Source organism: Leucoraja erinacea, chromosome 11 (genome assembly GCF_028641065.1).
Source record: "Leucoraja erinacea ecotype New England chromosome 11, Leri_hhj_1, whole genome shotgun sequence".
Lineage (NCBI taxonomy): Eukaryota > Metazoa > Chordata > Chondrichthyes > Rajiformes > Rajidae > Leucoraja > Leucoraja erinaceus.
In genome coordinates, this window is record NC_073387.1 from 44,871,257 (window position 1) to 45,015,435 (window position 144,179).

At 43.4% G+C, this 144,179-nt stretch overlaps 3 protein-coding genes across 7 annotated transcripts in view; 2 read left to right on the forward strand and 1 right to left on the reverse strand.

Moving 5' to 3' along the window:
• LOC129701738 (CCR4-NOT transcription complex subunit 6-like) overlaps window positions 1–9,195 on the reverse strand; it is a 68,516-nt gene extending 59,321 nt beyond the window's left edge. Inside the window, exons 1-2 of one of the 4 annotated variants that reach the window (XM_055643131.1) lie at window positions 9,037–9,190; window positions 8,545–8,624 (exon numbers count right to left, since the gene is read on the reverse strand). The gene's annotated coding sequence lies outside the window, so the exon portion shown is untranslated. The other 3 variants (XM_055643132.1, XM_055643133.1, XM_055643135.1) reach the window with 3 other exon arrangements.
• A 46,692-nt stretch (window positions 9,196–55,887) lies between these two features.
• On the forward strand, window positions 55,888–114,874 carry LOC129701739 (glutamine--fructose-6-phosphate aminotransferase [isomerizing] 2-like). The gene is made up of 20 exons (XM_055643136.1): window positions 55,888–55,946; window positions 65,033–65,140; window positions 74,459–74,563; window positions 74,960–75,085; window positions 77,145–77,203; window positions 79,546–79,680; window positions 80,643–80,704; window positions 81,300–81,379; window positions 84,432–84,543; window positions 85,187–85,350; window positions 87,760–87,855; window positions 87,995–88,092; window positions 88,948–89,068; window positions 91,036–91,193; window positions 93,521–93,635; window positions 95,988–96,115; window positions 106,784–106,951; window positions 112,182–112,343; window positions 113,408–114,123; window positions 114,207–114,874. Exons 1-19 carry the CDS (start codon window positions 55,940–55,942, stop codon window positions 113,450–113,452), a joined length of 2,049 nt encoding a protein of 682 aa, XP_055499111.1. The 5' UTR covers window positions 55,888–55,939; the 3' UTR covers window positions 113,453–114,123; window positions 114,207–114,874.
• A 16,380-nt stretch (window positions 114,875–131,254) lies between these two features.
• LOC129701740 (mitogen-activated protein kinase 9) overlaps window positions 131,255–144,179 on the forward strand; it is a 42,427-nt gene continuing 29,502 nt past the window's right edge. For both annotated transcript variants that reach the window (XM_055643137.1, XM_055643138.1), the window contains exons 1-2: window positions 131,255–131,396; window positions 133,722–133,798. The gene's annotated coding sequence lies outside the window, so the exon portion shown is untranslated. The remainder of the gene's footprint in view (window positions 131,397–133,721; window positions 133,799–144,179) is intronic.

The window sequence follows — 144,179 nt, forward strand, 5'->3', positions numbered from 1 at the left end:
CGAAAGCAGTGCACCCGCTGAGTTTCTCCTTCTCCCCCCCCCCCCCCCCCCCCCCCCAACCACCCTCCACACTAGACACATCAAGAGACAACTAAACTAACATTTAGGCATACCAAAAAAACAAAAAGTCGAAATAACGAACACGCTACTGGCAGAGCAGCCGATCGCAGCGCCCCCAGGACCAATCTCGTGCCATAGGTGGGTCACCAGGAGGTCCTAGTGGGTTGCATCTTAATGCTTTCGCAGTGTGTGAGTGTGTGTCTTCCACTCTCACAATCGCCATTATAATCGACGGTTGTAACCAATACTCAATTTGTTCCACTAGAAATAACTATGTTTTCTTCCCATACTCTTCCCTCTGCCCTGGTCATCAGAAATCCCTTCTGCTGCTTGTCCCTTACTTTACATTCCACGGCTAATTAATTAGTTTGTCATTGTGTCATTTATGAAAACTTGGTTCACCTATTCCATTTCTCCAGAGATGCTGCCTGACCTGCTAAGTTACTCCAGGCTCTTGACTACACTTCTTCCCACCCTGCTTTCTGTAAGGAATCCCCTGCTCCCAATTCCTCCATCTCCGCCGTATCTGCACCTGGGATGAGGTGTTCCATACCAGGGCATTGGCGATGTCCTCATTCTTTAGGGAAAGGGGGTTCCCCTCATATTATAAATGAGGCTCTCACCAGGGTCTCCTCTATATCCTGCAGCTCCGCACTTACTCCCCCCCCCCCCCCCCCTATTCGCAATAAGGACAAAGTCCCTTGGCCTCGCCTTCCACCCCATCAGCCGTCGCTTAAAACATATACTCCTCCGACATCTGCGCCACCTCCAACGGGATCCCATCACTGGCCACATCTTCCCATCTCCTCACTTCTCTGCTTTCCGCAGAGACCTTTCCCTCCGTAATTTCCTGGTCAATTTGTCCCTTCCAAACCCAAACGCCCCCTCCCCGAGTACTTTTCCTTGCACTCTCAGGAAATGCTACACTTGCTTTACTTCCCCCCTCGACTCCATCCAAGGATCCAATCAGTCTTGGGTGAGGCGGAGGTTCACCTGCACCTCCTCCAACCTCATCGACTGCATCCATTGTTCCAGGTGTCAACTTCTCTACGTCGGCAAGACCAAGAGCAGACTCGGCAATCTCTTCGCCCAACACTTCCGCTCAGTTCGTACTAATCAACCTGATCTCCTGGATCAGGTTGATTAGTACGAACTGGATCATGCTCAGCATTTCAATTCCCCCTCCCATTCCCAATCTGACCTTTCTGTCCTGGGCCTCCTCCATTACCAGAGTGAGGCGAAGTGCAAATTGGAGCAGCACCTCATATTTCACTTAGGTAGTTTACACCCCAGCGGTGGGGTCAAGGAAAGAGTGTTCACGCCGCAGCCCCGTTTCCACCAATCTTTCCACCACCATGCACAAGAAGCGACAAGACAGGCACCATTGTATGCAGATGCCGAGAAGTGTGTTCAGCTCTGGCTGAACAACTTCTAATCTTGTGCGTGGACTCGATAAGAAGACCCCAGCGGTATGGACATTGATTTCTCTAATTTTAGATAGCCCTTGCCTTCTCCCTCCTTCCAGTTCTCCCACAAAGCCTATTGTCTCCCCCTTTCTTTTTCCCCCCCCCCCCCCATCAGTCTGAAGAAGGGTCTCGACCTGAAACGTCGTCTATTCGTTCTCTCCATAGATGCTGCCTCACCCACTGAGTTTCTCCAGCATTTTTTGTCTACCATCATTTTGTATCTGTCTTTGGTTTAAACCAGCATCTGCAGTTCCTCCTTGCATATTTAAACGACATCCATGCTGTCTGCTCTTTCTGTTCCCTCTTCAAAAGTCCAAAATTGGTCAAGCAAGGTTTTGCCTACATTGCCTACAATATTATTCCTTTCTTGGTATTCTTTAATTTCTCTTTAGGAAGGATTCCATTATTTTTTCAACCATCAACATTATCAAATCTATAACCGCCTAGACATGTACTACTGTATTATGTTGGTGCCTCTACCCCAAAATACTGACTTTCTACTATTTTTTTTCTAACGGTGTATAATCTGTATAATTATAAATAAGATTATACATTAAATTAGAAAAATGTAGAAAGTTAGTATTTTGGGGGAGAGGCACAAATATAATTCCTTCACTTTACCACATTCCACACTACATTCAGTCTGCCATGTCCTTGCCCATTCACATAGCTGTAGATTCCTTAAAGCCTCTGTGCATTCTCCTCCTAATCCACACTGCCACTCATCGTTGTACCATAGCCAAACTTGGATATGTCATACTTGGTCTCTTTGTCCAAATCATTTAAGCTGATCACATGGACTGATCCACGTGGCACCCACTAATCAGAAAATGTGTTCATTCTTATTCTTTTCCGTCCATTAAGCAATGGATAAATGTGAGGTTATCCATTTTGGTGGCAAAAACAGGAAAGCAGACTATTATCTGAATGGTGGTCGATTGGGAAAGGGGGAGATGCAGCGAGACCTGGGTGTCATGGTACACCAGTCATTGAAGGTAGGCATGCAGGTGCAGCAGGCAGTAAAGAAAGTGAATGGTATGTTAGCTTTCATTGCAAAAGGATTTGAGTATAGGAGCAGAGAGGTTCTACTGCAGTTGTACAGGGTCTTGGTGAGACCACACCTGGAGTATTGCGTACAGTTTTGGTCTCCAAATCTGAGGAAGGACATTATTGCCATAGAGGGAGTGCAGAGACGGTTCACCAGACTGATTCCTGGGATGTCAGGACTGTCTTATGAAGAAAGACTGGATAGACTTGGTTTATACTCTCTAGAATTTAGAAGACTGAGAGGGGATCTTATAGAAACTTACAAAAATTCTTAAGGGGTTGGACAGGCTAGATGCAGGAAGATTGTTCCCGATGTTAGGGAAGTCCAGGACAAGGGGTCACAGCTTAAGGATAAAGGGGAAATCCTTTAAAACCGAGATGAGAAGAACTTTTTTCACACAGAGAGTGGTGAATCTCTGGAACTCTATGCCACAGAGGGTAGTTGAGGCCAGTTCATTGGCTATATTTAAGAGGGAGTTAGATGTGGCCCTTGTGGCTAAGGGGATCAGGGGGTATGGAGAGAAGGCAGGTACGGGATACTGAGTTGGATGATCAGCCATGATCATATTGAATGGCGGTGCAGGCTCGAAGGGCCGAATGGCCTACTCCTGCATTTCTATGTTTCTAACAGCGTTTCAACAGCTATTACCTGGATGATGTTTAAAATATACACATTGGCAGATTTCAACAGCCTTTTAAGGAGAAGATTCATACAGCCTAGATACATTCTCACAAGGGAGTAAAGAATGATGATTCAAAATGAGAGCATCTGGATGGTCTAGGAAAAGAAAAAAGTTAGAAAGTTGAGCACATAGCAGATATTAGGATGGTAATACCAGGAGAGTCAAATTGATCAGAGATAAAGAGTAAAGACTAGTGACTCAGAAGTTCTCAGGCAACAAAATGTAGCAACATTAGGACAAATGACCACAAATACAGTGAGAAAGATAAGTTTTATGGAGTATCTTAAAAAGAGGAATGAGTTGAAGAGTGAGAAATTCCAGAGCCAATGGAGCTGATGGCTCAGCTAGAGAAACAGGGAAGATGCACAAGAGAGAAGTTGAGAAACAGGTAGAATCTGGTCTTGACAGCACTGGTAATGGGAAACACCAATGTTCAAAAGACTGGAGGAAGTTACAGCAACAGAGGCCAACAAAGCAGAGGGATACGAGGTCAAGAATGGTAATTTTGAAATTGTGGTGCTGTAGCCTGGAAGGCCATCAAATAGAGTCAAGAGTTTTATGTTCATGTCAGAAATCAAAACAATGAAAAACTTACTTGCAGCAGTACAACATATATGTAAACAATATATGTAAACAACAAAAGGGTAGTAAATTGGATACATGCTTTTTCTATGTCTAAAGATATGCAAATAACATTCCAAAAATATTAAGGTTTGCAAGAAAGATAAAGGTCTTCACACATACCATGTCCTTAACTGCCTTAAATCTTCTGATAATATAACTGATACAGAACACATGACAAAGTAATGAAAATGATGAATCAATGCCTAACATTATAAAGTTAACACATTATTTGAATTATGCATAATTTACTAGCCAGAAATATAAATTAGATTTTGGAAGAAACTTTGCAGCAGTCATTATTAATCAAATGTTGGATAAAAACTGTTCTTTATCAAGTTGAGTCTGAAGAAAACTAAGTTTTTGGCACAAGAGGAGAAGATCACCAAACACCTTGGAGCAACATCAACAATCAAAAAGTTCAAAAATTATTAAATATGAAGGTGGACGGATGAAATCTAAGGCAAGTGATTCAAATGATCAAATTTGAGAAATTAGAAAACATGGCAAGTTCCAAGAGTTAAAAAGATATTGACTCTGCTTCATTGAGCCAGGCCACAGTAGGATAAAGAAAAGCCGTGCAACAAGGATGGGTTATCCAAAATAATCTGATGAATGTAGTCAAGTCAGCGGCAAGAGTTATGCAGTGGCTCAAAGCAAAGATGCAGAATGGAAGCTGCTGAGACCCCCAAAGAAATGCAAGGTGACAAGAATCATAATTCATGATATATAATTTGAGAGGAAATTAATAAAGCACAAGTATCGTTTCTTGGAACATGGAGGTTGAGGGTGACCCAATAACATAAAATTGTGAGAGGCATAAATAGTAGCAGACAGTCAAACCATGACAAGTGATGGCGATTGGAGCATAATAGGAAAATGTGACACTGTTTACTTTATTAGAAAGGATAGGAAAAAGTATTTTTAAATAGCAAGAAACAAAATGGTGTTCAATTTAATTAGCATGAGAATGGCAAACAAATAGGATGCTAAATAATACCTTAGGCTTTATTTCAAGTGATCTGAGCAAGATAGCCGTTCTGTATTTGTACAGGGCTTTGTGAAAACCACACCTGGAATGCCGCTTCTCCAGAATCGAAAGGCAGACCTGCCTTGAGGTTCAGTCAATTAAATCGCTGAAATTTCACGTCAGAACTATGTTGAAGTGAATATGCAGCTTTACAGAAGATTTTCTCATAAAGACTAATTTGCAGCATCTTCAAGAAACACAAAGGAAGCCGGTTGGAGACAACATACAGTTGGGGGGGGCGAGATGAAAGGAAAAGGAATGAGAAAGGAAAAAAAAGGAGAGAGAAAATAAAATTGCTGCATTCATAACCAAAATTTCAAAGTATAACTGCACTAAAGCAAACAGGGAAAGGGAGATTGTCAAGAGTTTCCAAATTTAATTATCACCAACAATTTGACAGTCCAACCCTTTGATGATATGGCTAACAAAAAGCACACCAATGCCTCGACTTCTTCAGAAGGCTAAAGAAATTCAGCAGCAGTCCAATGCCTCTTACAAATTACTACTGTTGCACCACTGAAAGCATATTCAGATATATCCAGCAACTCCACTGTCCAAGATTGCAGAGCTGTGAACATAACCCATGCCTTCAAACAAAAAGTCTCCCCCGCCACTCCATCTAAACCTGGCGCTGCCTTGGGAAATCAGCTAATATAGCCAAGGACACCTCACATCCCAGTCATTCTCTCTTCTCCCCATTTCAATCATTGACAGATACAAAAGCTTCAAAGCACATACCACCAGATTCAAGAACAGTTTCTTCCCTGTGTTACCACATTCTTGAATGGACCTCTTATATGCTAGGATGAATTTCCGATTTTACAATCTACCTTGTTGTAGCCTTTGCACTTTTAAAAACACAATCTGCACTTTCTCAGCAGCTATAACACATAGACCATATTCTGTTTATCTTCTCTTTAGCAGTACTTGATGTAATGTATGGTATATGCCCGGAAAGCATGCAAATTAAAGCTTTTCACTATATCTCAATACAGGATGATAATAACAAACCCAACATCAATTAGTCCAAGGAGCTCATGATATCAGAAGGCCTTTACAATCCCTTCATCCCAACATTGGCACGTTCTTACTGTTTTCTTTGATACACTCACACATCTCATCTGGTTGCCGAGATTTTGGCCCTTTATGCACCAACATGTTAACCACAACTGCCCTTCCAGGTTTACACCTTAACAGACAGCATTAGCTCTTTTTACCATCACAACCCCAAATATACCTCCATACTTGCAAACAACCAATCATCATATTCCAGCCTCAAATTTATTTGACCACCAATTAGTTTTAAAGGATTCAAGAAATTGGTAAATGCAGGAAAGTAGTGTCGAAGAAGATCAGGTATAACCTCTAAGAGGGGAGGAATAACCTGAATAAGAGTCTGAAGAAGGGTCTCAACCCAAATCGTCACCCATTGCTTATTTCCAGAGATGCTGCCTATTATTGAGTTACTCCAGCATTTTGTGTCTATTTCTGAATAATTACTTCTTTTTAGTCCTATGTTCATAATACTAACGAAGCTCTTAAAAGAAGAAATTGCTAAAAGTTTATTTCATAGTTTCAGCATCCAAACACATTTTGCTTTTGAAATTGTGCTTAGAATTACTAATTTGATCCTATTTCAAGTGTAGAAAAGGTTACAAATTCCCAATCATGATTTGTCTGCAACTTATGATTTGTTTGATCACACTGACATCCTGCATCACCTCACTGCTATCATCTTATTGGGTGAAACACTTCATCTGGATCCACTCTTATTTATGCAGAAAAACCAGTGTATTATTTGTGTAATAAATTATTATTTATAGTCAGATGTAGAGGTACAGTGAAATTCACTTTTTTGGATAGTACAAGCACAAAAATACATAATCACTTAGATACATCATAGATAAGCATCTGATATACAATACAAGTGTACAGTAGAACATTGAGACAGTATACAAGTCGCCAGGTACAGCCAATGGGTTCTCTTCTCACACTTGTTACATCCAATAATCCCTCTCCCCTGATTTATCCTTGCTCCCAATTTCTCATCCATGAGCAGTTATCCAAAAAAATACAATTTCCATTTCCATATGTACACCAATGACACTTATCTACCATTTGCAATACCCCAAAATTGCTGGAACATTTCTCCAAAAATCAAGCACTGGATAAACTCATTATATATTGTGATTATAGATCTCACCTTCTACATCGGTCATAAATTCTGATCTTTAACCAACTCTACCACTTTTCCAATCAACTCTATTAAGCTGTGGATAGAACTCATTTGATTCACCGACTCTCATTTCACCATCGGTAAACAGAAATTTGTCAAATACACTACTACTTGTTTCCTAAATCACACCAAGCCCCATCATCCCTATACTTGCAGAATATTGGATAAACTAAATATGATTTTAGAATTCTGTCCTGGTCTTGTCCCTCTAGAATTTCCTATTTGGTTATGAATCTAGCTGTCCTGTATCTGCAGTTTTCTGCTTTCCAACAAACAAGTTATTGAGACCATGGAAGCATAACATTGACATTTACTCATATTACAAAATTTGCTGTTTTATAAATAAGGAATATTTCCCAATAAAATGAAGATAGCAAAAAATGCACAGATAAAATTTACAGTTTTACATAGTTGCAAAGTGATGCACTGGAAATGAAAGAAAATAGCCTCTTTGCAAACTAGAACAATGATGCTAATATATATATATATAAAACAATACATGAAGAAAATTTCCTCCTCCCCTCCAACCACAAGTGTCATAGTAAATTGCTTGGGCCTTGGAGATAAAATGGCTTAAATGCAAGAAGGCACAACTCAAATGTCATAATGATTGGTGAAAGATCCTACACTTCAGACTGCAAGCTTTAACTTATATAAACACATATGGGGAAGTAGAAAACATTTCACTAAAATGTTCAGTCTATAAAGCAAATCCCTGAAAATGATAGGGTAACTCAGTGGGGCAGGCAGCATCTCTGGAGAGATGGAATGGGTGACGTTTCGGGTCGAGACCCTTCTTCAGACATAACAACTTAAAAATATGTAACTTTATATTTACACCTCATCGGGTTCCTGCACAGTAGAATTATTAACGTTTAAAGCATTGTTTCCACCTGTAATTCACATTGTGAGTGTGGCTCATAAGAATATTGAACAACTACACGTGGTAAATAAACATTGGGGGAGGTATATGTTCCTTGGGACTACTGTGAATTACAATTAAAATGTATGACTGCAAGATGCTAGAGTTCTTCTTTCTGTTGTTTATCTAATTCGAAGCCCGCATCAATGGAGCGGACACGTAGTCCTGAAAACTTAACTGTAATATTAGATCAAGTTAAAATAAATGCAATATAATGAAAACGTGGTGCCAAAGTCAAAGGCTGGAGAATTGCACAGGAAAACTATTATTTTTCCAACCAGATACAATCATTTTCATTTCCCTTTCGTTTCTAACAGTCTAATTGCATTCACTTACCAACCGAGGATATCAAATGCAATACAATAGACAAAAATATAGTGTAATTTGCTAGCTGGCTGATTGCCTCCAAATCTCGCATCCCTAGTACTACCATTATTAAACTGGGACGCAACAAAAAACTACGTTCTAAATCAACCTACCTTCATTGCGGATGTCCCGCCTCAACGCAGCGCCCATTGGTCGGAAAATCCCCGCCGCTGCCTTTGAATGGCAAGCCCGCCTGTCAATCAAACGAACCACACACTTCCGCCATAAAGCTAGGTCACTCTGTCGTTCAAATAAAAGCCCCCCCCCCCCCCCCCCCCCCCAGTACCAACAACGTGTAGGCCTCACGTTTACTACATAAAAGAAGCGACTTAGTTTTTCCATTCAACCCAGACCACGTAGACTTTTAAAGAAACATAACACTCTCAAAAAAACGAATGATGACGACGAGCTTGAAAAAGAGAGCTAAGTTATCTTTTAAAAAAAACTTGAGTTGGAAGTTCTGAATTTAAATATATAAACCCCGCTCGGTCCAGAGCTCATTTGTTTACACGTCTTACAATAAATACCGTCTGATTAAGCAAATCGGGGAATTAATGAGACCTTAACCCAATAGGCTGGAAGTGAGAAAACATTATTTTTTGTACCTGCGAACACATAACAAAAGTTCTAGAGCTTTCTTGCTTTCGCCTATAAAGCCAGCGAGCCCGATCTAAAAGCAAACAATCATCATGGCGCCCGCTTTCCATTATTTCCCGGAGACTTTCCCCCACCTCGAGGCGCGCTGATTGGCCGCGCGCGCGGACCGTACCATTGGGCCTCGCGCGGAGAACAACAACAAACGGAGGGAGGGCGAGCGCGAGCGCGCGGCGGCGGCGGGAGGCGTGGCTGTTGGCGGCGCGTGGCCCGGCGCAAGTAACCGACCGACAGGGAGGGAGGGAAGGAAGGAAGGACAGAATGACGAGAGAGACGGAGGGAAGGAAGGGAGGACCGAGTGATGAAGGAAGGGAAGCAGTGATGGGGAAGGAAGGGAGTTATTGAGGGAGGGAGGGAGTGATAAGCGAGGAAGGGTGAGGAGTGACGAGGGAAGGAAGGACACCGTGACGAGGGAGGGAAGAAAGGATCAAATGACGAGGGTGGATGGGAATGATGAAGGAGGGAGAGAAGGGAGTGACGGGAAGATGAGGAGAGGGAGTGACAAGGGAGGAGTGGAGTGGGGAGCAAGGGAAGGGGTGACAGAGATGAGGGGCAAGTAGTGACGGTAGGGAGGGTGGGAGTGACAGGAGAGGACAAGAAGGAAGGAGTGCAGAGAGAGGTGATGAGAGAAGATAAGTGACGGGGAGGGAGGAGTGGAATGATGATGAGGAGGGAATGGAATGATGGGGAGGGAGGAGAGGAGTGATGAGGGAAGGAAGGACAGTGATGAGGGAGGAAGGGAGTAATGAGGGAGGAAGGACAGGGTGGGAGGGAGAGAAGGTGAGGAGAGGGAGTGACGGGAGGAGTGGAGTGGGGAGTGAAGGAAGGAGTGACAGGAGAGGGAGGCAAGTAGTGAGTGGAGGAAGTAGGGGAGGGAGGGTAGGAGTGCCAGGAGAGGCGGATAAGGAAAGTGCTGAGGGAGGGAGAGGAGGGAGAAGATAAGTGATGGGAGGAGAGGAATGTTGGGGAGGGAACAGGGTGACTGGAAGGGAGGAGAGGAATGACGGGAGGGAGGAGTGGAGTGATGGGAGAGACAGCGGGGGGAAGGAGTGATAGGGGAGGGAAGACTTGATGGGGGAGGGGGTGAGTGAGGATGTGAAGGAGATATTGATGATATTTGTCAGATATTTTTGCACTGCCAGGCAAATTGTACCAAGTTTTGAATATTCATAAAGCCATACAGCAGGCATAGGCACTTCGGCCCAACTTGTCCATTCTGATCAAAATGCCTCATTTTAGCTAGTTCCATTTGCCAGCATTTAATCAACATCCTTCAAAACCTTTTCTATCCATGTACCTGTCCAGGTGTCTTTTAAATGGTGTTATTGTACCTGCCTCAACTGTCTCCTCTGATAGTTCATTCCATATATCCACCAACCTCTGAGTGAATAAGTTGCCCCTCAGGTTCTTATTAAATCTTCCACCTCTTAATTTAAAACTATGTCCTCTAGTTCTTAATTCCCCTCCCCTGGGTAAAAGGGTCTCGACCCGAAATGTTGCCTATTCCTTTTCTGCATAGATGCTGCCTCACCCGCTGAGTTTCTCCATTATTTTTGTCTACCTTCGATTTTTCTAGCATCTGCAGTTCTTTCTTAAACATGTTCATTCACCCTATCAATTTCCCTCAAGATTTTATACATCTCTAACAATTCCATTCATGGTGGTGGTGGTCGGTTGTTTTGTGGACTGGGGCTGTGACTAATGGTGTGCCTCCTTCCCTCCCTCCCAATCATGATTTTACACACCTCTACAAGGAATCAAGTCCTGACATGTCCAATGTCTCATAGAAACATAGAAAATTGGTGCAGGAGTAGGCCATTCGGCCCATTGAGCCAGCAACACCATTCAATATGATCATGGCTGATCATCCAAAATCAGTACCCCGTTCCTGTTTTTTCCCCATATCCCTTGAGCCCAAAGAGCTAAATCTTACTCTCTCTTAACAAAACATCCAATGAATTGGCCTCCTCTGCCTTCTGTGGCAGAGAATTCCACAGATTCACAACTCTCTGGGTGAAGAAGTTTTCCTTCATCTCAGTCCTAAATGGCCTAACTGTGACCCCTGGTTCTGGACACCCCGAACATCGGGAACATTTTTCCTGCATCTAGCCTGCCCAATCCTTTAAGAATTGTATACGTTTGTATGAGATGCCCTATCATCCTTCTAAATTCCAGTGAATACAAGCCATGTCGACCCATTCTTTCATCATATGTCAGTTCCGCCATCCCGGGAATTAACCTGGTGAACCTATGCAGCACTCCCTCAATACCAATAACGTCCTTCCTCAAATTAGGAGACCAAAACTGCACACAATACTCCAGGTGTGGTCTCACTGGGGCCCTGCACAACTGAAGAAGGACCTTTTTGCTCCTATACTCAACTCCTCGTGTTATGAAGGCCAACATGCCATTAGCTTTCTTCACTGCCTGCTGTACCTGCATGCTTACTTTCAGTGACCTGAAGGCTCTTGCAATTTCGCAATCTCCCGCAGCTGCGGGAGCCCTGGACTTTAAACATTCCCACGCACGCGGGAAAACACCCGACCCGACGGAGGAACGCAGGTACTATACCTGGAAACTCCGGGATGACCTCCAGAGCCGACGAGCTGGATCTTCCAGGAACAACGGAGCTGGAGCTGCCGACTTTGAGGGTATCCCAGTTCGTTACGGAGCTGCAGCTGCCGACTACGAAGGAATCCCATTCCAGTGCAGGTTCACAGTAAACACAGTACCTGGAAACAAAGGGGAAGCCTCCATTGTGTCCGGAAACGTGGCCGACGGGCAGGACATCAGGTCAAACTGAAGCACAGGGGACTTCGGCCCCCTCTCCCTACTATTCTACTGGCCAATGTACAGTCCCTTGAAAATAAAGTGGAAGACTTAAGGGCAAGGTTGCATTATCAAAGGGAGCTGAGGGAATGCTCTGTGTTCTGTTTCACAGAGACATGGCTCACCCCATCTCCCAGACTCAGCGGTCCAGCCTGAGGGGTCTCCATCCACCGTATGGACCGTACACTGGCATCTGGAAAAGGGAGAGGAAGGGGAGTCTGCCACATGGTCATCTCTGCGCGGTGCTCAGACGTGGCAGTCCTGTCCAACTACTGCACTCCACACCTAGAACATCTGGCGGTGAAGTGCTACCCCTTCTACCTACCAAGGGAATTTGCCTCCATCATCCTGACCGCGGTCTACATCCCTGCCCAGGCAGACGTCCGTCTGGCACTGGAGGAAGCTGCACGCCGTGGTCAACAAGCACCAGACATCTCACCCCGAGGCGTTCACCACCATAGCTGGGGTCTTCAATAAAGCCAACCTGAAGAAATCACTCCCAAACTTCCACCAACATGTCTCCTGCTGCATCAGAGGGCCAAATACCCTTGACCCCTGCTACACCACCATTAAGAACGCCTACCGCTCTATCCCTCGCCCTCACTTCGGTAAATCCAACCATACCTCGGTGCTGCTTCTTCCTGCCGACAGGCAGCAATTGAAGAGCGCACCCCCCGAGGTGAGGACTGCACAGAGCTGGTCGATGAGGAGGGGGGGCAGAGGAACAACTACAGGACTGTTTGGAGTCTGTAAACTGGGCAATGTTCAGGGAGTCGGCAACGGACCTGAACGAATACGTCACAGTCGTTACAGACGTCATAAAGAAATGTGTGGAGGTCTGCATCCCAACAAAAACCTTCCAAGTGTTTCCCAATCAGAAGCCTTGGATGAACTATGAGATCTGCACTCTTCTGAAGACCAGACACCGGGCATTCATGTCTGATGATACAGTGGTCTACAAGAAGTCCAGATACGACCTTGGTAAGGCCATCAAAAAGGCCGAAAGGGACTTCTGCTCCAAACTGGAGGATGAGACGGGGCTTGAATGCAATCACCTCCTACAAGGCGAGATCAGGAGGCAGCTCGAATGTCGACAAAACATCACTCCCTGACAAGCTCAATGCGTTTTACGCACGCTTTGATAGGGAGAACACTGAAGTGCCTTCTCGAGCCTCCATTCGCTGTGATGGTATTTCAGTCACAGTCACAGAGGCCGACGTCAGAAAATCCTTCAGAGGGGTGAACCCTCGAAAAGTACCTGGGCCTGATGGTATACCCGGTCGTGTTCTAAAAACCTGTGCGGACCAACTGGCTGGAGTTTTTGCGGACATTTTCAACCTCTCACTTCTGAGGTCTGAGGTTCCCACCTGATTTAAAAGGGCAACAATTATACCGGTTGCCCAAGTAGAGCAAGGTGACGTGACTCAATGACTATCGACCAGTGGCACCAATGTCTGTGGTGATGAAGTGCTTTGAGAGGTTGATCATGGCGCAAATCAACTCCTACCTCGACAAAAACCTGGACCCTGCAGTTCGCTTACCGCCACAACAGATCAACGGTGGATGCAATCTCGCTGGCTCTCCACTCCGCTCTGGACCACTTTGACAACAAAAACACATATGTCAGGCTGTTATTCATTGATTACAGCTCGGCATTTAATACAATTATCCCCTCCAAGCTGGTTCCTAAACTCACAGAACTGGGTCTCTGCGCACCCCTCTGCAATTGGATCCTCGACTTCCTCATTCTCAGACCACAGTCAGTTCGTATTGGTGGAAATGTGCAGCCTCAATAACAATCAGCATGGGAGCACCTCGCTGTGCATAGCCCCCTGCTGTACTCTATACTCATGACTGCGTAGCCAGTCATAGTGCGAACTCCCATCATCAAGTTCGCTGACGATACCACTGTTGTGGGACTTATCACCAATGGGGACGAGACAGAGTAGAGAAGTGAGATCGACCGACTGACCAAATGGTGCCAGCACAATAACCTGGCCCTCAACACCAGCAAAACCAAGGAACTGATTGTGGACTTTGGAAGGGGGAGGATGGGGACTCACAGTCCCGTTTGTATCAACGGGTCGATGGTGGAAAGGGTCAAGAGCTTCAAATTCCTGGGCGTGCACATCTTTGAAGATCTCTCCTGGTCCAAGAACACTGATGCAATCATAAAGAAAGCACATCAGCGCCTCTACCTCCTGAGAAGATTACGGAGAGTCTGTATGTCAAGGAGGACTCTCTGTAACTTCTACAGGTGCACAGTGGAGAGCATGCTGACTGGTTGCATTATGGCTTGGTTCGGAAACTTGAGCGCCCTGGAGCGGAAAAGACTACAAAAAGTGGTAAACACTGCCCAGTCCATCATCGGCTCTGACCTCCCGTCCATCAAGGGGATCTATCACAGACACTGCCTCAAAAAGACTGGCAGCATCATCAAGGACCCACACCATCCGGGCCATACGCTCATCTCCCCACTACCTTTAGGTAGAAGGTACAGGAGCCTGAAGACTGCAACGACCAGGTTCAGGAACAGCTTCTTCCCCACAGTCATCAGGCTATTAAACTCGGCTCGGACAAAACTCTGAACATTAATAGCCAATAATCTGTTTATTTGCACTTTATCAGTTTAATTATTCATGTGTGTATATATTTATGCAATGGTATATGGACCCACTGATCTGTTCAGTATTCGTGCCTACTATGTTCTGGTGTGCTAAAGCAAAGCAAGAATTTCATTGTCCTATCAGGGACACATGACAATAAAATCTTGAACTCTCTTGTGCACCTGCACTCATAGATCCCTCTTCTCTACAACACTCCCCATGACCCCAACTTTCACTGTGAAGCTTCTGCACTGGTTTGACTTTCTAAAACACCTCACACATACGGTGCCCTCCAAAATGTTTATCTACCTTCATATGCCTTAAGACATCCAGCACCTACACAACTATAATACATGCTGTCCACAAGACATCTCCAGTAATTGTTACATGTTCCCAAATCTTCATGTCTCTTTCCACAGTAAGAACAGAGGTGAAATACTCATTAAAGACCATATTCATCCCCCTCGGCACCTCATATAGTTGACCACTTTTGCCTCTTTCCCTTAATATACATAAAATACCTTTGGATTCGCTTTAATTTTGTCTGCCAGAGCTGCAGTGTTCTCCATAACTTTAGTCCACAATTTGAGATTTGTAATAGAAAAATTTGCGTGGTAAAAATGCACATTGTCAGATTTTATTAAAGGCCATTTTTATACATTTTGGTTTCACCATGTAGAAATTACAGCTATGTTTATACGTAGTCCCCTCATTTCAGGACACGATAATGTTTGGGACACATTCACAGGCATTTGTATTTGCTCAGGTGTGTTTAATTGCCTCCGTAATGCAGTTATAAAAGAGCTCTCAGCACCTAGTCATTCCTCCAGTCTTTCCATCACATTTGGAAACTTTTATTGCTGTTTATCAACATGAGGACCTAAGTTGTGCCAATGAAAGTCAAAGAAGCCATTATGAGACTGAGAAACAAGAATAAAACTGTTAGAGACATCAGTCAAACCTTAGACTTACCAAAATCAACTGTTCGGAACATAATTAAGAAGAAAGAGAGCACCGGTGAGTTGACTGTTTAAGAAAGAACTGCAGATGCTGGAAAAATCGAAGGTAGACAAAGATGTTGGAGAAACTCAGCGGGTGAGGCAGCATCTATGGAGCGAAGGAATAGGTGATGTTTTGGGTTGAGACCCTTCTTCAGACTGATGTGGGGGCGGGGAGGGGAGGCGGGAAGAAGAAAGTGAGCTTACTAATCGCAAAAGGACTGGCAGGCCAAGGAAGACTTCCACAGGTGATGACAGAATAATTCTTTGTATAATAAAGAAAGATCCCCAAACACCTGTCCAACAAATCAGAAATACTCTTCTGGAGTCAAGTGTGGATTTGTCAATGACTACTATCCGCAAAAGACTTCATGAACAGAAATAAAGGGCTATACTGCAGGATGCAAACCACTGGTTAGCCGCAAAAATAGGATGGCCAGGTTACAGTTTGCCAAGAAGTACTTAAAAGAGCAACCACAGTTCTGGAAAAAGGTCTTGTGGACAGATGAGCCGAAGATTAACTTATATCAGTGTGATGGCAAGAGCAAAGTATAGAGGAGAGAAGGAACTGCCCAAGATCCAAAGCATACCACTTCATCTGTGAAATACGGTGGTGGGGGTGTAGATTAACCATATTAGTCTGCCTTTACTATATCTATCACCATACATAATATGCATGCTGCACATACCATAAGCAGTCCAGTCCGGATCTTCATCCCTACCCGAGACTATTGATAACAGCACTTCACCATCTCACAGTCAGACTTGATGTTGACTACGGAGACAATAGCATGTAATGCTTCCTCCGCTTGTGTTACAATAAAGACTATGAGTTGTTACTCCTGTGTATGGGTCTCATTACACAACATGGTGTCAGAAGTGGAATTCAAACCCAGGCATGCGCAGGAATTTGAATAGGCAAGTGAAAAGCATGTTTTTCTGGCCTGGAATGACTGATTATATACGTAAGAAGGTAGAGTCCTGTGCAGTGTGCAACAGCTTGGCACCACACCAACCAAAGCAGCCACTTCTCTCACACCCGGTTCCTGACCTCCCACGGTCCACTATGGGAACTGACATTTTTGATTGGCATGGCAAACAATACCTGGTCTTAGTCCACTCGTACTCCAGATGGATTGAAATTGATCTACTCCATAGCCCCACCTCCGCAGTGGTAGTCCAGAAGCTGGCACACCTCTTCTCTGTCCACGGGGCTCCCTATCAACTACTTTCCGACAACGGCAGTCAATTTATCAGCCAGTACTTCAAAGATTTTGTTACACGCTGGGACTTTCGTCATATCGCCAGTAACCCCGAATACCCACAAACAAACGGGCTGGCTGGACGTGCTGTCAGGAGTGCCAAACAAGTAATGGAACGATCCCACAGAGTAGGATCTGACATTTTCCTAGACTTGCTCAACCTGCGCAACATCTCCCGTGATCCTGTACTGGGTTCACCCGCCCAGCGCCTGGTGTCAAAGCAGACCCGAGCCACACTACCCGTGGCAAAACAGACATTAGAGCCATATGTTCGCACACCATGTAAAATCCAGTCCAAGCAACAACAAAAACGCAACATTCAAAAAAGATGATATGACAAAATGAGCAGACCACTTCCACCATTAGCCAAGCGACAAGTAGTCCGTCTGCAAACAAAAGAGGGTCACGACCGCCTCGGTGTAATACCTTGACACCTTGACACTTACCTTGGTAATTTGCCACATTGCTGAATGGGAGGGGAGAGGAAATGGACAAAGAGGGCAGGAGGGAAGAGATAATGACTAGATGAAAATATTTAAATCCAATGGAACTAAATTAAAGACTGAACAGAGATGTTCTGCAAAGCAATAATGCATTCCGCAAATGGTTTCTCCAATGAAGGAAAGTCCACATTATGAGCATTGTGAAGTGCAGCTCCTTAAACTGTAAAAGTAGATACTGCATCTCCCACAGTAGCATGGGAAAGTGCCATGAGAAATGGAGCACTTGTTGGAGATGGAAGATCAAACTAGGGATTCATGCCCTCAATTTAAATACCAAAAAAAGTAGCTATTGACTGGAACTCTTATCCACTGTTGTATGGTTCATCACTACAACTTTGTGTTTCTTTTACAAATTAGATTTAATGACAACAGGGCTCTTACTTAACTTTTTTTCCCTGTTGCCAGCCGGGCAACCTCGGCATCATTTTAGGTTGCCAAATGACAGTTTAGGTGGTCATTTAAGACGGCTTGCATGACGCATGCGATAATGTGCTCGGACAAAGTGCGTAGTTACCAGTCGGAATTATGCTCAATTAAGCATTCACATATTATTTCTGCTTCAAATAAAGTCAAAAACTAAACATATTCACCAATCAAGACATGATATATACCACAATGGCATGCAGCAAAATTATAATGCAGTATCTCAACTCTTTTTACACATTGCAATTAATGCAATTTCTATTATCTCTTACCACTTCCCAACAGAAATGTGGATGGATTATTCAGCGTATGATCAACCTGTGTCAATAGATCCTGGACCATGGTAACATATATGTTTAACCATGCACACTACAGATTGATGCAAGCATGTGGCCGATTGGGGAAGGGGGAGATGCAGCGAGACCTGGGTGTCATGGTACACCAGTCATTGAAGGTAGGCATGCAGGTGCAGCAGGCAGTAAAGAAAGCGAATGGTATGTTGGCTTTCATAGCAAGAGGATTTGAGTATAGGAGCAGGGAGGTTCTACTGCAGTTGTACAGGGTCTTGGTGAGACCACACCTGGAGTTTTGCGTGCAGTTTTGGTCTCCAAATCTGAGGAAGGACATTATTGCCATAGAGGGAGTGCAGAGAAGGTTCACCAGACTGATTCCTGGGATGCCAGGACTGTCTTATGAAGAAAGACTGGATAGACTTGGTTTATACTCTCTAGAATTTAGGAGATTGAGAGGGGATCTTATAGAAACTTACAAAATTCTTAAGGGGTTGGACAGGCTAGATGCAGGAAGATTGTTCCCGATGTTGGGGAAGTCCAGGGCAAGGGGACACAGCTTAAGGATAAGGGGGAAATCCTTTAAAACCGAGATGAGGAGAACTTTTTTCACACAGAGAGTGGTGAATCTCTGGAACTCTCTGCCACAGAGGGTAGTTGAGGCCAGTTCATTGGCTATATTTAAGAGGGAGTTAGATGTGGCCCTTGTGGCCAAGGGGATCAGAGGGTATGAAGAGAAGGCAGGTACGGGATACTGAGTTGGATGATCAGCCATGATCATATTGAATGGCGGTGCAGGCTCAAAGGGCCGAATGGCCTATTCCTGCACCTAATTTCTATGTTTCTATGTTTTCTGTGAAGGACCAAAAATTATCATGACATGACCATAGCATGGGTCGTTATTGCTATTGATACAGAAACACTCTCGCTTCCCACATAATTTATCCATAACAAAATATACAGGTTGTAAGGAAATTTGAAAAGACATTTTATGATAATAGCTGTTAAAACCGCCTATACCCATCTGACAGGTTAAACATTACACTAACTGACAAGAGATGGCCAAAGGACACAACTGCAGCAAATGTTATTTTGGCAATATGTTTAAAGGTGTCAAAATGCCACATTACCGGACATTCAGATTACATGTATGTGTTGTGAACAGTAATGAAGATACTCAGTTTGTACGCACCAGATTAAAACAAAATATTGATAAACACTGTTTCCATCATACCCACTTCAGGATTAATGTTAAAAATTCAACTGAAATATCTCCTGGCCAGATTTGTGATGTATATAATTGACTAGAAGTAAAGCCTGGATAAATCCAACGTATAGTTGGAAACTAGACCAAGTGCAGACCCGTTGGGTCTGTTCCCCCAACGTGCGGTGTGGGTGGGGGGGGGGGGGGGGAGGCGGCATGCAGCATGGGGGGGGGAGAGGGGGCGAGGGGGGCGTGGGGGGGGGGGGGAGGGGGGGGGGAAGGGGGGAGGGGGGGAGAGAGAGAGAGGGGGGGGGGGGGGGGGGGGGGGGAGCGGGGTGGGAGGGGGGAGAGGAGAGGGGGGGGGGGAGGGGGGGGTGAGAGGAGAGGGAGGGGGGGGGGAGAGGGGGGGGGGGGGGGGAAGAGAGAGTGCCTTTTTACTTTAACCCAAACCCAAACAATCATTTGCAGGCAGTGCTTTTTTACCTCTAACCATATTTTAATTTTCAAACCAAATTAAGGGTACTCACAATGCTGTAGTCAGTGTCATTCAAAGCTCTGATTGAGGCATACCACTTCCTGGTTTTATAGTCCCTCCCCCCCTGCTGCCAGCGGGGCAGCAGAGAGAATGGGGAATTTTGTAAAATTATTAATATCTCTGTCATATTTAATCGACGGGAAAAAAAAATCCTCAGCACTGGGATTTAAAAAAAATTGTGTTAATCCCTGCCATGCTGAGGACCTGTTTCAACCATATGGAGATGTTTGCTGGTTACCCGTGCAAAAGGCTTCTGTGGCTAACACGCGGCGGCGGAGGGGGGCTCTGAGCGAGGTGGCCAAAAATGACGGCCGTAGGTGGCGGCGTTCTCGGAATTCGCAGCACAGATCGCCAAAACCGGTCAAGAACAGAGTTTTAGTAATATAGATATGGACAAAAATGCTGGAGAAACTCAGCGGGTGCAGCAGCATCTATGGAGCGAAGGAAATAAGCAACGTTTCAGGCCGAAACCTTTCTTCAGACTGGTATAGTTGTGAATGTTGCTCATTAAATAACTACTGTACTGATACTCAATATTAAGAGCATTGATTTGCCGTTAAAATAAATTCTGTAATAACGTGTCAACGGTAGCAGTGACAATCGAACACTGCGGTTTTAATGTTTCACACGTTCACAATTTAATTAATTCATCTTTATGGATTAAAACAAATAACATTGGGAATTAAAACACATTTGATTGCATTCCGTTATCAAACATAGTCAATGTTCGCTATGAAGACATTTCCAGCACAGTAGGGTCAATGGGGGGGGGGGGGAGGGGGGGGGGGGGGGGGGGGGGGGGGGTGTGAATCAGTGCGGGATGGAGAGATGGCGGTGGGGGGGGGGGGGGGGGGGGGGCAATCGGTGCGGAATTGATGGATTGAGGCAGGGGAATTAGTGCAGGTTGGAGTAGGTAAAATTGTGAGGGGAGAGCGCAGGGGATGTCAGTGGGGGTTGAATGGGGGAATCAGTATGGGATGGACGGGGGGAGGGTCAGTACAGGATGGATGGGATGGATCAGTGCAGGATGAATAGATGGGGGGGGGGGTAGATGGGGAGGGGGCACAGGGAATGTCAGTGAGGTCAGAATAGAGGGGGGAATGGGGATAGTGTGGGATGGTGGAGGGGTCCCAGGATAAGGGGAGTGGAGGGGGGCGTACAAGAGGGAGAAAGGGGGGAGGTGGGGAGGAAGGAAGGTCAGCGCTCCTCGGACATCACCGGCACCGTCCCTGTACACCGCCAAGTGCCGCCACCAAAAGGGGAGGCAGTTGGGATCTGCTCGCCACCGCTCCCCTCCTCCGCCAGCCCATAGGAAGGTGCGGAGCTGAGCGCTGCAGGTGTTTCTGATGGCGGAAGGGGGTCTCCCCCCTTCCTTCCTCCCTCCCTCCCTCCTCCCGGCCTCTGCGTGTGGGAGGGTTGGTTTTGAAAGCGGTTATCGCAGTTGGCGGAGTGGCACGCCGCGGCCGCTATCAGGGCGGGCGGGATGCAGGACTAGGAGATGGAGCTTCTGGCACTGCCGCTGCTACTGTGCGGGGCCCGGCATTTGCTCCGCACCTCTGTCAGCCTGCACCTAGTATCTTTGTCCCGCATTACAACCGTCGCCGTCGTCGACACGAAACGTCATTTATTCCTTTTCTACGGAGATGCTGCCTGACCCGCTGAGTTACTCCAGTTTTTTGTGTCTATCTTAGATATAAACCAGTATCCAGGCAAAATGACACGGCTTTTAGGTTGCCCGGCAGGACTTTAGGTGGCCATTGGCACCTGGGCAACCATTAATTTCAAGCCCTAGATAATGGAATTAATAGCAAAGAGGCTGAAATGGAATTGTCTATTAGAATAATCGATTCAATCTTTCAAATTACAAGGGGAAAAATGAACAGAGAAACAAAAGAGTTTATTTAAACATTTAATTTGATAACATTACAGGAAAGTAATAAGAAGGAATGAAATTCTACACTTTTCTTAGCTAACAATAAAATGAACGTTTAGCATTTTGTTGAAAGGAATTTAAACATTAATTGGCAATTGTTTTGGACTTTTGTTCATATCTTGCTTTTACAGGAACTGCTCTATGGGGAACCAGACACCAGATGGGTTTTTTTAGAAGTGAATAGTAAATGCACATCTTTGACCGCAACTTTCAGATTTCCATGTTTTAACCACCCATTTTCACTTACTTGCATTTAATGCATATTTAGATAGAACTAGACTAAGCGGGACCCACTGGGTTCCAGTAACCTGGGAGGCCTGGTCCCCCATGAATACAACCCATTCCCCCCCCAAACTCAAAATATTCCACCACTGCCCGTTCGGGCCCTGGAGCTTTACAGGGCCGGCAGGGGCAGGCCTGATTGGGCCGGGGTTGGTTGTGGTGCTGCACATCAGTGCGAGGGCATCCTGCTGGGGGGGCAGGTCTTCATCCCCAACGGACCGAGCAAAGGCGGTGACGGGCTGAGTGGGGGACCTGCTGCAGGGGGCTCCCCAGCTGGTTCCAGATCTGCCCATTGGACCGTCTTCCTGGGGGGCATTTTTTCTGTTGTCCAAGGGCCTTTTGGGGAGGGCCTTGTGTGCAGCGGGGGTTGGACAGGCAGTTGCCGCCATTTGCGGGTGGCAACACCACACCTGGTGGTGCCGCATTGAGACGGATCGGCCAAAAACTCCACCCAGTAGGGGCCAGGGTGGGGGGTACAGAAGGGTGCTGGGAGAGGAGGCGGCTGCCGCTGTTGCACCGTCCTCCTGGGAGATGCGCGCATCTCCTCATTAATCATACGGGAGCTGCCATGCAGCTGGGGGGAGAGAGCTCCCCTTTTCGGTGGGGGAGGAAGAGGTTCCCAGTCGATTTCTGGAAATGTCAGCTTTCCCTGAATTGTTTGGGGGGGGGGTCTCTGCAGGTTAGGGGGGACCCGTCCGTCCTCGGGTGGGTGATCCTCTGTAACAAAAAAGGCACTTACCTGAGGTCTCGGCTTGCAATTGCACTGCTGACGTAATGCCGCGCCTGCGCGCTGGGTGGGTTCTTCACGTAGTCACTCACGTGACTCCGAAGTAAAATTGTATGTATGCACTGAGTACGAGCAGCTTTCAGTTTCACTGTACATGTATAGTGACAATAAATGGCATATCTATATCAGAGAAGGTTCACCAGACTGATTCCTGGGATGTCAGGACTGTCTTATGAAGAAAGACTGGATAGACTTGGTTTATACTCTCTAGAATTTAGGAGATTGAGAGGGGATCTTATAGAAACTTACAAAATTCTTAAGGGGTTGGACAGGCTAGATGCAGGAAGATTGTTTCCGATGTTGGGGAAGTCCAGGACAAGGGGACACAGCTTAAGGATAAGGGGGAAATCCTTTTGTGGCCAGGGATCAGAGGGTATGAAGAGAAGGGGTAGGGATACTGAGTTGGATGATCAGCCATGATCATATTGAATGGGGCACCTAATTCTATGTGTTCTATGTTTTCTGTGAAGGACCCAAAAATTATCATGACAGGACCATAGCATGGGTCGTTATTGATATTGATACAGAAAACTCTCTCGCTTCCCACATAACCATGTTAAAACCGCCTATACCCATCTGACAGGTTTAAACATTACAATTTTCCATAGGGGACACAAATGTACCACCAGATTAAACAAAATATTGATAAAACCACTCCGTTTCCATCAGTAATGGGGTAAGGAAATTTGAAAAAGACATTTTATGATAAGTTGTAAAAACCGCCTATACCCATCTGCAGGTTTTTTAAAATTCAAGGACACAAAATCAGATACTCAGTTTGTACGCACCAGATTAAAACAAATATTGATAAACAACTGTTTCCTACCCACTTCAGGATTAATGCAACTGAAATATCTCCTGGGCCAGATTTGTGATGTATATAATTGACTAGAAGTAAAGGGGGATAAATCCAACGTATAGTTGGAAAACTAGACCAAGTGCAGACCCGTTGGGTCTGTTCCCCCAACGTGTGGTTGTGGGGGGGGAAGAGAGGGATCACACACTAACAACCCTTCCGCACTCACGCTAATGGAGGGGAGAGAAAGGGGGAGAGAGAGAGGGGGGGGAGAGGAGAGTGAGGGGGGGGAGGAGAGGGGGGAGAGGAGGGGGGGTGAGAGGAGAGGGGGGGAGGAGGGGGGTGAGAGGAGAGGGAGGGGGGGAGAGGAGGGGGGGGGGGGGGGGGGGGGAGAGGAGGTGCCTTTTTACTTCAACCCAAACCCAAACCCAAACAATCATTTGCAGGCAGTTCTTTTTTACCTTTAACCATATTTTCATTTTCAAACCAAATTAAGGGTACTCACAGTGCTGAGTTCAGTGTCATTCAAAGCTCTGATTGAGGCACACCACTTGCAGAGACTGATTGAGGCACACCACTTCCTGGTTTTATAGTCCCTCCCCCCCCTGCTGCCAGAAAAATCCTCAGCACACACATGGCGGAGGGGGGCTCTGAGCGAGGTGGCCAAAAATGACGGCCGTAGGTGGCGGCGTTCTCTCGGAATTCGCAGCACAGATCGCCAAAACCGGTCAAGAACAGAGTTTTAGTAATGGATATGGACAAAATGCTGGGGAAACTCAGCGGGTGCAGCAGCATCTATGGAGCGAAGGAAATGGGCGAAACCTTTCTTCAGACTGGTATAGGTGGAATGTTGCTCATTAAATAACTACAGACTGATACTCAATATTAGAGCATTGATTCTGGTTTAAAATAAATTCTGTAATAACGTGTCAACGGTAGCAGTGACAATCGAACACTGCGGTTTTAATGTTTGTTCACAATTTAATTAATTCATCTTTATGGATGTTTAAAACAAATAACATTGGGAATTAGAGCTGGAACACGTTTGGGTTGGGATTAAAAACATAGTCAATGTTCGGGGACAATTCAGCACAGATGGGGGGGGGGGGGGGGGGGGTGTGAATCAGTGCGGGATGGAGAGATGGGGGGGGGGGGGGGGGGGGGGTGGAGCAGGCAATCAGTGCGGAATTGATGGATTGGGGCAGGGGAATTAGTGCAGGTTGGAGTAGGTAAAATTGTGAGGGGGGAGAGCAGGGGATGTCAGGAACTGGGGAATCAGTATGGGATGGGGGGGGGGAGGGTCAGTACAGGATCATGGGGATGGATCAGTGCAGGATGATGCCACAGGGGTCAGTGAGGTCAGAATAGAGGTGGGATGGGGATAGTGTGGGATGGTGGAGGGGGTCCCAGGATAAGGGGAGTGGGCTGGGCACCGTCCCTGTACACCACCAGTGCCGCCACCAAAAGGGGAGGCAATTGGGATCTGCTCGCCACCGCTCCCTCCTCTGCCAGCCCATAGGAAGGTGCGGGAGCGCTGCAGGTTTCTGATGGCGGAAGGGGGTCTCCCCCCTTCCTTCCTCCCTCCCTCCCTCCTCCCGGCCTCTGCGTGTGGGAGGGTTGGTTTTGAAAGCGGTTATCGCAGTTGGGCGGAGTGGCACGCAGGGCCGCTATCAGGGCGGGCGGGGTGCAGGGACTAGGAGATGGAGCTTCTGGCACTGCCCGTTGCTACTGTGCGGGGCCCGGCATTCGCTAAGGGCCGTCGCCGTCGTCGACACGAAACGTCATTTATTCCTTTTCTATGACCCGCTGAGTTACTCCAGTTTTTTGTGTCTCTTAGTATAAACCAGTATCCAGTTATAAGCCAGTATGGGACACGGCTTTTAGGTTGCCGGCAGGACTTTAGGTGGCCATTGGCCCCTGGGCAACCGTTAATTTCGAGCCCTGGATAATGGAATTAATAGCAAAGAGGCTGAAATGGAATTGTCTATTAGAATAATCGATTCAATCTTTCAAATTACAAGGGGAAAAATGAACAGAGAAACAAAAGAGTTTATTTAAACATTTAATTTGATAACATTACAGGAAAGGAAGGAATGGGGACATTATTGGCAATTGTTTTGGACTTTTTGGCAATTACAGGAACTGCTCGATGGGGAACCAGACCACCAGATGGTTTTTTTTAGAAGTGAATAGTAAATGTACATCTTTGACCGCAACTTTCAGATTTCCATGTTTTAACCACCCATTGGTCCCCCAATACAACCCATTCCCCCACAAAAATATTCCACACTCTCCCGTTCCCCAACACAAGGGGCTTTGGGTCCCTCCAGGGAGTTGTGGGGGCAGGGAGGGGGGGGTGTGGCCAGGTGGGCTTGTGGGGGGGAGGTGGGGTGGCGAGGGGTGTGGGGGGGGGGGGGGGGGGGGGGGTTGTGTGAGGGAGAGGGTTGTGGGGGGTAGGGGCGTGTTGTGGGGTAAATGGGGTGTGTCAGCGAGGAGGGAGGGGGGGGAGAGTGAGCTCGGAGAAAATACGGGAAGAGCCATGGGGGAGAGGGGGGCATCATGGGGGAGGTGTCAGCAAGGGGGACCAGAGGGGTAGTGGCTGGAAATAGCGGTGCGATGGGGACTCACAGCGGGCGCTGGATGCTGGTCATTCTCCGCCGGGATCAGAGTTTCCGTTTGCTGACATCTCCGACTCCGATCTGGGCTGGGTTTCCGACTCTGGACTGGGTCTCCGATGCTGGGCTGGGTCGGGTCTCCGACGCTGGGCTGCTTGGGGCTGGGCTGCTTGGGGCTGGGCCGCTTGGTGCTGGGCTGGGCTGCTTGGGGCTGGGCTGCTTGGGGCTGGGCTGCTTGGGACTGGTCGCTTCTGGTCCCTCCAAAAATTGTGTCAGGTTGGAAATCTCCGCCAGCCATCCTCAGCTCCAATAAAGACGCGTAGGCGCTGGAAGGGATGGACCGTCCCGGGGAGTGACAGAGGAAGAGACTAATCGCGTGGTGCTGACTGGCAGGAGAAGAGATCGATCTGCGCACGCGCGGATTTTAAAGATTTTTAAATCTCGCTAACAATTACGACATTCAACCGATCAGAATTAAACTTGGTGCACTCGCAGCACAGGAGAATGTTGAGTGAACTGGCGAAAAATCGTAGCGCTATCACAAACCGTTTTTGCACAAATAGAATGGTCGCCAAACCGAAGATAACAAGATCAGAGTTTTAGTTATAGATAGATGAATGGACAGATGGATGGGTGGGTGGGTGGGTGGATGGGCTGGGTGGATGGATGGGTGGATGGATGGATGGATGGATGGATGGATGGATGGATGGATGGATGGATGGATGGATGGATGGATGGATGGAATGAAATGGATAGATGTCTAGTCCTGCTCCCATGCACATATGAATTTACTTAATTGATAGGGGAACCGAATATAAAAGTCAGAAAGTCACATTTGAAGTAAGCAGTTCTGGTAATTCTGCCACGTTACAGGAAGGATGTGGAAGCTTTGGAGAAGATGCAGCAGAGGTTCACGTGGATGGATTACAGTATTAGGGATAAGAAGAGATTGTTTTCTCTGGAACATCAAAGGCTGCAGGCTGGCATCATGGAATTACTATTTTAAGTTATGAGAGACATGGGATAGATGGTCTGTTTCCCAGGGTAGAAATCTCAAATACTGGTGGGCATGGGTTCAAGGTGAAGTGGGTCAATTTTAAAAGAGATTTATGAGGCAAATGATTTTGTACAGAGAGTGGTGGATGCCTGGAACATGCTGCTGGGGAAGTGGTGAAAGCAGTTAAGATGGCAATATTTGAGAGGCCTATAGATAGTCCTATGAACTGACAGGGAATTGAGAGATTTAATCCAGGGGGCATGGACAGATATGCAGTTTAAATTGACATCATGGTCAGCACATACATCACAGCTGACGGGCCAGTTCTTGTGCTGTACAGTTCTATGTTTTATATTGACCAAAAATCACCATCAAAAAAGCTGCCGACCATCACCTTTAACAATCAGCAATCTAGATTATCAACCAGTCCAAAGAACATAACAATAAAATTGTTCAAACATAAAGCATACCAATTGTGCAATTAAACCTAATATAAAAATAGGAATATCCAGTAAGCAATTTGCAGATAAGCTTGCATGAGTGGAGAAAATAGAAAAGCAAAAAAAAGTTATAACTACAGAGATAAAAATAATCAGACATTTGAGAAAGTTCTAGACTTTAACCTTCCTGAATTCTCTGCAATAACAGACTGGAAAAATAGACAGTGGTCTTAATGTAGGCAACATTAGCGTCTCTTCTTCCTGAGGAGACTGAAGAAGGTCCATCTGTCTCCTCAGATCCTGGTGAACTTCTACCGCTGCACCATCGAGAGCATCCTTACCAACTGCCAATCACCAACCCCCCCCCCCCTCCGGACACTTATTATTTTTTTATTCAAATCGTTTGCTATGTCGCTCTTCAAGGGAGATGCTAAATGCATTTCGTTGTCTCTGTACTGTACACTGACAATGGCAATTAAAATTGAATCTGAATCTGAATCTGAACATTTGGAAAAATAGAAAATACAACAATACTTAAATGCTGGGCACTGTTTTCCACGCGCTGCAAGTTACGTCTCCCCCACCCCGCCCGACTTGCAGTCGACTCGCAGTTGACTCACACTCGGCCGGCCGGCTGCAGCGACCTGCCTGCAGCCCAGCCACCTCCTCCCCGGGTTCTGGATTGAAGCCGCTGAACACGCAGGAATTCGGTTGGGCTTTCGAGGGCATCCGGGGTCCCGAGCGCTCCCGAGGCCCACCGTCCACTCGCAGTCTGCTCCGCCCGCTCAGTGTCCACGCTACCCACTCACCGAGTTCAAGTCCGTGCTCTCACTCTCCCGTCCCCCCCCCCCTCCCCCCCCCCCCCTCCTCTCCCCCACTCCCGCCTCTCCCCCCTCCTCTCCCCGTCTCCCCATCCTCTCCCCCACTCCTCCACACCCCTCCTCCCCCCCCCTCTTCCCCACTCCCCCTATCCCCCCTCCCTACCCTCTCTCCCTCCCTCCTCCCCCTCTCTCCCCCCTTTCCTCCCGCTCCCCCTTCTCTCCACCTCCCCCTCGCTTTCTCTGCCCCCACTCTCCCTGCCCCTGTCTCTCCTGCCCCTCCTCCCCTCTCTCTGCCCCCCTCTCTCTCTGCCCTCTCTCTACCCCCTCCTCTCCCTCTCTAAATGTGTCTGAGTGTTGGGAGTATGCGTGAGTGGATAGGGCGGGGATGGTGTAAAAGGAGCCAATGAATAATATTAATATAATATCAAGTTGGGGGGGTGGTTGGTGTGTGTATGTGTGGGGGGGGGGGGGGGGGGGGGTGGTGGTTAGTGTGTGTGTGGGGGGGGGAGTTACTGTGGGGGGGGGGGGAGTGGTTAGTGTGTGTGGGGGGGGGAGTTACTGTGTGTGGGGGGGGGGGGGTTGTGTGTGTGTGACACCGCATGCCGCCCCCCCCCCCCTCCGCTCGTTGAGGGGAAGGGATACAACAGGTCCCCCTTGGTCTAGTATTCATTAAAAATTCTTGACATCTGTTAAAGTTTCTAAAGGAAGGTTGCAGAAACCCTAAAATTGTTTAAGATAAACACAATAAAATAAATGTGTTAAGTAATGTGATACTGAATATATTTCAGGGAATGAAGGTGAAGGAAGAAAAATGAGGGCAGGAAAAACTTGTGTATAGATCATTCAGGCATGTGAACAACATTGTGACAGCTGGATGTATGGGATTCATTCAGACAACTTATTCGTACATAAAACCTTGGTCAGGTCAAAAGCTGTCAGAGAGTCTCAGTACAGGTACCAGATTGCTTGTATAATCCTTTCATATACTGTATAAGGATTTACTATATATTCTGTAACCATTTGACGATTTTCCCCGAGTTGATTCCCTCACCACCTCATTAACGACTTCAATCCCTTAGGACTTGGCCCTTTCAGCAAGCAGCAGTGCTATTAATCCACTGCTGTTGTTTAATTTTGAAGTCCCTCATCCAGATTGCCTTCATCCCTTTACTAAATGCTGCTTTGAAATGGTGTTCAGCATGCTGGCCACAAACACCCAATCTTCCTTGTACTTGCCTGTGCTGCCAATGAACAGAAGGAATGCAACTATTGAGAACGTTCAATGAAGGGAAGTAGAATAAATGTGGCGATTACAGACCTATCAGCAATAGCATTAGATTTACCAAAATAATAGTAGTGAAGAAAATTAACAGCCACTTGGGTAATAACTTGTAAATTATGTTTAAGGGACTTAATCACAATTTTGAGAAGGCGGCACATAGGTATGGCAGTTGATATTGTGTATATGGACTTCCAAATGGTACTTGATAAAGTACCATACATTAAAATATCAGCAGTTAGAAGTTCATGGATAAAAGTGCCCGGTGATAAAACTGATGAAGGGTAGAAATTAAAATTGTGTTAAATACCTGCTTTCTGGACTATGGTGTCATTTGCCAAGGTTTGCGCTAGGATGACAACTGTTTTTAATAAGCATTAGTAACTTGATTCCGACAATTTTAAATTTACATGTGATATAAAAGTTGGAAGTATCACATCTTTCACGATTCCATATGTACATGTGACCAGCGGCACAGTGGCACAGCGGTAGAGTTGCTGCCTTACAGCGCCAGAGAACTGGGTTTGATCCTGACTACGGGTGCTTTCTACGAAGTTTGTACGTTCTTCCATATTCGCCTGGTGCTACAGTTTCCTCCCATATTCCAAACACATGCAGGTTTGTAAGTTAATTGACCTCCGTAAATTGTCCCTAGTGTATAGGATAGAACTAATGTATGCGTGATATTTGGTCGGTGTGGACTTGGTGGGCCGAAGGGCCAATTTCCAGCCTACATCTTTTTTTTTTAAAGTGATCATTTAAAATCCTGAACTTGTTTCCTGGTGCTATTCCCACAGCTCTGCAATGGGTTCATGGGGTTCAAAAATTCTTCAACACTTGGAGTCACTTGCATGTAAAGGAAAACTGCAGGGAACCTAGATAAGTGTAGTTCATATATATTTTTTGAATTGTGAATGATTTAAATAATATTTATTTTGGATATTTACTATTATTTTTGAAAAGTTTGAATCTTTTCAGGGTTTTGGAATAACTTTGAATGTTGCTGAGTGTTAAAATATTCACGATTTAATAGCTTTGAGAGTCATATAGGCTACGTTATTGATGATGGAAACAGGTTTGTGCACCAAACTGCTCTTTAGAGATCAGTACTGTATTAGTTGAGTATAGATCTTTATCGTAAATTAGCAGCAAGTGTGGACAGTCATAATTGACTGTGTAATTTTAAAATTCTCCACTTCATGACAGCCATATGAAATAAAGGTGATCATATACAAACAAAAAAAGACATTTGTTTCCAATGGTTGATGACATGTGAAATTAGTAAGTGATAGAAATCGACTCCTGAGCATTTGGGCATGAACTCTAACACACATGTGCTACTGTATTGGGCTGCGTTAGGCAGGACTGGGTCATGTGCACAGATTAATTTTCTGTGGTCGCTACACTTGTCTGGATTGGATGTTGAAGGATCAACTTGCTGGCTTTCTGAAACCTTGTCTAAAGAGTGATTAGACTGTAATCAGAGATAAACGTCATTGGCAGCAAAGCTGGGAGCCGGGCTTTGTTGGCTGTGGAACCTATCAGCCATTTGAACATTTTTTTTAAACGTCTCTAACTTTGAGACATTTACTTTGTTTTTAATCATTTTTAAATAATTAAAATTATTTTTTTTAATATACAAAAGACAAAATAATTGCAAATAAACTCTTTGCTACTCTTTCCTAATCTGCAGGTCTAGAATCTCCATTGAAGTCATTGAGATTACATATCCTGTGCTACGTCTGACCTGGCATAAGATTTGAGTAGAAATTCCTTGGCAAACTGCTGGAGAATTTCTTTTGCATATAGGTAAGCAAAACCTGTCCAATAGATCATCTGGTTCTAAATTCCTTGAGGTTCTTATTTTTTATCACAGATGAATATTCCCTCTCCCCCAGTACCACAAACAGGTATTTTTCTCACTTCAAGGAACTCTGTCATTAATGTTCACCACATGAAAAAGAGACTGTTCCAAAGGTACTCTTTTGTCAGAGAAAGCAATCACCGCACATCTATCTATCTATCTATCTATCTATCTATCTATCTATCTATCTATCTATCTATCTATCTATCTATCTATCTATCTATCTATCTATCTATCTATCTATCTATCTGTCTATCTGTCTATCTATCTATATATTACTAAAAGTCTGTTCTTGACCGGTTTTGGCCATCTGTGTTGCGATTTCCGAGAGAACGCCGCCACCTACGTCCGTCATTTTTGGCCACCTCGCTCAGAGCCCCCCTCCGCCACATGTGTGCCGAGGATTTTTCCCGTCGATTAAAAATGACAGATATATTAATGTTTTTACAAAATTCCCCATTCTCTCTGCTGCCCCCGCTGGCAGCAGGGGGGAGGAACTATAAAACCAGGAAGTGGTGCGCCTCACTCACTCTTCAAGATGGAGGAAGGCAGAGGGTCACGTTTCTCTGAGCTGTGAATAACACTGAACACATGTCTACTCAAATGTAAGTGCCCTTAGTGGTTCTAAAATGCTTGCAGAATGTGTCTATTGGTTCTAAAGCTTGCAAAAAAAGTGTCTATTGATTCTAAATCTTGCAAAAAAGTGTCTATTGGTTCTAAAGCTTGCAAAAAAGTGTCTATTGGTTCTAAAGCTTGCAAAAAAATGCTTATTGGTTCTAAAGCTTGCAAAACAATGTCTATTGGTTCTAAAGCTTGCAAAACAATGTCTATTGGTTCTAAAGCTTGCAAAAAAATGTCTATTGGTTCTAAAGCTTGCAAAACAATGTCTATTGGTTCTAAAGCTTGCAAAACAATGTCTATTGGTTCTAAAGCTTGCAAAACAATGTCTATTGGTTCTAAAGCTTGCAAAAAATGTCTATTGGTTCTAAAGCTTGCAAAAAGTGTCTCTATTGGTTCTAAAGCTTGCAAGAAAATGTCTATTGGTTCTAAAGCTTGCAAAAAATGTCTATTGGTTCTAAAGCTTGCAAAAAGTGTCTCTATTGGTTCTAAAGCTTGCAAAAAATGTGTCTATTGGTTCTAAAGCTTGCAAAAAATGTCTATTGGTTCTAAAGCTTGCAAAAAATGTCTATTGGTTCCAAAGCTTGCAAAAAAATGTCTATTGGTTCTAAAGCTTGTAAAAAATGTCTATTGGTTCTAAAGCTTGGAAAAAATGTCTATTGGTTCTAAAGCTTGCAAAAAAATGTCTATTGGTTCTAAAGCTTGCAAAAAATGTCTATTGGTTCTAAAGCTTGCAAAAAGTGTCTCTATTGGTTCTAAAGCTTTCAAAAAGTGTCTCTATTGGTTCTAAAGCTTGCAAAATGTCTATTGGTTCTAAAGCTTGCAAAAAGTGTCTGTTGGTTCTAAAGCTTGCAAAAAAAATGTCTATTGGTTCTAAAGCTTGCAAAAAAATGTCTATTGGTTCTAAAGCTTGCAAAAAGTGTCTCTATTGGTTCTAAAGCTTGCAAAAAAAAAAGTCTATTGGTTCTAAAATGGTTCATACTAGCGCTCCAGAAAGCCTCCTCCTCCTCCTCCTCCTCCCTCCTCCTCCTGGGGGGGTCTTAAAATTGAAAGTCCTCTCTTACTGCCTCCTGTTCCCCTCCTCCTAAACCCCCCCCCCCCCCCCCCCCCTGGTTGGCTTGGCTTGGGTGTGTCTTGAAATTGAAAGGCACTACTTACTGCAAATGGTGGCTTGGGAGCTTTGGCTTGAAGTTGAAAGGCACTATTACTGCAAATGGTGGCTTGGTTGTTTTGACTTGAAGTTGAAAGGCACTAACTTCAAATGGTGGCTTGGTTGCTTTGGCTTGAAGTTGTACGGCACTACTTACTGCAAAAGGTGGCGTGCAGTTGAAAGGCACTACTTACTGCAAATGGTGGATTGGTTGCTTTGGCTTGAAGTTGAAAGGCACTACTTACTGCAAATGGTGGATTGGTTGCTTTGGCTTGAAGTTGAAAGACACCACTTACTGCAAATGGTGGCATGAAGTTGAAAGGCACTAAATGCAAATGGTAGCTTGGGAGCTTTGGCTTGAAGTTGAAAGGCACTACTTACTGCAAATGGTGGCATGAAATTGAAACGTACTACTTACTGCAAATAGTGGATTGGTTGCTTTGGCTTGAAATTAAAAGGCACTACTTACTGCAAATGGTGGCTTGAAGTTGAAAGGCACTACTTACTGCAAATGATGGATTGGTTGCTTTGGCTTGAAGTTGAAAGACACCACTTACTGCAAATGGTGGCATGAAGTTGAAAGGCACTAAATGCAAATGGTAGCTTGGGAGCTTTGGCTTGAAGTTGAAAGGCACTATTACTGCAAATGGTGGCTTGGTTGCTTTGATTTGAAGTTGAAAGGCACTAATTCCTGCAAGTGATGGCTTGGGTGCAATGGCTTGAAGTTGAAAGGCATTACTTACTGCAAATGGTGGCTTGGGTGCTTTGGCTTGAAGTTGAAAGGCACTATTACTGCAAATGGTGGCTTGGTTGCTTTTGCTTGAAGTTGAAATCACTACTTACTGCAAATGATGGCTTGGGTGTGGCTTTTAGTTGAAAGACACCACTTACTGCAAATGGTGGCTTGGATGTGGCTTGAAGTTGAAAGACACCACTTACTGCAAATGGTGGCATGAAGTTGAAAGGCACTACAGGTGCACAACCTTTTATCCGACGATCCAAATAACGAAAACCTCCTTTCGGTCCATGAAAAAAGGTCCTTGAAAACGTTCACCGAGGGAGGCCCACAGAGGTGACAGCGGAACCTCGGGTCGGTCCTCGAAGAAAGGGGAACTAAATCCCCATTCATAAAATAAAAGGTGAGGGTATATTGCGCGGGAGGGTTAATAATTGACAATATGCTGCTGTCTGCCCGCTGAGTTAAAAAGTTCCCACGGTAGACTCACGATACACAGTGTATCGTGAGTCTACCGTGGGAACTTTTTAACTCAGCGTGCAGGCAGCAGTAGATTTCAGTGGGGGGGGAGGGGTTATAAAACCCGGAAATGTGGGTGTGGCTCAGTCTCTGCAAGATGGAGGAGGGAGAGGTCACGACTCGCTGTCTTTAGTGGCTTTGCACCCTACTTAAAATGGTATGAAACTGCACTTGAATTTGGTGGCCTTATGCCCTGCTTGAAATAGAATTTCAAGGATTAGCCGTGAGTCAACTACCAGCCCACCAGCCGTGAGTGAATGAGTTGCCAGCACAACAGGCTTGATCGACTGAGACGCCAGCCCAAGAATACATTTGGCGCACAATTTGCATACTAGCCTTCTGGAAACCAGTCCCTTCAGCCCATAACACCCATACTAGCGCTCCAGAAAGCCCCCCCCCCCCCCCCCCCCCAACTGGCCACCAATATTAGAATTGGTGGAGAGGTGGAATATTGAGTTGGATGACCAGCCCTCCTGTGTGATGCTGGGACCCAACGGGTCCCACTTAGTCTAGTTTAACTTAAAATTGCAAAACCTATTCCTCTCAAACCAATTTAATTTGAATAAGCTGTCAACTACAACATCACCCATTCATAAAATAGTCTAAATCATACAGCACAAAAATGGGCTCTTTGCTCCACCATGTCTTATCTCAAAATCATCAATTTGGATTATTGCTTAGTGCATCGGAACCACCTCTTGTATATATGTAGTGTGTTTACTTGTTTAAATGTTCAAGGTAACCCACAGTAGTAGTATCACTAAAATCACTAATGCTAAGCCACAAACAATGTTAAGGCACATAAGTAAGGACTTGGTCAAAGTGGTTTTAAAGAATGTGTGAAAAGGGGAAAGAGATAGTAAGGTTGAGGGAAGGAATTCCAGAGCTTCTGGAGCTGGTAAACAGTAGGCATCCGTTCCAATGATAAAATCATTACAAGTTGAATTGTTCCATAGATTATAGTCTTAGTGACCCATCTATTTTCAATGGATCTTAATAATTGAAGTGCTTTATGTTGGGAATTCCCAAATTGCTCCCAACGACCTTCTTCGCCACTTCACCTCACCACTTCACCACATCCATTGTAAAGTCTAATTGTTACCAGACCTGACTGATATGTACAATATTAAGAATGGCTTGGATAGTGTAGATATTAGGAAACATTAAGAAACTTAGAAGAAGTGTCTACCAAAGGACATAATATGAAGGTAAGATATTGGAGGTTTGGAGAGGATTTAAGGAAGAATATTATTACCTAAAGGCGATTGAAAACTGGAACTCACTGCTTGAGGGTTAGTGGAGATAGGCATCCTCACACCATCTAAGTATTAAATGAGCAGTTCAAATTTAGTGGCATTGAAGGCCACAAGCCGAATGTTGGGAAATGGGAATAGCACAGAGAAATGGGTGGTGAACGGAAGGATCAGTTCTGTGCGTTATGATTCTTAAGAGCCGAGGTAAACCAGCAGGTGGCTCTGTGTGCTCAGTTTAAATAAACAACAAAATCCCTTCAGGGAAAGAGAAATGTCGAAAACCTAGGGTCAATGTCACATTTGTATTCTACCTCTACATTATCATCCATTAAAACCATGGATTGGATGTATGCATATCTATCTACCTCTTTAGTAGTTCAGTCTGAAGAAGGGCCTTGACCCGAAACGTCACCCATCCCTTCAAACTCAGCCTGTCCCGCTGAGTTACTCCAGTATTTTGTGTCTTATCTTCGTTGTAAACCCGTATCTGCATTTCCTTCCTGCGCACCGATCTAAACCAATGTATATTCAAAACCAAAAACAAATTGACTTTTGTTACATTTCATTCACTGAAGAAGTGTCTTGACCCAAAACATCAATGATTTATGTTCTCCTAAGATGCTGCCTAACCTCCTGCGTTACTTCACACTTTGTGTCTTTTTCTAAAAGTTTTATTGTGAACCAGCACCTGCAGCTTCTTGTATCATTTTCATGAGATCTTGGTTATTTTAAAGTCACCAAAGCAACCAACATTTCATTGATATAATTACAATCCAATTACAGCTATTTATACTTTTAGGTTATTCTCGGTGCACTATAGTCTAAGCACATGTTATTAACTAATTGTCATTTTGTAATAAATTATTAGTTTATACTTTAATTTTCTTGAAACCAAGTTTTATTTTGTTTATATTTGTCATAATTATATTTTATCCAGTATTCCTCATTAACCCTAAATAATGGTTCTTTCACCAGATTTTGTTCAAGAAATAGAAATTATGCTAATTTAGAAAGGCAGGGTCAGGGTTTGGAACAATTAAAATGTGAAGTTGGGCTAAAGAAACAGAGATGATATGGGGAAACAATGTTTTTATGATATTTGTTACTTTGCTGTGGAATGCACTGCCTGAAAGGAATGGTGAGAAAAGATTAAATAATATAATTCAAATGAAATATGGAGAAATTCTTAAAGGGAAGAAGTTAGTTAGAAGTAAATGTAGCCGCCAAGGAACGCAGGGGCGATACAGACTAAGGGACTGTGGTACACTGTGAAATCGACAGAAGGATGGAGGGTTGGGTTTGTATGCGTGCTTTGTTCGTGATATTTATTTAGTTGTTTATCTTTTAATATTTTACCTTGTATGTATCGTTAGCTTTTAGAAATGTTTGAATGCTGCACTGACTGGCTGACATTTTAAATTTCGTTGTACATGGTTCATGTTACAATGACAATAAAGAAACTATTCTATTCTATTCTATTCTTTATAAGGCTGGGAAGAAAGAGTAAATAAATGTTTTTAATAGACTGACATAAGTATGATGACCTAATTGTTGTCCTTTGGCACTATAAGATTCTACAATTATAGAATGGTTTCAGCATTGATGCATGCAACACTGCTAGCTGAATTCATAATGGATCCATATAGGAGCAATTGAGCTAGTCACATTCTTCTGTTATTTCCTGATAACCTGAAAATTATATATTTTCAAATACTTTTTCAGCTCCCTTTTGAATACAACAATTGGGCATGTCTCACTTCTATCCCATTAGTGCATTCCAGACCCTCTTCATTCACTGTGGAAAAAGGTTGGTCATAATATTGATTTGGTACTAAACGTACGCTCATCAAAACAAATATTTACCCCAAAAAATTTAGAGATCTGCATTATCGGTATACTTTGTCCACCACTAGAAGATTGAAAATAAGAAGGATATGATTTCCCTTATCTTTATTTCCCACCCCACCAACCGCCAAAATGATTTGCCATTAGTTGCAATCTTCCCCTCCACTTCCTATTCACTATTTCAAAGAAACTGTTCATACCATGGGGCTCTGGTCCGTTCTCACATCTCCATCAAATACTCGTCATTTCATAGTACTTTTCAATGCAACTATGGGAGGTGCAACACCTACCCTTTTACCTCTTCCTTTCCTACTAATCAGAGACCCTAGCAGTCCTTCCATGTGTAGCAACAATTCATTTGGACTTCTTATTGTTTAGTTTGTTGCAATTGGTGCTCTTGATATGGACTCTTCAACATTAGAGACATTAAATGTACTCTACAAAGGTGACTTAACTTCCAATTGCCCGTTACTTTAATTCTCCACTACCACTCTGACCTTTCTGTCTTTGGTCTCCTCTATTGCTCCAAGGACAGCCATCGTAAATTCAAGGAACAATATCTTTCAAATAGTCATATTAGAATCCTGGGGACTTAATATTGAATGTAACCATTTCCGTTATCCCCCCCCACTCCTTTTATTCCACAGCTATGGCTGTATCTTTGTTTCAATTGATTTATATTTTGATCTGTTGGTTTATCATTTTGTTCCAGCTGCCAGGTTTTGAAAACATGGTTACTGGATAACTGTTCTATACCCTTTCATAAATATTCTTTCAATTTTCTTCACCTCCTCTGTAGCTTAAAACACAGCTACCACTTCTCCAGTTTTGATGAAGAGATGTTGTCCTAGATTTCTTCACTAATGCTGCGTAACCTCGGTGCTTCCAACTTTTTTGTTCTTGTTCCGGTTTTCCAGCATCTGCAGTTTTTTGCTCGAATTATAGTTGTTGAAATATCTGTACTGTTCCTTACCGCATAAGAGGGCCTAAAATAGAAGGGACATGGAGAAACCAGATGTGTCCCGTGCTAAATCCACAGAAGATGAAGTACTGGAAATAAAGTTTGAAGCTATTCGAGATTAAGAGATTGTGACTCAGCAATTCATACATCATTACTGTATGACATCCTTCACTTGTTTTGACACTTGCATCCATTAATTGCATTCCACCCTTTTGCTTAAAGCAGAAAAACCTGCTGAGTTAAAACAACAACACAGTTTTCAATGCACATAACTCTAAATTATATGGGAAAAATTCTTGGCCAACTAGCTAATTACTGACAGTATAGTTATTCAAAAGAGTGTCAGTTGATCTGACATGTATTCCTCATTCTCCTAAGTTTTTGGGGATCCACATAAAACAGATCTTGGGAGGCACCTGTCCCCGCTGTTGCGAAGGATGGGCCTGGTGCAGATGCCACGCAATGTGCCAGTCAGCTGGACATTGCCGCACCATTTCCAAGGTTCTACCGGACCAAAATCTTTGACCACAAGTCCATCAGCACGGAACATCCTGCAGGCACTGCAGGGAAATTACTCCATGGATCCTGTGGCATGGTTCCCAGAGCAGACTGCCCAGCTTGTGTGGTGAAATGCCTCATCGCCAGAACTCACCAACAAGCACCAAGACCTGGCTTGGCTGGCTGTGAGGGGTGCCCTCCCAGTCAGATCCTTCCTGCACCATCAGAACCTCACTACCAGCGCACGCTGCCCTCGGGACGGCTACTATGGAGAGGAGTTGCCCACCTCTTCGCATAGTGTGGATTTGCAAAGAGAGTCTGAAGAGGTCTGCAAGGGTCCCTGTCACGGTTTATTCCGAACAGCTCCGTCGCAGAGGACTCTGTGATTTACGGACTGTTCCCAGGGACGCATTCAGAGACTGACATCGAGTGCTGCTGGAAGGTCATCAATTCGGTGAAAGACGCTCTTTGGTCTGCCCGAGCTTTGTTGGCCTCCCAGCAGAGCGGGATGTCCATCACGGAATGTTGCCCGCTGCAGACTGCAGGAGTACGTGCTGAGGAACGCACTGAAGCTTGGTGCAGCCAACGCCAAGGCTCTGTGGGGGAGGACCACAGTCTAGGGTCCTTCTGTTGCTGGACATAAGGTGGGCAGGGTGTGGTGGAGACTCCCCTCAAAATTAAGGGACGCGATTCCACGCCACATAAGTGGCAAGGGTGGAGGAAAAATTTGTGAAATTTGTGCAATGTGTGTAAACAGTATTGTATTGTATTGTATTCAAATTTATTGTCATTGTCTCAATTTGAGACAATGAAATGAATTTCCCTTACAGGCAGTATCATAAAAAAAATATCATTAAAAATAAATAAATAATAAATAAACAATAGAACATATTAAAAATAAAACACCATAGTCCAGCCAGCCTCCCCTCCGTTCTTCCCAGATGTTCATCCGTGGTCTGGGCCTTCCGAGCACCCGCAGTCGCCGCCCCGGGTGGCCCGATGTTCAGGCCCTCACGCCGGGCTGGTGGAACGCCGACGCCGAACCCCGATGGTGAACATCCTCCTCCTCAGCGGCCCGGACCTCCTGATCAGCCGCCTCCCGCAGCCGGAGTCCGCAGTTCCCGAGTCCGCAGGCCAAGCCAGGCAGAGTCGCAGGACCCCGCCGATGTTGTTCAGCGCCACCCGCGTTGGGAGTTCCGCAAACCGCAGCTCCAGGATGTCGACGCAGCAGGTCCAGCACTCCGGGCTCCAGACAGCGACCCCCGGTAAGGCGTCGCCAGCCCCGTGATGGTACAGCGCTGTCCCGCCGCTGCTGGAGCTCCGGTCGATCCCAGCAGGAAAGGCCGCGCCAGTCCAGGTAGGCCGCTGGGGGGGGGGGGCGAGGACACGGCTCGAATAATAGTCGCATCCTCACCAGGAAGCGGCTGAAGGACGGTATCCCCCGCACCGTGCCCTCTTCCCCCACATAAAAAACACCAAAAAAAACAAAAAACACACTTTTACATAACTAAATAAACAAAAAAACAATAAGATACCGTATGTATGTGGAGGCTGTTGGCACCAGCGCCACCGGAAGTACAATAAACAGTATTGAATGTATAACCTCCGAACATGTCGGATGAATTTTTTGCATGGTTCCTGTATTGAATATATTTATTACTTGAATTAAGTCTATTTTTAAATTTTAAAAAAACAACCTTGAAGACACGGTGGTTGATTATCTTGGGATGTCAGGACTTCCATGAAGAAAGACTGGATAGACTCGGCTTGTACTCGCTAGAATTTAGAAGATTGAGGGGGGATCTTATAGAAACTTACAACATTCTTAAGGGGTTGGACAGGCTAGATGCAGGAAGATTGTTCCCGATGTTGGGGAAGTCCAGAACAAGGGGTCACAGTTTAAGGATAAGGGGGAAATCTTTTAGGACCGAGATGAGAAAACTTTTTTCACACAGAGAGTGGTGAAACTCTGGAATTCTCTGCCACAGAAGGTAGTTGAGGCCTGTTCATTGGCTATATTTAAGAGGGAGTTAGATGTGGCCCTTGTGGCTAAAGGGATCAGGGGGTATGGAGAGAAGGCAGGTACAGGATACTGAGTTGGATGATCAGCCATGATCATATTGAATGGCGGTGCAGGCTCGAAGGGCCGAATGGCCTACTCCTGCATCTATTTTCTATGTTTCTATGTTTAAACATATAATGTGACTTCTTCATGAAAGCTGCAATCTCAGTATTACTATATTGAGATATTCTTGTAGTAGGCAGAGTTTCTGCTTGAATTGGAGCTGATACCACATTTCTATATTTCTTTACAACATTAAAGACAAACATTTAGGCCTATTGTTATGCTGGCTCACAAAAAAAACTTTTTTTGCTAATTTTCCCTGCAACCTATTCTCCCACATTCCTTAGTTTCCCCCCAACATATACATATTGGGGGGAATTTACTGTGGACAATTAACCTACCACTCCACATTTTTAGATCTGACAGCAAACCAAAGCACCCATTGGAAACCCAAATGATCACAGGGCGAATGTGCAAACTCCACAAGGACATCACCAGAGGTCAGGATTAAACCTAGATCACTGGAAATGCAAAGTATCCACTCTACTGGCTGCAGCACTGCACCACTCAGCAGCAGCAAGCCACATACTGGAGAAGGACAGGAATTTAATAAAAGGTTTATTTCTTCATGAGAAAGAAATATCACCTGAGCCTGTTAATTGTAGCGAGGAAACGGTGGAGTTGAAAACGGCAGAAGTCAAGCATACAGATCAACACTCAAGGCGGCAAGCCGTCAATGTTGTTCACAGACTGGGAGGAAGAAAATGTGATTGAGGCTCTTCTGGCAGAATTTTCAGGTAATTGCTTTTTCTGAGTCCCTTTGTGTATAGTTTAATGGTCTTTTCTCTAATTCTCTGACCCTGAACATGATTCTCTGTTCTTAGTTCTCTGTCTTTGTTCAGTGCCTATGTCCCCAATTTTTTTTCTATTGAAAGTACAAAGGGTGAGAAACAGTAGAAGGATACTCGGCATCGGTAAGAAGATGTCAAATCTAATTGTAACCTCAATTCTGCACTCTTGCTTACCACCAATTAACTTTCATCTAGTTACTTATCAAGACATCTCAAAAATATTGAAGACTCTTCTTCCACCATCCTTCAGGGAAGATGGCTCAAAAGACTAAGGATATCTCGGGAGAAAAAACCTTCCACCTCATCTCTGTTTTAAATGGGAAATACCTTACAGTCAATGAACCCTAGTTTTCAGATTCACTCACAAGAGGAATCCTCTGCAAATTTACTCCTCTTAGGATCTGATATGCTTAAACTAAGTAATCTTTCTTAACCTTATGTACACAAACTTAGCCTATCCAATGGTTCCTTGCAAGAATACTCACCCATTCCATGTGTCAGTCTAGGTCACCTTCTCTCAGCAGCTTCCTGCACATTTAGATCCATCTTTAAATAAGAAACTAATACTACTCACATCATTTCAAATGTACTTTCATAAATCCCCTTTATCACCTTACTTTCATTTAAATTTCTTCAGCAATAAACAAGAACATTTTGTTCACTTTCTGATTCACTTTAGTATCTGCGTGACAGTTTTCTACAAATGTGTATTAGGATACCCAGATCCTCTACATCTCAGTACTTAACGATCTCTTAACATTTAAATAAAATGTAATACAGGTGCACAACCTTTTATCCGAAAGCCTTGGGACCAGACACTTTTCGTAATTCAGAATTTGTCAGCCTTCGGAATGGAAATTTTTTTGCGTAGATTTTATTGGCTGGCTCAGTGGTAGAGTGCTCGGCTCATATCCGCAAGGTCGCGAGTTTGCGCCTTGATCCCGGCAGTTACTCGGTAGCGAGTTTGAGTCTTCAATGTCGTTTTTTCTTGCAGAATAAATGTCTGTATGAAATGCAGTGTGTTGAATGAATTCCTGAATTTGTAAATGTGCCCGCAGCATTGAATCACCTCTCGCACTCATGTCACCCTAGCGGGGCTACATGCCCTTAGGCGGCCTAGCTCAGGGATTCTTGAATCCCCGAGCTAGGTCGCGAGTTTGCGCCTCGATCCTGGCAGTTACTCGGTCGCGAGTTTGAGTCTTCAATGTAGTTTTTTCTTGCAGAATAAATGTTTGTATGAAATGCAGTGTAGGAGAGGTGTACTGACTGTGTGGGCAGAACTTTGGAAGTGATTGCCCACCAGTCTAAAAAGCCGCTGTGTCTCCCTGTCCCTGGGATAGCAGGGGGCGATCAAACAGCACAATACCCCCCTCCCCCTCCAACTCCAGAGGAATCCTCTCCCCGATGGGCCGCTACGGCGACAAGTGGCAGTTTGCCCACAGCCCGAGCTGCGCCCCCTCATCCGCCACCCCAAGAACAAGACGTACCTTGCACACCATCAGCTTCTGCCCCTACGTGTTCCTCTGGAGTTGGAGCGGGGCTGGGCTGGAGTTGCTGCTGGCTGTGGGTCTCTGGGATCTCCGTGCTTGCAGTGGGCCTGGGGGTCGGTGTCCCATTGGTCCTGACGTCTCCGGCCACCCCCCTGGACTGGAGCTGAGACTGGGAACTGTACCGCCCTTGCCCCCTCCCTCTGCAACTGCAAACAACCCCACTCTCCTGCAAGGGCGGTACAGTTCCCGGAGGATAGCAGGTGGCCGGAGACGTCAGGACCAACAGGAACCTGCTCCCCGATGGGCCCCTACAACGCCCCGAGCTGCGCCCCGTCATCCGTAACTCGCAACCCAGGTTCCTCTGTAGTTGGAGCGGGGCTGGGCTGGGCTGCTGTTGGCTGTGGGTCTCTGGGTTCTCCGTGCTTGCGGTGGGCCTGGTGGTCGATGTCCAATTGGTCCTGACGTCTCCGGTGACTGGCATTGTATGCTGGCATCGCCGACGTGAAGACAGTGCAAAGCCCCCTCGCCGGTGCAATGAGCGGGGAGCTGGAGAGGGGAGGGAAGGGGTCACACACATGGCCAGGAAGCAGAGGGGTGTAGGTGGAGTGAAACTGAAGGGAGCGACAATCTGCTGCCGCCTGCCCGCTGACTTTAAAAAGTTCCCACGCAAGACTCACGATACGCTGTGTATCGTGAGTCTCCCGTGGGAACTTTTTAACTCAGCGGACAGGCAGCAGCATATTGTCAATTATTACCCCTCCCGCGCAATATACCCTCACCTTTTCTTTTATGAATGGGGATTTAGTTCCCCTTTCTTCGAGGACCGACCGGAGGTTCCGCTGTCACCTCTGCGGGCCGCCCTCGGTGAACGTTTTCAAGGACCTTTCTTCAAGGACCGAAAAAAATTCGGAGCTTTTCGTTATTTGGATCTTCGGATAAAAGGTTGTGCACCTGTATTAATTTTACTGTCAAAATTGGTAATTTTGGATTGTTTCACCAATGCTCTCTATGTTAGATCTTTGCCCTTTCATTAGTCCTATCTACATCAGCTTGTAGTATATGTCTTCTCATAACTTACTTTTCATACCAACTCTGTGTCATCAGCAAATTTAACAACCATACATTCAATGCCTACATACAGTTATATAAATTGTAAAAAGTTGAGGTCTAGGAACAATTGCATACTTTGCATTATGTCCGGCCACCAAAAAAATTCCCATTTATTTCAGGTTATTTTCCTATCAGGCATCCAATCTTGCAGACATACCAAAGTCTCACTTCCTACATAATGAACTTTAAATTTTCACAATAGCTTATCAAATGCCTTCTAGAAATCTTAATACAGTGCATCCACAGGTCTGCCTTTATCTGCAACACATGTTACTTCTTCAAAGACCTTAAATACATTAATGAAGTATAATTTCCCCTTCATGAAACTATATTGATTTTCCTTATAATGTTGGACTTTTCTTAGTACCCTGCTATAGCATCTTTAATAACTTCTAAGTTATTTCCCAGTGGAAGATGCTAAGCTAGATGGTATATTTTTTCCTATTTTCAATCTTCCTGTTTTTGAATAAAGAAGTCGAATTGGCTTTTTTTTTTCGTAAGAGAATCTTCCCCAAATCTAGTGAAATTTGAAAGATTGGAATTAACCCATCAACTATCTCATTACATTAAAACTCTGGTATCCATTTTTCTGGTATCTGGTATCCATTTTTTCAGAAATTCCAATGCTCCCACATCCAGTTGACAGAGCTGCATTTCCCACAAGCCTTTTAAACTTACTAAGCTCCATTTACCCTGCTCCCTGTAAACCTACTTGGTCTCCGTTTCCCACTCTCCCTTTAAATTCACTGGGTCCATTGAAAAAGAAAAATCTACTATCCTGCAACATGTAAAAACAGGTGATTTAAATGTGTTTAGGTGCGTTAATTGGAACATATTTAACAGTCCTGAAAATCTGTTGGTCTGGCACCACCAAAACCATATTAAGTGTGTTTTCTAGCAGTCACCTATTTTAAGAGCGTCGGAATGTATCTATCTGGATGTAGTCAATTGTCAGCCTGTCACTCCAACAATTGCTTACTACCCGAGCCCTAGTAATTGTGATTTTCCTGATTCCTCCATCCCTTTAAATTTCCAATTCACGTAGTACTGACATGTTATATGCATCCCCTATGGTGACGTTTGCACAAGACCTGAATGGCAAAAAAGGGGTGCTTCAGTATGCCCATCTAACTGGTATTTCTCATAATCTCAATCCTCAGGTTTTTCTAGGATTTCAGGAAACTGTTTCAACTCGTATCTGATAAAAAACATACACCATTTTTTTTTGTTATTTATAAGTTTAAAAAAAAATGATAAAAACACATAATCCATGAAAAGCTCTTTTAAGTATCTTAAATCAGAAATAGGGAGGATGCAGAAAGGATATGTAAGTTAGCGGGTGATTTCTGCTAAAAGGTTAGACTGCAGTGTCTATTGTTATTTTTCTTAGAGCAAAGTAGATTGACAGGTTTGTCCCAACTGAAGAGTATTATTGAACAGTTGCAAAGTGATGGGCAAAAGTCACAAAGAGAATGTGCAGCAAAATCTTTTAAAGCAGGGAATGGTTAAGATCAGGAACTCACTATCTGAAATAGTGGTAGGGTCCTTCCGCTGCTGGACATAGGGGGCACGGTGTGGTGGAGACACCCCTCAAAGTAAGGGAAGGTATCCCACGCCAGTGGGCCACATGAGTGGCAAGGGTGGGGGACAGATTTGTGAAATTTGAGCAATGTATATAGACTGTATTGAACAATTTGTATAGCCTCCGAAAATGCGGATGAATTTTTCGCACGGTTCGTGTATTGCATATATTTATTACCTGAATAAAGTCTATTTTGAAATTTTAAAAAAACTATCTGTAACAGTGGTGGAAACAGACTTTCAAAAAAGAATCAGAAATTGAAACGAGGGAATAATTTACATCTTTGGAGAAAGAACAGGAGAAAAGAAGCAGGGAAAGAGCATGGACTCAAAGAGTTGAATGTCCTTCCAATGCTATAACAATTTCTTTATTTCCAAAATCACTCGCTTGACACAATCGGTAAAGAATTCATGCTGTTAAATGGTTCCCTCCTTCTCCTTATATTCAAAACTATGGTTACCAAATCCTTGCTTTAATGTCCCCCTTAAATATTTGGGAGGAAAAGAAAGTGAACCAATATGCCTTTATCTGTAATGACAGAATATGTTAGATGGGATGGTAAGGTTGAGAGAAGGATGTGCACTGAACAACATTTCTACTGTCCTTTAATGTGTAAAAACAAGTGATTTAAATGTGTTTAAGTGTGTTAATTGGAATACATTTAACAGACCAGAAAATCTGCTGGTCTGGCACCACCAAAACCAGATTATGTATGTTTTGTCATCATCACCTCTATCAAGAGTGTAGGAATGTATCCGTCTAGATGCAGTCCATTGTCAGCCTGTTGCTCCAACAATTTGCTTACTACCTGAGCCTTAGGAATTGTGATTTTCCTGATTCTTCCATCCCTTCAAATACCCAAATTTACAAGGATTACTGAGATGTAGTATGCATCCCCTGTAGCGAAGACTGGCGCAACATATTTAATTTGCCTGCCATTTCTGTATTTTCCACTATTAATTCACCAGAGTTACCTTGCAAAGGACATTTGCTCACTTTGTTTACTTTTATTTTTTAAGATTTATAAGAATGGTTTCTGGGACAATGGATTACAATGACAAAAACAGATTAAAGAGGATGCAAATATTTGTCATGGGAGAAATCTGACAAGAGATCTGATAGAAGTATTTCAAATGTTAATGAGTCTGGTGGGTGGTAATCTGCTTCTGTCCGTGGAGTGGTGGAGGACTAAAGGTAAAAGGTATTTAAAAAATAAAGGAATTAACACTGAACTGATGATACACTTCATTAGAACCGGTTCTGTTGTGACCTTAGCTGGGAGAAAAGTTTGCAAAGAGACAGAGACATGGGTCTTGGTAGTGAATCTAATAACTTGCTCTGATAGATAGCCAGCACAGAGACAATGGGCCAAATGTCCTCCTCCTGTGCATTAGTATTCTGTGAGTCTATGTATCTACAGAAACTCTTACTATTTACATTTATATTTCTAGCTATCTGGATTCCATGTAGAGCAGTAGTGGTGCAGCAATAAGTTACAGGACAGATAATTCAAATCCCTGAATAAACAATCTTGAGACCAGAATACAGATACAACTCTGGCAGCTACGGAATTTTAATTCAGTTAGTACTCTGGAATTTTTGAAAAATAATCATTGGCGGCAATCATGATTGAAAATACCACCAAGTTGTTGTGAAAAATACATCTGGCCACTCGTGTATTAGGGTAGGAAATATGCCATCATTACCAGGCCTGTGCAAATATGTAACTGCAGTTTCACAATGTGATTCTTAAATGATCACCTGACATCAGCCGAAGCATTGAAGTTGGACACAGCAAAGCAGTGGCGGACTGGGTCTAAAAATATTTGTTGCCAGGAGACAAAGGGGGCCCACTTCATCAGGGGCCCACTTGATATAGGGGGCCCACTTCATCAGGGGCCCACTTGCCATCGGGCAAGCTGACACTCTGGCCAGTCCGCCACTGCAGCAAAGTCACTCCTAGCTCAGTCAACCTTGTGAAGTTCCTTCACAAACATGGGGACTAGTGTCTAAACTCTCCCACGAATCAGTCAAAATCAGCCCAAAATAATTCATGTTACAGAATCTTACCTTAAACGCAATCTGCAAAGTTATCCATCATAATCCATGGGTATGTCCTTCCCACCTACAGAACAGACCCACAGAATGTGAGGAATGAACCCACATAACTCTATCCTTGCTAACTGGCCATCTGTTCATGATAGGATTGATAGAGGTGATTATAATGCAGTCCTTGCGTTATGATTTGTTGTGACATGTGATGCTGGGATTGTGCTAAACAGAAGAGACTCTCAATAGATCTGATCAAGGATGTGTAGTTCTACCATATCTGGTTGTGACCGGTGGTGGAACATTAAACAGTAAGCAGGAAGAGAAGAATAACCAACCTTCTTTCTTTCATAAAGTCAGAAGTGGAAATATTGATAACAAGTAATACAATTCACATCTGCTCAGCAAATGCAGCAGTGAATGTCTACATGTAATGAGACCAAGACAGCATTCAGGCAGATATGTGGCAAATAGCAGTCATGTAATGTAGTGCCAGGCATTGACTTATTCTACAAGTGAAATTCTAACCAGGTACTCTTGGCGTTCAAAGGTATTACCATATCTAACAACATCGTAAAGTCATAACTGACTGGAAACTCAACTGGACCACATAAATAAAGTGGCGACCAAAGTGGGTCAGAGACTGGGTATGCTTCAGTGAGTGACTCTCTGAAACCTAACCCCAAGGTCATTCTATCATCTGCAAGACATAAGTTGAGAATGTGATGGGATATATTCCACTTGTCTGCATTAATCGAGCTCAAACAACACTCAGGAAACTTGACAATATCCACAGCTCAACCCATTAACCACCCTAAATAGTCATCTTCTTCTCCCTGGCACAGGGCGGCTGCAATGCATTCCATCTACAAATTGCCCTGCAGTTACCCACCCAAGCTTCTCCAATAGCACCTTCCAAATCCACTGCCACTAAGAAGGGCAAGGCGTGAGGGAACACCCTCCTAGGTTTTGCTCCGTTGAAGACTACCTCCACCTAGGTCTGAAAATATATTACTTGTCCTTCTTAGTTGCTGTGCCTAAATCCTGGAACTCCTCACAACACTAGTATAGTACCTTCACCCGCAGCACTTCAGCTGTTCAAAAAAGAATCACACCATCTTCTGAAGGGCAATTTGGGAGTTCATAGAGGTTGGAAGCTGGCCAGAGGAGAATCAAAATTGATCGTTTTAGGAGTCATGCTCATTGAGAAAAGTCATCCGTCAATTATGAATTGAGGGTTCGGGGGAGCGGGACGAGGCAAGTTGAGGCCATGATCATATTGATTGACAGAGCAGGCTTGAGGCCTACTCCTGCTCCCATTTTCTTGAGTATGCTGCAGCAGACAGGGTGAAGCAAAGTGAATGATATTGCAAAGGCGGAAATAGGCAATCTTTGAAGGTGAGTATAAGGGATCGGAATCACAGCCTGGAGTTGAATGAGGCACGTTTTTTTAACTGGCAATTTACTTGCACTTTGTGGCAGTGTTATGATAACAGGAATGACATATGTTACGCACAAGTCACCACAAGAAAACAAAGTCTTTATTGTAGAGCTATGACCAGATGTTTTGTGTTTGTGTTTGTGATTAAAGGGTTGTGCTTTGATGTGCAACACCTGAATGGCAAAAGAGGGGTGCTACTGTAGGCACAACAAACTGATGTTTCTCAAAGAATCAGTCCCTGAATCCTCAATTTTTTCTTGGATTTCAGGAAACTTTCAACTTGTTTCTGATAAATAAATGGCAACATTTTCATTTGTTATTGCTGAGACTGACATTTTATTAGCTTAAGTGTCGTTTCAGTTTTTCTTTTGAAATAACAATCAAAACATATAATCCCCGAATAACTCTTTCAAATATCTCAAATCAGAAATAGTGAGGATGCAGAAAGGATATATAACGATAGTTAGAGGGTGATTTCTGTTAAAAAAGGTTGCCTATTGTCATTCTTAGAGCAAAGTAGATTAACAGGTTTGACAGAACTGTAAAGGTCTATCATTGAACTCAGTTGTGAAGTCAAAAGACACAAAGAGAATGTGCAGCAAAATCCTTTAAAGCAGAGAATGGTTAAGATACGGAACTTATTATCTGTAACAGTGGTGGAAACATAGTCCATGCACAATGTTGATAAGGAATCGGGAACAAATGAGGGAAATAATTTACAGGTCTTTAGAGCAAGAAAAGGGGAAAAGAAGCAGGAGAATGGCATGGACTCAAAGGGCCACTGTGCGATAAAAATGTCTTTAATTCTAAGATTACCCACTTGACACCCAGTAAAGAATACGTTTGTTTAATGGTTCCCTCCCTTTCCATATATTCGGAACTCTGGTTACTAAATCCCTGCTTAAATGACCGCCTTTGATATTTGAGAGAAAGAAGAAAGTGAACAGATACAGTATGTTCTTATCTGTAATGGCAGAAAAGATTTGTGATGATAGAAGAGGTTCAATCAGATGGCAAGGATGAGAGACGGACGTGCCTGGTTTCCAGGACTGTTGGGCACCGCAGGGGGGGTTGAATACATCCATGACAAGGAGTGTAAAATAGTTGTATCATAGTTGATCGTTTGTCATGTATTATGGTGGTGGGTTCTGTTTTGATTTTTACTGTAGTGTATATATTATTTTAATATTTGAATAATTATATTTGATTTAATAAAGAAAGGGAGCAAACTGATGAAGATGCGGGCGGATGCTCCGTTGGTGTCCTGGATCACCAACTACCTGACTGGCCGACGAGACGACAATATGTCAGGCTACAGAACTGTGTCTCGGACATGGTAGTGAGCAACACAGGGGCCCCACAGGGGACGGTCCTCTCTCCCTTCCTGTTCACCATCTACACTTCGGACATCAGATATAACTCCATCTCCTGCCACCTGCAGACGTTTTCAGACGACTCTGCAATTGTGGGCTGCATCAGCGAGGGGAGGGAAGCTGAATACAGAGGTGTAGTCAATGACCTTGTTGAGTGGTGTGGGCTGAATCACCTGCAGCTCAACACCGACAAGACTGAGGGGTTAGTGGTGAACTTCAGGAGGAGAGGAATGCTGAGGCCCTGTACAAGAAGGGACAGAGCCGGCTGTAATTTTTGAGAAGGTTCCACTCCTTCAACGTCTGCAGTAAGATGCCAGGGCAGCAGGGTGAAGGCCGTGGTCACTAATAGGATTAATAAACTCATCAAGAAGGCCGGCTCTGCCCTGGAGGTGGAGTTGCAATCATGGGAGGTGGTCTTGGAGGGGAGGATACTCCTCAAACTGCGACTGACCCCCTCCATGACACACTGGTCAACCAGAGGAGTACATAGAAACATAGAAAATAGGTGCAGGAGTAGGCCAATCGGCCCTTCGAGCCTGCACCGCCATTCAATATGATCATGGCTGATCATCCAACTCAGTATCCTATACCTGCCTTCTCTCCATACCCCATGATCCCTTTAGCCACAAGGGCCACATCTAACTCCCTCTTAAATATAGTCAATGAACTGGCCTCAACTACCATCTGTGGCAGAGAATTCCAGAGATTCACCACTCTCTGTGTGAAAAATGTTTTCCTCATCCCAGTCTTAAAAGATTTCCCCCTTATTCTTAAACTGTGACCCCTTGTTCTGGACTTCCCCAACATTGGGAACCTTCAGCAACAGACTGGTTCCACCAAGATGCAGTACAGAACTCCACAGGAGATCCTTCTTCCCTGTGGCTAACAAACTGTACAACTCCTCCCCTTCTGCCATGGGGTAGACTGACTTCACCTTCCTCCCCCCCCCCCCCCCCCCCCCCCATCCATCCCCAATCCTTTCCACTCGTCACTTTAATTTCATGTTTCATGTACTTTGTGTTGTATGACTGTTGGCAGATCAATTTCCCTCCTGGGATAAATAAAGTTCTATTGTATCGTTAACCAGGGAGTTGCGGAGGGTAGTTCAGGAAACGGTCTCTGTGGAAATTGGAAAGGGGTGGAGATGGGAAAAATAGGCTAGTGTGGGATCCCGTTGGAGGTGGTGAAAATGCCGGAGGATTATGTGCTGTATGCGACGGATAATGGGGTGAAAGGTGAGGACTAGGGGGACTCTGTTCCTGTTGCGACTGGGGGGAGGGGGAACAACAGCGGAGCTGCTCCGCTCTGCAGCACACCCCATCAGCCGTCGCATACAGCACATAATCCTCCATGATGCATTTGGAGAAGCATTAATTAATTTCAAAGAAAACTAATTTTAATGAATCACTGCATTCTAACTGCTGAGTCAAAACACCCCACCCCGTTGAGCTTGAAGGAACTATCCACAATCAGATGAGCTGGAAATTTCGACTGATTCCAGGGTTGTGGACAGTGGAGGGATAATAAAAGAGCAAGTATGGCATTTCTGTGCTTACGCAGGAATTTGCAGTGTAAAGGAAAGGAGGTGGGGCAAGGGAACTGCGTGCAACAGAGTGGATGGGAGGTGTTGAAGTACATAGAGGTGGTATCAAATTGCAGTTGCCAGAAATTGCCGGAGGTGATACATTGAAATTAGGAGATTGGTTTATGATTAAAAATAAGAGGCATAGAATGCTAGAGTAGCTCAGTAGGTTAGGCAGCATTTTAGAAGAACATGGATAGGTCACGTTTTGGGTCGGGACCCTTCTTCAGACTCTATGAAACTGGATGTATCATTCTTTCTACAAATAAGGGGCATTTGTATAAGGGAGGGAGAGGGTGGCATCATAAAGGAGACAGAAAAGCTGAGGAAATAGAACATAGTGTGAAAAGACATATGTAAGAGGGACTCACTTTATATTAGTTGTTTGCCTTTTCTGAGAGATAGAGATAAATAAATAGATGAAGGGGCAGGAAGAGATGAAGATGGGATAAATGAAGGTGATTGAATTATATAACGTATACACAAAATTGTTAAATGTTCTATTTCAGGGAAAGAGAAGGAAACAGATGTATCACTGCCCTAGGTGAAGGAGGAGAGTTGAGCAATACCAGACAAAGAATGTTCGCAACCACATTCAACCAGACATAATGAATAGCTGATAGACCTCATCACAGAAATTGGTGTCCAGCCAATTCATTTTAGTCCTAGTGACATAAAATGTCTGAGATCACTGACCATGAACTGAGGCCATGAGACAAGACTGCATCACAGCTGTAGCAGCTGCAGATAGTGTCTGTAGTGTGTGCTACTTATCAAAAGTACTGCAGCTATTCACCTAGGCTCTTCAGACAGCATCTCCCAAATCCACCACCATCAAGAAGAGGATGTGGCGTAACATCCTGATTTGAAATATATTCCCAGTTCTTCCCCTCACACTTCCTCTTCCAAAAAAGATACTCTCAGAGTGTTTCAAGAAGGCAGCTCCACCGTTTTCTCAAGTTCAATTAGGAACAGGCAATAAATATTGTCCTTTCCAGCAACACACAGAACCCAGAAAACAAGCAAAATAAAAAAATAGACAAAAATGGAAATTGACACCAGTTCCCATTTATCCAGAGGAAATGAGTGGAGTGAAACGAAACGTTGTTCAATTTAGGGACAAGTTCTGACGTGGACAAGGTGATGATATAGAGTCATTCCGCATGGAAACAGGCCCTTCATCCCAACTTGCCCATGCCAACCAAGAAACCCCATCTATGCTGGACCCATCTACCTGTGTTTGGCCCATATCCTTTTAAACCTTTTCTATCCTTGTACCTGTCCAAATATATTTTAAATGTTGTTATCGCACCTGTGTCATTTACCTCCTCTGGTAGCTCATTTCATAAACCCACCATCTTCGTTGTGAAAAGTTGTCCCTCCGGGTATGTTTAAATGTTTCCTGTCTCACCTTGAAGCTGTGTTCTCTGGTTCTTGATTTCAGTTTGTCTGGTAAAACACTCTGTACATTCACCCTATCTATTCCCCTCATGATGTTATACATGGAACCTGTCTCTGCTTTAAGGAAAATGCAGAAGGTCCTTGTGGAGAATGGTGATGTATAGGAAATGAACATATATGGTGAACATGAACCATTTATTTACTGTTCATTATTTATAACCTAGACTATGGAACCGCATCCCTCTTCCCACCAGAACTGTCCCCTCCATCAACTCTTTTAAGTCTAGACTTAAAACTTATTTCTACTCTCAAGCCTTTCTTGACGTCCTCTGAGGGAGTGCTGTATGTATTTATGTATGTATTGTTCGTCTATGTACCACTGTTTGTAGCAAATTAGTACCCGCACTATTGTAAAGCATTTTGGTCAACAAGAGTTGTTTTTAAATGTGCTATAGAAACAAAATTGACTTGACTTGATTTATTGATTATTTATTGTCACGTGTACCGAGGTACAGTAAAAAGCTTTTGTTGCATGCTAACCAGTCAGCGGAAAGACAATATATGATTATAATCGAGCCATCCACAGTATACAGATACATGATAAAGGGAATAACGTTTAGGCAAGATAAAGCCTGTAAAGTTCAACCATAGTCCGAGGGTCTCCAATGAGTTAGATAGTAGTTCAGGACTGCTCCCTAGTTGTGGTAGGATTGTTCGGTTGCCTGATAACAGATGGGAAGAAACTGTCCCTGAATCTGGAGGTGTGCGTTTTCACACTTTCACGATGTGAGAGGGAAGAAGAGAGAGAGAGTGGCCAGAGTGGACTCGCCCTTGATTATACTGCTGGTCCTAGCCGAGGCTGCGTGAGGTGTCAATGGAGTCAATGGAGGATACTTGGGAAGATATTAGGGAAGTGGGTAAAGATATTTGGAAATTTGCAAATGCAGAGGTGAAGGTATTGAAGAGATGGAAAAGGAGAGCAAGATAAATTGCAATAAATTATGTGGGGGTTGTGCTGAAATTATTTATTTGTCAGGTATTTCCATGGCTAGTCATTGTGAAATTAAATCTCCAGTCATCTTCCAGTCTTTCTTCCAAAAAAAAAAATCCTAGAGGTTATTTAAAACTTACCAAAACCTTATAAACAGGTAGACAAAAAATGCTGGAGAAACTCAGCGAGTGAGGCAGCATCTATGGAGCGAAGGAAATAGGCGACGTTTCGGGTCGAGACCCTTCTTCTCTCCATAGATGCTGCCTCGCCCGCTGAGTTTCTTTTTGTCTACCTTCGATTTTCCAGCATCTGCAGTTCCTTCTTAAACAAAACCTTATTAACAAATCACTCGGATACAAATTTAAAAGTTACTTTGAAAACGTTTTCGAAAAATAACCAACTGCATTTAAAAAAATGTTACTGGTAGCGAGTGCACTGAATCTGTTTTGTTGAAATATTACAATTTAGATAATTTATTTCCTTGTTCTATAATTAAACTCAAATCCCGGAATTGACAAACATTTATTGTTACAAGGCATTTTTTTTTTTGTTTGCCAACATCGCGTAGTTTATTATGATTTGTTTCGACGCCCAATGGAGCTCTCCACCGGTCCCCCCAGGCACCGGGACCTGTCAAACTGGAGGGTGACAACCTCTATAGGATCTTTGGTGACAACCAACCGCACCCGGATCTGAGAAACCGCTCCTAAAACATTATCGTCAGGCAACAGAGCGCCAATCACAGAGCAGGGCATTGGATGCACGCTGTTTAAGAAGGGACAGAAAGTAGTGAGGTATTCGTGGGAAAAGTCACGCAGTCGCTCAGTATCGCTATAAGGACAGTTCTTCCAGCCCCGGCCGTTTCTTCCAACACGATGTGCGGTAAGCAAGGCAGAGAGTCAATGTTAAAGTGCTGGGGAATCTTTACAAAACATCATGAACGGTGGTTTTTAAACTTGTTTCTCCATTAACCATCTCTCCCAACAAACCCCCCCCCCCCCCCCCCCCCCCCCCCCCGCCTTCTTTGACCTGTTGTGTTTCCCTTTTAAATAATCCTGATTGTCTTACAGTGCGAGTGAAGTGTTCACGCTCAACTCCTACCGAAGCATTGCTGAGTAGTTGCTCATATAACTAGCAGTTTTTGTTTGCACGTACGTTTCGTATCTCGGTGGGATTGCAGCAGGCATGTTTCCATGAAATCTGTTTGGTATATCTATGTTAGCCTGCCCAATTTGCTGATACAAATGAAACGACCCAAAAAGATGACGACAGCCTTTGGAAATGAATAGATATGGGCTAACGTTTCTTAAAATTTGGAAAATAAGCTTTTCCAAAAATCCGCCTCTGTTGCATAGGGGAGATACTGTTAAAGGAGGAACTTTCTTTGGGATAAAGTTTCTCTCAGTATCTTCAGATTATTTCTAAATAATACAAAATCAGTTTAACAATTGTAACATGCACACCCATAGGACCCCTATTTATGGAAATATGGAATTATATATTTAATATTACTGTAGGCTGACTGGTTTGCTCGTAAACAGCAAGATGTTGGTGAAAGTAACTGAGAAAACTGAACATCTGTTTTGATGTAGGATCAAGGAACTGCAGATGTTAGTTTACGGAAAAAATACAAAGTGCTGAAGTAACTCAGCATGTCAGGCAGCATCACTGGAGGATATGGATACGTGACGTTTCAGGTCGGGACCCTTCTTCAGTCGGACTGAAGAAGGGTCCCGGCTGGAAATGTTATCCATCTGTGTTCTCTAGGGATGCTGCCTGATCCACTGGCTTACTCCAGCACTTTGTGTATTTGGATCTTGTTTGTTGAAAAAATGTTAATTGAAACAATAGGAAAATCAATTGTATAAAGTAAACACTTAGATTTTCTGTCGAATTTTTGTACCATCTCAACTGGAAGCAGAGTACAAATATTGTTCTTGACTAATATTGCTCTTCGACACGGCATTCAGTTTATGAGGTGTATGATGCCTTCTTTCTGTTTGAATGTGTAGGAAGAAACTGCAGAAGCTAATTTAAACCGAAGATAGACACAAAAAGCTGGCGTAACTTAGACTGAAGAAGGGTCTCGACCCGAAACGTCACCCATTCCTTCTCTCCAGAGATTCTGCCTGTCCCGCTGAGTTACTCCAGCATTTTGTGTCTATCTTCTTTCTGTTTGAAAGTTGATTTTCAGCTATGCCAACTTGATTAACAAATATCATACATGGTCACACTTGTGTCAATCATTTTTTATTCATTTCAGAGACCATTTAGAATTCAGGTTAACTATAACAATAAAATTGCAGGGTCTGGTAATTATATGGCTGTGTGCAATAAGTTACATTGAAACAGAAGTAGGCCATTTAGCTCCTCATGTCTGATTCACGATTCAGTTAGAACATGAATGAACAGTATTTTAAAAACTTCGATCAAACTTTGAATTCATATCCTTGCCTCATACTTCATAAATCTTAATTTAGAAATGTTCAATTCGCACATCCTTTTTGGAGCAATCACATCCACTAGCTCTTGTGTACGACTTCCTCATAAGACGATTAATTAGGTCTTATATCAATTTTAAAATAATTTTCTAGATTCCAGCAGGAAGGCCGGCTGTGATTTGTGCAGAATCTTTTCATATCTCCAGTTTCCTTCTCCCCTGACTATCAGTCTGAAGAAGGGTTTTGACTCAAAACATCATCTGTTCCTTTTCTCCCGAGATGCTGCCTGACCCGCTGAGTTACTCCAGCATTTGTGTCTATCTTCAGTGTAAACCAACATCTGCAGATCTTTCCTACACATATTCTATTTATTGTTATTTTGTTGCTGAATTTCTAATCCGTGTCTTTTATTTCCTCTAAACTAAATTCAGTCGCATTATCAATGCACCAATATTACACGCGCATAAAATGAGCTCATCTAAAACCACCGCCCATATTCTAACTCGTGCCTTATCCCAATTGACCATCATGTCTACATTTCAGCAAATCTCTAATTTAAAAATTCTCGTTTTTAATTTCATATGCCTTCATCATATTCTACCACACAACCTTTCTCTGTAATCTCCTTCACCCCTGCAAACCTGCTGAGATCTCCAAATCCATCCTGAAATCCCCTTGTCACTCTGTTTCTCTCACCTTTAAAAAGCTTTTGGCACATTGGTTTTCGCCAGTCAGAGTATTGAGTATAGATGTTGGGAGGTCATGTTGCAGTTGTATAAGATGTTGGTGAGACCACATTTAGAATATCGTGTTCAGTTCTGGGCACCATGTTATAGGAAAGATATTGTCAAGCTTGAAAAGGGTCAGAAAAGATTTACGAGGATGTTGCCAGGCCTAGAGGATGTGAGCTATAGGGAGAGGTTGAATAGGCTGGGTCTCTATTCCTTGGAGCGCAGGAGGATTAGGGATGATCTTATAGTAGTGTACAAAATAATGAGATGAATAGATTGGGTAGATGCACAGAGTCTCTTGACCAAAGTAGGGAATCAAGGATCAGAAAACATAGGTTCAAGGTGAAGGGGAAAAGATTTAGTAGGAATCCGAAGAATAACATTTGCACACAAAGGATGGTGGGTATATGGAACAAGCTGCCATAGGATGTAGTTGAGGCTGGGACTATCCCATCATCATTTAAGAAGCAGTTGGACAGGTACATGGATAGGACAGGTTTGGATATAGACAAAGCGCAGGCAGGTGCAGACTAGTGTAGCTGGGACATGTTGGCTAGTTGGGCCGAAAGCCCTGTTTCCACACTGCATCACTCTATGACTCTATGACTTTAAGAGCACTATAATTTGACCCCTTGGACAATTTATTTCACTTGGTATCAAATTCAGTAATTACTCCTGCAAAGTGCTTGGGGTGTTTCACTACAAGAAAAGCACAAAAATAAATGTTAAATCAGCCACACCTTTTACTATTAATTTTTTCTACTAATATTTCTTTTAAATTGTCTTTACCATCTTGGTGTCATCTGCAAACCTGGGTATATAGTTCAATAATTTTCTTCTAGTTTAAATTATTCAAGTTTACCTATTCAATGATATATTGATTATCAGGATTTTATGTACTTTGATTTTTTTTTCATGATTTTATGTTCCCTCTTCTCCAGATTTGTGATAATCCTTTTGTTTAATGGGGTGGTGGGGGGGTGTAGGGTATTACAGTCAGCATCTGAAGAGTAGGTTGACATTAATTACATAGTTACAGATTTTATTAAAAGCATTAGTGGCCTGTGACCAATGGTGTGCCACAGCGATTGTTTCTTGGTTTGTTGTTGTTTGCCATCTACAGTATATTAAGTTTTGATGATAATATTATGAACGGGAGTAGTACATTTGCAAATTACATCAAAATCAGTTGATAGAGTGCATTGTGAAGAAGGTAATCTAGGTGCTAGAAGAAGTTGAAACTGGGTAAAGGAATGACAGATGGAATTTAATTCTGACATATGTGAGGTGTTGCCTTTTTGTGACTCAAACCAGGGCAGGACCTGTACAGTAAATGTTATAGCCCTGGAGATATCATTGTTGCAATTGTACAAGTCATTGGTGAGACCATACTTGGACCATTATGCATAGTTCTGATCACCCAGCGAAGGGGAGGATGTCAATAAACTGGAATGAATGCAGAAAAGATTTACAAGTACTGTATGTTACCAGTACTGAAGGCTTAAGTTATAAGGAGAAGCTGAATAGATAGGGACTTTCCCCCTGGGGATAGGAGGCTAAGGGGTGACCTTGGAGAGATGTGAGGGGTGTAGATAAGATGAATGGTTACAATTTTCTTTTTCTGGGGTACGGCAATCTATAGCTGGAGGGTACAGATTTAAGATGAGAGGGGAAAGATTTAAAGGGTACCCAAGGGGTAACGTTTTCACACACAGAGTGGGGGCCATATGGAACTACATGCCAGAGGAAGTGATAGACGTGGATAAAATTACAACATTTACAAGTTATTTTTGACTAGAACATGAGGGGGAAAGGGACAAGTACAGGCAAGTGGGACTAGCTCAGATAGACATCATGGTCGGCATGGACGTTGGGAGAGAGGGCCTGTTTCCATGCTGTATAACTCAACAACGCCACCGTCAGCAGCTACCAATGTGAATATTTGAACTTATCTTAGTTTTTGTAGAACCGTGTTACATTACAAAAAAACTCAATTTAGCCTGGTAATTGAGAAAAAATGTCCGTTTTGTGTCAGACACTGTTAGTCATGCAGTATGGTCAGTCTTGTGAAAGGTTAAATTAACTTATGACTGGAGATCGAGAAATTGTGGTTTTTTTTAAAATCCTATTTGTGCATTAAATTGAACAAATTAATTGGAATTTAAAAAAATGTAACTTATAATAATAATAATACATTTTATTTGTATAGCGCTTTTCAAGGACTCAAAGTCGCTTTACATGGTGAGTCAAGAACAAAACATAATAGAGCAGTAAGACAGAGATGCAAAGGGGAGGGGGACATGGGACTAAGGGTACGCAGAGGTGAAGAGATGGGTCTTGAGGCGGGACTGGAAGATGGTGAGGGACTCAGAAGTTCGGATCAATTGTGCGAGGGAGTTCCAGAGCCTGGGAGCTGCCCTGGAGAAGGCTCTGTCTCCAAAAGTGCAGAGGTTGGATTTCAGAATGGAGAGGAGACCGGCTGAAATGGATCTGAGGGACTGTGAGGGTTGGTAGGGGGAGAGGAGGTCAGTGAGTTAAGGGGGGGGGAAGTGGTTGAGGGCTTTGTAGGTGAGGACCAGGATTTTGTAGATGATCCGGTGGGAAATGGGAAGCCAGTGATGTTCTTTGAGGACTGGGGTGGTGTGGTGCCAGGATTTGGTGTGGGTAATAAGTCGGGCGGCTGCATTCTGGACCAGTTGGAGTCGGTTGATGTTGCTGGAATTAATGCCAAAGAGAAGAGAGTTACAGTAGTCCAGTCGGGAGGAGATGAAGGCATGGATGAGTCTTTCAGCAGCGGGGGGTGTGAGAGAGGGTCTGATTTTGGCAATGTTGTGGAGGTGAAAAAATTATGTTTTGACAACATGGCGGATGTGAGGCTCAAGGGAGAGGGTTGAGTCAAAGATCACGCCAAGGTTGCGGGCCTGAGGAGAGGGGAAACAGTGGTGCCGTCAATAGTGAAAGTGGGGTTGTTAATTTCGGTAAGTGTTGATTTGGAGCCAATGGGGAGAAATTCTGTATTGTTACTGTTTAATTTAAGGAAGTTGAGTTGCATCCAAGATTTGATGGCTGACAGGCAGGAGTTGATATGGGAGAGAGGGGGGTGGTGGGGGGACTTGGTGCTGAGGTAGATCTGGGTGTCATCAGCATAGCAATGGAAGTCCAGTTTGAAGTGACAGAGTATATGACCATAAACTTATCCTAATGAATCAAATATTAGTCAGATTAATGATTTCATAAGATCATAAGATCGTGATAGGAGTGGAATTAGGCCATTCAGCCGATCAAGTCTACTCCGCCATTCAATCATGGCTGATCTATCTCTCCCTCCTAACTTAATTCTCCTGTCTTCTCCCTATAACCTCTGACACCCAATGTTTTCTGAGATTCTCTGACAATCTTTAGACAATTGAATATTCATTAAACAAAATATGTGAGCTAAAATCATTCAGATCTAAATACTTTATTACTAATTGATGCAACTATGGATAGTCTTCAGTAAGTTAATTAAAATATATTTTTATGATTTCCAATATAATAACAATAATTGTAATCTATAGAATGTTGATTAGTTTTTGAGGATTTTTTTTCTCTAAGTTTATGTAACATTGCTTAACTTAACTAGAACATATATTTTTAACTAAACAGTGACACAAAGTGCTGGAGTAAATCAGCAGGTCAGACAGTATCTCTGGAGAATATGGATAGGTGACTTTTTTAGGTTGGGACCGTTCTTTAGACCTCAAACATCACTGCCTGACTCGCTGAGTTACTAGAGCACTTTGTGTCTTTTTTTTATAAACCAGCATCTGCACTTTATTACTAAATTGATGGCCGATGGGAAAGGGGGAGATGCTTCAGACCTGAGTTAATGGTACACCAAATAAGGTAGGCATGATTTCCAGGCAGTAAAGAAAGCGAATGGTATTGTAATCATTGCAAAAGGATTTGAGTATAGATTCGTTTTTGAGGATTTTTTTTCTCTAAGTTTATGTAACATAGCTTAACTTAACTAGAAAATATATTTTTAACTAAACAGTGACACAAAGTGCTGGAGTAAATCAGCAGGTCAGACAGTATCTCTGGAGAATATGGATATGTGACTTTTTAGGTTGGGACCGTTCTTTAGACCTCAAACTTCACTGCCTGACTCGCTGATGTTAGGGAAGTCCAGGACAAGGGGTCACAGCTTAAGGATAAGGGGGAAATCCTTTATAACCGAGCATCTGCAGAACTTCTTTCACACAGAGAGTGGTGAATCTCTGGAACTCTCTGCCACAGAAGGTAGTTGAGGCCAGTTCATTGGCTATATTTAAGGGGGAGTTAGAAGTCGCCCTTGTGGCTAAAGGGATCAGGGGGTATGGAGAGAAGGCAGGTACAGGATACTGAGTTGGATGATCAGCCATGATCATATTGAATGGCGAATGGCCTACTCCTGCACCTATTTTCTATGTTTCTATGAAAATATTTTTTGCTTGTTACTTCCTGTCAATGTTATGGGTCACTTTTCAACTGAGAGGCAAAAAAGATGATCTGCAGATGACTGTTACAGGATATGATAAGAAATGTGGGGACAAGTTGAGACTACCGTTATGCATAGAAATTCCATCCTCGGTGACTATAAAATTCTAATGTCATTTTGAAATCCTGTTCCATTTGCTTTTTTAGAAGTGGCATAAAATGTGAAACGGCTACTGTATAGCAGTATATAGTATACAGTATCCCCCAATACTATATTGGAGGGGAGTTCCCAGGCAATACATTTTTGGTTGACTCCTAATTTTTTTTTTCTCAATGTGCCTAATTAAGTTTGTGCCTAATTTTCATCCTGGTAAACTGTCAGTAAATTTGGACACTTGTGGATATAGGAGGTTTGAAGGCTGTTGTTTTGGAGAACAGTTATTTGTTTGGAAGATGAAGATCCTGGTCACCACCAGAATCTATCAGCTGCAGCATGGAAAAAAAGTTCAATATAGTGAATGCATGATTTGTTTGACTTCAGTCCAGGAAATGTTAATCTGACCTTTGGCAGCTCATTTTGAGACATACTGTCTCAGAGAAGTGGTCTCTAGTGACTGGTGAGCCTTATGGTTTGCATGTGCAGCAGCAGTAAATGAGGGTTCACTTGGAAATAAAATTTAAGCCAGCCAAAGAATAAAGGAAGCATTGTGAAAGCAATTTGAACTCCTCCAACTAAGATGTTGTAGTCACAAATGCTAATGGAATTTCCCAATATCACTTGGTTTTTGTGGCTACACAATATAAAAGTTAGCACTGACTAATGTCCACGGGAGCCCCGATTAGCTGTTTAAAAAAAAAAAAATTGATCATTGCAATCTCTCAAACTAAATTGTACCTTGGAAAAAATCTATCAGCAGTTATTATTCAGAACTGACGTAAGTAATTCCTGCTTGGGGTGTCAACTGAATAATGATGACCAAATGGTTTATGGTTTAAAAACATATTGTGGCCTTATTGTTTAATGGATGAATGAGGAGGATATTTTGGCTGTAATCCTTAACTATGTAGAAAAACCCGCTAGTTTGAAAATCCTTAAACAAACATTAGAACCACCCATGAATCGGCAGAATAGACAATAGTTAGTAAAGGTGATGCAAAATAACTAAAACATAACAGAAATTCTGGAAGAACTCTGGCAGTCAAGCAACCTCTGCAGAAAGAGAAACCAGTCAATATTTTGGTTTGCAAGTGGAAGACTTGACCGGCTGAACTATTCCAGCATTTCTGGATTTGTTCCAAATTCCAACATCTGCAGTTTTGTTTTCATCTGGAGATTAAATTATGAAGTGTTTTATTTTGAGGGGATACATAGGAATATAAATTCTATTCAATATTGCAGTGTTTTATATTAAAGGGGCCGTCCCACTGTACGAGCTAATTCAAGAGTTCTCCCAAGTTTCCCCTAATTCAAACTCAGAGAATTACGGTAATAGCTGCTCGTAGGTACTCGGGGCTCTCGTGGACATTTTTCAACATGTTGAAAAATCTTCACGAGTCTTCACGAGCTTACTACGTTTCCCGAGTACCTGCCGTTAGCGTAATGAACCGCTAAGAGATGTCCCGAGCTCCGACGTACCCGCTACGTACATTCTACGTGCTTACCACGAGTTGTTTTTTTTTAAATTCAGGAGAGCTCTTGAATTAGCTCGTACAGTGGGACAGGCCCTTTAAGATATTTGATTCTTTTGGATTCTCCATGCATTTGATATATGAATGCATGGATGTACTAGAACATGGAAATGTTGTCCAACAACATGCAATGCCATTTTAATTTATGCCTGAAAGGCCAGTGGACAGGATGGGTTACTACAAGAATAGACCCTCTCAGCCCAGGAAGCGTACGATGGGCCTGGTTAAACAAATCACTGCCCATGACGTCCATTGTAGAGAAATGACATCAGGTAAATCATCTTATAGCTAAATACCTTAATCCTGCAGCTGGTCGCCTTTCCTGGTACTCTTGCCTAGTGCTTGATGTCACCATTTATGTTTACCACTTTTAAATTATTTTCTACGTGGTTATTGTAGGAACATAATTATGATTAGCTGCCAGATATCTGATCCTTTGTTTTGGATTGAGTACGCAAATTTTTATTTCCAAGCAGTTTACGAGTTTCATGGTGGAAGTTCAGAGGGATGTTTGAACACTGCCCTGCCCAAGTGCAGCTGAAAACTATTTCAAAAGTTAATCCTATTTGCTTATAACGTGAACTGTTTAATTTTATTGAATGTTGCTTGGTGAAATCCTCAATTTGTTTATCAAAATTTCATTTTGCAGGAATCTTTGCATATTTGAACTACAGAGTCCCTCAAACACAGAAGGTGATCTTGGAGACTTTAATTAAAGGTTTGCAGAGACTCGAATACAGAGGCTATGATTCAGCAGGTAATTTATTTTTAAAATGTATATACTGTTTTTAGTATATTCTTTTCATTGAGATGAGCTGCAGAACGCAACAATATTTCCTTAAATTTTTGGCTCAATTCATTATCATTAAAAAAGATCGCCAATGGCAAATACTAATGTCTGAAGAAGAGTCTTGACCCGAAATGTCACCCATTCCTTCTCTCCAGAGATGCTGCCTGTCCCGCTGAGTTACTCCAGCTTTTTGTGTCTAACATTGAATACACAACAGATTTCTCAATGTAGAAAAAGTGGTAACTGGGTTTCCAGTGAAATGTGTCGCAATGAACATCAAACAGTTTTTGTGGAGTCAATGAACTTGATCATGGATTAGATCATCCGCCCTTTATTAGCAGCATTCAGATTTTGAAATGTAGGTAAATAAAATTGGAGTCCATTGGGGAGTCTGGCCTTGGTCATGGTTCCCAGCATTTTTAAATGGGTTATCCTATGAAGTTAAACCTAACAAGATCCAATACCTCATTGATTTCAATAAGAATTAGAGTAAAAACATTTAGGAGACTAAGGGGAAAGTAAATTATTTCATAAAATTCTTATTTTAATTGTTTACAAAACCTGATTATTTAATGCTCGTGAATGATCCAGATATCCAAACATTCAAGATATTAGTAGCCAATGAAAAATCATCTTAAAATAATCAAATGTTAAGTTCAATTAACTTAACAAAAACCTTACCTAGAAATTGTAGCTGCAGCTGTTCCAGCTGGATTTGAGCTCTTCTAGTCCCCCTACCCCCACAAATAGCATTGCCAACATTCTCACTCCCAAATAAGGGACAAAAGATGGCGTGCCCGGCTAATACGGGACATTTGGCAACCCTACGTACAACTGATGCGCATAAGGGGGCCTGTGATTGGATGACAGGTGAATCACAGCGCACGCACACTATTGTATCAGATCGAGGATCTGTCTGTAAGCATGCCCTCTGGTGATTACAGAGTTCAGATGCTCCTCAACTTGCGATGCTTCGACTTACGATATTTCAACTTTACAATGGTGCAAAAGCGATACTCTATCAGTAGAAACCATATTTCACTAGCCTGGCCTTGTGGCAGTGTTGATAATTTAAACGGTAATGCTTTACTGTTGAATTAAAATTGCTTTCCCGTGGTATATTTAGATTTACGCCAGCTCTGTTGAGCAGATGCATCGCTCGCCTGAGCAGGCTTGTTAATATCTAACACTAGCCTGTGAACTTTCTCTCCTATTTATCTTGATGTAAGGTTGATTGAGTCAACTGTTGTGTATGCAAGGTATCTGAGTTGAGGCTGGAGAGAGAGAAAAGAGAGAGAGAGAGAGAGAAAACGTGTAGTGGATACAGAAGAGGCGAGCTTCAGGATCGAAGAAGAGGCTGGGGTACGGTGGGATTTTGCAGGGAGATAAGACAACCGTGTTAGCCTTTCCGTGGCAGCAAGTGATGAGGGAGGGACCTTTGAGGAATCTTGCAGGAGGCGAGATGGACATCAAACGGCAACAGATCTGATCAGCCGGTTGATAAAATCTCAGAGCTGCTACCTGCTGTGACAATTTGCCATGTGTTCGCTCCTGCGGGGGCTGGCACTTGGGAGATTTAAGGGATTTCGGTGCTCAGGGAAATGGTGAGTGCTCCGACCGAACAGGGGAGGAGGTGGGAGTGGAGGTGGGCGCTTGAGAGACGCCAAAGAGATCTCATAATTAAAACGTGGAAATTAGAAACACTCCCAGAGGCAGAGGACTGGACGAGAGAGAGAGAGAGAGAGGGGGGGGGGGAAAACTAACCCGGCGAATGAAAACCCGCAAGCACCTGACGGCCCAACCCTTAACACTCTGGTGATGGTAGGTTAGGTGTATTGAATGCATTTTCGACTTAAGATATTTTCGATTTACGATGGGTTTAGCGTTCAACGAACATAAACCCATCGTACGTTGAGGAGCACCTGTAGTAGCAGTCAAATACGGGACAAGGGACCAACCAATTTGGGCCAATACACGGGATGTCCCGGATAATATGGGCGGTTGGCAACCCTAGCCCCATCCTGGAATGTCACCTATCCATGTTCTCCAGAGATGCTGCTTGACCAGCTGGGTTACTTTAGCACTTTGCATTCTTTTTTAAAATTGTAGTTCAACTTCTTCTGGCACAATGAAAGTGCTGCTTAAGGTGCTAACACCCGCTTGGATTTCCGAAAAGAATTCACAAAGCACAATATGTGAAAGGTAACGCTGTGGCACCTTGTGTATAAATGCATGTGCAAAAATGCAATTTCTACTTTTCTTAAGAGCAATGCTTCTTTAAAAAAAACAAACTCCCTCCTTGGCAAGCACAATACAGTCGCAAAAAAGTTAATGGAAAATATAAAGGATCATATTATATTGTCCAGTGTGTCTGAGCACTTGCATGTGATAAACTGGCTCAGATGCCCGCAAGTGATAATAAGCTCTGGACTAATTAAGAGGCCAAGGATAACCACATGCAGATCTCGAGGATGCTTCCAGTGTCTTGTGCAACAAAATGTTTGCATTAAAAAAATTAGGCTGAGAGAGGTACAGTGGCACAGCAGTAGAGTTGCTGCCTTGTAGTGCCTAAGACCCAGGTTTGATCCTGACTATGGGTGCTATCTATACAGAGTTTGTACATTCTCCCCATGACCATATGGGTTTTAGAAACATAGAAACATAGAAATTAGGTGCAGGAGTAGGCCATTCGGCCCTTCGAGCCTGCACCGCCATTCAATATGATCATGGCTGATCATCCAACTCAGTATCCCGTACCTGCCTTCTCTCCATACCCCCTGATCCCCTTAGCCACAAGGACCACATCTAACTCCCTCTTAAATATAGCCAATGAACTGGCCTCAACTACCCTCTGTGGCAGAGAGTTCCAGAGATTCACCACTCTCTGTGTGAAAAAAGTTCTTCTCATCTCGGTTTTAAAGGATTTCCCCTTTATCCTTAAGCTGTGACCCCTGGTCCTGGACTTCCCCAACATCGGGAACAATCTTCCTGCATCTAGCCTGTCCAACCCCTTAAGAATTTTGTAAGTTTCTATAAGATCCCCTCTCAATCTTCTAAATTCTAGAGAGTATAAACCAAGTCTATCCAGTCTTTCTTCATAAGACAGTCCTGACATCCCAGGAATCAGTCTGGTGAACCGTCTCTGCACTCCCTCTATGGCAATAATGTCCTTCCTCAGATTTGGAGACCAAAACTGTACGCAATACTCCAGGTGTGGTCTCACCAAGACCCTGTACAACTGCAGTAGAACCTCTCTGCTCCTATACTCAAATCCTTTTGCAATGAAAGCTAACATACCATTTGCTTTCTTCACTGCCTGCTGCACCTGCATGCCTACCTTCAATGACTGGTGTACCATGACACCCAGGTCTCGCTGCGTCTCCCCCTTTCCCAATCGGCCACCATTTAGATAATAGTCTGCTTTCCTGTTTTTGCCACCAAAATTTGCCACCAAAGTTTTCTCTGGGTGCTTCAGTTTCCTCGCGCATTCCAAAGACCTGAAGGTTTGTAGGTTAGTTGGCTTCTGTAAATTGTCCCTAGTGTTTAGGATAGAACTACGTTTAGTTTAGTTTACTTTAGTTTAGAGATACAGCGTGGAAACAGGCCCTTCGGCCCACCGAGTCTGCACCGACCAGCGATCCCCGCACATTAATGCCACCCTACACACACTAGGGACAATTTACAAATATACTAAGCCAATTTACCTACATAAGAAAGAACTGCAGATGCTGGAAAAATCGAAGGGAGACAAAAATGCTGGAGAAAGTCAGCGGGTGAGACAGCATCTATGGAGTGAAGGAATAGGCGACATTTCGAGCCTCTACCCGAAATGCCGCCTATTCCTTCGCTCCATAAATGCTGCCTCACCTGCTGAGATTCTCCAGCAATTTTGTCAACCTACATACCTGTACTTCTTTGGAGCGTGGGAGGAAACTAAAGGTCTCGGAGAAAACCCACGATATCACGGGGAGATCGTACAAGCTCTGTAGAGACAGCACCCACAGTCGGGATTGAACCTGCGTCTCCGGTGCTGCAAGCGCTGTAAGGCAGCAACTCTACCGTTGCGCCACCATGTGATCGCTGGCCGGCTTGGATTCGATGTGCCGGCGGGCTTGTTTCAATGCTGTAGTTCTAAATTAAAGATGCTGTGCACAGGATATCAGTGTGACACCACTGACCTTTTATAAAATTGAAAAAAAATAATGATGTTAACTATTTTTCTGTGGACTAGTAAAGATTGTAGGTCTCCCTTTCTCTTTCTCCCCCTCCCCTCCCAGATGTTCTAACTTTGCTGGCACTGAAGGAAATTTATGCTGTGTGGTGAATGATGTCATTAAGTACATGACTGACACGTTTAATTCCCCAGCAGAGAATCTTCCAGGCCAACATCCCAATGGCAACTATTCAAATTGGCAATGATCACTACCATTCATTTATGTACTTGTTTAAAAAGTATCAGGCACAAATATTTTTGGCCACTGGCTCATACCAAGGAGCCCATCACTATTCCTTTGAATGGACTGCTACACTAGTACCAGATTCAACATCAGAGCACAACAAACTTTACCACAACTAGCAGGAAGAAACTTCAGGGCTTCCCATATTCACATAGGTAACATAAATTCGCTGCCATTCCGTGGCATATTCAGCCCAATTAGAAAAAAACATTTGGATAAATGAGACACCAAGGAATTTTTATTACTTCTGAAGATGAAGCATTAGAATTTATCGTACACTAAACGTTACTCATGTTATTCCCTTTATCATATTATCAGCCTTTATCCCTTTATCAGCCATGATCATATTGAATGGCAGTGCTTGCTCGAAGGGCCAAATGGCCTACTCCGCACCAATTTTTCTATGTTTCTAAAGCTTTTCATTGTACCATGGTACACGTGACCATGAACAAAACCAAACTAAACAAAAGCACAAACAAATTGGATCCATGATCATGTTGCTGGAGACATGAGGCATTTGAACTGGATGCCATCCTATCTTCCAATGCCACTTCCATTTTATCCACTCTCAATCTTATCAGTTCTTTCCAACTCTACCTTACCATTGTTTCCTTACCATATTTTCATAGTCCCCACCAGCCTCCCCTCTATATCAACTATTAGAGGTTCCACTCTTTAGATCATTCTGATCTACCTGCCTTTGGATTTGTTCTCTCTGCTCTAATCTCCAAACTATTCATGAAGTGGGCTCCAGCCAAATGATAGCTATATGATGACTCCAATTCCCCTGTGCGCCAGACTATTGTTTCCCCTGATTGCAAGTAACTACATCTCTGGACAATCTTGTCCTACCTTCTCTAACCCCTTACCAACAATGTCTTTGTTACCAACACTGGTCAACTGAATTCCATCTCCTGCTCAAATTGAACATGCTGGTTTGGAAATGGGCTTGTTTCAGCTAGTTTGTGTCCCATGGAACTAATTTGCTTTTATTTTGACTCCTTGTCCCATTGATAAAAGGAATGTAAGAAATATAATTAAGCATATACTTTTTAGCTCTTTGTGCCTACTCCATCAGACCATGTCTGATCTTGTATCTCAGTGCCTCCTTCCTGCCCTTTTCCCATATTCCTTAATAATAATACAAAAATCTATCAACTTCTGTCTTAAATATTCAATGACTGTGATTTCCCAGCCCTCTTGGGGAGTTGGAGGAGTACAACTGCAAAACTGTTTGCTTCCAGCCATGTGGACCTGTGTGTTGATGAATGAAGCCAATTGGAGTGATGTTAAAACACATAATGCAGGCTCTTTCACAGCCTTGATGGAGAATATGGAGTACATGCATACCCAAAAGAATAACAATCCATTAAAGGAACAAAGAGTGTCAAAAACATGTAGGCAAGAAATATTTAATTTTACATGAGACCTGTAATTTGAAGTCGTGTCATGCTACTATTGTAAAAAACACTGACATTGAAATAGAAGAACAGTGGTGCAGCCTCGGAGACAGGGAGTGGTGACTGAAAGTTAGGCAACAGGGATAGGTTTTCAGTCATTTCTAAAAGTCCTGAGATGGAGATTTTTGAGAAAGTTGCAGAGATTTATGGCTGAGGTTGATAAAGACTCCATCACAAATAGTGAATAAAAGAAGCCAATTGCCCAAAAAAGTCAGAGGATCAAAGGATACAGGAAGGATCACAAAGGTCAAGCGGTCAATTGAGATGTCGGTTAAGACATTATGCAGGGAATTTGAAGACCAGGATAAGGATTATGTTTTGTTTGATAAGCGGAATGGGGAGCCAATGTAAATTAGTGCGGGTAAGAGTGATCATTGAACAGGACTTGTGCAGTTCAGAGTTGCATGTAACAGAAATGGATTTGTATGATTTATTTGACAAGTTTGGCTAAGTAGTCGTACTCTCACATTGCAGTCAAAGGTCATAGGTTCTGGGCCTGCTCAAAGATTCTGAGAACATAATCTAGGCTGACACTTCATACAGTACCAATGAGTGAGTTCTGCTGTATTGAAGATTAAAAAAAAAAATTACATTTTCCAACCTATTCATTTTGCTATATTATGTAAAAAAGGCAAGTACTGAACATTTTGACAAAAAAAATCCCACTGATTCTCTTCCTTGATGATAGGGACTGCAAAATTCAAAAGCAAGGTTTGTTTTAAAAGAAGTTTGTTGAGTGTGTACTTTTACAGGATATTACCATATGGGTCGGATCATGAGCACACACAATGAATGGCTGCCAGAAATGTGAATAATATGTACCATTTTGAATTCTGGTCAGTGAACAATGTTGACGCTGCTAGTTTTACAGCCTCCACACCCTCGTAACCTTACTCAGCTGAGGGCTGCTCAACAGCATTTTTTTAAAATAGGAAATCAACTGCCTACAGGTTAATTGTACGTTAGTTGATGCAATTTTAAAAGAGTTTGATGCTTTCCATACTTATTTCTGTGGGCTAGTGCAATGAGTGCTGAAGTCTTGCTGCAAATCTTTCGCACAAAGGATTTGCTCCAATAAATTTGTTTATTATAGGTGTTTCCCTTGCAAAACAACATGACTGGAAGAATTAGCACAAGGTCCATAGAGCGTGCAAGCAGCTGCAAGGAAAGGGAGGAGAGCTTTCTGCAGACGTTCATAACCACCCATTTTTTTTAACTCTGTGTCTGTGTGTGTTTGTGTGTCGCTCACTGTTTAAGAACCGTTACGCATTGCTTTAACATGGAGGCTTTAAATTAAGAATACATCCAAAGGCATTTAAAATGAGCCTTGTCAAATAATATTTGACACCTAGGTGGAAGGACAGATTTGGATTGACAAGAAAAACATTTGGGCAAAGAAATACATATTAAAGAACAACAAGTTTAGATGTACAGTTCCATTGCCTGGGGTCTTGGAGATGAAATAGTCTTGCAACTAAATTAGTCTTTGAAAATTACAGAGGATTATAAGAATACAGCTGATTATATAGTGAGGAACTAACAATTATGGTTAAAAAATAAAGATATTTAAGGATCCTTCAAGAATTTGTGCAGGATAAGTGGAAATTTTACAAGGTTTTGCAATCACTCTATCCTTAATTATAGACACATCTGCAAATGGACAAACCTTAGTCTTACTACTGCATAAAGGCATGTTTTCCATCTTTCATCTTAATAGAAGAGTGGTGTGATTTATTTTTCCAAATTTCACACGTTTTTTGAAGATTGTTAATTACAGGATTGGCTATTTCATCACTTACGGTAGTAAAGAAAGCAAACTCGATGCTAGCATTTATTTCAAGAATGCCTGTATACAAAAACAGGGATGTAATGCTGAGGCTCTATAAGGCTCTGGTAAGGCAAGCATTTGGGATAGTGTGAGGAATTTTGGGCACCATATCTGAGGAAGGATGTGCTAGCTCTGGAGCAGGTCTAGCGGAGGTTTACAAGAATAATCCCAGGTTAACCTATGATGCGTGTTTGTCGACACTGGACCTGTACTCGCTGGTACAAGTAGTAGAAGACTGAGGGGGGGACCACATTGACAGGTACAGAATAGTGAAAGGCTTGGATAGAGTGGATGTGAAGAGGATGTTTCCACTAGTAGGAGAGTCTAGGACTAGAGGATATAGTCTCAGAATTAAAGGATGTTCTTTTAGGAAGGAGATGAGGAAAATGTCTAAGTCAGAAGGTGGTGAATCTGTGGAATTCTTTGCCACAGAAGGCTGTAGAGGCCAAGTTAGTAGATGTTTTTTAAGGAAGAGATGGATAGATTTTTCATTAGTACAGGTGTCGGAGGTTTTGGGGAGAAGGCAGGAGAATGGGGTTAGGAGGGATAGAGAGATCAGCCATGATTGAATGGCGGAGTAGACTTGTTGGGCCGAATGGCCTAATTCTACTCCTATCCCTTATGACTTTATGGCCTTAAGTCTGCAGGGCAGAAATCATTTGGTCCTGCTGACTTGTTGTTCTTTAGTGTCCTTATTTTTCCCATTGTTTTGTTTAGTGAATCAACATGGAACCAGGACCTTCAGCCCACTGAGTCCATGCGGACTATCAATCACGTGTGCACACTGGTTTCATGTTATCCCACTTCCACGTCCACTCCACTCCTTGCACATTAGGGGCAATTTACAGAGGCCAATGAACCTACAAACCTCCATGTCTTTGGTATATGGGAGGAAACCAGAGCACACAAATGAAACCCACAATGTCACAGGAAGAATGTGGAAACTCCCTTGAACACAATGCACAAGTTAAGGGCCTGTCTCACTTGGGCGTCATTTGTAGTCGTGAAGCCTAAATGACGCACAAATGACGCCCAAGTGGGGCAAGCCCTTTAGACATCAAGTGATGGTCAGCAAAAATGTGCACACTAGCAGCCACATCTGTTATGCCCACTGAAGAAGAAGATGGAAGACGTGATTCTATTACAATCTGAGAGTCACCAATCTGAGAGTCACCAATACAACAACAACATTTGTCTTCAACAAAAACACAAGACAATGACAGTACGAGTGTGAGAGGATTAGATTAGCAATTGAAGAGCTGTACCAAACACCAGACCAATTAGATTACTGAAATGGCAGCCTGCAACTGCAAAAAGTAAATTAACACGTTTTATCCAGTATTGAAAAGCCTAAATATGCCACAAAATGTTTTATGTATGACAATAGAATAACACAATAAATTTTCTTAGATAGCATTGAAATAAGAAATATCAATTTTAAACTCGGTGTGATATATTAAATATCTAAATGTATACATTCTTCTGTATAAATTGATCAAATACACTTTCATTTCTGAATAATAATTGTTTGAAATACCAGGAATAGCAGTTGATGAAAGCTGCAACAAAGATCAAACATTTGGCAGCCATATTTGTCTCTTCAGAAACAGAGGCAAAGTAAAGGCCCTGGCTGAAAAACTTGATGGTAAGTGCTAATAAATTTAATTTTTGATAGCGAGTGTGGGGGAGGGACAGAGAGAGAGAAGGAAAGCAAGGGTTGAAGTTAGAGAAATCATTCATACCCAACTGTATGAATAATGAAGAAGGGTTTCGGCCCGAAACGTTGCCTATTTCCTTCGCTCCATAGATGCTGCTGCACCCGCTGAGTTTCTCCAGCTGTTTTGTGTACCTTGTATGAATAATGACTTCTCTAACTTCAAGTACCCCTTGCTTTCCCTCTCTCTCCGTCCTTCCCCTAAGCTAGATCTCTGACCCGTTTCAATTAATATTGCTAATTGTATGCCTCCTTGTCACCTTCCCATTGATGAATATTCATACTTAAACATGGCACTTTAGAGTATGAGAATTATTTTGTTTTCAGAGCAAGTATCTTTGGACATCAACAAGGAATTTGAAACGCATTTTGGAATTGCTCACACCCGCTGGGCAACACATGGAGTTCCAAATGAAGTGAACAGTCATCCTCATCAATCTGATAAAAACAATGGTACGTTTTTGATATGTTGAAAATAATGGGCACTGATAAATTGAATTGTTAACTTTGTTCAACTGTTTTAAATCCCAATAGGATGCCATGTCATTGGGATATAACCAAAAACTCATCTGAGTGGTAGGTGCTCGTGACTCTATTTGTTAGATCCAGGAAATAAAATGGAGTCGGCAGTCATGATAAAATAAAACTGAGTTCAATAACTATCCCTATTTCCCCATCTGAAAATGATGGTGATTCCTTGTAAATTATGTGAGTCTGTGGCGTAGAGGTACAGTCACAATGTTATTTAGTGGTGAGGAATGGGATGGAATTGGGGGGGTTACAGGATTGTGACAGTGACAATAAATGAATGGCTATATTTTTTGAGGTATTGGAGGTAATTTTACATCTTTATTTGCCATTTGCCTGTTAAGTGGTAGTGGTTGAGGGTTTGTTGTGTTCTTTAACAATAGGCTACATGGCTCCTGATATCCATCACCATCTAATAAAATCATGATTTATCCTCTGCTTCAAGTCCACTTTGAACAATGCAATGAGGTTTTCTCCACACCCACAGAGAGACAGAATGCTCTCACTTGCATCAGTGTAATGTAATACCATCCAGAATAGATCAACTTGCTTGTTTGACGTCTCATTCAATATACCAAAATTCTACTCCCTCCACCTGCATCACCTGTAAGATGCACTACTGTAGCAACTTGCCAAAACTTTCTTAACTATACTTCCCAAACTTGCAACATCCATTTCCCAGGAGGATAAAGGCAACAGGGGCGATGTAACACTACAGCCTAATTTCTCCTCCAAACTAAGCAGCAGACAACTGGGAAATGTATTGGCAATCTTTCACTGTTAATGGGTCTAAATCTTGGAGCTCCCTATTCACTGTAGAACTATGGCAGTACATGTATTTGAAGGCAGCAACTCCCCAACACTACCTTAAAGAATGCATCACTTGACAGCTAAAGGATAGTTAACAGTTAAACATGTATTTAATTAGGTTACGTTTCAGTTGAACGGTTAATTAACAACGTGCTAATATAAAAGTCTAAGTTATGGAGAAAATGAGTGTGATGTGCTATTTTCAAAAGGTTAGTGGCAGAACAACTCGTATTAGACAACTTGTGACAACTTGCTTTTCGGAGGTCGTGGGATTTTTATGCCTCACCCCAATTTGGTGCCAACTGTGTTACTTATTATGTAAAAGAATATGTGTGTTATGATTGTGTTTATAATTTGTTTGGTTGTTTTGTTGTTTGTCTTTTGCACAAAAGTCCGCGAGCATTGCCACTTTCATTTCACTGCACATCTCGTATGTGTATGTGACAAATAAACTTGACTTGACTTGACTATTCGGATGCTGTCATTTTTCTTTGAAAAATCTGTACTGATGTTCATTCACAGTCCATTTGTTCCCACGCGTTTTAACATTTCATTGGAAAGCTTTTTAAAGTGTAAAAACATATCAATTGATACTAGTTTTTCCAAAGAATGGTACCATTGACTTCTCTGGAACAGCACTTTCCAGATTGTTGGTTACTAGCCAAATGTACCTAATAGGGAATCCACCTATTTACAATGAAATTTCAGATAGATGCTTTGGCAGATACTAGATATGTGATACCTGTCATCCCTGTGTATCAGTGGCAATATTTTGTATGTGTTCATTACAGTAAAGGAGCAGTATACTTTTTTCAAAAAAAGGAAAGGATTTTCAGTTATCAGTAACGTGAGCACAAATTGTAGTTTAATTATCCTTTGGTCTCATCTGATTTAAACATCCAATTCATCTAAAACTGAATCTCATGTCTTACTAGTTTGTTAGAACACTAACAACGATTTGTTTTGAGAACCACAAAGAATTCCTTGTAAAAAGGGAATTCCTAGCTTCCAAGAATTGCAACATCACAATCATTGGATACGCAATACAGTTGATGATTCATCCTTATCATTCAGCTGATTTAAAAACTTGTGGAATCATAATGCATTTTAAATTTGTATGAATGTAAAAATTTGACTTGCAGGTTCAACCTTATTGCTTTTTTATTTTTTTCAGAATTCGTTGTTGTTCATAATGGAATTATCACAAACTACAAAGATTTAAGAAAATTACTGGTAAGTAGAATATTGATACGCTTGTCAAAAATTAATTGTCATAAAATATATTTTAATTAGGTTACGTTTCAGTTGAACGGTTAATTAACAATGTGCTAATACAGGTGCACAACCTTTTATCCGAAAGCCTTGGGACCAGACACTTTTCGTAATTCAGAATTTGTCGGTCTTCGGAATGGAAATTTTTTTGCGTAGATTTTAATGGCTGGCTCAGTGGTAGAGTGTTCGGCTCATATCCGCAAGGTCGCGAGTTTGCGCCTTGATCCCAGCAGTTACTCGGTCGCGAGCTTGAGTCTTCAATGTGGTTTTTTTTTGCAGAATAAATGTTTGTATGAAATGCAGTGTAGGAGAGGTGTACTGACTGTGTGGGCAGAACTTTGGAAGTGATTGCCCACCAGTCTAAAAAGCCGCTGTGTCTCCCTGTCCCTGGGATAGCAGGGGGCGATCAAACAGCACAATACCCCCCTCCCCCTCCAACTCCAGAGGAATCCGCTCCCCGATGGGCCGCTACGGCGACAAGTGGCAGTTTGCCCACAGCCCGAGCTGCGCCACCCCAAGAACACCTTGCACACCATCAGCTTCTGCCCCTACGTGTTCCTCTGGAGTTGGAGCGGGGCTGGGCTGGAGTTGCTGCTGGCTGTGGGTCTCTGGGATCTCCGTGTTTGCAGTGGGCCTGGGGGTCGCTGTCCCGTTGGTCCTGACGTCTCCGGCCACCCCCCTGGACTGGAGCTGAGACTGGGAACTGTACCGCCCTTGCCCCCTCCCTCTGCAACTGCAAACAACCCCACTCTCCTGCAAGGGCGGTACAGTTCCCGGAGGATAGCAGGTGGCCGGAGACGTCAGGACCAACAGGAACCCGCTCCCCGATGGGCCCCTACGACGCCCCGAGCTGCGCCCCGTCATCCGCAACCCAGGTTCCTCTGTAGTTGGAGCGGGGCTGGGCTGGGCTGCTGCTGGCTGTCGGTCTCTGGGATCTCCGTGCTTGCGGTGGGCCGGGTGGTCGACGTCCAATTGGTCCTGACGCCTCCGGTGACTGCACTGACCTGCAGCCATCGCCGACTTGAAGACAGTACAAAGCCTCCACGCCGGTGCAGTGAGCGGGGAGCTGGAGAGGGGAGGGAAGGGGTCACACACATGGCCGGGATGCAGAGGGGTGTAGGTGGAGTGAAACTGAAGGGAGCGACAATCTGCTGCTGCCTACACTGTGTATCGTGTCTACCGTGGGAACTTTTAACTCAGCGGGCAGACAGCAGCATATTGTCAATTATTAACCCTCCCGCGCAATATACCCTCACCTCTTTTATGGATGGGGATTTAGTTCCCCTTTCTTCGAGGACCGACCGGAGGTTCCGCTGTCACCTCTGCGGGCCGCCCTCGGTGAACGTCCTGTCTCCCTGTCCCTGGAATAGTAGGGGGCGATCAAACAGCACAATACCCCCCTCCCCCTCCAACTCCAAAGGAATCCGCTCCCCGATGGGCCGCTACGGCGACGTGGCAGTTCGCCCACAGCCCGAGCTGCGCGACCCAAGAACAAGACGTTAGTCTTGCACACCATCAGCTTCTGCCCATACGGGGAGCGTGTTCTTCTGGAGTTGGAACTGGGCTGGAGTTGCTGATCTGGGATCTCCGTGCTTGCAGTGGGCCTGGGGGTCGGTGTTCCGTTGGTCCTGACGTCTCCGGTGACTGCACTATGCTGCTAGCATCGCGACGTGAAGACAGTACAAAGCCCCCGCGCCGGTGCAATGAGCGGGGAGCTGGAGAGGGGAGGGAAGGGGTCACACACATGGCCGGGAAGCAGAGGGGTGTAGGTGGGGTGAAACTGAAGGGAGCGACAATCTACTGCTGCCTGCACGCTGAGTTAAAAAGTTACCACGCAAGACTCACGATACACTGTGTATCGTGAGTCTACCGTGGGAACTTTTTAACGCAGCTGTCAGGTAGCAGCATATTGTCAATTATTAACCCTCCCGCGCAATATACCCTCATCTTCTCTTTTATGAATGGGGATTTAGTTCCCCTTTCTTCGAGGACCGACCGGAGGTTCCGCTGTCACCTCTGCGGGCCGCCCTCGGTGAACGTTTTCAAGGACCTTTCTTCAAGGACCGAAAAAATGTCGCTATTCGGAGGTTTTCGTTATTTGGATCGTCGGATAAAAGGTTGTGCACCTGTACAAAAGTCTAAATCATGGAGAAAATGAGCGTGATATGTTATTTTTAAAAGGTTAGTGGCAGAACAACTCATATTGGACAACTTGTGACAACTTGCTTTCCGGAGGTCGTGGCCTTGCCCAAATTGGTGCCAACATGGTTTCAATATATTAATTATCTGCTTTATCAATATAGGAAAGCAAAGATTACGTTTTTGAATCTGAGACAGATACTGAGGTGATTCCTAAACTAACAAAGTATCTGTATGACAACCGAGAAGGTGAAGACATTGGATTCTCTACTGTGGTGGAAAGGGTTGTTCAACAACTGGTGAGCTGCAATTAATTATTTTATATTAAAAATGTTTACATGGTAAATTCCAAATTAACGGTATTTGTATACATGGTCTTCTAGTTTATGCATTTATATACAGTATTTATAGTATTCTGGTTCGTATACTCTTTCCAGTGTTTTCCAACCGAGTTTCATCAATTTTATGTCGGACATTTGTTAAGTAAAAATTTTTCATGAAAGCTAAATGTTCTCTTTGATATATGTTATAATAGAGGCTACTATCTGATATTTCAATTAAATAACAATACCAAAGAGACACACATATTGAACATATTGAAGGTCGAGTCGCAGGTAGAAAGGGTGGTCAAAAAGGCACATTGGCCTTCATCAATCAGAGTATTGAGTATAGAAGTTGGGAGGTCATGTTGCAGTTGTATAAGACATTGGTGAGTCCACATTTAGAGTATGGTGTTCAGTTCTGGGCACCAAGTCATAGGAAAGATATTTTCAAGCTTGAAAGGGTTCAGATAAGATTTGCGAGGATGTTGCCAGGACTAGAGGGTGTGAGCTACAGGGAGAGGTTGAGTAGGCTGGGTCTCTATTCCTTGGCAGGCAGGAAGATGAGGGGTGATCTTATAGAGGTGTTTAAAATCATGAGAGAAATAGATCGGGTGGATGCACAGAATCTCTTGCCCAGAGTAGGGGAATCGAGGGGTCAATTTTTCACGTGTATGGAACAAGCTGCCAGAGGAAGTAGTTGAGGCTGGGTCTATCCCAACATTTAAGAAACAGCCAGGTACATGGATAGGACAGATTTGGAGGGATATGGACCAAGCACAGGCAGGTGGGACTAGTGTAGCTGGGACATGTTGGCCAGTGTGGGCAAGTTGGGCCGAAGGGCCTGTTTCTACACTGTATCACTCAATGGCTTCATATTCTTCTGGTATCAAAAGAATGATTTCACCAGAGAAATTTCTCTTTTTTTTTCATCCTTCCAGGAAGGGGCATTTGCACTTGTTTTCAAGAGCAGACATTTCCCAGATGAAGCAGTTGCTACAAGGTTGGTGTCCAGTATATTTTCTGTTTGAGCTTCTTTGCCAAGTCATTGAGCACTGTTTTACTTTTTACTAGCTTATTTCATAAAAGTTAATGTTTATTTCAGGCATCTCATTACATATACCCACTGATATTTTACGCTGTGTAAAAAAGCTGCACCTCAGGTTGCTATTAAAACTTTTCCCACTCACCTTAAACCTATGTCCTTTGGTTCTTGACGCCTGGACCCTGGGTAAAAGATTCTGTGCATTCACCCTTTCGGTCTCCCTCATGATTGTACACAACTCTTGCTCAATCTCTCCCTATAACGCAGGGCCTCATCCTGGCAAAATCCTCATACATCTTCTCTGTGCTCTTTCCAGCGTAATGATATCCTTCCTATAGCAACAGGATGACCAAAACTGAACACAATACTCCAAACATGGCCTCATCAATGTCTTGCACAGTTGTAACATAACATTCCAACTTCTATACTCAGTACCTTGACTGAAGGCCAATGTGGCAATGTTTTAAAAATTATTATTTGTACAACATTCCCATTTTTTTCATATGGTTTAAAATTAAATTCTGTATTATGGTTTTTTTTTAATCTCTCTTAGGCGAGGGAGCCCTCTGCTGATCGGTATTCGCAGTAAGAATAGGCTCTTCACTGACCAGATTCCAATCCTGTACCAAGCATGTAAGTTGGCTGTCAGTGAATAAGTAGGACAGATAATAATTGTTCAGAACCATACTACTGATCTGTGTTTTTAATTTAAGTTCTGCAAAAAAAAAATAACAACAACAAAAAAAAAAAGATCTGACTGGGTTCAAGTTAAACTCAATCAAATGTTGGCTCTAGCCTCAAACATTAATTTGTTCTTGTTAATTGTGAATGTACTGGGTGTAATTGTGAGTCATGATCAATAATAAAGGGCCCGTCCCACTGTACGAGGTAATTCAAGAGTTTCTGATTCCAACTCGGAGAATTATGGTAATAGCTGCTCGTAGTTACTCGGGGCTCTCGTGGACATTTTTCACCATGTTAAAAAAACTTCACGAGCTTACCGCCTTTCCCGAATGCCTGCCGTTAGCGTTACGAGCCGCTAAGAGACATCCCGAGCTCCGATGTACCCTCTACGTACATTCTACGTACTTACCACGAGTTTGATTTTTTTTTTAACTCGGGAGAGCTCTCGGGTAAACACGTGTAGTGGGACAGGCCCTTAAAGTCTGAAGAAGGGTTTCGGCCCGAAACGTTGCCTATTTCCTTCGCTCCATAGATGCTGCTGCACCCGCTGAGTTTCTCCAGCTTTTTTGTGTAACCTTAAAGCTACTGTTCTTTACACATTTGCACCTTGTTCTTATGTGAAGACAACCTTCTTTTTTTTTAACCAGTCAACTATTTCTTTAGTATTGCCTAAACAACCTCCTGAATTTATACTTGGAATTTAAACAAAGAAAAGCATTTAAAAGGTGTCACAAAATGCTTTACAGCCAATTTATTCCCTTTTCTTTCCAAGAATGTCCACCATTCCAAATTCACACTGTGAGAACCCAAAATGATAAAAACCAGACGGTGGCAAATGGTCAATTAAACAGTTTAAATTTGTGGGGAATAAGTATTGGCTTGGGTATCAGAAGTTCTTCCCAAAGATCCTATAGCAAGCAAGATAGATCACTCGACGAAAAAGACGTAGTACGGTCATGGGCAGATTCATGGGTAATTTTCGGCCCCATTTCCGTAACCGGCTTCCGTCTCCGCACCAAAGATCCCATAGCGGAGTGCGGAGATGGAAGCCGGTTACAGAAACATCCTCGTAAAAATAAAAGTTATTCGATAAAAAATCTTCTCCTCATTTTCAGAATTATAATTTATTGACATAAACTGTTCCCCCGCAACGTTGATTACATGACGAGATGGGTCGGGTCGGGTTACTGAAATAGATGGAAAAAAGGGCCCACATTCCGCTCCGTTGCGTACTACACGTCAGCCCATTGCATTTAGAAGGAGTGGTCTATCTTGCTCAGCTATAGGATCTTTGGATCTTCCTGGCTATTTTTCCAAATCAAACCAAAGGATCTTTGAGGGAAATAGCAGGCAGACCCTCGTTTTAACAAGAAAAATTGCAGATCTTTCTTGAATTAATTTGCAGAGCACTTTTGAAACTTTGAAGCTTTAAGATATGATTTTTTTTTAATCCTTAACTTCTATTTTAGTGATTTACATTCTGAGTTTAGTTTTAGCGAAGAACAGTGAAGGTAAAGGAAAATCCAAAGAGATTCTGTAAATATATTTCGAGGAAAGAGTTAACTCGGGAGAGAATAAGGGCCCTTCAGGATAAATGTGGTTGCTTATGTGTGGAGCTACAGGAGATGATTACTCCATGAATACTTTTTATTTCTATTTACCATGGAGAAGTAATGAAAGCTAGGCAATTTTGGAAAGAAGTAGAGATGTCTTGAAACATTATCCATATTACAGAAGAGCAGATGCTGGCGAACTTAAACCAAATAAAATTGGACACAACAGCGGGCCAGGACTAAGTGTATCCTGGGACATTGTGGGTAACCAGGGAAGAGATTGATGGGTGCCTGTCGGAGATATTTGTGTCGTGGGTGCGGTATTGGAAAACTGGATAATCTCGTACCTTTATGTAAGAATAGCTGCAAAGATTTTCCTCAAATATTTTCATTCTAACCAACATCAAACTAATTTGTTTGTCATCTGTATTAACGATTTGGATGGAAATGGAGATGGCATGGTATAATGAACAGTGAAGAAGATGATGATTACGGCAGGATCTAGATGAGCTGGTGAAGTGGGCCATGAAATGGCAATGGACTTTAACTTTGCGTTGTATATTGGTAAATTAAACTAAGGCAGGAGTTGAACAGTAAATGTCAGATCCTGGAGAGGGTTGTAGGACAGAGAACTTTAGTGGTAATAGCGGCAGGGTGATGAAAAAGGTGTAAAGCACGCAAGCCTTCATTGGTAGGTGCATTGAGTACAATGGTTGGGATGTCATGTTGTAACTGTACAAGATGTTGGTGGGAGTTCACTTGGAGTCTTGTGTGCAGTTCTGGTCAGCTACCAATTGCAAGATTGTTGTTAGGCTGGAAAGGATGGATACAAGGCTGACACTGGGACTTGAGGGTTTGAGTTATAAGGAAAGGCTGGACCTCCCCCCCCCCCCCCCCCTCCCCCCTGCAGAAACATAGCGAGCTGAGGGTAACCTCAGAGATATATAAAATCAGGAAGAGTATTGATATGGGGTAAGATCAGTTAGGATAGAGGTGTTTAAGAAGGAACTGCAGATGCTGGAAAATCGAAGGTACACAAAAATGCTGGAGAAACTCAGCGGGTGCAGCAGCATCTATAGATGCTGCTGCACCCGCTGAGTTTCTCCAGCATTTTTGTGTACCTTAGACATATTTAAAACAAGAGGACATGATTTATTTGAGAGGGAAAGATTTAAAAGTGACGTGAGGGGCAACCTTTACACACAGAGGATGGTGGGTGAGTTGAACCAGCTGCCAGACGAAGTAGAGATGGGTACAATTATAACATTTAATATACCTTTGGACAGGCACATGGACGCAAAAGGTTTCAAGGAATTTGGCCTAATTCAGGCAAATGACACTATCTTACATGGGCAACTTGGTCTGCATGGACAAGTTGGGATGAAGGGCTTGATTCCTTACGCTGACTTGACAAAATTACTTAGCACAATTCTTTTTTTTCATTACAGATAACAATAACAAAAATGACCATTTATCCAAAACACACGAAATTAAGCACAAAGGTTTTAATGGCACTGGAGAGGATAAAAGTGTTGAATTTTATTTTGCATCTGATGCTAGGTAAGCATGAAATCATTACTTGGAAATCAAACACAAACGGATTTGATTGTTAACTATTATGTGAGTTTAAAATTTGATATTTTTGGAAAGAAAATGCAATTTTTTTTCATCTTCAAGAATCTTGCACTTTCATGATATTTGGCCTGGCAATTCCAGTTGTAATGCTCATCAAACATTTGGAATACAGGACACAAATATAATGATGTAATTTATGGTTATTTTGAGCATTGCCTTGTGAAATGGCTTGCAGTTGTCTACTTTGGCCACTCAAAAAGAAATATGTGTTTGGTAATGCAGTAATCAGTGTTGTTGAAAGGCCATGCAAACACTTGACACTTGCTTCATTCTGGAGGACAACTGCTCTCGGAGAACCCTTCTATTAGAGTGATTTTGGATGAGGCATGCTGCCATTTCTGCACATATTACCATTTTGCTGTGATAGTACAGCACTTTGAGTCCTAAAAAGTAATAAAAATGCATTTTGTGTTTTTGTGTCAGTTTTGTTGTTGTGTGCGTATATATATATATAAAAATAAATATATATATATATATATATATATATATATATATATATATATATATATATATATATATATATATATACAACAACATCAACGCTAATTATCTACCAATTCTTCAACAGTGCAATCATTGAGCACACAAACCAAGTGATGTATCTGGAGGATGATGACATTGCTGCAGTGGTGGATGGTTGTCTCTCCATTCACCGTGCTAAAAGATCAGTGGGTGATTTAGCATCCAGAACTGTACATACTCTGCAAATGGAATTGCAACAAATCATGAAAGGTGAATGGCAGCTGTAGAAACATGTGCAATGAGCAATGATTGCATATTTATTACAGGAACCAAACACAGGGTTATACTTTTTATGAAACTGTGTTATAAATTTATGTCATCTAATACCAGTTCAACAGAGAAACATGTAGAAGTAAGGAACTGCAGATTTACATAATGCTGGTTTACAAAAAAGATAAAATGCTAGAGCAGGGCTGGGGAACCTTTTCATGTTGGAATGCCGCATTAAGTTAGCTGTAATCTAATAAGGCCGCATCCAAGAAACTTCAATTGGATATACTTCACGACATTTATCTTGAAAGTTGTTGAAGAAATCCATTCCTCGTGTTCTACCCATAAGAGTGCCCAAAGCGAGTAACTCTTTGTGGCAATAAAATTGAATTGAATTGAATTTCCTTTATTGTCATTCAGACCTTTCAGTCTGAACGAAATTTTGTGCCTGCAGTCATACATACAATAATACAATAATAGACAACAGAACAGACAGTAAACACAAATTAACATCCACCACAGTGAGTCCACCAAGCACCTCCTCACTGTGATGGAGGCAAAAATCTTAGGGCTGCAGTCTCTACCCTCCTCTTCTCCCTCTGCGCTGATGCGATACCCCACCGGGCGATGGTAAAATCAGTCCCGCGGCTCACCGAGCTCCGCGAATGGGCCGGTTCAAACACCGCGGCCCGGGGTGGTCGAAGCTGCCGCCCTCCAGTCCAGCGGACGCAGCTGTTGACGTCGTCCACTGGCCCGCGGCCGAACCCCGGACTCAGGCCGCCGCCGCCAGAACGCTGTTTCAGCCACCGGAGCACCGTTCCAGCCCTCTGGCTGGGCCGCCCCACACGGGAGCGGGCTGGGCCGCCCCCACGGCAGAGCCGTTTCCCTCCTGACGGGAGGCTCAGCCCTGCGCCAGGCCGCCCTGACGGGTCGCCAGCTCTGCCACCCTCACGGGACGCCTCCTCAGCGCACCCCGACGGGAGGCAGCCCCACGCCAGGCCGCCCTCAGGGGAGCGATACCTCAGGCTGGGCCAAAACGAGAAGTTGCAGCCCCTCACGGGATTCCCCCCGAGCTGGGCCACCCTCACGGGGCGAGCCCAGGGCAGTCCTGAAGCTCCCCCAGAGTTCGAGGTCGCCAGCTCCCCCACGGAGGCAGAGAAGGGGGATACGACCCCCCCCCCCGAAGGGAGAGACAGCCCCCAACACCCCCCCCCCCCCCCCCCCCCCCCCCATACATAACACAAACCTAAAAAAAACAAAAACTTAGCTGGACAAAACGAATAAAAACACACAAAAAAGTAAAAACAAACGGACTGCAGGCGAGCCGCAGCCGTTCACCAGCGCCGCCACTTCCGGACTTCATGACTTACTAATGTTTTAATTGTGGCCCTCAGTTGGGGGGGGGGGGGGGGATTATTTTGTTGAATCTACTTTTACTCTTTGGGAATTTTAAATACGTGCATTTTAAGATTAAAATAAAAATAATAAAAGACAAACTAAAACGTATAAGTAAAAATAAAAGGATTTGTTCTACAAAATTTGGATTCATTCAAAAGGCCACACTTAATGGCCCAGAATGCCGCAGGTTCCCCACCCCTGTGCTAGAGTAACTCAGCGAATCAGACAGCCTCTCTGGAGAATATGGAAAGGAGACATTTGGAGTTGGGACCCTCCTTCAGACTTATGCAGCCACGAGGGAAGAAACGCGGAGTGATGGGGGGAGGGGGTTAAACACGTGGGAATTAACAGGCTGGGAAGTTGCAGAGGCCACCGCCCCACACGTGGTGCGCCAGGGACGGGCTTGCTACTCACACCACATGTTCATGTTGCTCGCTCGTGTTGGAATAAGGTTGCTCTGCAAACTGGGAAAGCCCTCAATGGGCCAAATGACCTCCTTCCTGGCGAAATTTAGAAGGAAGCCAGTTTCAAAAAATTGCTATTTTTTAATAGTCCATACAACTGCTTGCATTTCTGTTTCAGTGATATATTTCCATCACAGTCAATTTTTCATTATACTTGTAGACATATGAAGGAAACTACAGTTGTATTATCATTTCCAAAAAATAATTTGTTCATGCTCCATGGCGTCATACATAATTACTATAATCATAAAAAATCTGAAATTAATTTCTCATTTTCCAACATTATATGTATCTAATTATCTGTTCTTTCTGCTGTCAATTCGTTCCTCAGATTTCCCACCAATTATTTTTAATAGTTTTTTTTATCCTCTTTTGGATTAAGGATATCCTATCGATTTTGTTTAAACTGCTGGATAAATTGAGCATGGTTTATGATTCTGACATTGAACAGTAGAGAGTGCAAAGATTTCTAAATGTACCACTTCCAGTTAATTTTAAAATCACTTATAGCAGTATAATGATTAATTTTATTACTTTTTTAATACAGGAAACTTCAAAGCATTCATGCAGAAAGAGATTTTTGAACAACCAGAATCTATCGTCAATACATTGCGAGGGAGAATAAATTTTGAAGATGGCACAGGTAATAAAAAGTTACACTTAAAGCATAAAATGTAACTTTATTTTGAAGTATTACGTCATTCAGCAGCTGACAAATCACTAGCATTTTGAACGCATCTTTTTTTATAAGTGGTCATTAAATAGACCCTTATTTATTACAGTAATGCTGGGTGGATTGAGAGACCACATCAAAGAAATAAAACGATGCAGACGTTTGCTCTTAATTGGGTGTGGAACGAGTTACCACGCTGGAGTTGCAGTAAGTTTGAATATTCAGAGTCATCTATTCATTTACTTTTGATCTTTGCCAGTCTTTAGGTACAGGAGACCAAAAGTGTTTAGAAAGTAGTCAAATCAGCATTGCATGAAAAAGCCTTTCCAGTTTAATACAAGACACTCTGCTCTATTTTGTCACCAGCTAGGCCAATGATATCATATACCTCCTGTGAAAAAAATTGTGACCACGGGGGAAAAAGTGAAGCCTGCAATGGAAAACTGCAGGAAAAGCCACCTGGGGTTGGAGTAGGTTTAAGGGGAGTTGATTTAGTAGGAGGAAGTCAATGGAGGGTTTGAAAGAAAATATTAGGGTCTGGCCACACTGCACGAGCAGACCAATGTGGCAAATGTATTGGCATCGGGCCAGTGCTGAGATTAGCCAAAGAGATTGGGAGATGCTGAGGGTGCTGTAAGCAAGGTCAGTGAAAAGATTGCTGAGGGAATATGTTATCATATTACCGTCATTGGCCATCCCTGGGAACCAACTTATTTTGTCTAATATGCCAATTGCGATAGTTTTAAGGAAATTGGTAGCATTTCATCTTATCAAATAATGGGCCAATAAATCTTGGCATAGAAAAGATATTGGCTTAAAGTCCCATCTGTCTCATTGAATGCATGTGAAAGACTCCATTGTACTTGAACAGATAAATTATCCCAACACAATGGCCCTCAACAATCCCAAATAAAAGAGAATCGGAGCTAATTATATGTTTGGCTGGCATCGGCTTGTAATTGAAAGGTTAATAATTCTAGGCAGTTTGAACAAAGTTATATTATTTATATTATTAATCCTACCATATAACCAGCATTGTATTGTAATTTTTGGTCAATTTAGACACGCCAAGCATTGGAAGAACTAACTGATCTCCCGGTGATGGTTGAACTTGCTAGTGATTTCTTGGACAGAAGTACACCAGTTTTCAGAGATGATGTCTGTTTCTTCATTAGCCAGTCAGGTATATATAAAACTTGAAATGACAACTAAATACAAAGATCAAAGGTTTCAAAGGTCTTTTATTGTCACGTGGACCAATTAAGGTACAGTGATATTCGTATTACCATACAAGCCATACTAAAAAAAGCACCAAGACACACAACTACATAAAAGTTAACATAAACATCCACCATAGTGGATTCCCCACATTCCTCACTGTGATGGAAGGCATAAAGTCTAATTTTCCTCCCTCGTTTTCTCCCGCGGTTGAACTATCCACAATTGGGGAGATCGAAGCTCCCGCAGCCGGCGGTTGAAGCTCCTGCAGCTTGGAGCTCCCGAAGTCGGTCTCTAACCAGGGACTGCGAGCTTCACGATGTTAAGTCCGCAGGCACCCGCGCGCGGTTGGAGCTACCGAGGTCGGTTCCTGGCAAAGGGATCGCCAGCTTCACGATGTTAAGTCCGCAGGCTCCCGCGGTTGGAGCTAACAAAGTCGGTCTCCAGCAGAGGCCACCAACTCCTCGATGTTAGTCCGCACTGCGGACGGAGATACGATACGGAAATAAATCACATCTCCATCGAGGAATGAGATTTTAAAAAAGTTTCCCCAAGCCTACTCCCCACCCCCATCCCCCACATAAAACAAGCTGAAAAACACGAAAACATAATTTAACATATATTATAAACCAACAGAGAAGGAAGGGACAGACAGACTGTTGGCGAGGCAGCATTGCTAGCGCCACCTGGTGAAAATCATTTAATAACGTGCATTTATATGTAATTATGAAGAAATTATCCTTTCTGGAAATTCAGAAGAGATATCTGAAACAAATTATTGAATGATGTGGAGACAAGTAACTGCAGATTCTGGTTTACACAAGACACAAAATGCTGGAGTGACTGAGTAGGCCAGGCAGCATCATTGAAAACCATGGATAGTTGATGTTTCGGGTCAAGATCCTTCTTCAGACTAATTGCAGGTGTGGGTGGTCACTCTAGCTTTCTTCTTTCTCACCCTTGCAATCAGTCTGAAGAAGGGTCTCTATCTCAAATGGCACCCAACCATATACACCAGGGATGATGTCTGACCCCCTGAGTTACTACCATTTTGTGTCTTTACTTAGTTATTCATTGTTTACATATTAATTAATTGTCACTGAAGTAAAGTGAAAGAAGATAACAATCACAGTCACAATAATACTTTATTAGCCAAGTATGTTTTGCAACATACGAGGGATTTCATTTGCCATACAGTCATTAAAATAAAAAGCAACGGAACACAAAAAACACATTTTAACATAAACATCCATCACAGAGATCTTCCACATTCCTCACTGTGATGGAAGGTGAAAAAAAGTTCAATCTCTTCCCTTTGCTCTCCCGCAGCCGGGGGCCTCGAGCCCTCTGTTGACGGGATGATCTTGACTCCCATAGCCAGCGGCGGGCCCACTGCGTCGAGGCGATCAGCTCCTGCATGGGGGGGATGTCAGCTCCCCCGCACCAGGCGATCAAACCCTGCATCGGGGCTGGTTGAACCTTCCGCGACGTTGGAGCTCCCGACATTCACGGCCTCTCCCGAGACTACGAGCTCCCGATGTAAAGTCCACAGGCAGCGGTTGGCGTGATCCCAGGCAAGGGATAGATTCTGATGTAAGTCCACGCCCGCGGTGGGGCCCAAGGTCAGTCCGAGGAAGCCTCCAACTCTATCGATGGCAGGCCGCAGTGCGACTGGAGAATGCGATCCGATAATTAATTGCATCTCCGGCAAGGTAAGAAACTGAAAAAAAATATTCCCCCGACCCCTCACCATCCCCCCCACATGAAACAAACCAGAGAACATCAACACAGACTTTTAATACACACTAAAAAATAAAATTAAAAAAAAAACTTGGCGGGGCTGCCAATCGTGGTAATAACTGTAAAATTATCTAATTTTGTATTACGCCAATGTATCATTTTATATCATGCCAAACTCTATTTGTTTAACAGGTGAAACTGCAGATTCTCTCATGGCTCTTCGTTATTGTAAGAATCGTGGTGCCTTGACTGTTGGCATTACCAACACAGTTGGAAGCTCCATTTCTCGAGAAACTGATTGTGGTATACATATTAATGCTGGACCTGAAATTGGAGTGGCAAGCACAAAGGTTAATGAGTTTTTGAGAACAATGTTATCTTTTATTTATGCTGTACCACTGAAACAACACAATACGACTTAATAATAAAAACTGAAAATAGTGGCGAGGCTCAGCAGGTAGGAGAGAACACATGTTAACGTATCATCTCTGTAGCACACGGTCACGTGGGATTATCCAATCTAAAGCAACCATTCTGAAACCAAGAAAAGCGCTGAAGATTGTTGGCACTGCAGATAAAGTGGCTATAGTTACTTACTTTTAAAATCTTGGAAGCAATCTGGGGTTTTGTCACTCTTTTGTGATATTTTGCAGGAAGATTGTTCCCGATATTGGGGAAGTCCAGAACAAGGGGTCACAGTTTAAGAATAGGGGGAAGTCTTTTAGGACCGAGATGAGAAATTTTTTTTTTACACAGAGTGGTGAATCTGTGGAATTCTCTGCCACAGAAGGTAGTTGAGGCCAGTTCATTGGCTATATTTAAGAGGGAGTTAGATGTGGCCCTTGTGGCTAAATCGATCAGGGGATATGGAGAGAAGGCAGGTACAGGATACTGAGTTGGATGATCAGCCATGATCATATTGAATGGCGGTGCAGGCTCCAAGCGCCGAATGTCCTACTCCTGCACCTATTTTCTATGTTTCTATACCTACATAAGAAAGAACTGCAGATGCTGGAAAAATCGAAGGGAGACAAAAATGCTGAAGAAACTCAGAGGGTGAGACAGCATCTATGGAGTGAAGGAATAGGCACATTTCGGGTCAAGACAGGTCTCTACCCGAAACGCCACCTATTCCTTCGCTCCATAAATGCTGCCACACCTGCTGAGTTTCTCCAGCAATTTTGTCAACCTACATACCTGTACTTCTTTGGAATGTTTCACTTTCCTTGTATCACTTTCCTTAAATGAACTTTGGTGCGTACTGTCTCTATAACTTGTGGAAATCTTGCAAATGCGGTAATAATGATGGTTGTTATTAGCCATTTATATTGTTGATCTGACAAATTTGCCAGTGCAGCTGTTGGAAACTCCAAGTGATTGGCTTTCAGTTTTGGATGCCTTCAAGAAACCGAACGCCTACTATAAGTGCATCATCCCTCATCATTTTCATTGCAATGGAATATTTTTCCAAAAAATGATCCTGATTGATCCCTTTTTAGACAAATTTTACTTTAGCTATTGAAAGAAGCAGGTCTTATGTTACCAGCTAGTTGAGAGAAGAATTTAAAGAATTTGCTTTCGAAGACATATAGTGACAATCTGAATCAATTTTGAAACTAGAATGAACCTGGTCGCATAAGAAAAAGTAGTTTAATGAAACACTAGTTATCCATTATCAGTTGTTCAGAAATCCCTTTAGTTTGGCATAGGCTCATTTGGGGCATTGTTTCTCACATTCTTTTTTAATTCAATGTGTTCACTAGAACATTTATAGTACTACTGAGTAAGTTGTAAAATGTATGTTGGGATATTAATAGGAGTTAATGAGGTGGTAGGACTGATAGTCCACCACCAACCAAGTCCTGACCATGATGGCTTGTCAGTTTTACTGTGATTCCCGGCTGAGATCGTACTATGTGTGATGGAAGAACTAAAATTATTTTCTTTGTAATAAATATACATTTTTATTTATATATGAACGGTATAAAAATGAAAATGCTAATTTATATGTTTGCAATGGCACGAGAACATAAATTTAGGTTAGTCTATAACTCCCATGTTGTATTAGAATAATACCAGTTGTTATGTTCTAGTCTTCAGTTTCTCTATTATGCTCTCTGTTTGAATTGCTCTCTGCTGGATTCTAAGCTGACCTCATTCATAAAAGTGTTTTTGTTTGGAATAAAATGACATAAAATAAAAAATCTGCAAGAAGCTCATAAATCATAAAATCTCTTTGAGATCTCCATTATGCAGTTATTGGCACAAACCAACAAACAATTATTTTCCAGCATCTGCAGTTCCTTCTTGAACAATTATTTCTACTGTTTTCATATGAATTTAATGCATATTTTACAATAATGGGCAATATTGTCTGACCTATTTATGCTAATGCTGTAAAGCAGTATTGTTCAGATTGGATCTCGATTTGGCATTGCCATGTCTGCTTTGAAAAAAAAATAATGCCTTTTGCTCACTATGCAAAAGGCATTGTAAAAGATTCCCTAAATAAAATGGTAAAAGTTCTTTAAATTCGAGTTAATTATCAAACAGAATTTATAGTGCTAAACGATGCTTGATAATCCTTCTATCCACACAATGTTTTAAGACATTATAAATATTACCAAAAACATAATTGTGAACCTCCTGACAATTGTTTATTTTAACTTACTTACAGGCCTATACAAGCCAGTTTGTTTCCTTGATTATGTTTGGCCTCATGATGTCTGAGGATCGTATCTCAATGCAGAAAAGGAGAAAGGACATCATTGCTGGACTTCAATTTTTACCAGGTGCTTATCATTGTATATCAAACTGTGCACTGAAATTTAACCAGCCAATAGTTTATTAAATCATTGTCGAGGAGTACATAAGGATTAACTAGCTTTATTTTTTAATTTTACTGTGTTCTTTTGAACCAGGTTTTTAACGGTTGTTTGTCTCTATTGGCTCAGCTGGGAAACCATGGACTTTCCTCTTGCTTTTCATCAGTGATCATCTCTTGACCTTCTATCCCAAAATGCCCCAAATCCCAAAGTATTGGGGATTATTCCCTTGAACTCTAAATTTTGGCCTCCTACTCACCAGTGCCTTTCATTTCTATCACGTTTGAGGAGGATTCACACCTAAAAGATAAGAACAAGGGGTGCAAATATTTAGATTGGGGATTCAATTATTTTCCCTCAAAAGCTGCCTGATCTACTGAGCATTCCCAGCATTCTTTCAGAGTTCCAGCAACTTTAGTGCTCTGCATCTCCCGGCTTCAGTATTATTTATTTCTTCTATCCCCATTCATCTCCTTCAGATAGATTGGTCATCATCACCATCACTCAACTGGGACCATAGCCAATCACATCAGTCAGTGTCCATTCTATCAAACGTGGGGAATTGCACTGGTAATCTAATGCCATTGCACTTCTGAAGAAGTGTTCTAAAGCATTCACTTTGGGGAATTTGGTAATGAAGGATTATCAATCAATTTTATAGTTTGGGGGGAGGAATTCCTGTCAGTAATTGGGAAATTAAATAGTTTTCCATTGAACCAGGAAATGTTTGAGGCAGAGGAAATTATGTGACTGTAAAGGAAGAAAAGGCCATTGTGATCAGTTCTACTCTGGGGAAGATCTGGTATAGAACTTCAGGGGAGGTGGGGATAGGGGTGGGAGGGGGGATGAAATATGCTCTTCTTCTGTGGTAAATTTTATATTATTTGGAAACCTGTTTATAATGGCAGTCTTTACGACATTCTCAAAGTCCAACCGATAGCCATTACTCCTCGGTGATGGTTAGGAGGTATAGTTTACGCACTCACGACACACTTAAGATAGTAAAAGCAAATCTTCCAAACGTTGTTTCTTGATCAATTGGTCTTTTATTGAAGTAGTACATAGCAAATAATTAATCCGCCACTTTCCGTTTTCAATCGTTGTTCCATTCATGTCATATAAATCATATGAAAGTTTCTTCTTGTAAAAGCATGTCATCTCATTAACTTGTGTGTGTCATGATCATGTTGTGTATGATAAAACACTGTATTCTCGCCATCCTTCCGAGACCCAACTGACTCCTAATCTATGAGTCTGCGCTAGTCTCTAAAAATAGACACACGCATTCTACGTATCAAATCCCACCTACAAAAGTCCAGACAGATAAAAACTAAAATATAAAAAATGTTAGACATGGCTATAATATACTGACTTAAGTTTAATGGCTCCTAGACTGTTTTTCTTATGAAATATTTGCATGCATATGATAATTGCCCGTTTCTAAGCTTCCCCCAGTCTAGTTTCAGTAAAAAGACTGAATCAAGCACTTGAAACAACTACATTTTATTTTATCAAAAGCGCGGCACAGTTCAACTACTGTACCTATCCCACCGCGGGTTTGATCCTCGTGTCTGCCTGTTCAAGCCCCCCAGGGCTCGCTCAGACAGAAATGCACCAGAGGTTCACGCAGTCCAACGCGCTCTCCCAGAAGATCGATGCTGAGCATCGTGATCACGGACTTTTATATGTCCCGGGACCTCAAGGGGCCGAACCACACGGGGGTGGTCTCTTAATAACCCAATTACAGATATCGATTAACCCCATACATAACAGGCATTCCCCTAACCCAATGATACAACAGTTCAATACATTGTATTCAAAACAGAGTAAGCCAACCAAGAAACATGTACCCTGATTTACAGAAAACCCAGACCAGGCTCAACACCTCATCCAATCAACACTTGGCAAAGTCAAACTCTGCAACATTATTTACAATTGTTTACAATGTGTAGGTCTGGTTTGCAGCCATCCAATCCATTCTATGCATTTTGCACCTAATTGACAGGGTTTGCAGATATTCCAATTCTTTGCTTGCAAATTGTATCTAAGCTCCAGACACTCTGGCACCTCTCTACAGCTTGTCCTAGCTCTGCAGAGAGCAACTCCAAATTGACCAAATCTCCCAGCAACCCTGAAATATTACCCCATTTTGAAGTCCTAGCAGCTCCAATTTAGTCAGGATTAACACATATTGCTTTGGTTGCAGGTCCCTGATGAATATAGATAATTAAATTTGAACTAATATAATTACTGCTATTTTCCTCACAACTGCCCTCATTCATTAACCCGTTGTTATTATTTCCATGCAACTCCTCTTAGATTTGATCAAAGAAGTTCTGTCCTTGGATGAAAAGATTGAACAATTGGCCAAAGAGATGTTCCAGCACAAATCACTCCTAGTCATGGGCCGTGGCTATCATTATGCTACTTGCCTTGAAGGAGCTTTAGTAAGTAGAACCTCAATTTAAAAATCCTTCCTTCTAATTTGTTTAGCAATAAAAATCAAAGGCTGCTATAAATCTGAAATAAAAAATGGAAATGCTCTTGACAATCTGGCAGCATTTGTAGCGAGAAATGGCGTTGATAATCTATTACAAAAGTCATTCATTTGAAAAGACCATTGTGTTATTTAGTTTCTTCACGTGTGCTTTTCCCCTTTCAATCCATACCAATGAATTATTCTGCAAAGCCAAGCTGCATGTTGTTAATTGCTTGGACTGAAACATGGTGGATTTATTTCAAGATAATTTGATAAATGCTAACCCCAGTCTGTTAGGTTAGACCAGCACACCTCTTCAACCCTCACCCTGAACACCTGCGTTCCACAGGGCTGTGTGCTGAGCCCCCTCCTCTACTCCCTCTTCACCTACGACTGCACACCTGTACATGGTACTAACACCATCATCAAGTATGCAGATGATACAACGGTGATTGGCCTCATCAGCAACAACGATGAGTCGGCATATAGAGAGAAGGTCCAGCTCCTATCAGCATGGTGCGCTGACAACAACCTGGCCCTCAACTCCAAGAAGACCAAGGAGCTCATTGTAGACTTCAGGAAGTCTAGAGGCGGCACGCACATCCCCATCCACATCAACGGGACGGAGGTGGAACGTGTTTCCAGCTTCAGGTTCATAGAAACATATAAATTAGGTGCAGAAGTAGGCCATTCGGCCCTTCGAGCCTGCACCGCCATTTAATATGATCATGGCTGATCATCCAACTCAGTATCCCGTACCTGCCTTTTCTCCATACCCTCTGATCCCCTTGGCCATAAGGGCCACATCTAACTCCCTCTTAAATATAGCCAATGAACTGGCCTCAACTACCCGCTGTGGCAGAGAGTTCCAGAGATTCACCACTCTCTGTGTGAAAAAAGTTCTCCTCATCTCGGTTTTAAAGGATTTCCCCCTTATCCTTAAGCTGTGACCCCTTGTCCTGGACTTCCCCAACATCGGAAACAATCTTCCTGCATCTAGCCTGTCCAACCCCCTAAGAATTTTGTAAGTTTCTATAAGATCCCCTCTCAATCTCCTAAACTCTAGAGAGTATAAACCAAGTCTATCCAGTCTTTCTTCATAAGACAGTCCTGACATCCCAGGAATCAGTCTGGTGAACCTTCTCTGCACTCCCTCTATGGCAATAATGTCCTTCCTCAGATTTGGAGACCAAAACTGCACGCAATACTCCAGGTGTGGTCTCACCAAGACCCTATACAACTGCAGTAGAACCTCCCTGCTCCTATACTCAAATCCTCTTGCTATGAAAGCCAACATGCCATTCGCTTTCTTTACTGCCTGCTGCACCTGCATGCCTACCTTCAATGACTGGTGTACCATGACACCCAGGTCTCGCTGCATCTCCCCCTTTCCCAATCGGCCACCGTTTAGATAATAATCTGCTTTCCCGTTTTTGCCACCAAAATGGATAACCTCACATTTATCCACATTAAACTGCATCTGCCAAACATTTGCCCACTCACCCAGCCTATCCAAGTCACCTTGCAGTCTCCTAGCATCCTCCTCACACCTAACACTGCCCCCCAGCTTAGTGTCATCCGCAAACTTGGAGATATTGCCTTCAATTCCCTCATCCAGATCATAATATATATTGTAAATAGCTGGGGTCCCAGTACTGAGCCTTGCGGTACCCCACTAGTCACTGCCTGCCATTGTGAAAAGGACCCGTTTACTCCTACTCTTTGCTTCCTGTTTGCCAGCCAGTTCTCTATCCACATCAATACTGAACCCCCAATGCCATGTGCTTTAAGTTTGTATACTAATCTCTTATGTGGGACCTTGTCGAAAGCCTTCTGGAAGTCCAGATACACCACATCCACAGGTTCTCCCCTATCCACGCTACTAGTTACATCCTCGAAAAATTCTATAAGATTCGTCAGACATGATTTACCTTTCGTAAATCCATGCTGACTTTGTCCAATGATTTCACCACTTTCTAAATGTGCTGCTATCCCATCTTTAATAACTGACTCTAGCAGTTTCCCCACTACCGATGTTAGGCTAACTGGTCTGTAATTCCCCGTTTTCTCTCTCCCTCCCTTCTTAAAAAGTGGGGTTACGTTTGCTACCCGCCAATCCTCTGGAACTACTCCAGAATCTAAGGAGTTTTGAAAGATTATTACTAATGCATCCACTATTTCTGGAGCTACTTCCTTAAGTACTCTGGGATGCAGCCTATCTGGCCCTGGGGATTTATCGGCCTTTAATCCATTCAATTTACCCAACACCACTTCCCGACTAACCTGGATTTCACTCAATTCCTCCACCTCCTTTGACCCGCGGGCCCCTGCTATTTCCGTCAGATCATTTATGTCTTCCTTAGTGAAGACGGAACCAAAGTAGTTATTCAATTGGTCCGCCATATCCTGGTTCCCCATGATCAACTCACCTGTTTCTGACTGCAAGGGACCTACATTTGTTTTAACTAATCTCTTTCTTTTCACATATCTATAAAAACTTTTGCAGTCAGATTTTATGTTCACTGCCAGTTTTCTTTCATAATCCATTTTTCCTTTTCTAATTAAGCCCTTCGTCCTCCTCTGCTGGTCTCTGAATTTCTCCCAGTCCTCCGGTATGCTGCTTTTTCTGGCTAGTTTGTACGCATCATCCTTTGCTTTGATACTATCCCTGATTTCCCTTGTTATCCATGGATGCACTACCTTCCCTAATTTATTCTTTTGCCAAACTGGGATGAACAATTTTTGTAGTTCATCCATGCAGTCTTTAAATGCCTTCCATTGCATATCCACCGTCAACCCTTTTAGAATTAATTGCCAGTCAATCTTGGCCAATTCACGTCTCATACCCTCAAAGTTACCTTTCTTTAAGTTCAAAACCATTGTTTCTGAATTAACAATGTCACTCTCCATCCTAATGAAGAACTCAACCATATTATGGTCACTCTTGCCCAAGGGGCCACGCACAACAAGACTACTAACTAACCCTTCCTCATTACTCAATACCCAGTCTAAAATAGCCAGCTCTCTCGTTGGTTCCTCTACATGTTGGTTTAGATAACTATCCCGTATACATTCCAAGAAATCCTCTTCCTCAGCACCCCTGCCAGTTTGATTCACCCAATCTATATGTAGATTGAAGTCACCCATTATAACTGCTTTGCCTTTGTCGCAAGCATTTCTAATTTCCTGTTTGATGCCTCTGGCATGAAATAGCCACCGGCATGATTATGATATAGTTGGGATCACGGAGACATGGCTCCAGGGTGACCAAGGCTGGGAGCTGAACATCCCGGGATATTCAATATTCAGGAGGGATAGAGAGAAAGGAAAAGGAGGTGGGGTAGTGTTGCTGGTTAGAGAGGAGATTAACGCAATGGAAAGGAAGGACATTAGTTTGGAGGATGTGGAATCGGTATGGGTAGAGCTGCGAAACAATAAGGGGCAGAAAACGCTGGTGGGTGTTGTGTACAGGCCACCTAACAGTAGTAGTGAAGTTGGGGATGGCATCAAACAGGAAATTAGATGGAAACTAGATGAACATTTCCTGTTCCTGGGGGTCACCATCTCCGATGACCTCTCTTGGACCCACAATACCTCAACTCTGGTCAAGAAGGCTCACCAGCGTCTCTTCTTCCTGAGGAGACTGAAGAAGGTCCATCTGTCTCCTCAGATTCTGGTGAACTTCTACCGCTGCACCATTGTATGGTATGGCAACTGCTCTGTCTCCGACCGGAAAGCACTGCAGAGGGTGGTGAAAATTGCCCAACGCATCACCGGTTCCTCGCTCCCCTCCATTGAGTCTGTCCAAAGTTGTCTGCGAAGGGCGCTAAGCATTGCTAAGGACTGCTCTCACCCCAACCATGGAATGTTTACCCTCCTACCATCCGGGAAGCGCTACAGGTCTCTCCGTTGCCGGACCAGCAGGTCCAGGAACAGCTTCTTCCCTGCGGCTGTCATACTACTCAACAATGTACCTCGGTGACTGCCAATCACCCCCCCCCCCCCCCCCCCCCCCCCCCGGACACTTCTCCCACAGGAAATGCTATGACTGTATGCATGTAAATAGATTTATTTATTGAAATCATATTCTATGTCGCTCTTCCAGGGAGATGCTAACTGCATTTTGTTGTCTCTGTACTGTACACTGACAATGACAATTAAAGTTGAATCTGAATCTGAATATTAAAGAACGTGTGCAGTTAGAACATTGGACAGAGTTGGGATGATGCCATGACTAATAAATTAAGTAGCTATTTCAGTGCTGGAACCAATAGACAATAGGTACAGGAGTAGGCCATTTGGCACTTTGAGCCAGCACTGCCATTCAATGTGATCATGGCTGATCATCCCCAATCAATACCCCGTTCCTGCCTTCTCCCCACATCCCCTGAGTCCGCTATTTTTAAGAACTCTATCTAGCTCTCTCTTGAAAGCATCGAGAGAACCTGCATCGAGAGAACCTGCCCTCTGAGGCAGAGAATTCCACAGACTCACCACTCTCTGAGAGAAAAAGTGTTTCCTCGTCTCCGTTCTAAAAGGCTTACTCCTTATTCTTAAACTGTGGCCTCTGGTTCTGGGCTCCCCCAACATCGGGAACTTGTTTCCTGCCTCTAGCGTGTCTAAGCCCTTAACAATCTTATATATTTCAATGAGATCTCCTCTCATCCTTCTAAACTCCAGAGTGTACAAGCCCAGCTGCTCCATTCTCTCAACATATGACAGACCAGCCATCCCGGGAATTAATTAACGCTGCACTCCCTCAATAGCAAGAATGTCCTTCCTCAAATTAGGGGACCAAAACTGCACACAATACTCCAGGTGTGGTCCCACTGGGGCTCTGTACAACTGCAGAAGGTCCTCTTTGCTCCTATATTCGACTCCTCTTGTTATAAAGGCCAACATGCCATTTGCTTTCTTCACTGCCTTCTGTACCTGCATGCTTACTTTCATTCTAACTACTGTTTAGTTTCCTAATATTGCACAATGGGTACATTCATTTCAATTTAAAATACTGTTAAACAGAGGACCCAAATAACCATCTTGAAGTTTGTAATCTTGCATATTTTGCTAGGTTCCACCTTGCCCCTTTTAAAGTTGAACTTTTTAATGAGTTCCTATTATTTTATTTCCTTGGCTTATAATATTTTTTGTTCATGGTTTTTAATCAATTGCTGAAGACGATGTTATGTTTTATCCCCTGTGTCCTTCAAATAGATAAAATCCATTTAAAAATTGATGTTCCTTTGATCGAAATAGCCAATATATTTTGAAGATTTCTATGTTTATACGTTTTCTTTCCATATATGCTTGTCAGGACATAACATATACTTATTTGATGATTATCAGGGCACAAATGAATTACATTTTTTCACTTTTTGTGACGCTGATATTTCCATTCTGTTTCATCCTGTCAGGGACAACTCAATTTTCTCCTTGAAATTGTTTTGAACTTTCAGCCCATTGTTTGGTTATTGCTGATTCCTCATATTTTTAGATATAAATACATTCTATGTGCCTTACTCGCTGCCAGTCCACTTATTCACCAATAATATAAACTTCTGCCAATACTGTGTTTACCAACTATGTTAGTTTTATTTCAATGTTGTGATGTATGCTAGCTAGGCCCATGTGTAAGGCTGCTTAATTAACCGAGACTGATAAATTTACTATATATTCATGATAGCCCTACATTTTGGGACATTTCTTGCTCGTTGCCATGCTAGTTGTGGTCATATTTTATGTAGCTGCTCCATATCAATGCCAGTGATTCCATATTGCTTTTTATTTCTAGAGAAGTATTTAAAATTATTTTGGTTTGCTTTATCCCAAGTTGAATATTCTGTTTACATATTCCACAAAAATAGGGAGAAAAATATTGCTCTGATCCCCTTTGCTAAGATTAGGTTACCGTAACTTGTTTTCCAACTCCATTTTGCATCTTTGTATCCTGATACTTAATGTCCTTCGTCACCAAGATGGTAATTAAATCTTCCAGATTTTATTCACTGTGCCTCGATGTACGTGACAATAACAAACTAAACTAAAAATGTGGATTTTAAGGGTCCATATCACTTCAAGAAACATTTCAAATTTGCTTTGCATGGGTAGAAAGAGCTCTGGATTTGTTCATAAGCGCCTGAGCTGTAATTTTTAAAGTGCGTCAGCAACGAGCATAGTTTCCGTGGTGAAGAACATAGTTCATTTGCATCCCTTTTAGTGATTGAATCAAGCCTGGATTGAATCACTCCTCACTCCTCACTCAGCAAGCACTAATGGTATAAGTTACAGTTATGCAATATCTCCTGATAATGTAAATGCTGAGGTATCATTGTGAACTTTAACATTCCTTTATAAAATGGAGTTTGTTTTTTGAGATGACTTAATCCAGGTGAAATCTCTTTTATTCTGCACACAACATCAAGCTTATACATTATTTCCTTCCTTATTTTTGTATTCCAGCCCCTTTCAGATGATATTGATTTCAGCAATAGTTAGGGGAGGACACTCTGCTTCTGGTCTGAGTGCAGGTGGATGGGACTAGGGGAAAATAAGTGTTCGCCAGTGACTGGAAGGGCCGAGATGGCCTGTTTCCGTGCTGTAATTGTTATATGGTTATATGGTTGCTTTTTATCTGTACTTTATAGCTGCAGTGATCATGGTGTAAATGACACAAATCCTAATTATTTTCCATTGCGACAAATCACTTACAAAATACTTCTTCCCGAATTGAAGCAAGTGACTTCTTCTTTCCTCGCTTTAAACTCCCAGGTGGCGTGCTTTTGCTCACTCATTTAGTCTATAACTGTTTTATAATTACTTATTGCATCACACAACTTAATTTGCCTGTTGGTCTGCAAGTTTTTGTACATCTATGTCTTGAGTGAATTATGAAAATGGCTAGAAAGTATTTATTGGTCTTAGTAAAAAGGACATAAAGTACTGGAGTAATTTAATGGGTCAGGAGATTATGCACTGGTAACTTTTCGGTTCTAGTCCCTTCTTCAGACTGATTATGGTGAGGCGTGAAGAAAGCGGGAAGAGGGGAGGGGCAGGACAAAGCCCGGTAAGTGATAGGTGGGTGCAGGTGAGGAGGGTGTTTGACAGGTAGATGGTGGGACAAAGGTCAGAGATGAAAACACAAAGAGGTGTGAGATAAGGATAGAAGAGTTGCAAATTGTGAAACCGGAAGAAGGAATGTAGGTTGAGGGATAGGGAAAAATTGGTGCAAGGCCGGGTGGGGTAAAGGTGAAAGAAGGGGGAGGGGAAAAGAAAAAAAGTGTGGGGAGTTGGGGAGGGGGGGTTCAACAGTTGCTTGAAATTAAGTTTTCATCCTGTGGAGTTGTAAGTTACCCAAGCGGTGATATTCCTCCAGTTTGCATATGCCTCACTCTTGGCAATGGTAGAGATTTAGGAAAGAAGGGTCAGTATGGGAAGAGGAGTTCAAATGGTTAGCAAACGGTAGATCCAGTAGGCCTTTGGCACATGTGCAGATCTCATTTCATACTTTTTACCACGATCTTCCACTCTGCCCTCCGATTCACTTGGATTATCTCTCTCTCCTCTCTTGATCTCTCTCTGTCCTTATCACAGGGGCAGACTATAGATTGACATTTACTACAATCCCAACAACTCCCACAGTTCAGTCTGAAGAAGGGTCTCGACCAAAAACGCCACCCATTCCTTCTCTTCATAGATGCTGCCTCACCCGCTGAGTTACTCCAGCATTTTGTGTCTAACTTTGTCACTCCCACAGTTATCTGGACTACACCTCTTCCCACCTTGCCTTTTGCAAAGATGAGGCTTTTCATTCTAAGGCATCCAAGATGTCCTCATTCTTTAGTGAATGTGGTTTTCCACCTACTGTAATAAATGAATCCCTCACCCGCACCTCCTCCGAGTCCCGTAGTTCTGCTCTGGCTCGCCCTCCCCCCAGATGGTACAAGGATAGAGTTCCCCTGGACCTCGCTTTTCAACCCACCAGTCCTTCCAGGTGAGACAGTGGTTCATGTGTACATCCTCTAACCTCACCTATTGCATCTGGTGTTCCCGAAGTCACCTCCATTACATCGGTGAGACCATGTGTGGACTTGGCGACCGTTTTACCCAACACTTGTGCTCAGTCCGCCAATGCCCACTGAACCACACTGCCTCTTTTTTTCCCCCACCTCACCTCTCTTCCATGTGGCTGGACTCACACCCAATTTGCCCCTTCCCCACTCCCTCTCCCCCCACCCCTCTGCCCCCCCACTCCCCCCCCCCCCCCCACTCCCCATTCACTTACATCCCGTCCCCTGGCTACATAATTTGTAACTCTTCTATCCTTATCTCACACCTTTTTGTCTTCTCATCTTTGGCCTTTGCTAACCATCTGCCTATCAAAATCCACCCTCACCTATATCCACCTATCCCTTGTTTAAGAGGGAGCCATGGGGTATGAGATGGAGGCGCCTGCCTATTTGTAGGTTACGTCGAGCAATCCTTGTTCAATACATACCAGGGCCCCATCCCCGACCTCTACCTCCGCTACATCGACGACTGCTTTGGTGCCACCTCCTGCACCCGCACACAACTGACTGACTTCATCCACTTCACCACTAACTTCCATCCGGCACTCAAATACACCTGGACCATTTCCGACACTTCCCTACCATTCCTTGACCTCACTATCTCCATTGCAGGTGATAGACTTCTGACCGACATACACTATAAACCCACTGACTCCCATGGCTATCTGAACTACACTTCTTCCCACCCTGCTTCCTGTAAGGACTCCATCCCCTACTCCCAATTCCTCCGTCTACGCCGCATCTGCTCCACGGATGAGGCGTTCCACACCAGGACATCTGAAATGTCCTCACTATTCAGGGAACGGGGGTTCCCCTCCTCCACCATAAATGAGGCTCGCACCAGGGTCTCTTCCATACCCCGCAACACTGCTCTCTCTCCCCATCCCCGCACTCGCAACAAGGGCCGAGTCCCCCTAGTCCTCACCTTTCACCCCACCAGCCGTCACATACAAAAAGTAATCCTCCGTCAGTTTCGCCACCTCCAACGTGACCCCACCACTCGCCACATCTTCCCATCTCCCCCCCATATCTGCCTTCCGCAAAGACCGCTCCCTCCATAACTCCCTTGTCAATTCTTCCCTTCCCTCTCGGTCCACCCCCTCCCCGGGCACTTTCCCTTGCAACCGCAAGAGATGCAACACTTGTCCCTTTACCTCCCCCCTCGACTCCGTTCAAGGACCCAAGCAATCGTTGCAGGTGCGACAGAGGTTTACCTGCATCTCTTCCAACCTCATCTATTGCGTCCGCTGCTCTAGATGTCAGCAGATCTATATCGGTGAGACCAAGCGGAGGTTGGGCGATCGTTTCGCCGAACACCTCCGCTCGGTCCGCAATAACCAAGCTGACCTCCCGGTGGCTCAGCACTTCAACTCCCCCTCCCACTCCGTCTCCGACCTCTCTGTCCTGGGTCTCCTCCATGGCCACAGCGAGCAGCACCGGAAATTGGAGGAACAGCACCTCATATTCCGTTTCAGGAGTCTGCACCCCGGGGGCATGAACATCGAATTCTCCCAATTTTGTTAGTCCTTGCTGTCTCCTACCCTCCCTCAGCCCCCCTGCTGTCTCCTCCCATCCCCCAGCCTTCGGGCTACTCCTCCTTTTCCCTTTCTTGTCCCCACCCACCCCCGCCCCCGATCAGTCTGAAGAAGGGTTTCGGCCCGAAACGTTGCCTATTTCCTTCGCTCCATAGATGCTGCTGCACCCGCTGAGTTTCTCCAGCTTTTTTGTGTAACCTCCACCTATCCCTTGCCAGGCTTTCCCCTGCCCCTCTTCCCTTCCAGCTTTCTTCCCCCCTTCATGCTGCATAATTTTAACAGATTGTTTACAATAACAATTTAATTGTACTGAGGTACTTGTGACAATAAAGTATAATCATTGAATTGAAAAAGCTATTCGAGCCTAATTATAGGGGTCTTCAGGAATAAGAATACTTTATTGTCACATGTGACAAGGCACAGTGAGATTCGTTGCTTGCATACACAATGTATACAAATAGCCGCCACCTCCGGAGCTGACAAGGTTACAAAGCATGCCGGCTCCCCCTTTTGTCCACCCCCTGCCCCCACAGCGGTTCCCCCATGTCGGGTCCCCATTGTCCTTTGTCAAGGGCAGTAGGACACCTATTGTCCATTGTCTCCCCCCATCTCCCTCACGGCGGTCCCCCCACGCCTGATCCTCGATTGTTCTTCCTCCTGCCTCACGGTGGCCCTCCATACTCTCATCGACCGTCGATGGTGGGTCAACCCATGAGGCATCGCCGCCATCGCCACCCATGCACCATCGTCACGAGGCTTTGCCGCTGAGGCCTCACCGCTGTCGACGCCCCACTTCACGCCTCCGTGGTGCCGACCCTGGCCCCAGCCGTGGGCCATGTCAGCCGCTTCACCCGACCTGGGTTTCTATGCGGCAATCCAGGAGGCATCGAGACTGCGGTGCCTCAATAAAGGTCTCCGTCCGCGTTCCCAGTCCACAACCGTGGTCCGTCGGGAAGCCTTCTGCCCGCGCGCGGCCCATCTTAATATTGATTGTAGATCTCTGAACATTAATTAGCTTTTTCATTCTCTTGATAGAAAATCAAAGAAATCACTTACATGCATTCTGAAGGGATCCTGGCTGGAGAGTTGAAACATGGCCCTTTAGCTTTAATTGATAAGCTGATGCCTGTTATAATGATTGTCATGAGAGATTCAAGCTACACGAAGTGTCAGAATGCAATGCAACAGGTCACTGCACGACAGGTAGACAATACTTGTTTTTATTTTCTAGTGCATCTGATATTGTATTAGATGTTGCAGTATTAATCATTGTGATATATGTTACTCAACTGCAAGTTAATGAGGAGATGAATTCTAACTTTCCAATAAGGTCTATCATAAATAACCAAAAATAATTAGATAGTGCCTGTAGAGAGATACTGACAGACAGACAGACATTGTTACAGCGGAATTATAGGCAATGAAATAACAAAACAAAAGGTCTGTGGGAAGTGGACAGTCGATGAGAGTATGGAGGGCCACTGTGTGGGAGGGGGAAGAACAATGGAGGATCAGGCATGGGGGGGCCCACTGTGAGGGAGGTGGAGATGTTGAACAACAATTCATGATAGTGTAAAGCAAAATGATATTGGGATTTAAATTAACAAACGGTAGGCCTGGAAAGAATCCTAATGGAAATAGGAAGTGAATTGAGTCAATTCTGAGTCCGGAACGCCACATTGCACCTGGTCAAAACATTAAATAGCGTTTCTCAAGCTTCTATTTAGCCTCATTTAAATATTAGAGGGAGCAAGGGTGGAAGAATCAGAGCGGGAATGGATGGAGAACCAAGAATTTCAGATGCTGTACAAAGATGGTACTTTTGTTCAAATCATTTAAAATGAAGATGTTTTTTGAAATTGCAGCTGCAGAAGCATCAATTGCATTTGTAGCTAATGGCTGCTGTGAACAGAGCAGCTGACAACTAGGGAAAGTCCATGTGACAGCTTGATAAGACCCCACTGGAGCTATTATGAGTTAGCACTTCATTGCAACAGAGGCGTAGATTGTAAACAGTCTCGCTAAAAAGCTACGACAAATAAAAGAAAGATACCCCTTTAGAGCTACCCACGGCTACCGACCACCGAATGGAAAAGACCGAGTAGGATTTGCGCATCAATGAAGGAAAACGGCTCTGTGGTAGAGGGAAAGAAGCACCAGGTCCGTTCTTGTGGTTGGCAGAAAGTAACAACAGCAAAGGGCCTCAGAATTCATCAGGGAAAGAAGAAGTGCTTGTTCGAGGGAGTGCAGGGAAATCGCATTGAGCAGTACTTCTTGCGAAGTCAGTCGAGTGAAGTCCAGCAATGGGTAGAAAACCACAGTTCGCAGGATATCATTACCCCTGTTGCTGATGAGGGAACAAATGCTGTAGAGGGGGATGTAGGTGGTGTTTAGGTTAATCTGCAAGTCGGGGAGAAGAACGGTGGGCTGAAACCTAGAGTTAAATGGCCTTGGGCAGGTGAAAGGAAGGAATGGAGAAACTCTTAATATAGATTTGGTAAAGGGGTTAGAGAGTCTGAAAGGGACAGTGGAAAACATGTTAGATGAGATGGGAGAGTTTATCAATATGGTGCGGACAGGTTTGGTGTTATTGAGATAAAGAAGATGCAGGTTCTGCTGGTGTTTACATCTAGATGAGAGAGAGAGAAATCAAGAGATTAGTGAAGGAGAGGAGACAGTTGAGAAAACAGTGGAGAAAGGCTACAGTTGATGAGAGAGAGGGAATTGATGTTTAGCAAGAAGAATTAAGAAATCTGTAAGCATTATTAAGGAGGGCAGAACACCTTTGAGAAAGGGAGAGAGGGCAAGTTGGGATGTTTTGCTATATTTAAGAGGGAATTAGATGTGGCCCTTGTGGTAAGCAGGGGGTATGGAGAGAAGGCAGGTACGGGATACTGAGTTGGATGATCAGCCATGATCACCTTTGGCGGTGCAGGCTCGAAGGGAAGAATGGCCTACTCCTGCACCTAATTTCTACGTTTCTATGTTTCTATGTTTGTAGAGATCCATTTAATTTTTTAAAAGAATGTTTAGTCAAAAAGTAGAAAGTTCAGTGCTTCAAAGAGGAATATTCAAAAAGGACACACTTGGATCTAGAATAGAAAAGGGAAATGGTTTTCCCTCCAGATACTGTATACCACTCTTAGGAGAGATAGAGTACACATTAGATGTTTTGCCACCAAAGTGGAAGGAAGTGGAAGCCGTAATAAGGCGTGCAAAGGCTTCTTCAGCCCCAGGGCCGAATGGAGTCCCTTACTGGGTATATAAAAATGCACCTGACGTGCTCAGATTCTTGTGGAGTCTCTTGCGTATAGTTTGGGAGAAGTAGGTCATACCAAGCGTACAGCAGGGGGAATTTTCATTCCCAAGGAGAAAGAGTCTTTTAGGTCTATATCTCTTCCAAATGTAGAAGACAAGATTTTCTTTAGCATAGTGGCACAGAGGCTGGCAAGTTATTTAGAAAGGAACCAGTTAACAGATGCCACGGTGCAGAAAGCGGGAATCCCAAGTTTTGCAGGTTGTTTAGAACACGTTAGAGAAATGATTCAGACAGTCAAGCTCGAGAGATGAGATTTGCTTGTAGTGTTTTTGGACCTGGCAAATGCGTTTGGATGTGTGCCACATATTCTTAATTGGAGTGCTTTTGATTTAGTTAGAGTTACAGGATCAATAATAAATGTATTGAAAGCATATTTCAAAGATGTCCGAATGTGTTTCAGTACAGCAGACTTTACAACAGCATGGCAGAGACTAGAGATGGGCGATGGAGTTAATGATTAGGGCATCATGGTGGGTCGTTGGCGGGGAGAGACGGCAGGACTGGCTGTGTCTCCCTCCAATCAGGGCCTTTTTGGATGATATGACCTTGGTGACCACAACAGGAGCTTGTACATGAAGATTGTTGGAGAAGATAAATGCTAATCTTAAATGGGCTAGATTGAAGATTAAGCCTAGTAAGTCACAGTGTATTTCTTTGGCAAGAGGAAAGGTTGTAGAGAAAAGGTTCCGTGTAGATGAAGAGGAAATCCTGTCTATAATGGAGAAACCAGTTAAAAGTTTGGGTAGATGATATAACAGGAAGTTGGATTACACTGAACAGGATGTTACTGTTCTGGATGTTACTGACGGGTAAGAAAGGATAGAGAAGTCAGGGATTCAGGTAAGTTGAAGTGTGGTGTTTGCAGTTTGGGCTATTCCCTAGGTTGAAGTGGCCATTGACAGTATACGAGGTGCCAATTTCTAAGGTGGAAAGGTTAGAGAGATTGGTTAGTTCATATAATTAGGAAATGATTAGGAGTTCCACGGTGACTTAGTAATGTGGCTTTATATGGGAAAGGTATTCTCCATTTACCATTGTCTAGCCTAACAGAGGAGTTTAAGTGTGCTCAGGTGCAGTCAGGTCAGGTCGGGGGGAGTTCCCCCCCGCCACGGGTACCATGTAATCCTGTGCTACCTGCTCCATGGTCAGATAGTCGGCGACTAAACCGTCTCCCCCACCTGGTTTGCCGGGTGAGGAGGGGGGGGTGTGGACCAAAAACAAGACCGGTCAAAGGGCAGATGAGCTCCTAGTGAGCCAACGACCATCCACACTTCAGTAGAAATTACGATCACTGTCATACACAGCATTGTAAGGCCACGTGCCCGTTGCTGTTTTCAACGATGATGAAGGTGAGGTTAGAGTTGCAATTATCAGGGAGTAAGGATTCTTTAGTTAGTAATCTGGTGCCAAGTGGAACTCAAAGCAGGCAGTAGAAGAAGCATAAGCAGCTCTGAGACATACAGACATTTTTGGTAGGGTGCAGCAAGGGCTCAGGGCTTAGGGCTCAGCACAGGGAAATCAATGTGTAGTAAGGCAGGTCCCCAACAGAGAGGAGGAAACTGGTTGTAGAACAGGTACAGTGGATGAACTAGGAAAGTGTAGAAAAAAAAAGGTTTAGCTGGAGGGACCTGTGGTGTATGGAGGTGGGTCATGTAAGTTTCCTTATCAGGGCTATTTATGATGTGCTGCCATCACCGCAGACCCTCAAACAATGGGTTGGAGGGGACCCAGCGTGTCCCTTGTGTTCAGAAGTGGCAACGTTGAGGCATATTTTATCAGGATGTAGGATTCATCTTTCTCAGGGTCTGTATACTTGGCAGCATAACCAGGTCTTGAAGTGCATAGCTGCAGTGATTGAGAGGAGGAGAGTACATTCAGTAGGCATCAAGACTGGGAATGCAGAAATTCATTTTGTCCATGAGAGAAATGTAGAGGAGGGAAGTTTGCAGCTAGGTATGAGTCAGGCCAGTTACGGGGAGCCAATGATTGGGAGATGCGGGTAGATTTAGGAGGAAAGCTTGTTGTTCCGCAGGAAATAATTACTACTTGTTTGAGGCCTGATATAGTGTTGTGGTCAGTTGGTCAGCAGATAGTTTATTTTATAGAACTGACGGTGCCTTGGGAGAACTTAGTGATGAGGCTTATGAAAGGAAAAGGCTTAGATACGTTGCATTGGCAGCAGAAGTTGAGCAACGATGATGGAGAGTAAGGGAACGTCCGGTAGAGGTGGGTTGTAGAGGTTTCATAGCGAGATCGACCACAACGCTATTTGGAGAGCTAGGAATTCGCGGACGGAGTTGGCGTCAGGCTGTAAAGCAAACAGAGGCAGCAGAGCAAGGCAGTAGGTAGATTTGGTGGAGAAGAAATTGTGTCAGTTGGGGGAGAGAAAGAAAACTTATGACATGCTGGATATGTATTTCTTTGTAATTGTAGTCTGAGCAAGGCGGGGTGGTGGGGGTGTTCTGGGATGCCAGAACCAACTGTTGAGCCTTCCCGAGGTGTCATGGGCCTAACTCAACAAAACACCAATGAAGGGAGGTGCCCACTTGTTAACCCCAATGATATACTTACATCTACAGGATTAGTTTTTTTAAAGAGCTAATTAATATGTAGTTAGCTGTTTTGTGGTTTTTTTGCATGTGAAGTTATTTATTGTAAACTGGTGTATTTAGTTAGATAATACTTTGGTTTTGGGCTTGGTTTTCTGTTGAGCTCTTATCCTGGAGTTATAGCATGAGTACTTTGTGTTTTAATTTGTAATGTTACGGAATTCGAATTGGGACTTGTTCGCATGTTCTCATGTTATCTGAGAAATTAATATCACCTATGCTTACTTGGCGTTTTGAAAATACTTTGTCTGACTTGCAGGGACAGAAAAGTCCCATGCAATGTACAAGTTCCAATTCAAATTCTGCATACATTACAAATGAAAACACAAAGTACTTGTGCTATAACTCCAGGATATCTGGGTGCAAATGCAAATACACTGAATATTTTAACAGTTCTGCTTCTGGGTCCTCAAGATATTGCATTTTAACCTAAAAATGTAACTAGAAATTTTTGTTTGTGTCACAAATACATTTCTAATGCCACTTCTATCTGCTTCCTTTTTAGGGCCGTCCAATAGTACTCTGTGTAAAGAATGACGAGGAGAGCAAGAAATATGCTTACAGAACTATTGAAATTCCACATTCAGTTGACTGTTTACAGGGTATTTTAACTGTAATACCTCTTCAACTTCTTTCATTCCACTTGGCTGTTCTTCGAGGATATGATGTGAGTTCATTTTACATCGTGAGATGTACTTAAAGTGAAAGTATCCAAATATTTTTAAATATCAAGCTTTTCAAAATACCATTCATTTAAAAGCTTAAATTGGATTATAAACTGTTTCTGCTTTATATATCAGCCATTAAATAGTTTATTTTATGTACTTGAATTAAAATGTGATGGGAGAGACATACTCTAGACCAGTGATTTCCAACCTGGGGCCATGGCAAATTTCAGGGGGGCCACAGAAAAAATTTGGGGATTTAGGGGACCACAGGTTCAATGAAGGTACCCACTTTTTTTCAGCTAATAATGTCAGGGGGGGCCACATAAAAATTAAAGAGCCCAATTACACAGCCCATGAACTAAAAAAGGTTGGGAACCACTGCTCTAAACTCTCAAAATGGCTTCTGAGAAAGATTGCTTGAATTATTCATGTATGTTGAAGATGTCGCAGAAGCCACTTGGACAGACTAATGGGCCGTAAAGATTTAGAGGATTAGGGGTCAAAAGCGGGCAGATAGGACTAACTTAGATGGGGCATCTCAGGTGGCATGGACAAATTGGGCAAAATAATCTGTTGGCATGCTGTGTGACTCTGACTAAGAGATAATGATGGTAATGGCAGGTTTAGAGTTAGCCCATTGAACAGTCATGTTAGTTTCACAAATGTTCATGAACAGGAAGTTGTGGTGAAAGAAACATTTCATTTAGATGTTCGTGGACAATTTAGAACAACAAAAGAAGCTTATGTCTCTCTTCGCTCTTTTCCCCCACCTTCAATGAGAACCACTTGTAATAGTTAGGAACTCCCAGATAATGTTGGTCGTTTATTAACTTTAATCCTTTAATCCTCCTATCTGGTATAATGGACAGAGAAATTAGTAGAACTGAGAGATGACATCATCCTGCTTCTTCTTAACATAATTCCTTGGCTTGGAAGTTTCACACTATCGATGACAAAGATTTCCAGAGTTCCTCAGTCTTGTACTGTTGATGTTAGTTTCTCCATAGCAGGAAAGAAAATGTTTATGAGGTGATCATTAACTACATTTAATGTCTTATTTTAGGTTGACTTTCCTCGAAACCTGGCCAAGTCAGTCACTGTTGAATGAAGATCTGAATACCTTGCCCATTGAAGTTTGATGTCAGATCATTCTTCAAAATTCTCTTTTGGTTAACATTTCTTCTGGTGAAATATGAAGTTTATAACTTATCTCACTGGGGTTTCATCAATTAGACAATATGCATATTTAATGTAAATCAAATGATACAATATACTGTAACTGAGATACTACTTTAAGTGCCTCTATGGTAACTACGTCTTGTAGTTACATGGTGGCGCCTTGCGGCAGCGGCCCCTGCAGCCCGTCTGTCCTTTAAAAAAAAAAAACATTCGTCCCGTTCAATAAGTAGTTTGCTGTGGTTTTTATATTGTTTTTGACTGTGTATGGGAGGGGGGGAGGTGGGGAAAACTTTTAAGTCTCTTCCCTGCATGGAGGGCCTAGCACCGTGGAGCGCCCCCCAGCCGGAACGACTTGCTGGCCAGCCTCGGAGCGTGGGGAGCTGAGGTGGCGCGCGGCTGCGACCAGACTTTGGAGGCTCCAGCTGCAGGCCTGTGGACGGTGACATCGGGAGCTCGCGGGTCCCTAGTGGGAGACCGCTTTTCGGAGCTCCCGCGGCGGCAGCGTCTCCCGCCCGAGTTGCGGGGGTGAAAACAACCCCGGGGACTGACATCGCCCGGTGCAGCTTTAACGGCCGCGGGACTTGCCATCGCCCGCCGGAGGTTCCAACATTAAGACCCGGAGCAGGGCCTTACATCGCCGGCGCAGCCTTAACGGCCGCGGGACTTACCATCGCCCGCCGGAGGCTTTAACATCGGGAGAGGATGGAGAGCAGGGGAGAGACAAGACTTTGACTTCCATCACAATGAGGAGGAGATTCACTGTGATGGATGTCTGTGTGAATTGAGTTTGTTGTGTGTCTTGTAAAATTGTTTCTTTTTGTTGTATGGCTGCAGAAACCAAAGTTCCTAACGGAAAAAATACAGTTTGTTGAATTGAATAGCTATCTTGATTTAAAAGTTTGGAAGAAGTTGATGTTTACAGAAGCTGCATAGAATGGATACATGCAAAAGTGCAATATTAATAGCCAAGATAATCAAATATAATACCTTTTAATTGTAGCCATTTTTTAATATTATGCTTTTTAGATTATTTATGATTTTTACAAAGAATCCCTCTCAAAATTTATGTTTGAATATGCCTGTACTTATCATGTTTACTGAAATTGTATTTTATTAATTTTATATATATCTAAGGGGATTTGTTTTAAGTTTGAATTAAGTAAAGAAGCAAGGATGAAGTTTGTTTGCAGTCATATGTTCATGTGCTTATGATCCACCTTATAGCTAATGTTAAAACAATGAAGATGTGGATCGTATATATGTATTTTTTGTTTGGTATTGGTTTACAAACAGAATAAATCATTTAACTATGATGTGTTTGTTTAGCATTCAAAATGCATGTTGTAAGTTGCCATTAAACTAGGAACTGTCATTTTGACCTAAACTCAGCCCTCAACAGTTACCTTTTGGTTCTCTGTCTCAGATTTGATCATCTCTATGGTTACATTTCCACTGAGCGTTTGGCTAGTGGAGTTTAACAAATCTAAACCTAACAGAAAATGAGTGTTGCTCAAGTTCGAAATTTTGAAACGGGATCGATAGCATTTTGTGTAACTTGGTGTAGATATCCATAATTCTGCAATACTGATTTTAACCCAGTTTGAGAATATTACATGATTTATTAGTTTATGCTCAAACCCAGTATAATTCAACTTAACATGAAGGAATGGACTTTCAATTTCTCTAGTTGATATGAAATAGCTTTCATATCAGCAAATAATTTTACTTTCCTCAAGTCTTTGGGAGGTGGAAGTTGGATTAAAATATAGAACTAGACTAAGTGGGACACGTTGGGTCCCATGTGTTAAAGAGGGAACTGCAGATGCTGGAGAATCGAAGGTTACACAGAAAAGCTGGAGAAACTCAGCGGGTGCAGCAGCATCTATGGAGCGAAGGAAATAGGCAACGTTTCGGGCCGAAACCCTTCTTCAGTCTGAAGAAGGGTTTCGGCCCGAAACGCTGCCTACTTCAAGCTCCAGGGCTGCACCCGCTGAGGCTTTTCTGTGTAAATTCAAGTGGGAGGGCTGAACTTCAACCAGGGTTCAAGCTGGATTCAAGTGCAGTTTCATACCACTTCAAGCTGGATCCAAGGCCACCAAATACAAGTGCAGTTTCATACCATTTTCAGCAGTTGCAAGGCCACCAAATTCAGTGCAGTTTTATTCCACTTCAAGCAGGGTCCAAGGCCACCAAATTCAAATGCAGCTTCATACCATTTCATGCAGGGTGAAACCACCATAAAACCACTTCGCCCGAAACGTTGCCTATTTCCTTTGCTCCATAGATGCTGCTGCACCCGCTGAGTTTCTCCAGCTTTTTTGTTGTACACCAAACTTGCAGTTCAGTAGACATTCAGTGTGTTCAGTTGAATCACAGCTCAGACAGAGTCATGACCTCTCCCTCCCCCATCATGCAGAGACTGAGCCACACCCACACTTCCGGGTTTTATAACCCCTCCCCCTCCCACCGGAAAAGGTGTGGCTTTCAGGGCATGATTGATAGGAGAGAGATTCTCAACATTTTTTTAAACACTAATAACATTTTTATTTTTCATTGATGGGAAGAATTCTCTGCACCTGCTCAGCGGAGGGGGGACTGAGTAAGATGGCCAAAAATCACAGCCGTAAGTGTAGCGATTTATCTAAAATCAATATACAGTGCAAACAGGAAGTAAGTGCATTTGCAGTAGTGCCATTTAACTTCAAGCCAAAGCATCCAAGCCGCCATTTGCAGTAAGTAGTGCCTTACATCCTCAAGCCAAAGCACCCAAGTCACCATTTGCAAGTGCCTTTCAACTTCAAGCCAAAGCACCCAAAACAACCATTTGCAGGCAGTGCCTTTTTACTTCAATCAAACCATATTTTCATTTTCAAACCACATTAAGGGTACTCACAGTTGTGTAGACATTTGTTCAGTGTCATTCAGAGCTCAGAGAGACGTGACCCTTGGCTTCAACCATCTTGCAGAGAGCGAGTGAGGCACACCACTTCCTGGTTTTATAGTCCCTCCCCCTCCCTCCAGCAAGTGCAGCAGAGAGAATGGTGATTTTTTTAAACTTCAAGCCAAAGCTCCCAAGCCACCATTTGCAGTAAATAGTGCATTTCAACTTTAAGCAAAGCACCCAAGCCACCATTTGCAGTAAGTAGTGCCTTTCAACCTCAAGCCAAAGCACCCAAGCCACTATTTGCAGTAAGTAGTGCCTTTCAACTTCATGCCACCATTTGCTGTAAGTAGTGCCTTTCAACTTCAAGCCAAAGCATCCAAACAACCATTTGCAGGCAGTGCCTTTTTACTTCAAACAAACCATATTTTTATTTTCAAACCACATTAAGGGTACTCAGTTGTGTAGACATTTGTTCAGTGTCATTCAGAGCTCAGAGAGACGTGACCCTTGGCTTCATCCATCTTGCAGAGTGAGTGAGGCACACCACTTCCTGGTTTTATAGTCCCTCCCCCTCCCTCCAGCAGGGGCAGCAGAGAGAATGGTGATTTTTTTTTAAACATTAATATCTCTCTGATTTATCATCGATGGGAAAAATCCTCCGCACCCGTCAGACGGAGGGGGGCTCTGTGCGAGGTGGCCAAAAATGACGGCCGTAGGTGGCGGCATTCTGTTGGAAATCGCAGCACAGTAGGCCAAAAGCGGTCAAGATCAGAGATTTAGTAATATAGGTAGATAAGGTATGAGGTGTGATTAACCTGCATCATTTAACCTGGCGTCCCTGCATTCAATTCTTGCTTCTTATTCATTATGGTTTCTGTGACCAGCTAGTATAAACTGCAATGTTCATTGCATCATCAAGGAGTTCAATGTTGTGAGGGGGCTAGATTCAGTTCAAACCATCTGGCATTGATGGCTTTATGGCCATAAAATGTATTGGAATCAATGGTGAAAGCTATTCCAGAATGATAGTAGCGTGCTTCAAGCCATGGCTGAGCAAGGGTAGATAAAGTACTGGAAACCTAAATGGATGGGGTGAAATAGAGAGTAGCTCCTCAACAACAGGTCAATGGAAAGCCAACCAATGGAAAGGTACATACTCGAGCGGCATTGGGAGATAGCTGCGGTCAAGGCCATTATGAGGAATTGTGATCTGGATGTTCTGCCACAACGTTGAATGTCCTCGTGTTTATTTTCCAAGCCAATTAATGCATTCCCCAGCATTGAGAATGACGTGCATTGAATTATGGACATGGATAATGTGTATGGTCCTGGTCTTTTTCCAGTGTAAGAGTCCAAAACCAGAGGGCATGAATTTACGATGAGAGTGGAAAGATTAAAAGGGGACCCAATTGGCAAAACATTTAAGAGACACATGAACTGGTACAAAACACTAATGCTGGAGGAATTCTGCAGGTCAGGCAGCATCTATGGAGAGATTGGACAGATGACATTTCGGGCCATGATCCTTCAGACCGATAAGGTGGGATAATAATCCTAACCTGAAACGTTGCCTACCCATTATCTCCACAGATGTAACCTGACCCGCTGAGTTCCTTTCATGCTTTGTTCTGCTTGGATTCCAGCATCTGTAATTTCTTATCTCCATTTGGAAAGGTGCATGGATAGGAATGGTCTCGAGGAATATTGGATCAAATGTAGACAAATGGGACTAACTCAGGTAGGCAAGGACAAGATGAGGCGGAGCGGCCTGCTTCTGTTTTGTATAACTCTACAATTGACTCTACTCTGGTTTCTGAAATGAATGAGGCTGATATGGGAACTGTAGACGGCTCCACAGATGGAACAGGAGTTGCCTAACATGGATAGCTTTATGTGGTGATGCACTCTTTTGCACTCTTTATGGAGACTTCTGTTTGCTCCTGAACTTCTACATATAAATGGGTACGTCATTTTTGATCATCTCCTTCATTCTACTCTGCATGGTAATCTCCTTCCATGTCAAAGTTTGGAATGCAATGCCAGTAAGAAATTCTGAGAAGTGTTTACAATCAGGGGGCAGACATTTAAGGTAAAGGACAGGAGGTTGAGAACCATCTGAGGAGGATTTGTTTTTCACTCAGGATATTTAGACCCTGGACATGTTTTTCGAGAGGGTAGTGAAAGAAGAGGCTCTTCCAATATGCAAATAGTATCCAGATGAACATTTTAACTACAAAAGACGTCAAAGGCTACAGGCCAAGTGCTGGAAAATTGAATTGGAATAGATGGGCAGTTGATACTTCACATAGGCAAGAAGGGCCAAATGATCTTTCTCTGTTGTGTTTGCCTCTTGACTCTGACCTTGAACTTTTAGTCCAGGCATCTAATTAACTGGTCTGAATATTTAATCATTGCATCATCATTACCAATGATTCATTTGCAGATTATTGCTCTGGATGTCTCTAATGCGCTCCAGTCGAGATACAAGAGATACAAGAGCTGTGAACATGAAATGATCTGGGAGCAGATTAACTTCCATTACAGGTGCAACCTTTTATAGTGGGACCAGACACTTGTCGGATTTGAATTTTCGGATTTTGGAAGATTTTTACGTAAAAGACGTCAAAGCAGCTGCCTCAGGCCGGGAAGTCATTGGAAATGTTGTCAGTTAGTTTGGAGGGATATGTGGTGGTGGTGGGCAGGGTGAAACTTTACTTAGTCACATGGTCGGGCTGGGGGAAAGGCCCGGGCGGCGCCGGTTGTAGCTCCGACCCCGGCAACTCTACCCCTTGTGTTTGCCTCAAATTGGCCCGCTGACCTTGAATGTCGGGAGTTTTCGCAGTACCAGCGGGGGCGGGCATGCCTTACCGGGTCGCCGTGCGGCAAGCGCCGGAGCGCTGTGGTCTTGACATTCGCGGAGCGTCGCTGGATTTTACTCTACCCCTGGCTCACGGCTTGCGACGCTCGATCAGCGCTCCGGCGCTTACCAATGATTCATTTGCAGATTATTGCTCTGGATGTCTCTAATGCGCTCCAGTCGAGATACAAGAGCTGTGAACATGATTTGGAGCGCCTCGCAGCCAGGGGTAGATCGGGGTGGGAGCCACAGCGCTGCGGAGCTTACTGCACGGCGACCCGGTGCATTGACCGCTCCCCGCCTCTCCGACCAGGTAAAAGTTTACCCCTTCACCCCCCTTCACATAAAAGCCCTCCATACTAACTGACTAACATTTAAGCAATGATTTACAGTGTCTCCTGGTTAATGGCTACAGTGGTAATGACCTGGGTTGAACCGTGGGTCGTTTTTATTTAGAGTTTGGCGCCAAACCGCGAGCTTTGGTGCGCAGACGACATCTTATGGCCGGTTTTGCTTTTCGGTTTCTTCGGATAAAAGGTTGTGCACCTGTATCTCCCATACCGATCTGCAGTGCTAGTTAATGGGGATGGGAATGAGAATTATTTAGAGACCTGTGCTGCATTACTGCATTCAGGTGCATATTTATATATATTTTTAGATTATTGACTGCTTAATGCCCCACAGGGTCTGACTAGTTTAGCTAGTCTTTCTGTGTATTTCATGGCCAATTAAATTCTTGAAACAAGCTGGTTTCAAACATTGTTTGGTCTTCCAGGGCCTCCACTGGGAATTCTACATGAGTGAAGAGAGACTGCAATGTGCAGAGCATGACGCTGGAAGTGGGGAGGGCCATCGTAGACATCAAATCTGCCAAAGAGCAATTTCAACTGAATTTTTCCAACTCCTGGAGCCATGAGAACAGACTCAAAACTGAGCAAGGATTGCTTTACCTTTGACTGCCTAGGTTGACTGTTGGTGATACAAGGCATGCAGTAATGTCAAGTATTTACGGATAGGAATTGCAGTGTTGAATATTGGTTAATATAGATTATCAGTAGATAATGAACTGTAGTAAACAGAGCAGCAGATAAGGTTGGCAAGGTCTCTTTTGACTCCCATTTCATTTGGGAATATTGTGCTCCCTTCTGCAAGAATGAGAATCCTTCAGTGGTGTTGTGTGAAATGGCTGCTGTGTTTGAATAGCTAAAAATGCAGGTGAATTGCAATGTTAATTCAGCAGTAAATGCTTCATTTTTATGTGTTTACGTAGCCAGGTGCTGTGCCTCTGTTGCCAATCCTTTCTACAATGTTCCACAAACTGAACAATGACTTCAAACAGTGGATTTAGTGCTTACCTCCCCGTTAACAAATAGTTGCGTAATGTCAGTCAGTATTGGTTAGTTTGAGCAAATGCATATGATCCATGAAATTATTCCTACTCAGGCATGCTAAAGGGAAAAAGGAACTAACTGCATGCACAGTGAAGCAAGAAAATTACATGGTAATGGCAGCAGGACAAATTGGAATATGTTGCAGTTTAAGTAAAATCTGAGATTTATTGTTTTAAAACTTTCAGAAGCTCATACCTCCCCCAATGTTCTTTACAACTAATTTTGATAGAATCATTGTTATTGTGAAAATGTGATAAATTAACTTTTGCACAGAACTCACATAAAAAGCAAAATGATAATGACCAGTGGACCCATTTTTAGGGAGTGGCTGAAGGGTAAATATTGGTTGGATCTACCCACAGATTGGGATCTTTTATCTACACTTAGAGTAAAAGAATAGATGGGGCTTTGGTTTAACAGGATCACATTTCCCACAGCAAAGAACACACGACAATTTGGAATATAAACTTAAGTTTTTGTAAAATATGACCTCGAATTCATTGTTTTTAGCAAAAATAATTTTGTAAAGTACATTTATTGAGAAAAGTGTAGTGTAGACAAATTCTGAACAACAATGTCACCCAGTGTTCAAAACACTGAACTACAGAGACATGGGCTTCAAAATCAAGTGATCATCCAGGGCAGGTGAAAAAAGTAACACACAAATGTAAAGGGGAAGGCAATTTGGAAAAAGACTTGGGAACATTCCTCCCTGTCCCCCCGAGATGAGGAGGTCAGCCAATCCCTGATTCCTTTTGTAAGAGATTATCTTCTCCCAAGCAAGAAATAGAGCCATGCATAGCTTGAAAACAATTAAGTGAATTTATGTTCATGTAAACAGGCTGCACGGTGGTGCAGAGATGCTGCCTTACATAGCCAGAGACCTGGGTTCTATCCCGACTACGGGTGCTGTCTGTATGGAGTTTGTACGTTTAACCCTGTGGCTGCGTGGGTTTTCCCCGGGTGCTCCAGCTTCCTCCCACACTCTGGTTTGTAGGTTAATTGGCTTCGGTAAAGATTGAAAATTGTCCCTAGTGTGTAGGATAGTGCTAGTGTACAGGGATCGCTGGTCGGTGTGGACTCGGTGAGCAAAGGGCCTGTTTCCATGCTGTATCTCAAAACTAAACTAAAGCAGTCTGTTTTAAAGCTCTGTTCTCTGTGAAAAAAATACTTCTCACAACAATCGCAACTGTAGACAACACATCTTGAAATTGTGAATACATCCAAGAAGGCCTATGTGCAACCCCCGATATTAGGTGTTCCTGTATTGGTTCGGTGTCACCTGTGTCTCCAGATGTCAGATACACCTGTTTGACTGTACAATCATCTATTTATGTCAATCCACCAGAGGCACGAATCTTCCCTTCGGCAAAATAGTATCAACTTGCTTGGCGAATACTGGAAGCAGGTTTGACACAAAGACTTCTGGAGGCAGAACATTACCAGGCCTTTGTTATATTTACATTTTTCTGATGCGTGGTGTCCAGGTACAGCCATCTGAAGTACGGTGCACACATGCAGCATTCTGAAAACAAAAGAAAGAAATTGCTGGAAATAACCAGTGGGTCAGGCAGCATCTGTGGAAAGAGAAGCAGAAGTAACATTTCAGATTGAAGACCTTTTGCAGCATTCTGAGGTGCGGTCGCACATGCTTGCATCACATCCAATGGTTACATAATTCGTAACTGTTCTTCCCATAGTTTGCAACTCTTTATCCTCAAGGCCCACACATGTCTTTTCACCCTTGGCCTTTGTCCAACAATCTGCCTATCAAAAATCCCCTCGCCTGTGTTCACCTATTACCAGTCATGCTCTGTCCTGGCCCTACTCTCTCTCCCAGCTTTCTTTCCCCGCCAACCCCCACCCCTCCTCTCCACCTTCCTGAATCAATCTGAAGAAGTGTCCCAACCCAAAACATCGCCTCTCCATGTTCTCCAGAGATGCTGCCTGACCCGCTGAGTTACTCCAGCATTTTGTGTCTTTCTTTGCCTATGATCTTGGTTGCATCTTTGCCGTTCATTACCAATGGCTGGATGCAGCCCTCTGACACTGGGTACACGTATTCAGCTCCTCACCATTGATGCCCGTTGCCTGTGTACCAATTAAGGCCTGTGGCCTGAAAGGCCAATGTATAGGTATGTGACATAGTTTTTGTTTAGATAAGTTAAAAAATACTGCACGGAAACAGGCCCTATGGCCCACCGAGTCTGTGTTGACTGGTGATTCCCGCACACTACCGCTATCCTATGCACACTAGGGACAATTTACAATTATACCAAGCCAATTAGCTTACAAACCTGTACGTCTTTGATGTGTGGGAGGAAACTGGAGATTCGCTGGAGAAAACCCATGCAGGTCACGGGGAGGACGTACAAACTTCATAGTCAGTATCAAACTAGGGTTTCTGGCGCTGTAAGGCAACAACTCTTCCGCTGCCCCACTGTGCCGCCTGCATAGACTCAAGTTCAGGTGACCAGGAGTTTAGAATGAACTCCCTAAAGTCATTCTCAACTTACTGGAATTCTGGATCAAACATGGACAGAATGGCAGCCTGGTGGTTTAATGACTGGACTGGTTTCCCAGTGCCCTGAACCATTGATCCAGAGATACGAGTTTGAATTCAAGTAATTAAATATGTGAAATTTTATGGCAGTCTCAAAATCATAATTCAACCACAGCATTTAAATGGGGTCTAACCAGGATCTTATACATGCACAACATAATATAATCAATATGTCTACAAATAAACTTCAGCACCCTAATTGATCCACCCTTTATGTATATACATTTTTAAAGGTCAGTTCACAAAAAAGCACAGATCTCTTTTTTCTTAGCCACTTCTACTACATTCTCCAGCAGGGTGGAAGCAGAAAGCAATTTCTGAAGAATTCCCAGTGATGAGGTAATCACCTGAAGATCTTTGATCACCCTTGGCAATCAATAACCTCATTGAATCCTGATACTTTCAAAATTATATGCACATTTGAAAGACAAAGATCTTATTTTTTAAATTACTACTAGACCCATTGGGCCCGCTCCCCCAACGCAATATTCCACCAAACTGTGCAAGCACGGCTACCACGTTCAAAGTTGTGCCGTTGTCGGCTGAAATTAAGTTAAAGTTAATAAACTGAATAGAGGACCCGTGGAGGCGTTTGTAAAGTAGAAGGAAACTTACCCATGGTTGGGTCTCCGTTGTGCGGCCAGGCAAGTACACGCGAGAAAAAAAAAACATGGTGATTTAAAAAAAATGAAATTTGGGATCTCATTGTGACATAATTGGGACGTCGTATGCGGCATACGAGCAGGGCAAGTGGAAAAGTGATTTTTGTAAAAGTAATTTTTGTAAAGTTGAAAGTGTGAATAACTTGTAAAATATACCATCAATCTGAATGAAACTCGTTTCATTTACATCACAGGACAATGGTGAGTAAGGTGGGCCACAAATTGTAGCGCTATCATGTACTATTTTGGCAGTATTTTGGAGACACGCACAAATATATATATTTGTATATATGTATACACACACACATATATATACATACACACACACACACACACACACACACACACACATATATATATACACACACACACACACATATATACACACACACACACACATATATATATACACACACACACACATATATATATACACGCACACACACATAAATATATACAAATAAGATGAGTTTTAGTAATATTAAAAAAAAAAAATCCAATTGCACTACCCCTGCATGTTGCAATAGCAATTCACCCTCCCCCTCCTGTGAGGTGAAAGGTTAAGAGTGTTCCTGTGTTGCAACATTGTATAGAAGTGTGTTGGAAGCTGTGAGGAATGATTTAAAGTAAAACTCTTGTGAAAGTTGGCATTGTTTATGCTTTAATCGCGAATAACTTCTGAAATTTAGGATCAAATCTTAAGTGAACCTGTTCACAGATTAGAGGGGGGAATATGTGAAAAAGAAGATGTAAAAATCTTATTGTTACCGCGTAGTGTTTTTGCGAAAAAATCTAAAATCACACACACACATACAAGATAAGTTTTAGTATATATTAGATCAAGTGGGACCCACACACACACTAGCCACCCCCCACACACACTAACCCCCTCCCCTTGATATATTAATATTATTCATTTGCTCCTTTTCCCCCATCTCCCGCCCTATCCACTGACGTCACAGGGGAGGGCTGGTTCCCAAATGCAATACTGCAACACTCACCTGTAGGTCCTAATACTCACCACTCCGTAGAGATGGGGGGGGGGGGGGGGGGGCGCGGTGTCACAGGGAAGGGCTCCAACACCCACAAATAGGGCCCAATAATCACCACGCCCAAGAGAGGGAGGGGGGCAGAGAGGGAGGGGGGCAGGAGGGACGGGGGGGGGGGGGGAGGGGGAGGGGGGGAGAGGGAGGGGAGGGGAGGGGAGAGGGAGTGGAGGGGTAGAGAGGAAGGGGGTAGAGAGGGGGGGGAGGGGGGGGGTAGGAGGGTAGAGAGGGACGGGGAGCGGTAGAGCGGGAGGGGATGGAGAGGGAGGGAGGGGGTGGAGAGTGAGTTGGAGGGGGTAGAGAGGAAGGGGGAGCACTCCCCTGCCTCCCTTAGCAGTTCCAATTGCAATAGCAATTCACCTTCCCCCTCTTGTGAGGTGAAAAATTCAGTGTTCCTGTGTCGCAACATTATAATGAAGTGTGTTGTATTGTATTGAAATTTATTGTCATTGTCTCAATTTGAGACAACGAAATGAATTTCCCTTAGGCAGTATCATTAAAAACAAATCACAAAAAATAAAATAAATAATAAATAAATAAATAATAAAACATATTAAAAATAAAATTGAAATTGAATTTAAAAAAAGCACAAACACAGAAAGTCCACGACACAACACAACATAAATGGCACCAAGGTGAGGATGGCACCATAGTCCAGCCAGCCTCCCCTCCGTGTTCATCCGTGGTCGGGGCCTTCAGAGCACCCGCAGTCGCCGCCCCGGGTGGCCCGATGTTCAGGCCCACACCGGGCTGGTGGTACGCCGACGACGAACCCCGACGGTGAGCATCCTCCTCCTCAGCGGCCCGGACCTCCTGATCAGCCGCCTCCCGCTGCCGGAGTCTGCAGCTCCTGAGTCCGCAGGCCGAGCCGGGCAGAGTCACAGGACCCCGCGCTGTCCATCAGCGCCGCCCGCGTTGGGAGCTCCGCAAACCGCAGCTCCAGGATGTCGGTGCAGCAGGTCCAGCACTCCGGGCTCCAGACGGCGACCCCCGGTAAGGCATCGCCAGCCCCGCGATGTTTCAGCGCTGTCCCGCTGCTGCTGGAGCTCTGGTCGATCCCGGCAGGAAAGGCCGCGCCAATCCAGGTAGGTAGGCCGCTGTGGGGGGGGGGGGGGGGGCGAGGACGCGACTCGAATAATAGTCGCGTCCTCACCAGGAAGCGGCTGAAGGACGGTATCCCCCGCACCGTGCCCTCTTCCCCCACGTAAAAACACCAAAAAAACACACATTTTTTCATAACTAAATACCAGTTGGAAGCTGGTAGGAATGATTTTAACAGTAAAAATCTTGTGAAAGTTGGCATTTTTAAAGCTTTAATTATGAATAACGTAGGATATAGGATCAAATCTTAAGTAAACCTGATCACTGTTTAGAGGGAAAAATGTGAATCAGAATATGTAAAAATGTTATCATTATCACGTAGTGTTTTTGCGAAACTCTAAAGACACACACACACACTGTGTCCCACTAGGTCTGTTTCCCCAACGTGCGGTTGGGGGGGGGGGGGGCGGCATGCAGCATCACACACTAACTACCCCCCCCCCCCCCCCCCCAGCACTTACACTAATGGAGGGGGGAGGGGGAGAGAGGGGGGGGAGGAGAGAGGGGTGCTGAGAGAGGGGGTGAGATGAGGGGCGGGGAGAGAGGAGCAGGTAGGGGGGGGAGGGGGGTTTAGGGGAGGGGGGGGTGGGGAGAGGGTGTGTGGGGAGAGGGGGGGGGAGGAGGGGGGAGGGAAGAGGGGGGGGGGAGAGGGGGGGAGGGAGAGAGGGAGGGGAGGAGAGGGGGTGGAGAGAGAGGAGGGGGGGGGGGGGGGGAGGGGGGAGGGGGGGGGAGAGGGGGGGGGGAGGGGAGGGGTGGGGGGGGGGAGAGGGGAGAGAGGGAGGGGGGAGAGAGGGGGAGGGGTGTGAGGAAGAGGAGAGGGGGGAGAGAGGGGGGGGGGAGGGAGGGGGAGGGAGAGGAGAGAGAGAGGGGGGGAGAGAGGGAGAGAGAGGGGGGGGGAGAGAGAGAGAGAGAGGGGGGAGGGGGGGGGGGGAGGGGGGGAGGGAGAGGGGGGGGGGGAGAGTGACGGGGGGGGGGGGGGAGGAGAGGGGGGGGAGAGGAGGGGGGGGGCAGGGGGGGGGGGAGGAGAGGGGGGGGAGGGGGGGGGGGGGGGGGAGGAAGAAGGGGGAGGGGTGAGGTGGGGAGGGCGGGGTGAGGGGGAGGGGAGGTGGGGGGGGGGGGGGGGGTAATATAGAAGATAGATATATAGATAGATTAGACCAAGTGCAGAACCGTTGGGTCTGCTGCCCGCAATCAACAGGAGGCATGGTCCTCCAACTCAAGCCGTCCTTGAACGTAAGATTCCAGCATAGACAGAAATCCCGGAGGAGACAGGGGTACATGCCCCTGCCCCCCCCCCATGTTTTGAGATGTGGGTGACAATTCCCCCCATGTTCTGTTATCCGGATTTTGAAATTCGGTGAATAAAATATCTATTAAAAATCTCCATTTTCCACGAGTCAGTGGGGGTGGGACTGATGATTGAGTGCGCCGATTAGAGAGAGATGTCAGTCAGCAAGTTGTGGGGGTGAGCGGGACATGATGATTCAGCGCGATGATTGGAGGAGGGAGGTGTCGGTCAAAGGCAGAAATAGGGGGTTGGGACTGTGGATAGAGCGCGGAGATTGGAGGAGGGAGACGTCCTGGTGGAGCAAAGATCATAGAGTGGAGCTTGAATCGGCCCATTCGCTGAGCCTTTTATCGCCCGGTGTGGCGTAAAATAGGTCGCGGGATTTTTCCATCGCTCAGTGGTCAAATTGCTGCATCGAGACGATTGAGGCTCCCGATGTTGAAGCCTATGCCGGGCGATGAAAGGTCCCGTGAACGGGCCGATTGATGCACCGCGATTCGGGGCGGACGATGCTGCTATAGCTGGGGTTCGGAGTCAGCCCCCGATGTTACCATCCACAGGGCCCACGGCTGAAGCCTCCAAAGCATCGCGTGTGTGTGTTTGCACAAACGGCGCCATGAAAATGTGTCCCCCGCATGGTTTGATAGTGATTTCCGCCCCTGGATTCCAGCACTCCCCTGCCTCCCTCAGCAGTGGGCTTAAAAAAAATTCCAATTGTACTTCCATTGCATGTTGCAATAGCAATTCGCCCTCCCCTCTTGTGAGGTGAAAAGTTCCTGTGTTGCAACATTGTATCAAAGTGTGTTGGAAGCTGGCAGGAATGATTTTAATGATAATTGTGAATCAGAATATGTCTGCTGCCCCAACGGTGTGGTCACCCAACGCAATATTCCACCATTCAGCCGTTCCCCCAATGCAACTTAACCCGTTCCCAAATGTAAGATTCCAGCACTCCCCTGCAGTGGACTTAAAAAAAAAATCCAATTGCACTTCCCTTGCCTGCCGCAGAAGTTCCAACTGCAATACCAATTGGCCCTTCCCCTCCTGTTGTTAAATCCCATTGAAGTGAAGGGTTCAGTGTTTCTTTCTTGCAACTTTGTATCAAAGTGTGTTGGAAGCTGTGAGGAAGGATTTTCATAGTAAAATTCTTGTTAACCTTAATTGCGAATAACTTGTGAAATTGTGAAATCTTTAGTGAAGCCGATCACTGCTAGCCGAGCCCTTGTGATATCATCAGTTGAAGCTGGTCTTCAGTGAAGCTAATCACTGCTAGCCGAACCAATGTGACATCATCAGTCAAAGCTGGACGTTTTAAATTCAGTCTTTTGAATTTTTTTTAAAACTTTAATCAGTAATAAGGTTGCAACCTTCACATTGTCCGCCTTGTTTCAACAAATGCAATCAACCTGGCATGCACAATCAAATAGAACAAGTTGTCCTACAACGTTAGGCTGTGCATGCCATATGCAAGAAGAAGAAGAAGTAATGTCGAGAATAAGTCGAGAAATAAAGCATTAAAATGTTCAGTGAAGGTGATCTCTGCCTAGAGGGGAAAAATATCAATCAGAATATGTAAAAATGTAATCGTTGCCGCGTAGTATTTGTGCGAAGATTTAAAGACAATCACATTCACACACACACAAACAAGATCAGAGTTTTAATGTACTAGACCAAGTGAAACCCATTCCCCAATGCAATATTCCACCACTCACCTGTTCCCCCAACGCAGGATGCAGGATAAACGCAGGGTGTAGGAGTAGGCCATTCGGCCCTTCGAGCCAGCACCGCCATTCAATGTGATCATGGCTGATCATCCCCAATCAGTACCCCGTTCCTGCCTTCTCCCCATATCCCCTGACTCCGCTATCTTTAAGAGCCCTATGTAGCTCTCTCTTGAAAGTATCCAGAGAACTGGCCACCACTGCCCTCTCAGACAGAGAATTCCACAGACTCACAACTCTGTGTGAAAAAGTGTTTCCTCGTCTCCATTCTAAAAGGCTTACCCCTTATTCTTAAACTGTGGCCTCTGGTTCTGGACTCCCCCAACATCTGGAACATGTTTCCTGTCTCTAGTGGATCCAAACCTGCCTCTAGTGTGTCTCATCATTCTAAACTCCAGAGTGTACAAGCCCAGCCGCTCCATTCTCTCAGCATATAACAGTCCCGCCATCCCGGGAATTAACCCTGTAAACCTACGCTGCACTCCCTCAATAGCAAGAATGTCCTTCCTCAAATTAGGGGACCAAAACTGCACACAATACTACAGGCGTGGTCTCACTAGGGCAATGTACAACTGCAGGAGGACCTCTTTGCTCCTATACTTGACTGCTCTTGTTATAATGGCCAACATGCCATTCGCTTGTTTCACTGCCTGCTGTACCTGCATGCATACTTTCATAGACTGATGAACAAGGACCCCCAGATCCCGTTGTACTTCCCCTTTTAGATAGTAATCTGCCTTCTTGTTTTTGATACCAAAGTGGATAGCCTCACATTTATCCACTTTAAACTTAATCTGACATGCATCTGCCCACTCCCCCAACCTGTCCACATCACCCTGCATTCTCATAGCATCCTCCTCACAGTTCACACTGCCACCCAGCTTTGTGTCATCTGCAAATTTGCTAATGTTACTTAATGAATCCCTTCATCCAAATCATTGATGTATATTGCAAATAGCTGCGGTCCCAGCACCGAGATTTGCGGTCAGTGCCGGCCTTAAGCCAATTGGACCAATTGCTCCAATTTGGGCCCCGCGCTTAAGGGGGGCACGCGCTAGAGTAATCTACTCTCGGCTCGGGTAAATTTACCCCAGGTGGCAGGGGGGGGGGAAGAGAGGGATGGAGAGAGAGTGGAGGGGGAAGAAAGGGGTAGACAGGGAGGGGGGTGTGAGGGGTGAATGGAGAGGGGGAGGTGGGTCATTCCCTCATGGTCCCGGGGCAGCGCTCCCGCCCCTCCAGTCGCCATGCTTCACGCACACAGCCCCGGCTCCATCCCTTTCTCTCCCCGGGGAGACGCGGTGAACATTACAGGGAGGGCCGGGGGTTGGAGGAACGTTTACAAGATTACGGAGAGTTGGTATGTCAAAGGGGGGGGGGGGGGGGGGGGGCAAAATTGATTAAAGAGAATATCATGACAATATTCTGAGATGACATTATTCATGGTTTGTCCAGTAGGGCTATATAGGTGCTGAGAAATTTAAAAAAAGATGGTAACCTTGTTGGGAGTGTACTATAGGCCCCCAATAGTCAACGGGAATTAGAAGAATATGACAGGAGAGCAATATATGACTATTATTAACACAATTAAATATGTATGAGTCGTGGGAACATCCAATATAATAGGTAGGTATTTAGACTTTGTGAAAGATAACTCGTAGTGCATATAAACAGGCCCTTCGACCCACTTGCCCAAGATGCCCCATCTACACGAGTCCCACGCCTGCATTTGGCTCTTATCCCTCTAACCTTTCCCAGCCACGTACCTGCCCAAATGTTTTTTATAAAATAAATCTACGATATAAAGAACGATACTGAACCAAACATTGCAAAGCCTCTCGATCCTAGAACCGATTTGACAACAGGAGAGATTACAGATGCTAGAATCTTGACATATAAACAAACTGCTGGGGGGAAATACGATTTGGAATCCCGTCCTTCGAAACCTTTTGTTGGACAAACAGTTGTCGTCTTCCCTGATTGCTCGCTGCTTTTCTCCGTGACATTAACACTGAACGTGTCGTTGTGAAGACTCGCAAACGCCCTGTCGCCTCCCTCCTCATCCCATAAACCAAGTCCAAAGTTGGAGGGAGAGGTCCCGCCCCCCCCGGATCCAACGATTGGTTGTTTCCGCCTCTCTGCCGGGGTTCCAGGAGGGGAGCAGATGAAGCCCATTGGTCGCTATCGCTGTCAATCAGCGGCGCCCTACTTGCCGCCGAGGTCTGGCTCCGCTCCTGCAGTTGGTGAGGCGGCGGCGGCGGCGGCGGCGTCTGCGCGGTGACGCACCTGAGTGCTGCGGCACTGGAGCAACCATGGCACTGAGACGGTGACAGATTGTCGGCAAACACCCCTCCAGACTCACGGTTAGCTCGCTTTAAATCCCCACTCGAAGAGGACTGTCAGCTCCTCTTCGTTTATCATTGTTTACTTTTTTAAAAACTTTTGCATTTTCTTCCAGCGGATGCGCGAGGTACGTAAATAAAGTCCAGCCCGCCCTTGGTGAGGCTGCGGCCTTTCCGGCTAATTCATTAGCGGCAGCTCCGGCATGGATGGACCGCGCACTTTCCCTCTGTCGCTGCGATGGTCGGCAGCTCCACTGCCTCGCTGTTGCTGCAACAGAATCGCCGAAATACAGTGGCTGCACGTTTCGCTGCGGAGTTCCTTAAGTGTTTATCCACGAACCCCTCCCCCTTCGATCAATTGAAGTTAAGAGCGCTAAGTTACAGCAGTTAGTAACACCTTTGCTCTGCAATAATATATTTTGGTTGCATGCCCCTTTTGTACCCCGCACCTACTTCACTCTCATCGATCTATATTTAGTTTTTAAAAAAAGGTTTAAATTATGGAGATAATGTGTCTAGGTTTATTTTATGTATGTTCCAAGTTAACATTTTTAACATGAAAACACACGAGACTGCAGATAATGGAATCACGAACAAAAAATAAACTGCTGGATGAACTCAGTGGGGCAGGCAGTTTTGTGAAGGGAGACACAAATGCTGGGGTAACTCAGCAGGTCAGGCAGTATATCTAGAGAAAATAAATAGGTGAAATTTCGGCTCGAAACTCTTCTTCAGACCAATTAATTATTATGGGCATGGAATGAGTACTTTTGTAATGGGAAATTAATGGATATCTAAGTTAACAAAACCAACACATATATATATATATATATATATATGATCAACAAATTTTGCTTGAGTAACTATGAGCAAATATGGTCCCCATATCTGAGGAAGGATGTGCTGGCTCTGGAGAGGGTCCAGAGGAGGTTTACAAGAATGATTCCAGGAATGAATGGGTTTGCATGCGAGCGTTTGACAGCAGTAGCTGGAAGGTTGAGGGCGACCTAATTGAAACTCACAGAATAATGAAATATATAAATAAAGTGATTGTGGAAAGGTTGTTTCCACTGGTGGGAGAGTCTAGGACCAGAGGTCAAAGCTTCAGAATTAAAGGACGCTCTTTCAGAAAGGAGGTGAGGAGGAACTCTTTAGTTAGAGGATAGTTAATCTGTGGAACTCATTGCCACAGAGAGCTGTGGAGGCCAAGTCAGTGGATATTTTTAAAGTCGAGATCGCTAATTTCTTGATTAGAACAGGTGTCAAGGGTAATGGGGTGAAGGTGGGAAAATGGGGTCAGGAGGTATCAGCCACGATTGAATGTCGGAGTAGACTCGATGGACCGAATGGCTTAATTCTACTCCTATAAAACTTGCGAACGTAATTTTAAAGGGAACAATATGTAGTGCGAATTTAAAGAACAAAAAATCTCCTCTCTGTTTAGCAATCTATAGTATTAATTTTCCAGTAACTTTTTATAATGGGAAATTGTGTGTTTTGGTTGAATAGCTTTCACTTGTAATCTTTGGAAAGCTTTATTCAGGCCTCTAAAAGCTAGTCTGAGCTAAAGTTCCAGGTTATGGATGGGAAAAGGAAGAAATCCAGGTCTAGGCTGAAATTATTTGAGAATTATAGCTGTTGACTATTAAAGGGGAAATTACACCCAACTATCTTCAGATTTATGTTTATCATTATGTATTGATCGTAGAAAAATTACAACACAAGTTATTTCACTTATGTCATTGCCAATCAAAAGGATATACTCGTCAAGTCTTTAATGATCCTATGTACTGACAATGAAATTCTTATTTATAGCACCCTTATGAGTTCCCCACCACCATGAAGCGTTGTCAAATTTGTATGGTCATGGCATCTTAGATGTAATGTTTACGTATAATCAGATGACCTTTTTTACATTCATGATTTTCTGTTCATAAAAGTGAATCCTTTGCATTTTTATTATCTTACTGTATATATTTTGAATGAATATTGAAATCCTTATAAAACATGTATTTGGAGATTGTTAGCGGAGTTGAAAAATATATTCACGTTGTGAGGAAAGATAAAAATTGCTGATTTTTTTAGTGCATTTGTATTTCATGTTTGGAGATTATTTTCACTGGCTAGTATTATTTTGTGATACGGTTCGTTTTCATGCAATGATACTTTGTCAAAGTGATTTGAGAGCAATTTTAATGATATTTAAGAATACTTGTATAAATGTTTGGAAAGAGTTGAGAAATATTTGAAACTGCAACTGCAGGACAATTTTAATACTAAAATGCCACACAGCTAAATAGAATCAGCACCATAATGTTTTGTGCTTTTTCTCTGTTTAATTTAAAGGAAACAAAGTAAAAGAGCACCAGTTATTTGAGAAGTGCGTGAAGGGTATAAATGTACAGATGATCCTGGATCAACAGGTAACCAAAAACCTGAAAGAGTACTGGGAAAACATCATGGGGAAATTATTGATGTGCATTGCTTCTCAGACTGGTTTTGGTGAATTACAGCACAATTACTTGATCTATTTTTTTTTTGTTCTATTGACTTGGGTATCCCTTCACCATTGATTAGAAAAGACTCCAGTCCTATAATAATTTGGTGGAAACTGAACTATTCAGTGTTAACATAATTTTGAACCACACACCAGCAACAGGTTATGATGTGCCAGAATATTCAATTAAAAAATAATTTTAATTTAAGATAGTAATATTTTTTATTTCATTAAATGGAGTAAGATTCTCTAGAGATACAGTGCGGAAAAAGGCCCTTTGGGCCTCTAAGTCCGATCACCTCGTACACTAGCACTATCTTACACATTAGAAAAGATGTACAATATTTACCAAAGTCAATTACATACAAACCTATACGTCTTTGGAGTGGGGGCGGTAACTGGAGCACCCAGAGAAAACCCACATGGTCACAGGGAGAACATACAAACTCCGTACAGACAGCACCCATAATCAAGATCGAACCTTTGACTGGCGCTGTAAGGCAGCAGCTCTACCGCTGCGCCACTGTTCCACCATCTTGCTTAGTTTAAAACTTTCTTATTTGAGGTTGCTGTAATCACAAAAAAAGAATGATAAAATTGTTATGTCGCATGTTATAGCAAATTCAGTGGCACGATCCACTGAATTTGTACCAGTTCTTTGTGGAACAGACTTGCCAATACCAATTTACCTCATTTACTCCAGGTATTCCCTCAAGTGCCTATCCAATTTCCTTTTGAAACCACTGACACTGTTTCCTTCCTTCTAGGCAATGAATTCCAGTGTCTATCCTGCCTATGTAAAAGATAGATGTTCTTCATATTTCTCTTATCCCCAACCCCCATACCATTAGTCCATCATTGTAAATGTCTTTTGTTTCATAACCTGTCTACTGATGGGAACTGCTTCTCTTTATTTCCCATCCAAGTCTGTCATATCTTAAATTGGATTTCTGAAATCTGATGATTATAGCATAGATTTTTGGATTGCTTGGTGCAAATCAAATTTAAATATTGTTTATGCAGCAAAGCTAGTAACCATTTAAATTTAATGGAGACATTTACAAAGAGCAAATATCTTGGATTTTAAAAATGATTGAAAATAATATCTATACTGTATAACTATGCTGTTTTTTGAACTAAACCACAATCATTTGAAGTAAAATGGAAAAATGCAGTGTTAACTACCTGGCAACCAAGTTTAGATTTTAGTAGCATTTTGCATGTGGTATAATATATGCATTCAAATTAATAAATTGAGAATAAAGCAAAAGCCCATAAATTTATACTGGGATGTAAATGTTGAGAGAGTGATTGCTTTTGGGAGATTTGGGTAAGGGCGAACAATAATGCAGCAAAAAGTACAGCTTTAAATTTATATATATTTTTTCTATACAGGCACTTGTTTATTTTGCTGCTACAGGTTCTCCCCAGAAAGTTTGACATATGTACAACCTGCACAGATGAATAAGCATTTGGGAGACCGGTGGGAGAAATTTGCATCTTCAGTCATGTCGGTCCTCAGTTTGCAGAAATAGCTGGATTATTGAGTTAAGCGCCCTAGTTTAACACGTTGACCTTGATTGGCCGATGTTTTATCTAAATATATTGCCTGGTAGCTGCTTTTCCCACATTCAAAATGTTTCATGTTATGAACAGTTCTCCCGAATGGAAGCCTGACATAATCTGGGGAGTATCTATTTATTCAGTTCTTTTGTGAATACTCTAGACAAAACTGGTTCAGGGTTTTGCGACCTGTCAAAGATTTCACGGGGCAGCACTTCTCCAGCATGCAATTGTTGGCCTTAAGTCCCAGTGTCTGGGATACTTCAGAGCGGCAACGCAGCCCACCACATTTCTGATCAGGTGTGTGTGATTCTAGATGGGCCAGTGAGAGTTGTCCCCATATTTTTGCATAGTTTGATTTAACATGAAGTACATAATAATGATTTAGTATGAATTTTGCCAGACCAAATGATTATCTTTGAACTGTTTAATGGGGTGAAAGTTTTCATAGATGATAGAACATAGAGAAGAGATGATGTTGCTCTGAAGTTCATTCAGCTTTTACTCTGGATATATTTATTCATCACATCAGTGGTCTTTATGTCCTCAAAGTTGATTTTTTTAAATTGATTGATGACAGATTTGTGTACATAATTGTCAGCCAGGATGTTTATTTATTGCTGGTTGGTTTTGTATCTCAAGTTTATGTGAATCCACTGTCATCTGGCATTTTAACTTGAGATACCATGATATTATTTTGCAATCTTGTACAGGACAGAGGCATGTGAGAGGCTAGAAGTTGGTATGGTGGGTGGTGTGGGATAGGTTAGCGGACAGGATAGGCAGGTGAAAGGGGAGAGCGAGGAAGGAAGGTTAGTTTAAACTGCACAAATTTTAATGCAAGGAGCCTGACGAGTAAGACAGATGAGCTTAGGGCATGGATAGGTACGAGCGACTGGGACGTTGTAGCCATGACTGAAACCTGGTTAAGGGAGGGGCAGGATTGGTAGCTCAATGTTCCGGGGTACAGGACAGACGAGTGAGGGAAAAAGAGGAGGGGGGGGGGGGGGGGTTGCATTGTTGGTTCTGGAGGATATCATGGCAGTGGTCAGAGGTGACATTATGGGCGGTTTGTCTTGTGAGGCTATATGGGTGGAGCTGAGGGATGATCACCTTGTTGGGGGTGTACTACAGACCCCCAGAATAGTAAACGAGAATTAGACGAACAAATATGCCAGGAGATTGCAGACAGCTGCAGGTCAAATAAGGTTGTTGTAGTAGGGGATTTTAACTTTCCCAATATAGACTGGAAAAATCAGAGTGTGAAGGGTTTAAATGGGGTACAATTCATCAAAAGTGTTCAGGAGAGTTTTCTTTAACAGTATGTAGAGGCCCCCCACTTGTGAGAGGGCAACGCTGGATCTAGTATTGGGAAATTGGGAAGGGCAAGTTATAGAAGTGTTTGAGGAGGGGCCTTTTGGGACCAGTGACCACAGTTCGATTATGTTTAAGATAGTTATGGATAGGGACGAAGAGAGTCCACATGTTAATATGCTTATTATTAGTTTATTAGTTGTCCTTAAATACAGGAGAGGTGCCGGAAGACTGGAGGGTGGCAAATGTTGTGCGTCTTTTCACAAAGGGCTACAGGAAAATGCTGGGAACTATAAGATAGTTATGGATAGGGACGAAGAGAGTCCACATGTTAATATGCTTAACTGGGGTAAGGCCAACTTTGTGGGTACGAGAGAAGGTCTCGCTCAAGTTGACTGGAACAGGTTATTTAAGGGGAAAGGAACATCGGCCAAGTGGGATGTTTTTAAATGTGTGCTGACGAAAGCTCAGGATATGTACGTCCCCATTATAGTAAAGGGCAAAGCAGGCAAACATAAGGAAGCTTGGCTGACATGGGAAAATGAAGCCTTAGTCAAAAACAAGAAGGATGCATGGGACAGGTATAGGCAGCTCTGTATTTACCGAGGAGAAAGAGTAGGATGGAGGAAATTGGAGCAGTCACTGTAAGTGTTTTGAAGAAGTCCGTGTTACTGTCGAAGAAGTACTGAAGGTACTATCGTGTATGAAGGTAGACAAATCTCCAGGGCCTGATCAGATATATTCAAGGACATTGCGGGAAACTAGCAAGGAAATTGCGGGAGCCCTGGTTGAAATTTATTAGTTGTCCTTAAATACAGGAGAGGTGCCGGAAGACTGGAGGGTGGCAAATGTTGTGCGTCTTTTCACAAAGGGCTACAGGAAAATGCTGGGAACTATACGCCGGTGAGCTTAACATCTGTAGTTGGAAAGTTACTCTAGAGTATTCTGAGGAATAGGTTGTACAGGCATTTGGATGGGCAAGGGCTGATTAGGGACAATCAGCATGGTTTTCTTACGTGGGAGGTCATGTCTCACGAATCTGGTTGATTTTTTTGAAGACGTGACCAAAAAGGTCGTTGAGGGCAGAGTTGATGTTGTGCACATGGATTAGTAAGGCATTTGACAAGGTTCCGCATGGTAGGCTGCTCTGGAAGGTTAGATCGCATGGGATCCAAGGAGAGATAGCTGAATGGATAGCAAATTGGCTCCATGGAAGGAAGGGTGATGATGGAAGGTTGCTTCTCAGACTGGAGGCCTGTGACTAGTGGTGTGCCTCAGAGTTCGGTGCTGGGCCCGTTACTGTTTGTCATCGACATCAATGATTTGGAAGAGAACATACAGGGCAAGATTAGCAAGTTTGCTGATGATACAAAAGTGAGTGTTTTTTGCGGATAGCCCAGAGTCAAGAGTGTTTTATTGTCATATGTCCCAGGTAGAACAAGATAGAAAAATTTGGTTAAAATGCACTTGGTCAGATTTTAATAAAGGCCATTTTTATATACTTTGGTTTCATCATGTAGAAATTACTGCATTGTTTATTCACAGTCCCCCCCCCCCCATTTCAGGGCACCATAATGTTTGGGACACAGCAATGTCATGTAAATGAAAGTAATCATGTTTAGTATTTTGGTGCAAATGTGTATTTTTACAATACTGGAGAGATTTTGAAGAACAAGATTATTATTGTTTTTTTTACACCAATACACTGTTTTAACAAAAATCTACCCATCATGTGAAACCTTATAAATAACAGATATAAATTAGATAACTTCAAGATTGATAGTCCAAAACGTTTTTAATGACATCATTTTATCACCAATTTGGATACAAAAATGACATTAAAAACGGTCACAACGACTGTTATCGGGGTCGGTACCTCCACAAGTTAAACCACGGAGGCTCCAAACCGCTAATGCTTTTCAAAAACCCAACGAGGTATCCTATGGTAGTAGCAGTTTTTGGACGAGATAATTATTTTTTCTTATTGTCCAATTTAATATATCAAAAACATCCTGGTGTCAAAAACGCAACGACCGTTTACGATATATTTTCCAACTTTTTAAAATCAATGAAAAATATTAGTTGGACATAAACTGGTCATCAAACCTAAGAACTGAGCCAATCTTCAATTTGGCAACACACTGTCTATTGTTTACCTTTCGTACGGACCAAGTCGCTAACTTCATTCCTTCGTGTCATCTTCGGGTAGCTCCCCAACGACCGTTACGGAGACATTGTACTTAATAAAAAATCAGCCCAAATCAAACGTTCTGATGAATCATTGGCCATTATAGAGCTCAAAATATAGCTCAAATCAATAAGGTACCGTTTAGATCACATTGGTGAAAATGTTTGCTTTTCACTAATAATGTAACATTTGTTTTCTGGGACGTACGTTTGTGTATGATGTGTAATGCGCATTGCAGTGTTCACTCAGATGGATGCAGTATTCTACTACATGATCAGGTGAATGAAGTGGAAATGGTGTTTGCAATTTTATTGTTCCATGTGGTATTCATAAACGTAGAAACATAGAAATTAGGTGCAGGAGTAGGCCATTCGGCCCTTCGAGCCTGCACCGCCATTCAATATGATCATGGCTGATCATCCAACTCAGTATCCCGTACCTGCCTTCTCTCCATCCCCTCTGATCCCCTTAGCCACAAGGGCCACATCTAACTCCCTCTTAAATATAGCCAATGAACTGGCCTCAACTACCCTCTGTGGCAGAGTTCCAGAGATTCACCACTCTCTGTGTGAAAAAAGTTTTTCTCATCTCGGTTTTAAAGGATTTCCCCCTTATCCTTAAGCTGTGACCCCTTGTCCTGGACTTCCCCAACATTGCGAACAATCTTCTTGCATCTAGCCTGTCCAACCCCTTAAGAATTTTGTAAGTTTCTTTAAGATCCCCTCTCAATCTCCTAAATTCTAGAGAGTATAAACCAAGTCTATCCAGTCTTTCTTCATAAGACAGTCCTGACATCCCAGGAATCAGTCTGGTGAACCTTCTCTGCACTCCCTCTATGGCAATAATGTCCTTCCTCAGATTTGGAGACCAAAACTGTACGCAATACTCCAGGTGTGGTCTCACCAAGACCCTGTACAACTGCAGTAGAACCTCCCTGCTCCTATACTCAAATCCTTTTGCTATGAAAGCTAACATACCATTCGCTTTCTTCACTGCCTGCTGCACCTGCATGCCTACTTTCAATGACTGGTGTACCATGACACCCAGGTCTCGCTGCATCTCCCCTTTTCCTAATCGGACACCATTTAGATAATAGTCTGCTTTCCTGTTTTTGCCACCAAAATGGATAACCTCACATTTATCCACATTATACTGCATTTGCCAAACATTTGCCCACTCACCCAGCCTATCTAAGTCACCTTGCAGTCTCCTAGCATCCTCCTCATAGCTAACACTGCCCCCCAGCTTAGTGTCATCCGCAAACTTGGAGATATTGCCTTCAATTCCCTCATCCAGATCATTAATATATATTGTAAATAGCTGGGGTCCCAGCACTGAGCCTTGCGGTAGCCCACTAGTCACTGCCCGCCATTGTGAAAAGGACCCGTTTACTCCTACTCTTTGCTTCCTGTTTGCCAGCCAGTTCTCTATCCACATCAATACTGAACCCCCAATGCCGTGTGCTTTAAGTTTGTATAGAAAGGAATAAGAAATACCTGCACTTACTGTGCCAACCAGGTGGACACGTGACAACGTAACACAACATGAATTTGTGTATTTTGATGCCATTTTTGGAAACATGCCATCAATATGCTATCTTTTCTTATATTTTTGTTGATACCATGTTAGTCATGAATCCAATAATGTGCTTGTCAACCTTTTTGAAGGAATTTGATATTTGACTCCCTTTCGTTGGACATTTTTGTGTGCAGTATTGTAAAAAGACACATATCCTTTTAGTTTAGATAGAGCATCTTGTCAGCATGGATGGCACGGCCTGTCCCACTTACTCGACTCCCGTCATAGGTCGTTGCAGGTCGCCGAAAAATTTCAACATGCGACCAGAACAAGGTACGAATCTTTGGGTGACTACTCGCGACCATACAGGCTTCACCCCGGTGTCGCCTGTCTGGTCGTGAGTTGTCGTCTCAGTCGCCCAAAGAGTCGTAGCGTCTTTCTGGTCGCCGCTGAATTTTCAACATGTTGAACATTTTTGGCGACCTGCAACGACGTATGACGGGTACTAACATTCGGCATAAAAGTCACGCAAGTGGGACACGCCCGTAAGGCTGAAAGGCCTGTTTCCGTGCCATGTGACTCTAGGTCTGTATTGAAGACACTTCATTAACAACACCAACGGATTACACAGTACTCATAAAATGAGAGGATTTTTCTTTTGATTTGGGATGTGAAAACGTGATCCAATGCCTTGACTGAGGTTTCGGCAAAAGTCTGCTCTGTCTAGGCAAGACCTCCTTGCTTTTCTACTCCAACCCCTTTGCAACAAAGTCTGTAATTACCATAATTTTATTAGTTTAAAAAACAGTTATAGAAAGAGATCGGACTGTCCACAAGTTAGTCCTGGATCCTAAACTAAGAAAATAATAGCCCCCCTTAAGTTGGGTGAGTTTTTTAATGAATATTTCTCACCAGTATTTTTTGTGGATAAAGTCAGGAAAGCTGGGAATACAAGAATGAAAACAATGATGTTGTGAAACATCCTGAGCTTATGAAAAGGAAGGTGTTGATTGTGTTGAGTCATGAAAGTAGATAAGTCTTCCAAGCGTGATCAAGTCTCTCCTAAGATGTTGTGAGAAGTAAGAAGAAATTGCAGGTGCCCAGGCAGAGTTGTTTTAATCTTCCTTGGCTGCGAGTGAGGGTCTAGAAGTCTGGCGTGTGGTTAATGTGCCTTTATTTAATAAGAACTGCAAGGACAAGCCAGGGAACCACAGACTGGTGGGCTTAAAATTACTGGTGGTAAAATTACTGGAGGGGATTCTGGGGAATGGGATCTATCTGCATGTAGAAAGGCAGAGGGCTGAATCTGGATAGAAGCCATAGCTTTGTGCATGTCAAATTGTCTCGCAAATTTGAGTTTTTTGATCATAATCATTGAAGATGATCACGGAGAACCCCCTACGGCCACGTGGAGAACGTACAAACTCCGCACAGACAGCACCTGTAATCGTGATTGACCCGGATCTCTGGCGCTGCAAGCACTATAAGGCAGCAAGTCTACTGCTACGCCATCATGCCGCACAACTTCAGTATCAATTTAGTGCCCAACTAAGTAACTGAGAAGTGGGCAGTGAGCCACTTTCTTGAAACATTGTAGTAATTTGCTTGAAAGCACCCCTACAGTGGTGCAGGGTGGGGAGTTCTTGTATTGGTCCCAGTGGTCAATTTATTTCCAAGTCAGGGGGACATGCAACTTGCAGGGTGATCTACAGATAGTGGTTTTCCATGCACCTACTACCTATATATCCTTCGGACTAAAGGTTGCAGGTTTGAGGGGGTGTGTTGGACTACCTTGGTGAGTAATGGCAGTGCTTGTCAAATTGTCTGATACCCTAATGCTGGTAGTGAAGGGACAAATACATAAAATGGTGAAAAGGTTCTTTTTCACGCTTGTGTCAAGTTCTTAAACATTGTTGGAATCCGCCTCAACCAGGCAAGTGATGCAGCATCTCTGGATAAAAGGAATAGGTGACATTTTGTGTCAGAGTCCATCTTTAGACTGAAATATCTGTTGGGGTTGGGGGGGGGGGGGGGGGGGGGGGGGGGGTGTTGACTGTAGGTGAGAAACGACCATAACAAAACAAGGCTGGTAATAAATAACCTCGGGAAGGGTGGATTCAATAATGGCCCCTTTGTTGGATGTGCCAAGGGCAGATGCGCCATGGGCAGGGATACTGAAATGCGAACAGTGGAACCAGTAGGATGACCTGGTGATGAGGGGGGGGGGGGGGGGGGGGGGGGGGGGGGGGGGGGGGGGGGGGGGGGGAGGGGGGGAGGGAGGAAGAAATACAGGAGTTACTTAAAATTGGAGACATCAATATTCATACTGCTGGGTTGTAAGCTGTCCAAGCGAATGGTGTTCCTCGAATTAGTTCATTAATATCATGCCTTCTTCACCACCCTATCTACTTGTCAGGCCACTTTCAGGGCACTGAGGTCTTGAACCCCAAGGTCTCTGTGTTCATCAGAATTCCTTAGCTCCTTGGCTGAGAAATTTGAATTATGACTTAAAATGTTTCCTTTTGTTTTGAAAGTCTTTATTGTTTCTGTTTCATGAGCCATGCAGCAATTGAGTTTCACATCTTACATCATCGTAGAGTTGAACGAAGTATTCCTGTACGGATCTTTACAAATTCTCACCACTTCTATGTTGTAATGTTTTGACATCTTCCAATATCTCCACATTGCACAACTTTGTAATTCTGTGCTTCCCCTGCAGATTTTTTGCTTTATCTCCTCTTGATGATGTATTGAATCTCCTGCAGGAGTATGACAACGTCCTTCTTTCTTGAATTAAATGGATTATATCCTTAATAGGGCAGCACAGTGGTACAGCAGTAGAGTTTCTGCCTTATAACGCCAGAGACTTGGGTTCATAAATTCATAAGTGATAGGAGCAGAATTAGGCCGTTCGGCCCAAGTCTACTCCGCCATTCAATCATGGCTGATCTATCTCTTCTCCTCAATCCCATTCTCCTGCCTTCTCCCCATAACCCCTGACACCTGTACTAATCAAGAATCTATCTATCTATGCCTTAAAAATATCCATTGACTGTCTGTGGCAATGAATACCACAGATTCACCACACTCTGACTAAAGACATTCCCCCTGCTCTCCGTCCTAAATGAACATCCTTTATTCCTCTGGTTCTTTTAAAGTTTTTTTTTTAAGACAGTTAAATAATCTTAGAATATTTGAGTATGATTTGGAAATCATGGTTTGTGCAATATCGAAGTTAAAATCTCAAGGACGCAATACGGATAGATGACGAGAAAAGGATTTCAAAGGCACAACTTTCATTGGCTTGTTTTTATAAAAAGGTATCTGTTGCTTATGCCAAGCATTAACAGTTTCAGAGATTTGTGCTCCTCTTTGCTTAAACTTTGTGCGGAAATGTTGACATTTTTCTTTAAGTGACAAAACGTTCCCAATGCATAATCCCATGCATAAGTTGCCAATTTCCTCCCAGCCATTGCTGGTGTTTCGTTGCCTGCACTCCTCTGCTGGAGTCCTTGTGGTCCAGCATGGGAAAGTGCATTTGCAGAAATTCCACACACCTTATGGTGAAAAATATATTTGGATAACCGGGACCATATTGGACGGATCACGGTAGTCTTTATTTTAATTGATGTTAACAATTGAAGGATTGAGGTGATATTTTATATTTTTAGTGTTTTTAATGTTTGTGTTAAACAACAACTAAACAGGGTTGTTTAGCTATTTT

Coding starts and splice junctions, on each gene's coding strand:
- LOC129701739 (XM_055643136.1), top strand. Junction 84,544..85,186: donor TATTTTGCATCTGATGCTAG/GTAAGCATGAAA, acceptor ATTCTTCAACAG/TGCAATCATTGAGCACACAA. Junction 96,116..106,783: donor CTTGCCTTGAAGGAGCTTTA/GTAAGTAGAACC, acceptor TTCTCTTGATAG/AAAATCAAAGAAATCACTTA.